This window comes from Mobula hypostoma, chromosome 3 (genome assembly GCF_963921235.1).
Source record: "Mobula hypostoma chromosome 3, sMobHyp1.1, whole genome shotgun sequence".
NCBI classification, from domain to species: Eukaryota; Metazoa; Chordata; class Chondrichthyes; order Myliobatiformes; family Myliobatidae; genus Mobula; species Mobula hypostoma.
Window position 1 is genome coordinate 129,672,227 of NC_086099.1, and position 144,179 is coordinate 129,816,405.

Consider the following 144,179-nt stretch of genomic DNA (forward strand, 5'->3'; position numbering starts at 1 on the left):
GTCGCAGAAGTCTCAAACCATTATCTAATAGCTGTTTATCAATTAAACTACTTGGTCTTATACATCTGATACTCAATGATCAGTGTTGAGCATTGAGCATCGAAAGGCCATGGAGGTGTTGGGCGAAATCTTATAAATTTGCTGCCTTTTAATTTGGAGGGATTGGGAAGGATCTAATGGAGGTTGATTGGCTGAGCCTGTGTGAAGGGGAAAAAATCAAATTTCAAGTGACAGGCTTTTAAGAGTGTGATAGCAAGTGCCCAAGAACATCACGGTTCCTGTTAGGGTGAGGTGTAAAATTGACAGACTTTCAGCAACTTGGCTAATATAGAGGCTCTGGACAAGGAAAAGAGGAATGCATGCATTGGGTTTTAGAGGTCAAAATCAAGCAAATCCCATGATGACTACGAGAAGGTTAAGAGTACATTTAAGGGAGAAATCAAGAGGGCAATGAGATGGATCTGGCAGTTAAAACCAAGGAAAATCACAGGAGATTCTATAGCTATATTAAGTGTAAAAGGTGCCCAGGGGAGAGTGTGCCCCCCCTAGAGATCAGCAGGGCTACCTATGTCTTGAGCCCAAGAGATGTGTAGGGTTTTTAACTAATATTTTTCTTCACTGTTTACTGAGGGGAAAATCATGTTTGGCCAAGAGATAAGGAGAGCAAGTACAAATATCCTGGAGGACATTTTTATTACCAGTGCATTAAAATGGATAAATCCCCACAGCCTGACAGAGCGTATCTATGGGCTTTTTGGGAGGTAAGAGTGGAAATCGCAAAATCCCTTGTGGGCTGGATGGCCTACTCCTGCTCCTATTTCTTATGTTCTTATGTTCATCGTTAGCCACTAGTGAAGTTCCTCAAGTCTGGAAAGCAGCTAACATTGTTACATTATTTAAGAAATTTAGCAAGGTCAAGCTATAGAACTATGGGCCAGTAAGCCTGACATCAGTAGTTGGGAAGTTATTGGAGAGAATTCTGAGGGAAGGATCTACCAGCATTGGGATAGACAGGCAAATTAGGAGTCGTCAGCCTGGTTTGGGGCATGTGAAATTGTGCTAAACAAACATTTTAGAGTTTTTAGAAGAAGTAACTAAAAAGGTAGAAGAGGGCAGGGCAGAGGATATTATTTGTTTGTACTCATGCAAAGTTGAGATAGGCAGTTAGGTGCCATGGAATTCTGAGAGAGCTAATTAGGTGGATTGCCTCAGAGGTAGGAAGCAGAGGGTGGTGGTTGAAGGTTGTTTATTGGAATGGTGGCTAGTGACTAGTGGTGTGCCACAACCGTCTCTGTTAAGGCCTTTGTTATTTATTATTCTTATCAATGATTTGGATGTTAATAGACATTTTCAACCTCTCACTGCTACGGCAGAAGTTCTCACTTGCTTCAAAAAGGCAACAATTATACCAGTGCCTAAGAACTACAGTGATGAAATGCTTTGAAAGGTTGGTCATGACTAGACTGAACTCCTGCCTCAGAAAAGACCTGGAAGAATTGCAATTTGCCTATTGCCACAATAGGTCAACAGATGATGCAATCTCAATGGCTCTTCACATGGCTTTAGACCACCTGAACAACACAAACACCTATGTCAGGATGCTGTTCATTGACTATAGCTCAGCATTTAATACTATCATTCCCACAATTCTGATTGAGAAGTTACAGAACCTGGACCTCTGTACCTCCCTCTGCAATTGGATGCTCGACTTCTTAGCCGGAAAACAACAGTCTGTGTGGATTGGTGATAACATCTCCTCCTCGCTGACGATCAACACTGGCGCACTTCAGGGGTGTGTGCTTAGCCCACTGCTCTACTCTCTATATACCCATGACTGTGTGGCTAGGCATAGCTCAAATACCATCTATAAATTTGCTGAAGATACAACCATTGTTGGTGGAATCTCAGATGAAGACAACAGGGCGTACAAGAGCGAGATATTCCAACTAGTGGAGTGGTGTCGCAACAACAACCTGGCACTCAACGTCAGTAAGACGAAAGAGATGATTGTGGACTTCAGGAAGGGTAAGGCGAAGGAACACATACTAATCCTTATAGAGGGATTAGAAGTGGAAAGGGTGAGCAGTTTCAAGTTCCTGGGTGTCAAGATCTCTGAGGACCTAACCTGGTCCCAACATATCGATGTAGTTATAAAGAAGACAAGACAGTGACCATGCTTCATTAGGAATTTGAAGAGATTTGGTATGTCAAAAATACACTCAAAAACTTCTATAGCTGTCCCGTGGAGAGCATTCTGACTGGTATGGGGGGTGGGGGGAGTAGGGGCTACTGCACAGGACCGAGAAAAGCTGCAGAGGGTTTTAAATTTGGTCGGGTCCATCTTGAGTACTAGCATACAGAGTACCCAGGACATCTTCAAGGAGCTGTGTCTCAGAAAGGCAGCGTCCATTATTAAGGACATCCAACACCCAGGACATGCCCTTTTCTCACTGTTACCATCAGGTAGGAGGTACAGAAGCCAGAAGGCACACAATGGACATTGAACCCTTGGACACTGCCTCACTGTTTAAATACATATTATTTTCATTTTTTGCATGATTTTTAATCTATTCAATATACGTATACTGTAATTGATTTACTTATTTATTTATTAAGCGCGCAAGAAGAATTAGGGAGATTATGAAAAGTCCTTCGCAGATAGGATTAAAGAGAATCGCAAGACTTTCTATACATACTGCACATCAAAAGAAAGAGAGTATCTAGGAAATGGGTAGAAAAAGCAAGGGTAAAGGAGGGAACTAAGGAATAGTAAGCATATGGATAGATGAGGCCTGATTAGGGTAGTCAACATGGTAGGTCATGTTAAACCAATCGCACAGATATTTTTGAGATGGTTACCAAGACTCTTGATGAAAGAAAGGCAGTAGATATTGTTTATATGGACTTTAACAAGGGCTTTCACAAAGTCCTACATGGGAAGCTAGTCAGAATTTGCTTGGCTTTCAGGATGAAGTGGTTACTTGGATCCCTTATTGGCTTAGCAGGAGAAGTCAGAGAGTGGAGGTAGACGACTGTCTCTCTGACTAGACGTCTGTAACAAGTGGGTCCAGTGCTGGGTCTGTGGTTGTTTATCACCTATGTTAACGATTTAGATGACAATGTGTTAAACCTGATCAGCGGATGACGCCAAGATTGAGGGTGTAGTGGAAGGCAATCAATGCTTGCAGTGTGAGATTGACCAGCTGGGAAGATGGGCTGAGAATTGGCAGATAGAACTTAATGCAGACAAGTGTGATGTATTGACAGTCCAGGGTAAGACTTACACCATGAATGCGAGGGCTCTGAGGTGTGTAATAGAACTGTAACCCTGTCACCGGGGCTCATAGACGAACTCGGCTCGTTAGCAAACTCTGCTAATAGCCACATGGCTCAGCGGGGAGAAGCCCACCTTTCATAAACAATATACGTCCAGAGTCAGTATGACTTAGGGTTCAAACAAACCGGAAAGTTGGGATGTTCCGATTAAAGGAACCTTGATCTGAGCAAATGCTGTGTAAATACTGCCCATGCACAATTATTGGTAGTCCAGAAATAACAGATCGTACACCAGCATAAAATTATAACGGAAGTATTTACCAATTTCAGCTTTATCAAACAGTTAATAGGAAAAAGAAAACAAAATAAAAGGGCCCATTACGGGTAAACCAGTCCAATGTGCACATAGCATTGGAGCTTATACAGGAGTTTGTGGGAGTCTATCTCTTACTCACACACTGGACCCACGGTCTGCGTGAAAGCACCCACCATATTCTGAACTCCCCTGGGTTCATCTTGAACAACCTAGCTCTCTCTCAGGAGTATTGGCCCTTCCTCCTTGGAGCCATTCATCTGCACAAAGCACCTCTTGCAGTGGGGACTTTCCTTCCAATGGCATTCTGTGGCACCTTCCCTTGTGTCCCGCTCTACAGCTCCCAGCAAAAGACCCCAAACCAGACTACCGTCCTTCAGAAAACTCTCCCCACAACTCTCTAGAATGTTCACTCACATCCTATAATGCTGATTTGCTGATTCACATTCCTATGTTGGAAAACATGGGTCCTTATCTTAGCCCAAGCCAAAACACACTTTCCAGCAAGGCACACTGTGGTGTTGGGAATAACTTTTAAGACCAAAGGATACAGGAGCAGAGTTTAGCTATTTGGCCCATTGAGTCTGATCTGCCATTTCTTCATGGATGATGCAATTTTTCTATCAGCCCCAGTCTCCTGCCTTTTCCCCACGTCCCTTCATGCCTTGTCCAAAAAACAACCTATCAACCTCTGCCTTAAACATACATAAAAACATCCACAGTTATTTGTGGCAAAGAATTCCACAGATTCACCACTCTCTAGCTAAAGAAATTCCTCATCTCCATTCTAAAAAGATGCCCCTCTATCCTAAGGCTGTGGGTCTTAGACTCTCCCACCATAGGAGACATTCTCTCCACATCCATTCTATCAAGGCCTTTCACCATTTGATAGGGTTTCAATGAAGTCCCCCTCATTCTTCTGAATTCGAGTGACTACAGGCCCAGAGCCTGTCAGTTCATTCAGATATGGCCCAAGTGCGGCCAGAGAGACAATAAAGCGGGTCAATAATTCAGAGAGTTTATAGGGAAAGGGAAACAATAAATGCCAGGCCAAAGAGAGTCGTTAATTAAAACTCTCTAATGGTAAACAATGTCAACACTACGGCTGAAAGGAATAACTAAATATAAAATGAATATTGCTAGTTTTCAGGGTCAGTTGATACGTCAGTCTAATTTCTCAGGCAAAGCCAAATGCAAGCAGGCAGTGTAATGCTTGCTCAAGTCTCGACAAGTGCTACAACTAAAATAATGAAGTTAAAAACCATCACAATGAAATAATAATTAGCTTACACATGCATATTCACAAACGCAGTTGCCAAATCTGCTGCGCTGCCGAATCCGTGGTTGTGACAGGGCAATCAAACGCTCTTCATATGACAAGCCATTCAATCCTAGAATCATTTTTGTGAAGCTTCTTTTGAACCTTCTCCAGTTTTAGCACATCCTTTCTAAGATAAAGAGCTCACAATACTCCAAGTGAGGCCTCACCAGTGCTTTATAAAGTCTCAACATTACATCCTTGCTTTTATATTCTAGTCTTGAAACAAATGCTAACATCGCATTTGCCTTCCTCACCACAGACTCAACCTGCAAATTAACCTTTGGGGAATCCTGCATGAGGACTCCCAAGTCCCTTTCATCAGCCAACCCTTTCATTTCTTCTACCAAAGTGCATGACCACACACATCCCGACACTCTATTCCATCTGTCATTTCTTTGCCCATTTTCCTAATCTGTCTAAGTCCTCTGTAGCCTCTCTACTTCCTCAAAACTACCTGCCCCTCCACCTATCTTCATGTCATCTGCAAATTTTGCAGCAAAGCCATCAGTTCCATCATCCAAGTCATTGACATATAATGTCGAAAGAATTGGTCCCAACACAGACCCCTGTAGAACAACACCAGTCACTGTCAGCCAACCATACTTTATTCCCAGTCTTTGCCTCCCTGCTGATCAGCCACTGCTTTATCCAAGTTAGAATCTTTCCTGTAATACCATGGGCTTGTATCTTATTACGCAGCCTCGTGTGTGGCACCTTGTCAAAGGCCATCAGAAAATCCAAGTACACAATATCAACTGATCTTCCTTTGTCTATTCTGCTTGTTACTTCTTCAAAGTATCCTGAAACCACATCCTTTACAATCAACTCCAACATCTTCCCAACCACTGAGCTTAGACCAACTGGCCTATAGTTTCCTTTCTTCTGCCTTTTATACCTTATACTTTGTTATCACCAAACGATTGATACTAGAGTGTACAATCATCACAGCGATATTTGATTCTGCGCTTCGCGCTCCCTTCTTGAAGAGTTGAGTCACATTTGTAATTTTCCAGTCTTCCAGAACCATTCCAGAATCTAGTGATTCTTGAAACATCATTACCAAATCCGCCACAATCTCTTCAGCCATCTCTTTCAGAACTCTGGGGTGTACATCCATCTGGTCCAGGTGACTTACGAGGGGTGATTGATAAGTTCATGGCCTAAGGTAGACGGAGTCAATTTTAGAAAACCTAGCACACTTATTTTTCAACATAGTCCCCTCCTACATGTACACACTTAGTCCAGCAGTCGTGAACTATACGGATCCCTTCTTTGTAGAAGTGGTCCACAGCAGGGGCGATTGATAAGTTCATGGCCTCAGGTAGAAGGAGATGAGTTATACCACTCTTGTTACATGCATGTGCAGTTCAACTCGAGTGAAAATGCAGAAAATTTGAAGTTAATAACTAGCTTTAATGATCCAATCTCATATATTTGTCCTACCATTCCAGAAATCATCAGGAGAGCCTTGGCAGCATTGCTTCCATATAAAGAACATGAATGTTGATTAGGTACCCTTTTCCAAGTGGTCCCATCAGCAGTAGTTAATGTAACCCAATATTTAAGAAAAAAATGGGGAATTATGGGCCAACTAGTTGACAAATGCTAGAATCCACGATAAACGATGTAATAGTAGAGCTCTTAGAGAAGAATGACAAATTGAATCCAGACTTGTGAGAGGAAAATCAAGCTTGATGTTTTTGAGGATGTATCTACAAAATTGATGAGAAAGAATTAGTGGATATAGTATATTTGCACTGTCAGAAAACTTTTGATTAGTTGCAACAGAAGAGATTAGCAATTAGTGCTATAGAAACATACAGTAAAGAAGCAGGCCATTTGGCCCACCAAATCCATGCTAGCCACTGAGTACATATCTGTATTATTCCTATCTTCCAGCACTTGGCCCATTTATGTCCATCATCTCATTAGACTTTGTGTTCCCTAAAATTACTGAAAAGTTACTGATACTCTCCAAAGTATAAATTATTTTCTTTGTTCCTCATCGGGAATATGTCCATTTATGACTGGAAAGGAGCTTTCGCACTTTTTCTCATTGTATATCTATCAAAGATCTCGCACTCAGTTTTGATTACCTCTACAAGCAAACTCTTAGATTCCATGTTCCTTTTTTGAAAGAATCCCTCTGTCCTCCTTTACTGAATTTTAAAATGCTAAACCTGTATTGACAGGAAATGCCAATTGTACAGAAATAATTCTTTATTCTGAATTTCTTGTATGTAAATGGCCAAAGGCAATACAGGGTCTTGCTTGGTAATTAAGTACCTTTATGTGAGAAATTATAAGCATAGTGTAACAGATAACATTATGATACACTTAAGACCATAAGACATAAGAACAGAATTAGGCCATTCGGCCCATTGAATCTGCTTTGCCATTCAATCACTGCTGATTTATTATCCCTGTCAACCCCACTCTTTTGCCTTCTCCCCACGATCTTTGACAGCATTACTAATTAGCCTATCAACCTCTGCTTTAAATATACTCAATAGCAATTTTCCCCCTCAGTACTCCAGCTCTTTGAGATCTAGCTCCATTAGCTTATTCAATTTGGTCTTGTGGCTGTATTTCGGCTTTTAACTGATTGGTGCCTAATCATGCAAGTAAACGCCTTTCCATCCTGCAACTCTGCCTCTCATATTAAGGCAAATTTTGCAAGGTGCATTATGTGGATCTAAAACAGACGATCATATATTTCCTGAATTTTCTTCTACCCCACCCCTTTTGAACAATTTGACTAAAGTTACCACAATTTTGCCCTTTTACTTAATCCAGGATGAGAAATAATTGCTGGAGTAAATTTTGAAGTGAACACTGGGAAGTAATGACTTATTCTTATGGTTGAAATGGATCTTCAGACTTATTCTACTATTTACTTATGACAATCTGTTTCCATTTCAATCAGTCAACTAATTATTTCTTCCGTGTAATTGATTTTATATTTATTTTCTTAAGTTTCTTATCTTTTTCTATAAATCCAGTGATTACTGATTTGCTCCTGCCAGGTTATTTAATGTTTTTTCAGATGCTTAATTATTTATTCAACCACTCACCTAATAAATTTTAATTTTTGCAGAACAGCTAGTTATTACTTCAATTCAACCAGGAACTTAATTATTTGTACATATATGCTATTACTTAAAGGCTTGTTAGTTAATGGTTTATGCCTTCATAGAGAAGTCAATATTTAGTTAATTTGTGTTTGTTTATTTATTGATCGATTGATTGGCGAGTCTTAAGTAAATCTGGCATATTATTGCCAATGAGAGATCAGATTTGGAATGCACAAAGGATTTGATAAGGAAGAATTTGTGTGGTAGAGGTGTACAGGAATAAGCCTCAGTTTGAAATTGGAACTAACGCATACTGATATGAGGAAACCTCCATCAGAATAAGGCAATATGAAGACTTCGTGACAAGTTTTTTTTAAAGAGTTGAAGCTCAAGGAATAGTGATAGTGAGTGATCAGTCATAATCTAATCAACAGAAGGGGGGGTCAAAGGTCTACAAATATAAGTGAACTCCACAAAAGCACAATAGTAAAAATAATTGCATTAGTGGTCTCCAACCTTATAAGCGTGCCACAAACAATGAACTTTCCCCACATCAATTTAAGCTATTATCTCCAAGAGTTTGTGAAAACCATAGAATAATGACTGTTATAGAAGACTGGGTGCCTGCTCCCTGTTTTATTCTCAAGATAGAGCATTCAATCCTTCACGCCATGAATTCTGTTCTGACCCACTTAATTAATCCCATTTTATTCTCACTTCGGTGCCATCCACTCTCCCCACACAGCTTACCACTCAGCTGCCCTCTGGGGCATTTTGACTTCCCCTCTTTAGAAAGCAGGTGAACACCAGAGCATTCGAAGCAAACCTACATGATCACAAGCAGAACATTCATCCTTCACACAGACAACAGAGATATTGCAAACAACAGGAATTCTGCAGATGCTGGAAATTCAAGCAACACACATAAAAGTTGCTGGTGAACGCAGCAGGCCAGGCAGCATCTATAGGAAGAGGTACAGTCGACGTTTCAGGCCGAGACCCTTCGTCAGGACTAACTGAAGGAAGAGTAAGTAAGGGATTTGAAAGTAGGAGGGGGAGGGATAGATCAAAAATGATAGGAGAAGACAGGAGGGGGAGGGATGGAGCCAAGAGCTGGACAGGTGATAGGCAAAAGGGATATGAGAGGATCATGGGACAGGAGGTCCGGGGAGAAAGACAAGGGGGGGGAGGGAACCAGAGGATGGGCAAGGGGTATAGTCAGAGGGACAGAGGGAGAAAAAGGAGAGTGAGAGAAAGAATGTGTGTATAAAAATAACTAACAGATGGAGTACGAGGGGGAGGTGGGGCATTAGCGGAAGTTAGAGAAGTCGATGTTCATGCCATCAGGTTGAAGGCTACCCAGACGGAATATAAGGTGTTGTTCCTCCAACCTGAGTGTGGTTTCATCTTTACAGTAGAGGAGGCCGTGGATAGACATGTCAGAATGGGAATGGGATGTGGAATTAAAATGTGTGGCCACTGGGAGATCCTGCTTTCTCTGGCGGACAGAGCGTAGGTGTTCAGCAAAGCGGTCTCCCAGTCTGCGTCGGGTCTCGCCAATATATAAAAGGCCACATCGGGAGCACCGGACGCAGTATATCACCCCAGCCGACTCACAGGTGAAGTGTTGCCTCACCTGGAAGGACTGTTTGGGGCCCTGAATGGTGGTAAGGGAGGAAGTGTAAGGGCATGTGTAGCACTTGTTCCGCTTACACGGATAAGTGCCAGGAGGGAGATCAGTGGAGAGGGATGGGGGGGGACGAATGGACAAGGGAGTTGTGTAGGGAGCGATCCCTGTGGAATGCAGAGAGATGGGGGGAGGGAAAGATGTGCTTAGTGGTGGGATCCTGTTGGAGGTGGCGGAAGTTACGGAGAATGATATGTTGGACCCGGAGGCTGGTGGGGTGGTAGGTGAGGACCAGGGGAACCCTATTCCTAGTGGGGTGGCGGGAGGATGGAGTGAGAGCAGATGTACGTGAAATGGGGGAGATGCGTTTAAGAGCAGAGTTGATAGTGGAGGAAGGGAAGCCCCTTTCTTTAAAAAAGGAAGACATCTCCCTCGTCCTAGAATGAAAAGCCTCATCCTGAGAGCAGATGCGGCGGAGACGGAGGAATCGCGAGAAGGGGATGGCATTTTTTCAAGAGACAAGGTGAGAAGAGGAATAGTCCAGATAGCTGTGAGAGTCAGTGGATAAGCTCTGGAGACAGCTTATCCACTGACTCTCACAGCTATCTGGACTATTCCTCTTCTCACCTTGTCTCTTGCAAAAACGCTATCCCCTTCTCGCGATTCCTCCGTCTCCGCCGCATCTGCTCTCAGGATGAGGCTTTTCATTCTAGGACGAGGGAGATGTCTTCCTTTTTTAAAGAAAGGGGCTTCCCTTCCTCCACTATCAACTCTGCTCTTAAACGCATCTCCCCCATTTCACGTACATCTGCTCTCACTCCATCCTCCCGCCACCCCACTAGGAATAGGGTTCCCCTGGTCCTCACCTACCATCCCACCAGCCTCTGGGTCCCACATATTATTCTCCGTAACTTCCGCCACCTCCAACGGGATCCCACCACTAAGCACATCTTTCCCTCCCCCCCATCTCTCTGCATTCCGCAGGGATCGCTCCCTACGCGACTCCCTTGTCCATTCATCGCCACCCCCCCATCCCTCTCCACTGATCTCCCTCCTGGCACTTATCCGTGTAAGTGGAACAAGTGCTACACATGCCCTTACACTTCCTCCCTTACCACCATTCAGGGCCCCAAACAGTCCTTCCAGGTGAGGCAACACTTCACCTGTGAGTCGGCTGGGGTGATATACTGAGTCCTGTGCTCCCGATGTGGCCTTTTATATATTGGCGAGACCCGACGCAGACTGCGAGACCGCTTTGCTGAACACCTACGCTCTGTCCGCCAGAGAAAGCAGGATCTCCCAGTGGCCACACATTTTAATTCCACATCCCATTCCCATTCTGACATGTCTATCCACGGCCTCCTGTACCGTAAAGATGAAACCACACTCAGGTTGGAGGAACAACAGCTTATATTCCGTCTGGGTAGCCTCCAACCTGATGGCATGAACATCGATTTCTCTAACTTCTGCTAATGCCCCAGCTCCCCCTCGTACCCCATCTGTTACTTATTTTTATGCACACACTCTCACTCTCCTTTTTCTCCCTCTGTCCCTCTGAATATACCCCGTGCCCATCCTCTGGGTCCCCCCCCCCGCCTTGTCTTTCTTCCCGGACCTCCTGTCCCATGATCCTCTTGTATCCCCTTTGCCAATCACCTGTCCAGCTCTTGGCTCCATCCCTCCCCCTCCTGTCTTCTCCTATCATTTTGCATCTCCCCCTCCCCCTCCTACTTTCAAATCCCTTACTCACTCTTCCTTCAGTTAGTCCTGACGAAGGGTCTCGGCTTGAAACGTCGACTGCACCTCTTCCTACAGATGCTGCCTGGCCTGCTGCGTTCACTAGAAATATTGCAAACCCATATTGCTGCTGCTGAGATACAGCAGCTAGTCTGCTGCCCTAATTCACAATGATCTTAAGAAGAAAATGAAAAGCTGCATTCCTGACAAATTGCAACTTCTTGGTAAAGGCACTAACACCATATGTGCATGTGTGTATATGTTTGTGTAAGTGTGTGCTGGGGTAAACCGTAACCCAGTCCTGTGAATGGCCAAGAGGCTTCAAATTCATTTTCCCCTGTAGGCTGTTACATTGCTTGTGCCAAAGTCAGTATTAGTGTTTCCTTCCCAAGTGACTTTGAGAAGGTAGTGATGAGCCAGACTTTAGAATTGCTGCTGTTTGTTTGGAACCCAGCAGAGTTCAGAAACTGGCACTCATAAGTCTAAAGGAGTACAGAAACTGGCATTCATGTACCCCTCTAAAGGAGTACAGAAACTGGCACTCATAAGTCTAAAGGAGTACAGAAACTGGCACTGAGGTACCTAAAAGTTGAAGTCTGTCCCGAGCCTTGAGGCCCATCAGGCCGTTGCTTATGACGATTTCTGTGGCATGAAGCGACTCAGAGTTCGAGACTTCCCCCACCCCCCCCCCCCAGATAGGATGCCAGTCTATCGCAAGGTTAACCCCCAGCATTTGCCGGTACCCATTTTCAGCTGGGTGGACTGGAGCAGTGTGTGGTTAAGTGCCTTGCTCAAAGACACAAGATGCTGCGTCAGCCGAGACTCAAATCCACGACCTTCAGATGGTGAGCCCAATGCCTTAACTACTTGGCCACGAGCCACATGATGTGCCTAACGGTGTACAGAAACTGGCACTCATGTACCCAAGGGAGTGCAGAAGCTGGCACTCATGTACAGAAGCGAGAACAGAAACTGCACTCATGTGCCTAAAGGAGTACAGAAACTGGCACTCATGTACTCAGGGGAGTAAAGAAACTGGCACTTATGTATGCAAAGGAGGCCAGAAGGTGGCACTCATGTACCTAAAGGTGTACAGAAACTGGCACTCATGTACTGAAAGGAATGCAGAAACTGGCACTAATGTACCCATGGGAGTACAGAAACTGGCATTCATGTACATAAGGGAGAATGGAAACTGACACTCATGTACCTAAACGAATACAGAAGCTGGCACTCATGTGCCCATGGGATTACAGAAACTGGCACTCATGTACCTAAAGGAGTACAGAAACTGGCACTCATGTGCCCATGGGATTACAGAAACTGGCACTCATGTGCCTAAAAGGATTACAGAAACTGGCACTCATATGTCTAAAAGGATTACAGAAACTGGCACGCATGTGCCTAAAAGGATTACAGAAACTGGCACTCATATGTCTAAAAGGATTACAGAAACTGGCACTCATATGTCTAAAAGGATTACAGAAACTGGCACTCATATGTCTAAAAGGATTACAGAAACTGGCACTCATGTGCCAAAAGGAGTGCAGAAAATGGCACTCATGTGTCTAAAAGGAGTACAGAAACTGGCACTCACCAAGGGGCAATTGCAGCTCCTGCTCCCTTTCATTGTTAGGTCTCCTAGGTCTGGGAACATAAGCAAGTAATTTAAAGTTGAGCTGCTCATGGTATTCCAAATCCCATTTGAAATGTTTTCTGCCTCCACAGTGGAATTCTGAAATGTTCCAAAATTCCAATATTCTTGGCTTGTGCATTTAATGGTTTCTTCCTCTCTTGATGTTTCTTCGCCCGAACTGTGAGGTATTAATGGCAATTACAGTGTTCCAATGTCCCTACATATTATAAATAAGTGTAAATATATTCATCTTTAAATGTAATATTACTTCTTTATTGCTGTGTTCTATTTTTATAGCAATATTTTTCAGCTCCCACATCAATGTTTTGTACCATTTAGACATAAATATTTCAAATTCACAGTGAAAAGAACTTTACCTAATCTCCATGTAATTTCAACACTATTCTACATGACAAATAAGAGGTTTATTTTTTGAGGAATTTAATTTTAAACTAGTTCATCTTGAATGTTTCTTTGAGGAAAACCATGTAATTTTGTAGTGAAATTCAGTGATCCTGCCTTCATTCCTGCATTGCTATTTTTACTTGACCAAGTAAAAGAAAATTACAGGAATTCCTTGATAAAATGTCAAGACCAACAAAGAGAAAATATTTCCCAATCATTTAATCATGCTATGAAGTTATTTAATAAGATTTATAACCAACTCAAAACAAGCTGAAAATTAAAACACAATGAGTTAAAAATTCTGCACAGTAGCACAATATTTTATGCCCTACAAAGAAGAGTTTATATAAAACCTGATCTAATTTAGGTATTAAACCTACTGATCATAATATAGATAACTACAGCTGTACAAGGTGTGCTTTCTGCAATTATTGAATTACACAATTAATATACCATATAAGGTGGCCATTAGACTCAATGAGTCTAGCATGCAAAATATTTGGATTATAGAACATAGAATATAGAAGAATACAGCACAGGAACAGGCCATTTGGCCTGCAATGTTGTGCTAAACCAGTTAAAAGCAAATTCAAAAGCACCCAAACACTAATCCGTCCTACCTACACCATGTCCCTATCCCTCCACCTTCCTTACATCCATGTGCCTACTCAAATGTCTCTTAAAAGCCTCTGATGTATTTACCACTACCACCATAGCAGGCAGCACATTCCAGACATCTACCACTCTCTGAGTAAAAATAACTTACCCCTCTCATCTGCCTTGAACCCACCCCTCTCACCTTCATTGCTTGCCCTCTGGTATGAGATATTTCAACCCTGGAAAACAGATATTCTCTGTCCACTCTATCTATGCCTCTCATAATCTCATAAACCTCTATCAGATCTCCCTTCAGCTTTTGGCACTCCAGTGAATACAACCCAGGTTTATCCAGCCTCTCACGATAGCACATGCCCTCTAAACCAAGCAGCATCCTTTTAAACCTCTTCTGCACCCTCGCCAAAGCCTCAACATCCTTCCGATAGTGGGGTAACCAGAACTGTACACAACACACCAGATTTGGCCAAACCAGAGTTTTATATAAACCATATGACCATATGAGATAGGAGCAGAATTAGGCCATTCAGCCCATCGAGTGTGCTCTACCATTCCACTATGGTTGATCCCGGATCCCACTCAACTCCATGCACCTTCCTTCTCGCCATATCCCTTGATGTCCTGAACGATCAGGAAACTATTAACTTTTGCCTTAAATATACCCACGGACTTGGCCTCCACCGCAGTCTGCAGCAGAGCATTCCACGGATTCACTACTCTCTGGCTAAAAAAAAAAATCCTCCTTACCTCTGTTCGAAAAGGTTGCCTCTCTATTCTGAGGCTGTGCCCTCTAGTTCTGGATACCCCCACCATAGGAAACATCCTCTCCACATCCATCCTATCAAGTCCTTTCAACATTCGGTAGGTTTCAATGAGATCCCCCACCCCACATTCTTCTAAATTCCAGTGAGTACAGGCCCCAAAACTGCCAAACACTCCTTATATGTTAACCCCTTCATTCCCAGAATCATCCTCATGAACCTCCTCTGGACTCTCTCCAATGACAACACATCCTTTCTGAGATATGGGGCCAAAAACTATTGACAATACTCCAAGTGCAGTCTTATAAAGCCTTAGAATTATCTCCTTGCTTTTATATTCTGTTCCCCTTGAAATAAATGTCAACATCGCATTTGCCTTCTTTACCACAGATTCAACCTGTAAATTAACTTTCTGGTAGTCTTGAATGAGGACTCCTAAGTCCCTCTGTTGTTTGAATCTTCTCTCCATTTACATAATAGACTGCACTATTGTTCCTTTTACCAAAATGCATTATCATACATTTCCCAACACTGTATCCCATCTGCCACTTTTTTGCCTATTATTCCAATTGGTCTATGTCCAGTTGCAATCGCATTGCTTCATCAGCACTACCTACCCTTCCATCTATCTTTGTATCATCCGCAAACTTTGTCACAAAGCCATCAACTCCACCATCTAAATCATTGACAAACAATGTGAAAAATAGCCGTCCGATTACTGACCCTGAGGAAAACCACTAGTCACTGGCAGCCAACCAGAAAAGGCACCCTTTATTCCTACTCACTGCATTCTGCCTGTCAGCCATTCTTCTATCCACGACAGTATCTTTCCCGTAACAGCATAAGGTTTTCTCTTGTTAAGCAGCCTCATGTGTGACATCTTATCAAATGCCTTCTGAAACCCCAAGTAAATGATATCCACTGCCTCTCCTTTGTCCACCCTGCTTATTACTTCCTCAAAGAACTCTAACAGATTTGTCAGACAAAATTTCTCCTTATAGAAACCATGCTGGCCTTGACTTATTTTATCACTTGTCTCCAAGTACCCTAAAACCTCATCCTTAATAATAGACTCCAACACTTTCTCAGCCACTGAGGTTAAGTTAACTGGTCTATAATTTCCTTTTTTTTGCCTTCTTCCCTTCTTAAAGAGTGGAGTAACATTTGCAATATTCCAGTCCTCCAGGACTACACCAGAACCAAGTGATTCTTGAAAGATCATGGCCAATCTCTTTAGCAACCTCTCTCAGGATTCTGGATATAGTCCATCTAGTCCAGGAGACTTATCCACCTCAAGACCTTTGAGTTTGCCTAGTACTTTTTCTTCTGTCATAGCAATGGCACTCACTCCTGCTCCCTGACACTCATGGACCTCTGGCTTGATGCTCGTGTCTTCCACAGCGAAGGCAGGTGCAGAGTATTCATTAAGTATTCATCAAGTTACAACATAACCTCCTAAGTTTTGAACTCAATGCCTTGACTATTAGAAGCAAGCATACCATAACCCTTCTTGCCCTTTACAGTGTACTGTCTCCTTGTATTTGCCCCTCTGAGGTGTAGCACCTCACATTTGTCTGGGTTAAACTCCATCTGCCGTTTCTTAGCCCATATCTGCAACTTGTCTATATCATGCTGTATTCTTTGCCAGTCTTCTACACCATCCATAATGCTACCAATCTTGGTATCATCCACAAATTTACTAAGCCACCCATCCACATTTTCATCCAGGTCATTTATGTATATCACAAATAGCAGCAGTCCCAGCACAGATCCCTGCAGAACTCCACTAATTATAGACCTCCAGTTCAAATAAGTCCCTTTGACCACTACCCTCTGTCTTGTACATGCGAGCCAGTTCTGAATACAAACAGCCAATTTGCCATGTACCGAATGCATCTTAATCTTCTGGATTAGCCTCCTGTGAGAGATTTTGTCAAATGCATTACTAAAATCCATGTAGACAATATCCACTGCCCTACCCTCATCAATCTCTCTTGTCACTTTGTTAAAAAACTCATTGAAGATGGTAAGGCACAATGTGTCATGCACAAAGTCATGCTTGCTCTCCCTAATTAGGCCATGGGTTTCCAAATGCTCATATATCCTATCAGAAAGAATTTTCCAGAGCAATTTCCTTACAAGTAACGTGAGACATCATCGGTCTATAATTCCCACATTTTCCCTTGACCTGTTCTTAAGTAGAGGTACAACATTAGCCACTCACCAGTCCTCCAGGACCTCGCTGGAGAGTACACAATTATACTAGTCAAGGGCCCAGCGATCTCGTCTCTTGCTTCCTTCATAATCTGTGGACTTATTCTCCTTAATACTCATTAGGAGGCCCAACACTTCCTCCCCCTTGACCTCTAAATGCCCTAACACATTAATACACTCAGCACTGATCTCCTAGTCCTCCATTTCCTTTTCCTTTGTAAATACCATAAGACCATATGACATAGGAGAAGAATTAGGCCATTCAGCCCATCGAGTCTGCTCTGCCGTTCAATCAAGGCTGATCCTTTACTTCTATCTCCTCCTCAACCCCAGTTCCCAGTCTTCTCCCTGTAACCTTTGATGCCATGTCCAATTAAGAACCTATCAATCTCTACCTTAAATACACCTAATGACCTGGCCTCCACAGCTGCCTGTGGCAACAAACTCCACAAATTCACCACCTGCTGGCTAAAGAAATTTCTCTGCATCCCTGTTTTTAAAGGGCACCCCTCTGTTCTGAGACCGTGTCCTCTTGTCCTAGGCTCTCCCATCCATGGGAAACAACCATTTCACATCTACTCTGTCTAGGCCTTTCAACATTCGAAAGGTTTCAATGAGATCCCCCCTCACCCTCCTGAATTTTTTTTTCTTCACTAAATTCATCACCTCTCCGGACATCTCTTACCTTTCCATCCCTGTCCTTTCTTCTAACAGGAACATACCTTTCCTGTATGCTGTGCAGTTGATCTTTAAACACCCTCCACATGTCTGATGTGGACTTGCCAGAGCAAAGGTGTTCCCAATTAATGCTTCTTAGTTCCTGCCTAACGCCCTTGTAATTTGCCCTACTCCAATTTTATACTCTCCCACAGGACCTTACCTATCCTTATCATTAGCTATCCTGGAAGTTAAGGGGTTGTGGTCACAGTTTGCTAACTGTTCACCCACTGAAAGGTCAGTCACCTGACCAGGCTCATTACCCAACACCAGGCCCAGTGCAGCTCTTCCTCTCAATGGACCATCCAAATGTTGATTTAAAAAACCTTTCTGGATACACTTAACAAATTAACATTAAGAAGGTCCCAGTTTCTTGTAGGAAAGTCGAAACCCCCGTGACAACAACCCTATAATTTTTACACATTTCCTTAATCTGAATACATATCTGTTCCTCACTGTCCCGGTGGCTATTAGGGGGTCTGTATTACCATCTCATCAGTGTGATTTCACCCTTTCTATTCCTGAGTTCCACCCAAATGGACTCAGCGTCTGACCCCTCCATTATGTCTCCCCTGAGTGCAGCTGTTTATTTAGATCAGTCGTGCAATGCCCCCCCCCCCCACTTACCTCCTTCTCTATCTTTTCTAAAACTTCAAAAACCTGGAATATTAATCATCTATTCCTGCCCCTCTCTCAACCAAGTTTTAGTAATGGCTACAACATCATAAATCCATGTACTGATATATGCTCTAAGTTCTTCACCCTTACGCGTAATACTCCAAGCATTAAAATGTGCACATTTCAAACTACCCAACCTATCATACCTGTTATTTCGATTTGCTTTTCAGTACTTTCCCTGACATCTACCTTCTGGTCTGATCCATCACTTATTGACCTGGGGCTCTTGGGGCTCCGGTAAACTCTCCCGAGAAGCACTAGCAAACCTCCCTGCCAGGAGATTGGATCCCCTCCAGTTCAGGTGCAACTCCTCCCTCTTGTACAGGTCACCCCTTCACTAGAAAAAGTTCCAATAATCCAAGAACTTTAAATCCTGACCCCAGCACCATCTCCGCAGCCATTCATTCATTTGTGTTGTCACCGCATTCCTATCTCCACTTACCTGTGGCACAGGGGATTAATCTGGAGATTAGAACCTCGGAGTCCTTCTCTTCAGCCTCTTTCCTAACTTGATATACTCACTGCATAGGACCTCTTCCCCTTTCCTGCCTGTGTCATTGGTGCCAATATGCACCACGATCTGTGGCTGTTCCCCCTTCCCCTTGAGAAGATCCTGCAGCCGTTCTGATACATCTGGACCCTAGCACCCGGGAGGCAACATACAATGCCAGTGTCTCTTTTGCGGCCACAGAATCTCCTTTCTGTCCCCCTAACTATTGAGTGCCCGCACTGCCTGACTTTACCCTTCCATGTTGAGCCTTAGAGCCGGCCACAGTACCACTAGCCTGGCTGCTGCTGCTGATATCTGATGGATCATTCCCCCGGCAGTATCCATACTTGTTGCTGAAGGGAATGGCCACAGGGAAACCCTGCACTGACTTCTTAGTCATCTTACCTCTCCTACCCATCTACTCTCCAAAGCCTGTACTCTGGGTGTAGCCACCTCTTCAAAAATCTCGTCTATAATGTCTTCAGCTTCCCGGATGTCAGTTCTATGCTGTCCTTTTTCTCTCTAACCCCACGATTTTTTTTTTAGGTACTTTGCATTTGAAGGCTTTGATTGTCTCCACTACCCTTACAGGAAAATCATTCCAGATCATAAGTGGCCTGTATTTTTAAAAAGCTTTTTCACATCTCCTACTGTAGCTTCTGCCCTTTGCTTCAAATCTTGAGAATGTTGCTAATGGAAACAACTTTTCTCTACTTCATCTAAATGTGTCGGGATCTTGAACATCTCTGTAAACTTCCTTTCCACCTTTCTTCTGCCTAGGACTAAAATCCTAGCATCACTCATATTTGAAATCCCACAATCTGGTCATCTTCTGGAAAATCTTCTCTATTATAGATCAGTTATTTTTTTCATCCAACCACAGCCATCAGTGACAATGGATTCCACAGATTCACCATCTTCTCACTAAAGAAACTCCTCCTCATCTCTGCTCGAAAGGGATGTCCTTGCATTCTGAGGCTGTGCCCTCTGGTCCTTCATGACCCCACTATAGGAAACACTCTCTCCATGCGCACTCTATCAACACCTTTCAATATTTCATCAGTTTTAATGAGATTCCTCCTTCATCCTGCTTCACTCCAATGATTACAGGCCCAAAGACATCAAACTCTCCTCATACATTAATCCTTTCACTCCCATGATCCTCTCCAATACCAGTACGTGTTTTCTCTGATAGCGGGCCCAAAATGTAAGGAAATGATGTTCTCTTTGGTCTATTTCATCATGTGTCTCTAAGTACCCCGAAACTTCATCCATAATAATGGACTCCAACATTTTACCAACCACTGACTCAGGCCACCTGGCCTATAACTTCCCGTCTTTTGCCTTCCTCCCTTCTTAAAGAATGAGGTGCCATTTGCAATTTAGTAGCCCTCTGGAAATATTCCAGAATCCAGTGAACCTTGAAACATCACTAGTAATGTCTCCACAATCTCTTCAGGTACCTTTTTCAGATCCCTGGTGTGTAGTCCATCTGGTCCAGTTGACTTTATTGACAGCTAGGATGGCCCTCTGTCCTCTCCTCCAGGCATTCCAGCAGCGGCAAGCCAGGGCCTTGTCAGATGGAATCTCTGCCATGGGCTCCTCCGCAGGGAGCAACGGGGGTTGGGAGCCATGAAGCACTTCAACAGGTGGCATACCCATGGCAGAGGGGGCGTGTAGATTGTGAAGCCCGGCCCAGAGCAAGTATGTCAAAACTTCACAGAAATTAATTGAAGTTTGGGGAGGGCAATGAAGTGGGCCACCTTGGAGAACTGGTCCGCCACTGTCATGATCACCATCGGCCCATTGGAAGGTGGCAAACCTGTAGTGAGATCCATGGTGATGTGGGACCATAGGCATCAAGGAACTGGTAGGGGCTGCAGGAGCCCAAAGGCCTGCTGTTTGGAAGAATTGGACCAGGCATGTTGAGGGCAGGCAGCTATGAACTGACATACAACCGCAATTACTTTGGGCCACCAGAAATGACGTTGCAGAAAATTCAGGAACCTGCAACTTAAAATGGCTCTGGGAACGGACTGGGGTCTGGCTGGTGATCTGGAGGGTTGTTCCAGGAGATGCTCATCGATACGGAGGGCCAGGGTGATGAGGCCTTCAGGGTCGGTGGGTATCTCCCAGGTAGACAGCTCATGGTTCAAACACTCTGAGAGGCTGTGATGATAATGGGCCCACAGCATTTCTGCATTCCTGCAGCACTCTGCCATGAGGATCCCGAATCCATGGTGCAATCCAGCACAGAGCATGAGTCTTCCTCCAGGTGAAGTATTAGATCCACTGCTTCTCTTCCACCTCCCAGCGGACGACTGAAAACCCGGCGCACCTCAGCAGTGAAATCCTCATATTTGTTGCAAATGGGTGGCTCCATTGTCCCTGTTAACAGTAGCCCAGATCAAAGCTCGCCCAGTCAAGAGAGAGCTAAGGAGGGCAATTTGGTGTATCTGTGTAATACAGAGATGGCTGGAGCTTGAAGAGTAAGACGCACAGGGACAGGAAGTTGTGACACCGAATGGGAGATCCATTGAAGGGCTCAGGCACGGGACTCCAGGGCTCAGAGGGAGGAGGTTGACTGGTGCGGAGTTACTGCACCGAGGCGGAGAGCTCGACGAGGGTGGGGACAGATTCCGTACTGCTTCCGTATCTTGTGCTTGTGTCAGTGGACGACTTTCTTTAGGCCTGCAAACTCTACTGGGTCAATTGATGAGTCACTCACCCTATCAGGAAATGTAGAGGTAGCTTGAACTAAAAGCAGAGCAGTGATGATAATTTAGTAGTGAATGAGAACTTTAATAATAGATGGCAAAGTAACAAGCCACATAGGGCCACAAAACAAGAGAGAATAGAAACTAAACACAACAGGCAACAGGGTAAATATTACAGAGGGAGAGTGAAAGCTAGGAACAACTGGATAAGGTGGCTGGCTCAATGAGTGAACAAGGACTGTGAATGAGAACTGGGGTTAAATAGGCTGCTGGAGATGAGTCTGGAAGGGGTGGAAGGTTAATCCTATTAGCCTGGTGGAGACTGGAAGGTGCCGGAATCTGCAGGCTGGGAGGAGTTAGTGGGAGCAGGTCTGACAAGCTCCTTCTCCTCAGTTACTTGGAGTACTGTCAGCAGGTTTGGGCCCTATTTCTCAGAAAGGATGTATTGTCATTGGAGAGAGTCCAGAGGAGGTTCACGAGGATGATTCCGGGAATGAAGAAGTTAAGATATAACGCAGTGTTTTGCAGCTTTGGGCCTGTACTCATTGGAATTTAGAAGAATGCATGGGGATCTCATTGAATCCTACCGAATATTGAAGGGACTAGATAGGGTGGATGTGGATGGGGATGTTTCCTATGGTAGGGGTATCCAGAACTAGAGGGTATGGCCTCACAATTGAGGGGCGACCTTTTAGAACGGAGGCAAAGAGGAATTTTTTTAGCAAGAGAGTAGTGAATCTGTGGAATGCTCTGCCACAGACTGCGGTGGAGGCCAGGTCCATGGGTATATTTAACGCACAAGTTAATTGTTTCCTGATCGGTCAGGGCATCAAAGGATATGGCAAGAAGGGAGGTGTATGGAGTTGAGTGGGATCTTGGATCAGCCATGATGCAATGGAGGAGCAGACTCGATGGGCTGAATGGCTTATTTCTGCTCCTTTGTCTTATGGTCCAATAGCGACTAAAACTCACTTCTGCCCTCTGATACTCATGAATTTCTGGTGTACTGCTAGTGTCTTCCACAGTGAAGACTGATGTAAAATACTTTTTGAGCCTGCCTGCCATTTCTTTGACCCCCACATTACTACACCTCCAGTGTCATTTTTCAGTAGTGCGATACCCATTCTCGGCTCTCCTTTGTCACCCTCTTTTATATAATCTGCGAGCTCACCTTCATGCTTCATCTTTTCTCTTCATATTGTTGTTTTTAGTTGCCTTCTGTTTGTTTTTAAAAGCTTCCCAATATCCTCCAGCTTCCCACTAATTTTTGTGATACTATATGCTCTCTTTTTCCTTTTACTCTCTCTTTGCCTTCTCTTATCAGCCTCGGTTGTCTCATCCTCCCTTTAGAATACTTCTTTTCTGGGATGAACCAATCCTGCACTTTCTGAATTGCTTCCAGATACTCCAATTGCTGTCTCCTGCCAAACAACTTTGGCCAGCTCCTCCCTCATGCCTCCGTAGTTACCTTTACTGTAATATGGATACATCAGACCTTATCTTCTCCCTCTCGAACTGAAGGGTGAATTCTATCACCTTATAATCACTATATAAGCTCCCGAATCAAACCTGGTTCATTACACAACACCCAACCTAGAATTGCATCTTTCCTGAGTAGGCTCAACAACTAAAAACAGCTCTAAAAAAACATTTTGCATTACTTCTCTTAAGATCCACTGCCAACCTGATTTTCCCAAGCTATCTGCATATTGAAATCTCCCAAGACTATCATAACATTGCCCTTTTGACATACATTTTCAATCTCCCATTGTAATTTGTTCCTCATATCCTGGCTACTGTTTGGAAGCCTGTATATAATTCCCATCTGGGTCTTCTCATCCTTGCAGTTTCTTAAATCTACCTACAAGGATTCTACCTCTTCTGATCTTATATCACTTCTTTCTAGGATATAATTTTATTGTTTACCAACAGAGCCTATGCTTTGATACAATGTGCATCCTTGGATGTTAAGCTCCCAACTAACATTTTCTTTCAACCACGACTCAATGATGCCCAAGATGTCATAACTTCCAATCTCTAACCGTGCTAACACTGTAAGATCATAAGACTATAAGATATAGGAGCAGAATTAGGCCATTTGGCCCATCAACTTTGCTCTGCCATTTCATCATGGCTGATCCATTTCCCTCTCAACCCCTCTCCTGCCTACTCCCCGTAACCTTCGCACACTAACTTATCAGGAATCTCTCAACCCCTGCCTTAAATACATCCAATAACCTCGCCTCCACAGCAGCCTGTAGCAATTAATTCAGCAGATTCACCACCCTCTGGCGAAAGAAGTTCCTCCTAATCTCTGTTCTAAATGGAAGGTAGTGCACCCGTGGCTGACAAGAGAAATTAGGGATAGTATCAATTCCAAAGAAGAAGCATACAAATTAACCAGAGAAAGTGGCTCACCTGAGGACTGGGAGAAATTCAGAGTTCAGCAGAGGAGGACAAAGGGCTTAATTAGGAAGGGGAAAAAAGATTATGAGAGAAAACTGGCAGGGAACATAAAAACGGACTGTAAAAGCTTTTATAGATATGTAAAAAGGAAAAGACTGGTAAAGACAAATGTAGGTCCCCTGCAGACAGAAACAGGTGAATTGATTATGGGGAGCAAGGACACGGCAGACCAATTGAATAATTACTTTGGTTCTGTCTTCACTAAGGAGGACATAAATAATCTTCCAGAAATAGTAGGGGACAGAGGGTCCAGTGAGATGGAGGAACTGAGTGAAATACATGTTAGTAGGGAAGTGGTGTTAGGTAAATTGAAGGGATTGAAGGCAGATAAATCCCCAGGGCCAGATGGTCTGCATCCTAGAGTGCTTAAGGAAGTAGCCCAAGAAATAGTGGATGCATTAGTGATAATTTTTCAAAACTCATTAGATTCTGGACTAGTTCCTGAGGATTGGAGGGTGGCTAATGTAACTCCACTTTTTAAAAAAGGAGGGAGAGAGAAACCGGGGAATTATAGACCGGTTAGCCTAACGTCGGTGGTGGGGAAACTGCTGGAGTCAGTTATCAAAGATGTGATAACAGCACATTTGGAAAGCGGTGAAATGATCGGACAAAGTCAGCAAAGGAAAATCATGTCTGACGAATCTCATAGAATTTTTTGAGGATGTAACTAGTAGAGTGGATAGGGGAGAACCAGTGGATGTGGTATATTTGGATTTTCAAAAGGCTTTTGACAAGGTCCCACACAGGAGATTAGTGTGCAAACTTAAAGCACACAGTATTGGGGGTAAGGTATTGGTGTGGGTGGAGAATTGGTTAGCAGACAGGAAGCAAAGAGTGGGAATAAACGGGACCTTTTCAGTATGGCAGGTGATGACTAGTGGGGTACCGCAAGGCTCAGTGCTGGGACCCCAGTTGTTTACAATATATATTAATGACTTGGATGAGTGAATTAAATGCAGCATCTCCAAGTTTGCGGATGACACGAAGTTAGGTGGCAGTGTTAGCAGTGAGGAGGATGCTAAGAGGATGCAGGGTGACTTGGATGGGTTGGGTGAGTGGGCAAATTCATGGCAGATGCAATTTAATGTGGATAAATGTGAAGTTATCCACTTTGGTGGCAAAAATAGGAAAACAGATTATTATCTGAATGGTGGCCGATTAGGAAAAGGGGAGGTGCAACGAGACCTGGTAGTCATTATACACCAGTCATTGAAAGTGGGCATGCAGGTACAGCAGGCGATGAAAAAGGCGAATGGTATGCTGGCATTTATAGCGAGAGGATTCGAGTACAGGAGCAGGGAGGTACTACTGCAGTTGTACAAGGCCTTGGTGAGACCACACCTGGAGTATTGTGTGCAGTTTTGGTTCCCTAATCTGAGGAAAGACATCCTTGCCTTAGAGGGAGTACAAAGAAGGTTCACCAGATTGATTCCTGGGATGGCAGGACTTTCATATGAAGAAAGACTGGATGAACTGGGCTTGTACTTGTTGGAATTTAGAAGATTGAGGGGGGATCTGATTGAAACGTATAAGATCCTAAAGGGATTGAACAGGCTAGATGCAGGAAGATTGTTCCCGATGTTGGGGAAGTCCAGAACGAGGGGCCACAGTTTGAGGATAGAGGGGAAGCCTTTTAGGACTGAGATTAGGAAAAACTTCTTCACACAGAGAGTGGTGAATCTGTGGAATTCTCTGCCACAGGAAACAGTTGAGGCCAGTTCATTGGCTATATTTAAGAGGGAGTTAGATATGGCCCTTGTGGCTACGGGGGTCAGTGGGTATGGAGGGAAGGCTGGGGCGGGGTTCTGAGTTGGATGATCAGCCATGATCATAATAAATGGTGGTGCAGGCTCGAAGGGCCGAATGGCCTACTCCTGCACCTATTTTCTATGTTTCTATGTTTCTATTCTGAGGGTGTGCCCTCTCGTCCTAGACTCGCCCACAATAGGAAACATGCTCTCCACATCCACTCTATCTAGGACTTTCAACATTTGATAGGTTTTAATGAGGACTCTCCTCATTCTTCTAAATTCCAGCACGTACGAACCCAGAGCCATAAATCACTGTTCATAAGATTAGCCTCTCTTTCCTGAAATAATTTTTGTGAACTTCTTTCAATCCTTCTCCAATGTCAGTATATCCTTTGTTAGATAAGGGGCACAAAACTGCTCACAATACTCCAAGTGAGGCCTCACCAGTGCTTTATAAAATCTTGTCATTACATCCTTGCTTTTATATTCTAGTCCTCTTGAAATGGATCATAACATTGCATTTGCCTTCCCCACCATAGACTCAACCTGCAAATTAACCTTTATAGAATCCTGCACAAGGACTCCCATGTCATTTTGCACCACACATTTTTGAATTTTCTCTCCTTTTAGAAAATAGTCTACCCCTTTATTTCTTCTACCAAAGTGCATGACCATACATTTCCCAACACTGTATTATATCTGGCACTTTGGCCATCCTCCTAATCTGTCAAAGTCCTTCTGTAGTCTCTCTAGGTCCTCTAAACTACCTGTCCCTCCACTTACCTCTGCAAATTTGGCCACAAAGCCATCAATTCCATCATCCAAATCATTGACGCATAACATAAAAATAAGCACCTATATAACACCACTAGTCACCGACAGCCAAACAGAGTAGGCAAGAATTTCCCTTGAGGAAACCACGCAACTGCCTCCAAGTACCCCAAAACCACCGCTTTAACAATTGACTCCAGCATCATCCCGACCGCTGGGGTCAGACTACCTGGCCTATAACTTCCTTTCTTCTGCCTCTCTTCCTTCTTGAAGAGTGGAGTGGCACTTGCAGTTTTTCATTCCTCTGGAACTGTGCCAGTATCAATGTATTCTTGAAAAATCATTACTAGTGTCTCCACAATCTGTTCAGCCACGTCTTTCAGAATCCTGGGGTGTACACCATCTGGTTCAGGTGATTTATCTACCTTCAGGCCTTTCAGTTTCCGAAGAACCTTCTCCCTAGTAATGACAATTTCACACGCTTCTGTCCTCTGACACTCTCGAACTTCCGGCTTACTGCTAGTGTTTTCCACAGTGAAAATTGATGCAAAATACTTATTCAGCTCATCCGCCATTTCCTTGTCCCCCATTACTACCTCTCCACCGTCATTTTCCAGTTGTCCGATAGCCACTCTCCCCTCTCTTTTACACTTTATGTATCTGAAGAAACTTTTGGTATTCTCTTTAATATTATTGGCTAGTTTAACTTCATACCTTATCTTTTTCTTCTTAATGACCTTTTTTATTTGTACTCCGATGGTTTTTAAAAGCTTCCCAGTTGCCTCACTTTCTTCTATTATATCCCCTCTCTTTGGCTTTTATGTTGACTTTGATTTCTCTTGTTAGCCACAATTATGTCATCTTGCCTTTAGAATACTTCTTCCTCTATAAATGTATATATCCTGTGCCTTCTGAATTGCTTCCAGAAATTCCAGCCATAGCTGCTCTGCTGTCGACCCTGCCAGTGTTCTTTTCCAATCAATTTTGGTCACCTCCTCTCTCATGTTTCTGTAATTACCTTTACTCCACTACAATACTGATACATCTGACTTTAGCTTCTCCTTCTCAAATTGAAGTGTGGATTATGATCACTTGTCCCTAAGGGTTCTTTTACCTTATGCTCTCAAATCAATGCTGGTTCATTGTGCAATATCCAATCCAAAATAACTAATCCCCCAGTGGGCTCAACCACGAACTGCTCTAAAAAAACATCTCGTAGACTTTCTAGAAATTTCCCCTCTTGGGATCCAACACTAATCTTTCCCAATCTACCTGCATATTGAAATCCCCCATGACTTTTGTAACATTCCTGTAATGGCATGCATTTTCTATCTCCAAGTGTAATCTGAAGACCACCTCCTTACTACTTACTAAGATCAGGATCTTTTTACCCTTGCAGTTCCTTAGCTCTACCCAAAACAATTCAACCCCTCTGTCATCTCGTTCTAATGGTTTCATTTCATTTTTTTAGCAACTGAGCTACATCACACTCACTACCTTCCTGCCTGTCCTTTCAATATAATGCGTATCCTTGGATGTTAGGCTCCCAGCTATAATCTTCTTTCAGCCATGACTCAGTGATGCCCACAATGTCATATATGCCAATCTGTTACTGTGCTACAAGTTCATCAACCCTATTCCTTGTACTGCACATACTCAAATATAACACTTTCAGTCCTGTATCCCCACCTTTTTGTTTTTGTCTGCCTTTTACATTGCATCTCATCCCATTGGTTGCAAGTTTCCCCTATACCAGCCTCTCCTTATACTTATTCAGTTCATCCGCCATTCCCTTGCCCCCATTACTACCTCTCCAGCATCATTGTCCAGTGATATGATATTCAGGCTTGCCTCCCTTTTACTCTTTATATATGTGAAAAAATTTTTGGTATCCTTTTTGATATCATTGGCTAGCTTACCTTTATATTTCACCTTTCCCTTCTTGGGACCTTTTTAGTTGCCTTCTGTTGGCTTATAAAAGCTTCCCATTCTCTAACTTCCCGTTAATTTTTGCTCTATTATATGCCCTCTCTTTTGCTTTTATGTTGGCCTTGACTCCCATTGTGAGCCACGGATGTGTCATCCTGCCTGTAGAATACTTCTTCTTCTTCAGGATGTATCTATCCTGCACCTTCTGAATCACTCCCAGAAACACCAGCCATTGCTGCTAGGCCATCATCCATGATAGAGTCCCCTTCCGATCACCTTTGGCCAGCTCCTCTCTCATGCCTCTTCAATACCCTTTACTCCGCTATAATACTGATACATCTGACTTTAACCTCCCCTTCTCAGTTGCATGGTGAGTCCTATCATGTGATCTTTTGTCCTCAAGTGTTCTTTTACCTTAGGCTCTCTAATCAATTTTGGTTCATTGCACAATACCCAATCTAGAATAATTAATCCCTTAGTGGGCTCAACTATGAGCTGCTCTAAAAAGCCATCTCATAGGCATTCTACAAATTCCCCTTCTTGGAATCCAGCACCATCCTGATTTTTCCAGTCAACCTGCATATGGAAATTCCTCAGACTATTGTAACTTCTCCCTTTTGACATGCATTTTCTATCTCCCATTGTAATTTGTACACATATCCTGGTTACTGTTTGCAGGCCTGTATATAACTCTTGTTAGGATCTTTTTACCACTCCAGTTCCTTAACTCTACCCACAAGGATTCTACATCTTTTGATCCTATGTCACTTTTTTCTAAGGATTTGATTAACCTTTTTACCAATAAAGCCACCCCACCCTCTGCGCCTACCTGCCTGCCCTTTTGATACAATGTGTATCCTTGGATGTTAAGCTCCCAGCTGTAATCTTCTTTCAGCTATGACTCAGTGATGCCCACAATGTCTTACATGCCAATCTGTAACAATGCTCCAAGTTCATCTGCCTTATTCCGTATACTGTGTGCATTCAAAAATAACACCTTTATTCCTGAATCCTTCACCTTTTTCAATTTTGTCCCCCTATTACACTGCAACTCACTGCAATGCCTGTTCTTCCTGACAATTACACTACACACTGCCTCCGCTTGTATATCAACTAAAGTAACAATTATTTTGTTTTTCTTTACACTTGTGTACTGGAAATTAGATTAAACAATCTTGAATCTTCAAATATAACGCCTTCAGTCCTGTATTCATCATCCGTTTCAATTTTGCCTGAATATTACCAGAAATTAATTTATATCCCTTTCTGAAGCTTTTGTCTTTTATTTATTCTGGAGTTTATCCTGCACTCTCCTTCTCCTTTACCTACTCCTCACTTTTCCAAGCTTTTGAACTGTTCCTATTCCCCTGCCAAATCAACTTAAACCCTCGCCAACTCCTCCAGCAAACCTGTCTGCAAGGATACTGGACCCACTCTGGTTCAGGTGAAGCCTGTATTTTGTACAGGCTATAGCTTCCCCAGAAGAGATCCCTTTGACCCAGAAACACTTGCACTACACCAATTCCTCAACCATGGATTTATCTGCCAAATCATCGTATTCATACCCTCAGTCACATGTGATACAGGCAATATTCCAGAGCTTGCTACATTTGAGGTCCTGCTTTTCAGCTCTCTACCCAGCCTCTATATTGTCTCTTCAGGACCTCATCCCTTTTCCTATCTATGTTGTAGGTACCACTATGTATCCTGACTCTGGCTGTTCATCCTCCCCCTTTAGGATGCTATGGACTTAATCTGAGACGTCCCTGACCCTAGCACCTGAGAGGCAACGTACCACCCGGGTGACTCTTTCACGCCCATAGGATCGCCTGACTGCTCCTCTATCTACATATATCACCAAAGACACTCGCAGATTTCTGCAGATACACGCAGAGAGCACGCTAACAGGTTGCATCATGTCTGCTATGAAGGGGCCACGGCACAGAATCAGAAAAAGCTGCAGAGAGTTGTAAACTCAGCCAGCTCCATAATGGGCACTAGCCTTCCCAGCATCGAGGACATCTTCAAAAGGCCATGTCTCAAAAAGGCGGCATCTATCATTAAGTACCCCATCACCCCAGGCATGCCCTGTTCTCATTGCTACCATCAAGGAGGAGGTACAGGAGCCTGAAAGCACACGCTTGAAGTTTCAGGAATAGTTTCTTCTCCTCCACCATTATATTTCTGAAAAGACAATGAACCCACGAACACAAACTCATTATTTCCTCTCTTTTTGCACCACTTATTTAATTTATTTTTATATATCATTTAATTTATTCATATATATATGTATATAATCTCATATTTTTTGATGTATATCTCTGTGACAAAGTTGGCGCTAGCGACCAACACGACCAAATGTGACATTAGAACCCCAGTACTCTCCTACTCCCCTTTCCACGCTCTAGCAACAGCAAAGCATCAACCCCCTAACTTACTTCAGCAAAAAAGCATCAGCACCCTCCACCCACAAAGCAAGTAATTGTCATATGGTGGTCGCTGGGAACAGACCCAAGTGCAAGACACAGACACTGAAGTACTAGGGACAGGACTAGGATACAGGGTGAGGGCTAGGACATGGACACGAAAACCGGGAACCCAGAACAGGACTGGACAAGGGAGCAAGGAGCCCGGGCTTGGACTCCGAGCCAGAGACTGGACAAGGACCCAGAACCTGGGTCTTGCCTCTGGCTTGCACCCCAGAACTAGGCAAGGACGTGACTTGGCTGGCAGGCAGGATGAGGCTGGAGACTTCAGATGTGAGGCGAGGCTGGAGACCAGAGACTTGAGGCTTGGGGTCTTTAAGCTTGGCTTGGGGTGAGGCTCGAGGCTTGGGGTCTTGAAGCTCCTCCTGGGCAGGGTGTGGTACTCCACCCGACGGAGGCAAGGGATAGGAAGGGACAGAACCAACCGTAGGTAACGGCAAGATGGCCTGGCTTACCCGGCGCAGGCAAGGGACAGGAAGGGAGCTGAGTACAGGGTGGGTCCAAGAAAAATCTACAGGCAAAGTGAGGCGAGAGTTACCGGCAAGACAAGGCAAGGCTTCAGGCGAGGAAACAGAAGGCAGGGGAAGGGATACAAGGAGTAAGGACAAGAACAATCCTGCAGCCACGCCCTGGTCTCTGGAGCTATTTATGCAGCCAGCCCCAACAGGAATCAGCTGCCTCAATTAGCTCAACAAGAACAGAAACAGGGTAGACAGGAGAACCTGGACCAGACCGTGAACCGGAATGCGGACTTCACGGACCGGACCATGACAGTAATAGCAAAAAGCCCCCATGAAAGACTATGATCTGCAGTACAACAAAAACTAATCATTCACCCGACAATTCAACATACTCTCTCTCCCTCCCTAATAAAGGGACATAGAGATGTTACCCTTTCACAGTGAGAGGGGAGACAGAACAAAAGAACTCACTGATTACAGTGTTTAAGTCTGCCGTGTCACTTTATTTTTCCTGAATTCTCCATCTCGAGAATTAGCAACAAATTTGACCGCAGCAACAAGAGAAAGAGAGGGAGAGAGTGATCCGAGTACAGAGCCCTCCGATAGCTGATCTGCTGTTCCTGACTCTTGAGCCAGCAGCATCAGCTTCGAATCGGGTTGTCCCCAGAACCGCAAAGCCTCAGACTCCCAAAGGTGTGCTTCTTTTTCTCGGTCATGTCCTTGGGATATTGAGAAAAGACCGTTCAGTGAGCTCCGAGAGAGGGAACCAATATCAAAGAGAACCAAAGTTTGAGTGTAGCTGTAAGTCAGGGTCTGTGACAGAACTCCATCCACCTTGAAAATGAAAAAGAGAGACATTAAAGTTAGAAATTAAGCTGTGAATATTGAAATATTGAATATATTTCTCCATTTACCTTTACCCCATTATACTGTAAGCAAACCTTACATACACACAAATTAATTCTGGCCATTATTCACTGAGGGATGACTTCAGTGGCTGACTATCTATGACTGCAGCCCACTTCAGTGCTCATTTCAGTGTCCATATCTGCAGTGACTGATCAGGTTTCCTCTCCTGGCTGCAGTACCCCGGTGGCTGAAAGTTCCTTTAGAATCTGAATTTACAGCTTCTCCTTGACGTAATACTAAGTTTTGCCTTGCAAACCCACGGCCTGAGTAAACAGGGCTTCAAAACAGTTCCCCTTCCCTGTGTGGTATCTGAGTCAGCTGTCTGATACTACTTCTAGTGTTAATGAGTCATAATTTCTGAACTACATTATGAGTAGTTTAATACAATTTCCTTGGTTTATACTTCATGTAAATTTCAAGTAGGAAGCAGTTTCGAAGGAATTACTCATTCACAAAGGTGTACATTTCATTTGGAATTATGAATCTCCCTGCAGCTGCTTTCTGTTAAAGAAATCTAAACAACATGACACAACATGACATACGTAAGTAAGTAAGTCACTTAGCCATCTCTCTCTTTTCCCTCTTTATCTCCCTTTCATCATTCTTGTAGCTTGTATATTTTACAGAGCCTGGGTTACCTCAGTAGATTCTGGGTTACTACATGCTTCTTCAGTGTCTGGGCTTGTACACCACAAACTCTTCCGTAAACCAATGTCCTGGCTACTGATGTCTTTCTTGGATCTCCTGAGCTTCCCTTGCCCCTCCCTCTCCCATAACTGGACTTGATAGAGACCCAGATCTTCTATTTAACCCCTGACCTATTCCAGAGCTTTTCCCTCAAACATCCCTTCAGACTCTCTTTGATCTCCTGTCCAACTAATCACCTCATCCCATCATCATTGTTGCTCCCACCCACGATTCCCTTCCTATTCTCTATGATCTTCTCTTCAAAACATAATTTTAAATGACATCTTGGTCTGATCATGGTGAAGTTTGGAGAAAATGTGTAGAAAACGATCAAGGGACATTCCTGGTGAGTTCTGGAAAACCTGGACAATGAATATGTGTATATTAGGATGCATTTCATTGACTATAGCTCAGCCTTCAACACTATCATCCCTCTCGAAGCTCCTGAATAAGCTTTAAGACCTAGACCTCGTTTTACCCCTGTAGAGCTGGATTCACAATTCCATCACTGGCAAACCCCAGTTAATACTGGTTAGCGACAGCATCTTCTCCACACTGGTGCACCACAGGCTGCATGCTTAACCCCTGCTCTACTCACTTAGTACTCATAACTGTGTGGCTAAGTACAGCCCTGATGCAATATATAAGTTTGCCAATAACACCACTATTGTTGGCTGAATCAAACATAGTAACAAATCGGTATATAGGAGGAAGATTTAAAATCTGATTGAGTGGTGCCACAGCCGCCTCTCAATCAGCAAAACCAAAAAGCTGATTATTGACTACAGGAGGATGAAGCCAGAGGTCCTCAGTAGGGGAATGGAGGCAGAGAGGACCAGTGCCTTTAAATTCCTTGGTGCAAACTTATCAGAGGATTTCCCGTGGGACCAGCACGTAAGTGTCACCACAAAGAAGGCACTACAGCACCTCCACTTTCCTAGAAGTTTGCATAGATTCAACATGTCACCAACGTCTTTGATAAACTTCTATAGATTCACAGTGAAGAGTATACGAACTGTTTGCATCATGGCCTGGTTTAGAAACACCATATCCCAGATACCGAAAAGACTATGGAAAGTGGTGGATACAGCTCAGATCATCACAGGCAAAGCTCTCCCCACCTTTGAGTACAATTACATGGAATGCTGCCACAAGAATGCAGCATCCATCATCAGAGAATCCCATAATCCAGGCTGTGCCCTTTTCTCCTTATTAACACCAGGCTGGAGGTACACAAGCCTTAGGTCCCACATCACCAGGTTCAGGAACTGTTATTACTCTATAACCAACAGACTTTTGGACCGAACTAAATAACTTCATTCACCACAACTCTGAGCTAGTTCTACGATCCACAGGCTCACTTTTCAAGGAACCTTTGCAACTCATATTCTCAGTATAATTTTTATTTGCATAGTTTGTCTTCTTTTGCACATTGGTTGTTTGTCAATCTTTGTTTAACTATATCTTTTCATGTCTTTGTATGTCTTTTTTTCCTGTAAATGCCACCAAGAAAATGAATCTCAAGGTATGGTAACATATATGTACTTTGATAATAAATTTTCTTGAAACTTCAAACTTTGAGCGATGAATGGGTTCCATTTTTACAGATGTTCATTCGTAGATTTTGCCAACAGTTGGAAATTATACAAACTCAGTTGATGTGGAAACCTTACCTCCACAGTATTGGAATGACTGGCATCAAAAGCACATAAGACTGCTGAGAGAGAACAATGACTAGAAGTGGAGGGAGGGAGGAAACTATGTTTCCTCTGTGTAAGAGCGAATGTACATCTGATTTTTGAATGTGAAAGTATTAAAGGAGCTCACTTATATGTGTGTGTGTTTGTAAGTTGAGTGTTTATAACTCAGGGGCAGCCTGCAGTGGGAAAGTTTGTGTATTTTCCTCACCTTCTGTCTGTCTGCAGATAATTGAGCCTTTTGGTTTGACTCTATCCTCCCCCTCCCCACTGTTAGAGATTAATCTGGAGTTAAGAAATTCTGTGAATATAGCAGGTTTTAATTCAAACAAGAAACATAATGTAAATTGCAAGTTTGAAGTTAAAATGACAGCTTTGCAAGCAAACAGCACCCTCTACAGAGCACAGGCTGCTGGCTCAGAGCAGGGGATTGGTTGCTCAAGAGATCTGGTTTGCAAAGTGAAGTGACCATGAGACATCGTATGCATCAGCCAGACAGAAGAGAAATCACCCCATCTTCTCGCTGCCTTAACAGTGATAGAGTTCCTCGTGCTTACCTACCACCCACATCCAGCACATCATTCCCTGCAACTTACACCATCTCCAAAGAGACCCCTACTACCAAACACGTCTTTACTTCTGGCCCCCTCCCCCCATTCCCTGCTTTCTGCACGGATCGCTCCCTCTGTGATTCCCTTCTCCATTTGTCCCTTCCCACTAATACCTCTCCTGCACTTATCCCTGCAAATGGCCAAAGTACTACACCTGTCCATTCACCTGCTCCCTCATGTCTATTCAGGGCCCCAAGCAGTCCTTCCAGGTGGGGCAACACTTCACCTGCGAATCTGCTGGGATCGTCTATTGAATCCAATGTTCCCAATGCAGCCTCTACTACACCGGTGAGACCCGTTGTCAATTGTGCTTCATCGAGCACCTCCACTCCATCTTCCAAAAATGGAACTCTCAGGTGTCTCAGCATTTTAATTCCAATTCCCATTCCATTCCGAGTGTCAGTCTAGGGCCTCCTCTTGTGCCACGATAAGGCCAGCTTCAGGATGGAGGAGCAACACCTCATATTCTGTCTGGGTAGCCTCCAAACTGACAGCATTAATATTGATTTCTCCGTCCAGTAAAAAAAAAATCCCTCCCCCTCCCTTTTTCTTTTTATTCCCCACTCTGGTCCCTTTCCTATTCTCCCCTGCCTATCACCCTCCTTGGTTCCCTTCTTCCCTTTCTCCTATGGTCCAGTCTTCTCTCCTATCAGATTCCTTCATCTCCAGCCCTTTACCTTTCCCACCCACCTAGCACCTTCTAGCTCTCCTTGTTCCCCTCCGCCCACCTGTTTATTCTGGTGTCTTCCCCCTTCCTTTCCAGTCCTGAAGAATGGTCCTGACCTGAAACGTCAACTGTTTGTTTACTTCCATAGATCCTACCTGACTTGTTGAGTTCTTCCAGCATTTTGTGTGTGTTGCATGAGACAATGGGTGGTGTTAGTTGGCTTGCATCAAACCAGCATCAGCTAAGTTACTTTGCACCATTGTGACTGAGTTCAAACTGGCAGACCAGACTGATGTGGTTATGTAGCATCTCAAACATGGTCACAGGTATAGTTGATCAATTAATAGTGGGGATGTTTGTGAACTTTGAGTCAGCCCTGACAACATTAATTTTGGGTGTCTGGATCTCTGTCCCCAGAAAATTTCAGACCATCTGCATGAATTACTTTGTCCCAGCAAGGATGTATGAACATTCAGGGGTGTTTCCCTCTGTAGATACATCATTCAAAGGAAGCATTGACACCCTAAAGTATTGGAAGCAAACAATTTCATTGCAACTATTGAAAGTGTATTGAATCACCTGCTGTAACGTTTGAACATAAGGGTATCAAAACATGATGTACTTTGAGTTTGGGAGACTCTACGGAGAGGGTCTCCAGGAAAAAGCCTGCTGGTCAGAATGAATGAAGATCTTTATATTACCGGCTTCAGTGACTTTGATCACAGTCACAACACCCAGTATCTTAACCACTGATTCAGTACTGACTCTCCCCATACGTGTATATACCTGACCCGTGTGATTCTGCTGAAGTTCTATTCATAAATTGACACAGAACTTTCTGCAGTAATGCTGCACCGAAAACAGAGAATCACTATTTTTCAGGTCTAGTTTATTTCAAACAATATGAAATCTTCCTCACTGATTAAGACATTATGAATCACTGGCCTAGTATGAGTTTGAAGCAGACGCTTCCTTATTATATCCCAGGTCCTCCCGTAGATATATTTACATATATTGTTTTAGTTGCTACACTAAGGCATGACATTAGATTGGTCTCATCAAACTTTAACGTCTCTGAATCAGATTGACTGACAGCCTTGACTCTGAACTAGCTCCATTGGCGCTGTGCCACAGGGTTGCCTGGGAAACTAAATCAGAGCGACAGGGGCTGAAAATATGCGGTTGTACTTCTTTTATCCAATCCACATGGAAAATGTTGCTCTGGCAGGGCAGACATGTTGCATCTGTTCAATTTTCATTTTTAAAAAAAGGTCAATAGTTTGTAATGTGTATATGTTATAATTTGTCGGAATGTAAACAGTAGGTTTGCAATATTAGTCCAGATGTCAGCTGTGTTATCTTAGGACCTGCTGAGTGGAGACTAAGGGTTCCTGACAGGGAAGGGGAGAAAATTATAGGGTGAGTCACTTCATGACAGTCTCACGTGCCTGCCAGTAATCGATTCAAGATCTGTAATATCAGAAGACTCAGAGAATGTTGTTTATTTGAAACAGAGACTCTAAAGAGAGAAAGAAATGAAATTATTATAAAGATAAGAAAAAAAGCTTTAAAACTGTTATATTTCTGTCTTGAATTTATTTTTGATTCTCATATTTTGGTCTGATGTCATTGGCAAGAAGGTGGGGTTAGTCTGATTGCTGAACTTTGCTTGGTGGGTAATGCGTCAGACCTAACGCGCTTCTGGGTCCCTGCCCACGTTGGGGTTGAAGGAAACTAGTGATCTACGCAAGCCATCACTTAAATTTAAGGATCTAAATGTAGTGGTGCCTTTCCGTAAATGGGAGGTGAAATCCATAATTAAAAAGTCTATTCAATCACTGCAGCAACAAAGCTGGGATAAGGAAAAGAAAGGACGGAATTTATATAAGATCCAGAGGATGGTGGGAATTCAAGTAGGAAAATGGGCATGAAAGGAGGGAAAAAGTATACTTACATGTTTACATATTGGACATGCTAAGAATAATTCCTTGTTCAGAATTAATATGCATGATACTCCCTGGTGCCGAGGTCCGAGACATCTCAGATCGGGTGCAGGTTATTCTCGAGAGGGAGGGCAAGAATCCAGATGTTGTGGTCCATGTAGGGACCAACGACGTGGGTAGGAAGAGTGAGGGGGTCCTGCGTAGTGAGTTCAGGGAGTTAGGTGCGAAGCTGAAGGGCAGGACCTCCAGAGTAACAATCTCAGGATTGCTACCTGTGCTACGTGCGAGTGAGGCGAGGAACAGAAGGATTATACAGATCAATACGTGGCTGAGAGGATGGTGCAGGAGGGAGGGCTTCAGGTTTTTAGATAATTAGGCTTTGTTCCAGGGAAGGTGGGATCTGTTCCGATGGGATGGTTTACACCTGAACTGGAGGGGTACTAACATTCTTGCAGGAAAGTTTGCTAGTGCTGCTTGGGGGGGTTTAAACTAAATTTGCAGGGGGCAGGGATCCAGAATGTGAGAGAGGATAGCGAGATGAAGAATAAAGGACAGGTGGGGACTACACGGTTCCAGAATATTAAGTGTGAAGTAGAGAAAGGTGAGGCGGAATGAGTGATAAGGAGGATACATGTGCTGAGGGATGGTCTGACGGAGCATGGAGTTAAATGTGCAGAAAGAGTAAGTAGATTTAAGAAGGACAACAAAATTCAAGGGGCGTATAGCCTGGTGAGAGTTCGGGGAGCTGGGTTATGCACAATAGGCAGCGATTTAAACAAAGAGAGGAGAAATGGGTTAAAAATTCTCTATCTGAATGCACGAAGTGTCAGAAATAAGGCAGATGAGCTTGAAGCTCAGGTGCGAATGGGTAACTATGATGTTGTTGGGATAATGGAGACATGGCTGCAGGGTGATCAGACCTGGGAATTGAATGTACAAGGGTATACATGCTATCGAAGGGACAGAAAGGTGGGCAGAGGGGGTGGGGTAGCCCTGTTGGTGAGGAATGAGATTCAGTCCCTTGCAAGGGGGGGACACAGAATCAGGAGAAGTGGAGTCAGTGTGGATAGAACTGAGGAACAGTAAGGGCAAAAAGACCCTAATAGGTGTTATCTGCAGGCCCCCAAACAGTAGTATGGATATTGGGTGCAAGTTGAATAGGGAGTTAACAATGGCATGTGGCAAAGGAAATGTCGCAGTAGTTATGGGGGATCTCAACATGCAGGTGAACTGGGAAAATCAGGTTGGTACTGGACCCCAGGATAGGGAGTATGTAGAGTGCCTACGGGATGCATTTTTGGAGCAGCTTGTATGAGAACCGACCAGGGAGAAGGCTATTCTGGATTTAGTGTTGTGCAATGTACAGGGTTTGATAAGTGATCTTGAAGTAAAGGAGCCATTAGGAGGTAGTGACCATAATATGATGTTTTTATCTGCAAGTTGAGAGGGATAAGGGCAGATCAGAAGTGTCAGTATTGCAGTTGAACAAAAGAGACTATGGAGCCATGAGGGAGGAGCTGGCGAAAGTTGACTGGTCGGATATCCTAGCAGAAAAGACAGTGGAACAGCAATGGCAGGTATTCTTGGGAATAATGCACAAGGTGCAAAATCAGTTCATCCCCTGGAGAAGGAAGGATTCAAGGGGGGGAAAGTGGCCACAGTGGTTGACAAAGGAAGTCAGAGATAGCATAGCATTAAAAAAGAAGTATAACAGAGCTAAGGTGAGTGGGAAGACAGATGATTGGGAAATTTTTAAGGAGCAACAGAACTTAACTAAAAAGGCTATACAGGGAGAAAAAATAAGGTATGAACGCAAGCTAGCTAGGAATATAAAGGAGGATAGCAAAAGTTTTTTAGGTATGTGAAGAGAAGGAAGATAGTTAAGAACAATGTTAGGCCCTTGAAGAATGAATTGGGAGAAATTGTTATGGGAAACAGAGAAATGGCAGATGAATTTAATAAGTACTTTGTATCTGTCTTCACTAGGGAAGACACAAGCAATCTCCCAGATGTATGGATGGGCCAAGGACATAGGGTAACAGAGGAGCTGAAACAGATTGACATTAGGAAGGAAACGGTGATGAGTAGACTGATGGGACTGAAGGCTAACAAATCCCCAGGTCCAGATGGTCTGCATCCTAGGGTACTAAAGGAGGTGGCTTTGGAAATTGCGGATGCATTGGTGATCATTTTCCAATGTTCCTTAGATTCAGGATCAGTTCCTGAGGATTGGCGAATGGCTAATGTTATCCCACTTTTTAAGAAAGGAGGGAGGGAGGGAGAAAACAGAACTATTGCCCTGTTAGCCTAACATCAGTAGTGGAGAAGATGCTAGAGTCCATTATTAAAGATGAAATAGCGGCATATCTTGATAGCAGTGATAAGATTGGGCCGAGCCAGCATGGATTTACCAAGGGCAAATCATGCTTGACTAATCTATTGGAGTTTTTTGAGGATGTAACCAGGAAGATAGATGCAGGAGATCCAGTGGATGTGGTGTACCTTGACTTTCAGACGGCATTTGATAAGGTACCACATAGGAGATTGGTGGGTAAAATTAGAGCTCATGGCATTGGGGGGAGGATATTGACATGGATAGAAAACTGGTTGTCAGATAGAAAGCAAAGGGTAGCAGTGAATGGGTGTTTCTCGGAATGGCAGGTGGTGACTAGTGGGGTACCACAGGGCTTGGTATTGGGACCACAGTTGTTTACGATTTACGTCAATGATTTAGAGGAAGGCATTGTGAATAACATCAGCAAGTTTGCTGATGATACTAAGCTGGGTGGCAGTGTGACATGTGATGAGGATGTTAGGAGAATTCAAGGTGACTTGGTTAGGCTGGGTGAGTGGGCAGAAACCTGGCAGATGGCGTTTAATGTGAATAAGTGTGAGGTTATTCACTTTGGGAGCAAGAACAGGAAGGCAGATTATTATCTGAACGGTGTGGAGTTAGGCAAGGGAGAAATACAAAGAGATCTAGGAGTACTTGTTCATCAGTCTCTGAAGGTGAATGAGCAAGTGCAGCAGGCAGTGAAGAAGGCTAACAGAATGTTGGCCTTTATTACAAAGGGAATGGAGTACAAGAGCAAGGAAATCCTTTTGCATTTGTACAGGGCCCTGGTGAGACCACACCTGGAGTATTGTGTGCAGCTTTGGTCTCCAGGGTTAAGGAAGGATATCCTGGCTGTGGAGGAGGTGCAGCGTAGGTTCACAAGGTTAATTCCTGGGATGTCCGGACTGTCTTACGCAGAGAGGTTAGAGAGAATAGGCTTGTACATGCTAGAATTAAGGAGATTGAGGGGGGATCTGATTGAGACATATAAGATTATTAAGGGATTGGACAAGATAGAGGCAGGAAATATGTTCCAGATGCTGGGAGAGTCCAGTACCAGAGGGCATGGTTTAAGAATAAGGGTAGGTCATTTAGGACAGAGTTGAGGAGGAACTTCTTTTCCAGTGAGTTGTGGAGGTGTGGAACGCGCTGCCTCAGAAGGCAGTGGAGGCCAATTCTCTGGATGCTTTCAAGAAGGAGCTAGATAGGTATCTTATGGATAGGGGAATCAAGGGTTATGGGGACAAGGCAGGAACTGGATGTTGATAGTAGATGATCAGCCATGATCTCAGAATAGCAGTGCAGGCTCAAAGGGCCGAATGGTCTACTTCTGCACCTATTGTTTATTGATACGAGCATTTGTGGTGGTGGGGGGGGGGAGCTTGTCAAGAAACAGTGCAGCACTCATTGTTTGAATTCAACTCCTATGAGGTGCAAAGGGAACATCTAATGGCCAACCTGAGCTCTTGAACGAACACAGTTTAATATGGAATGGTTATTCCGATATCACCGCCATCATAATGTATATGTGCGAATCTGACTTTCTGAAAAGCATTAGATGTTTTGAGTTTTTTTTCGGGGGGGTGGAATTTAGTGGGTATACTTCCTGTTTCTTTGTTCCCCACTCCACTCAGGCGGTGGCGGTAATGTACATTATGTTGGTCTGCACAACCACCATTAAACTTTACAAGAAGGGCTAATGCCCAGTTGAAGCTTTCCAGGCCATGGTAGCAGAGGAGTAAGTGTGTACCCAGTGCCAGTGAGATCTATTCTAAACAAAAGCTTTCTCTGTTGGTATCTGAACCGACCAAAAATGTGCTATGTTCATCATCCCAGTTTCTGAAATTAGGTAATCAGTAATCATGAACTTACAAAGCACAAGTGTGTCACAGTTTCTGAAGTCTGCACTGCCCCTACTCAGGATGAGTTGGTTCCTTAGTTTCCATGAAAACTGAAGACTAAATTAGCTTCACTGGTTGCCTCATGTGCGCAATGCAATCATGACAGAAAGTATTCTTTCATGATTTCTATGCATCTGCAACTGTAATTTGGCTGTCCTTTAATTTTATTTTCCCAGTGTAAGACATACCTGTGCTTTGAAATGTGCGTCATTTCATGATTAGTGACTACCTGACCATCACTAAAAATGTGTAACATTAATTCAGAGGTATCTAAGGCCTTAGGCCTGAAGTATTGCTGAAATTTGCAGCAGTGATCCTCAGCCAAACAAGTAAAGAGCTGGTACAAACTTAAGAATCAGGAATAGGAGAAGACCATATCTATTTCTTGAGCCTTCCTCACCCATCACTCAGATCATGCCTGATTTAAGCTTGGCTCAACAGTTGCCTAATCCCCATATACCTTGACTCCTCTGTGGGCCATGGATCTCAAGTTTGCACATAATCAGTGACTCAAAATCCATACCTCTCTATAGCAGAAGAGGTTGGAGCATTTACTGACATCTTTAATCTTTTACTTCAATAGTCTGAAGTACCGATCTGCTTCAATCATACCGGTGCCCAAGAAGGACGTGGGAATCTTACTCAATGACTATTGTACAGTAGAACTTACATCCAATATGTTAAATATTGGTCATGAAACGTGAGGAGCTCCAATTTTCCTACCATCACAACAACTCAACAGCAAATGCCATTTCATTAGCTATTCACTCACCCCTGGAACTTCTGAAAAGTGAAGATGAATACATCAGGATGTCATAAGGAGGTGGCTGGGAACGGACCCAAGTGCAAGACAGAGACACTGAAGTACTAGGGACAGGACTAGGATACAGGGTGAGGGCTAGGACATGGACACGAAAACTGGGAACACGGAACAGGACTGGACAAGAGAGCAAGGAGCCAGGGCTTGGACTCCAAGCCAGAGACTGGACAAGGACCCAGAACCTGGGTCTTTCCTCTGGCTTGGACCCCAGAACTAGGCAAGGACGTTACTTGGTTGGCAGGCAGGACGAGGCTTGAGACCAGAGACTTGAGGCGAGGCTGGAGACCAGAGACTTGAGGCTTGGGGTCTTGAAGCTCCTCCTGGGCAGGGCGTTGTACTCCTGGGCAGGGCGCGGTACTTCTGGGCAGGGCGTAGATCTCCACCCGATGGAGGCAAGGGACAGGAAGGGACAGAACCAACTATAGGGTAATGGCAAGACGGCCCAGCTTACCCAGCGGAGGCAAGGGACAAGAAGGGAGCTAGGTACAGGGTGGCTCCAAGACAAGACTTTAGGCGAGATGAGGAGAGCGTTACCGGCAAGACAAGGCAAGGCTTCAGGCAAGGAAACAGAAGGCAGGAAAAGGGATACAAGGAGTAAGGACAAGACAATCCAGCAGCCACGCCCTGGTCTCTGGAGATATTTATGCAGCCAGCCCCAATGAAAATCAGCTGCCTCAATTAGTGCTCAACAGGAACAGAAACAGGGTAGACAGGAAAACCTGGAGCAAGGGTCGACAGACCTGACCGTGAACCGGAATGCGGACTTCATGGACCCGACCATGACACAGGATGCTCTTCACTGACTACAGATCAGCATTCAACATTATCATCCCCTCAAACTAATCAATAAGGTCCAAGACCTAAGCCAAGATACCTGCCTGTGCAACTGGATCCTTGATTTCTTTACTTGCAGACACCAGTCAGTTTTGATTGGCAACAAATCTCTTTTACAATCACCATCAGTACAGATACACCACCGGGTGCAGGAACAATTATTAACCTTCGACCATCAGGCTCCTGAACCAGTGTGAATAACTTCATTCACAACAACACTGAACTGATTTCACAACCTCTGAAGCCACTTTCAAGGACTCAACAAGTCATGTTCTCAGTATTATTTATTTATTATTATTATTATTTGTTTTTTTGTTTTGCACAGTTTGTCTGCTTTTGCAATTTGGTTGTGTGTAGTTTTTCATTGATTCTATTGTATTTCTTTGTTTTACTGTGAATGCTTGCAAGAAATTGCATCTTATGTCAGAATATGGTGTCATATGTGTACTTTGATAATAAATTTACTTTGAATTTTGAACTTTACACTGTACTGCTACTAAAAAAAAGCAACGATTTTCACAATATACGTCGGTGATAATAAATGTGATTCTGACTCTGATACCGGACAGTGAAGAAAGTTGTCTCAGTTTACAACAGGATATTGATGAACCGGAAAAAAATGGGCTGTGGAATAAAGGATGTAATTTTACAGACAAGCGTGAAATGATGTATTTAACCTTGTAGGCTAGTTGGCCATTGTAAATTGTCCTGTGATTTGGCTCGGGTTAAATAGTTGGGTTGCTGGCTGGTGTGGCTCGATGGACTGGAAGGGCCTGTTCCTCACTGTATCTCTAAATAAGTAAATAGATGCAGGTTGGGAAGCTGAGACAGGCTAGGATATACGTATACAGTGAATGGGAGGGTCCTGTGGAATGCTGATGAAGCCATAGATCCTTGAAAGTGGCACCACACATAAGATGAGTTGGTGGTGAAGGCCGAGGCACTAAGTACAATTGTTGTCATGTTACAGTTGTACAAATCATTACATAGGATGCATTCTTGTGGGCATTTCTGTTTGCTGCACCGCAGGTGCAATGGGGTTACACTAGAGAAGTTGCAGTAACTATTTGCAAAAGCATTGTCGGGATCGGAGAGCTTGACTCATAAGGAGGGAATGAACAGGCCGATTTTTTTCCAGAGCAAAGGAGGCTGCAAGGAGACGTGATAGAAGTACATAAAGACAGAAGCTTTATTTGTCACAGGTGCATTGAAACATGCAGTGAAGTAAGTCATTTGTGTCAACGCCCACACAGTCCATAGATGCAATGGCTCAGTGGTGGGTTTCTGTTACATACAACTCTCTGATTTTGTCTCTGGAGAAGATCTTCATCTTTATCTCCATTCTAAATGGTAATTCTTTTTTTTAGAAAACTTACCCTCTTTGAGGGGAAACATCCTCTCAGCATCTATCCTACAAGTTAATTAACAACCTTATACAGTATGTTTCAGTAGGTCCATCTTCTCAACTGTTCTTTCACCCCTGGGATCAACTGAGTGTATTTGCTTCCATGGCCTACTGTATATCCTTTCCTGATGGAGGAGCTTAAAGCTGTTTGCAGTTCTCCATGAAGCATGTCATCCCTATTCCTGCACAGGCCCCCCCTTGTCATCCACACCCCACCCCCATTCTTCGGACCCAATTATTTGTTATATCTCCATGTCAACCTTTTGTCTTTTATGTTCAAGGACAATCAAATTTCTCTGTACATCAAATTTCCACTATGTCTATCTGGTTGATATTCTACTTTCTATTACTGCTGCACTCATTAAGGTGGACTGGGATTTCCAAACCTTGAAGTTGTTTTTTACAGCAAAATTACGGAAATGTGGCCTCTGGGATCTGAATGGACAGAGAAGAGCAGGATATTTCCATATTTTTTAACAAATTAGATTTAAAGACAGGGAAAGAAACACTGTAAGGAATGAAAGCTTAGTGTGAATTAATGCTAGTGTGCCCAGTGCCAGTTCAGGTACAGAAACAAAAGTGAGGGAAAGAAAGAAAAAATTCAGAGGGTGAGAAAGGAAAAGCAAAAGAAAACAGTTAATTTTTAAATTTACATTATTAAAATGTATCCAAAAATTAATTCCTGAATGAATTAAATGCCACAATTGTAATAATTAATTTTCTTTGGCAGAGTGGTTAACTGCCTATAATTAACACTTGTAATCAATGGTCCTAAATTATCTGTGGTGGGCTTTGATTATATATACAGCCCAAATGCAGTAACTTCATGCACTTCAATGGGCATACAGTCAGCAAGTTGACATTTTCTTGAAGCTATTGAAGGAACATTGCAACTCAAACAGCCAATTCACATTTTCACATTTAATCACGCATCTGCCTGAAGCTCCTGCAACATTTACACAATAATAATAGCAAGCGCCAGTTTTCACACTGTTATTTTGACAGAAAAGTCTGGCCCAATCTGTTCTATTTGATGTCTGAGAGTCAAAACTACTGTGACTCAATTGATTGAATTAAGTTTTGGTTAGGGAGGCATAAGAATCATCTTCAGATTGCACTGTTTTTGCACCCTGCAGGGCTAAAGTTTGCAGAGATGTTTTATGCATGACTGAAGAGTAGAATTAAAGCAGAATATCTACAAACTGCAGATAAAAATAGCACATCATTTTGCCACAGACCACTGGATATATTTTACACAAAAGTGATCGGAATTCTGCTGCTGTTTTAGAATTCTGCTCAGTAGCAAAATGACCATATTTGGTATATGAAACACTAAAGTAAGGACAAATTAAAAGATATTGGGCTAGGGATCATGCAACTGCACTTAAGTGTTATGCTGAGACTCTAAATTTTCTACAATAGAAATGATTTGGTACATTACAATTAGATTCATACAGACAAAATTACATTTGCATCAGATGTCTGTTTATCTGGAACCATCTATTGCAGAAGTTGATAGAGTAACCAGATTTCTTAAGGAAGTACATATAGCATCAGACAATTCAATGAAAGATAATTAACATTAACATAATGCATTTCAGAAAAAGCATTTCTAACTAAAGCAATTTATGAATTAAAGCACAAGAAATTGAGAACTGTTGGAAATTTGGACCTGTCCAAATTGAATCCAAGCTCCGTAAGTGCTGCTGTTGAAAGCAACGTGTGGTTGACTCAGTTTCTACTTATATTACAACTGAATTGTGTGAGGCATTTCTTTTCCTCTCCTAGGAGTTGATTGTGAAAGAATCCAATGTGGAAACAAAAAATATTCCCTTCTTTAAGTTACCTCATCTACTGCAGGATTTTAAAACTAGGTCTATTTCAGAAATCAAAATCAATAACTAATTAATTTACTTCTAGCACCTGAAATTGATTATTGATTAAGCCAAATTTAACATATAATTGCAAGACCAGTGCAGAAGACATTCTGGTGTTAATTTCCGATCATGGTAAATATATCACAAGTGGATACTTTTAACCTGAGCATTGGGGTTACAGCAGTATTTTCAAAACAGGCATCGTAATAAATTGTGTTATGCTTCAGAGATTGTAAAAAATGAGCACTGTTATATATGGCAACAGTTATATATCCTAGACAATATTCCTTTACATTGAACTAAATGAAACTGCATATCAGCTGGATACATAACATGCAGCCTATTAGTGCTCTCATTTTACTGCCCATCAAAGTTGAAAGTTACTCCAATTTATTACAGTAAATTGATACACTCAACTGAAACTGAAATTTGTTAATCATTCTCACTTAGCATCCCTGCTGTTTTAACAAACTTACAATCTAACTAAGTTGATTTGCTTTTCTCGGTCAAACTTTTCATTCTGTTATTGGCATTTGACTTACTCTGTACTGTTTAGGTCTCCGTGAAGATATCCCTTTGTCCTGGAAATTAAGACTTGGACTATCAGTATTACACACAAAATTGTTAAATAACTCTGCTAACCTTTAGATGGTAACTTGGAAAGCAAAGAGAAATATTTTTGGGAATGACTTTCAAACTGCTTCATCCTCATCACAGAACTGTAATGGTAAATATTCTGCCTGATCGACAAGCTTTATGGATTTTCGTTGTATTTTCTGGGTATCATAATTCCATAGAAAATAAAGTTGGCTTTCTTAAATCAAAATGTTGAGTACAGGATATGGGATGTTACTTGAAGTTGTATGAAGATATTGGTGAGGCCTCATTTGGTGAACAGTGTGCAGTTCTGGCCACCTACCTACAGGACAGATGTCAATAATATTGAAAGAGTGCAGAGAAATTTTACACGAATGTTGTCAGGACCCCAGGACCTGAGTTAGAGTTACAGAAAAGGCTGAACAGGTTGGGACTTTTTTTCCCAAGATGGCGGAGCACACAGTCGCAGTGGCCTCTCTGGCTCCAATCAAAAGTGAATTTTTTTTGTCCTGTCTGTCTTTCCTATGATCCAAAAACTCTGCTAGTCATAAAGGACACTAAAATCTGCAGGTCTGCCTCGACAGCGAACTGGATAATGAAGGGTGCTGTGCGGTTATGGTCTAGCACGTGGATTGGACCCCTCATACCATGCCACTGCCTACTACAGTTGCTCGGGGAAGCTGACATCAGAAGCGATGTGCAAGGATGCAGAAACACGGTAAATGCGCCGGTATTCGTGTGAGACTTAATGTGGATATCTGCAAGCCTATGCTCCCAATGGCTCATGTCCAATCGCTTGCAGATCAGGATACTGTGTTCAGATCGGTGGATAAGTTGACTCTAAGGTCAGCAAGAGCCATGCTATCCCATGCCATCAGGAAGGCAAGACATGTGTGCCCACAGAAAATTCATCGAGTTAAGTCCCCTCTCCCTCTGAGGAACATGCACCCTGTCTGGCCACAGCTGTATCTGGATCTTGGATTTCTTGATGGAAAGGCCCCAGTTAGTCCGAGTTGGCATCAATATCTGAAGCTCCGTAATGCTGAGCACTGGTGCCCCCAGGACTGTGTGCTCGGCCCCCCCTCCCCCCCCCAGTGTTCACGGTGCTGACTCATGCTGAGCACTGGTACCCCCAGGACTGTGTGCTCAGCCCACCGCTGTTCACGGTGCTGACTCATGACTGCCTTTACAGATCCAGCTGAAACCATATTATCTAGTTCACTGATGATACAACAGTGCTTGGCCTCATCGGCAACAATGATGAGTCAGCATACTGAGAGGAGAGGTAGAGGGGCTTGTCAAATAGTGTGAGAACAACAACCTGAGTCTCTACGTGGACAAAACTAAAAAAGATGTAGAAAGGTGCAGGCTGACCACTGTCTGTTGTACATCAATGGTTCTAACATGGAGAGAGTGAAGAGCACCAAGTTACTTTGTGTTCACATAACAGGCATAGACCCACAACACCTCCTCATTAGTCAAGAAGGCTAAGCAAAGTCTGAATTTTCTGAGGAGACACTTGCCAAGGTTTCCTGTCCTCACTCTAACAACTTTCTACAGGAGCTCAATTGAGAGTGTCCTATCTGGCTGCATTGTTGTATGGTACAGAAGCTGAAAGGTATCAGACTGCAATGTCTATCAAACGATACACACCGTATTGAAAGGACTGAAAGGTAGGCAAAGGGTGTGGGGTGGCTCTGTTGGTAAAAAATGAAATCAAATTCCTAGAAAGAGGTGATATAGGATCAGAAGATGTAACATACTTGTGGGTAGAGTAAAGGACAGCAGCTGTTTACTGTTTACAGTACTGTTTCTGTTAACCTGTGCTGTGCACTTGACATGAATTTTGAATTGTATTTTATTAACTTATTTGTGTGTGATGTATGTATGGAGGGTGCACGGTGCTGGGGGAACTCTGTTTGGTTTGGTTGTATATATGCAGCGTGAGATGGTACAGTCACCATGGTCCAGAAGAATGTTGTTTCATTTGGTTGTACATATGTACAGTCAGGTGGTACAGTCACCATGGTCCAGAGGAACGTTGTTTCATTTGGTTGTATATATGTACAGTCAGATGGTACAGTCACCATGGTCCAGAGGAATGTTACACACACAAAATGTTGGTGGAACGTAGCAGACCAAGCAGCACCTGTATGAAGAAGTACCGGAGGTGATTGGAGAGATTGAGGTGAAGGAACCCTTAGGAGACAGTGATCATAACATGATTGAGTTCACTGTGAAATTAGAAAAAGAGAAGCCGAAATCTGATGTGTCGGTGTTTCAGTGGAGTAAAGGAAATTACAGTGGCATGAGAGAGGAACTGGCCAAAGTTGACTGGAAAGAGACACTGGCGGGAAAGACGGCAGAGCAGCAGTGGCTGGAGTTTATGCGAGAAATGAGGAATGTGCAAGACAGGTATATTCCAAAAAAGAAGACATTTTCGAGTGGAAAAAGGATGCAACCGTGGTTGACGAGAGAAGTCAAAGCCAAAGTTAAAGCAAAGGAGAGGGCATACAAGGAAGCAAAAATTAGTGGGAAGACAGAGGATTGGGAAGTTTTTAAAACCTTACAAAAGGAAACCAAGAAGGTCATTAAGAGAGAAAAGATTAACTATGAAAGGAAACTAGCAAATAATATCAAAGAGGATACTAAAAGCTTTTTCAAGTATATAAAGAGTAAAAGACAGGTGAGAGTAGATATAGGACTGATAGAAAATGATACTGGAGAAATTGTAATGGGAGATGAGGAGATGGCAGAGGAACTGAACAAGTATTTTGCATCAGTCTTCACTGAGGAAGACAGCAGGATACCGGACACTCAAGGGTGGCAGGGAAGAGAAGTGTGTGCAGGTCACAATTACGACAGAGAAAGTACTCAGGAAGCTGGATAGGGTAAAGGTCGATAAATCTCCTGGACCAGATGGAATGCACCCTCGTGTTCTGAAGGAAGTAGCTGTGGAGATTGCGGAGGCATTAGCGATGATCTTTCAAAAGTCGATAGATTCTGGCATGGTTCCGGAAGACTGGAAGATTGCAAATGTCACTCCGCTATTTAAGAAGGGGGCAAGGAAGCAAAAAGGAAATTATAGACCTATTAGCTTGACGTCAGTGGTTGGGAGATACGAAGATAGGTGGAGGGGCCGGTAGTGCTGAGGAAACAGAGAGTCTGCAGAGAGACTTGGATAGATTGGAAGAATGGGCAGAGAAGTGGCAAATGAAGTACAATGTTGGAAAGTGTATCGTTATGCACTTTGGCAGAAAAAATAAACGGGCAGACTATTATTTAAATGGGGAAAGAATTCAAAGTTCTGAGATGCAACGGGACTTGGGAGTCCTCGTACAGGATTCCCTTAAAGTTAACCTCCAGGCTGAGTCAGTAGTGAAGAAGGCGAATGCAATGTTGGCATTCATTTCTAGAGGAATAGAGTATAGGAGCAGGGATGTGATGTTGAGGCTCTATAAGGCGCTGGTGAGACCTCACTTGGAGTACTGTGGGCAGTTTTGGTCTCCTTATTTAAGAAAGGTTGTGCTGACGTTGGAGGGGGTACAGAGAAGATTCACTAGAATGATTCCGGGAATGAAAGGGTTAACATATGAGGAACGTTTGTCTGCTCTTGGATTGTATTCCTTGGAGTTTAGAAGAATAAGGGGAGACCTCATAGAAACATTTCGAATGTTAAAAGGCATGGACAGAGTGGATGTGGCAAAGTTGTTTCCCATGATGGGGGAGTCTAGTACGAGAGGGCATGACTTCAGGATTGAAGGGCGCCCTTTCAGAACAGAAATGCGAAGAAATTTTTTTAGTCAGAGGGTGGTAAATCTATGGAATTTGTTGCCACGGGCAGCAGTGGAGGCCAAGTCATTGGGTGTATTTAAGGCAGAGATTGATAGGTATCTGAGTAGCCAGGGCATCAAAGGTTATGGTGAGAAGGCGGGGCAGTGGGACTAAATAGGATAAAATGGATCAGCTCATGATAAAATGGCGGAGCAGACTTGATGGGCCGAATGGCCTACTTCTGCTCCTTTGTCTTATTGTCTTATGGTCTTATGTTGTTTTGTTTGGTTCATGTACAGTCAAATGGTACAGTCACCATGGTCCAGAGGAACGTTGTTTCATTTGGTTGTATATATGTACAGTCACCATGGTCCAGAGGAATGCTGTTTCATTTGGTTACATATATGTACAGTCAGATGGTACAGTCACCATGGTCCAGAGGAACATTGTTTTGTTTGGTTGTTTATGTACAGTTAGATGACAACAAACTTGAAATTGAACTTGAGCATTTTTCCGTGGACCATACGAGAATGAGGGGAGATTTGATAGAAGTATACAAATTTGGAGGGGTATACTTAGGGTAAATCCAAACAACCTGTTTCCACTGAGGTTGTGCTAGGCTAGAACTAGACTTATAGGTTAAGGGTGAATGGTGAAAGGCAAAATTAGGGGGAACCTGTTCACTCAGAGGGTAGTGCAAATGTGGAACAAGTTGCCAGAGGAAGAGGTGGATGTGGGCTTGATCTCAACACTTAAGAGAAATTTGGATAGGTACATGTTTTGGAGAGGTATGGAGGCCTACAGTCTGGATGCAGGTCCATGGGACTATCAGAATAATAATTCAGCATGGACTAGATGGGCTGAATGGCCTGTTTCTGTAGTGTTCTGTGACTCTATGACTCTAATAGCAGTAGGAATAGGCTGCATCTCTCCCTTGCTATTTAATAAATTACATTTGATCTTGGGTACGCTTTCCAACTCTATCCCCATATCTTGTGACAAAATATACTCTTCTCAGTTCTGAACATCGTCAGTGAATCAGACTCTACTCTTCCACTGGGGCAGAAAATTTCAAAGATTCATGATCTTTTATCTCCATCATATAAGGTTGACCCTTTATCCTGAAGATACGTCCCCTAATTCCATGTTCCTATTGACATCAATGGATCTGGGGTTGAGAGGGTAAACAGCTTTAAGTTCCTCAGCATCCACATCACTGAGGACCTCAAATGGTCTGTACACACCAGCTATATCAGCGCCTCTCACCTCAGACGGTTGAGGAAGTTTGGTATGCCCCGCACCGCCCCCCCCCCCCGCAGATTCTAAGAACTTTCTACAGGGGCACAATTGAGAGCATCCTGACTGGTTGCATCACTGCCTGGTATGGGAACTGTACTTTCCTCATTCGCAGGACTCTGCAGAGAGTGGTGCCGACAGTCCAGCGCATCTGTAGCTATGAACTTCCCATGATTCAGGACAGTTATAAAGACAGGTGTCAAAAAAGGGCCTGAAGGATCCTTGGGGTCCTGAGTCACCCCAACCACAATCTATTCCAGCTGCTACCATCCAGGGTATGGTACCACAGCATAAAACCCAGAACCAACAGGCTCTGGGACAGCTTCTTCCACCAGGCCATCAGACTGATTAACTCACACTGATTTGAGTGTATTTCTATGTTGAGTTGACTGTTCTATATATTATAAATTATTATCAATTACTATGATTGCACATTGCACATTTAGACGGAGGCGTAACAAAGATTTTTATTCCTCATGTACGTGAAGATGTAAGAAATAAAGTCAATTCATGAAGAGGAATATTCTCTCAGCATTTACATTGACAAGCCTCTAGAATTGTATGCTCCACTAAGTCAATAAGTTCACCTCATATTTTTCTAATCTTCATTTGAGTATGTCCATCCTGCTCAGCTATCCATTCCAAGACAATTTATTCATCCTAATCAACTTTTCTAAAATGTGTCAAAAGTAACTAATTCATTTCACCAAAAGTACGAAGTACTCCAATGCCTTCTACAATATTTTAAGACGACTTTTACATTCCAATTCCCTTCTTTGCCTGCTGATTGCAACGAATGTCAATATTTCAGACTGCCTCCTCATTATTTGTTGTGCAAGCAATCCTTATTTAGTCCTAAAATAATATTATTAAATAGGAAACACAGTAAGTTCTAGACTATTTATTCCAAATCATTTTTAGACCTGTATGTGTGGTGTCACAGTGGTAGAAGCAATTAAACTACTGCCTTACAGTACCACAGACCTGGGATCAGTTGCAGTTTGGGTGGTGTCATTGGCAGCATGTTCTCCCTGTGGTTGCTTGAGCTTCAGTGGGCTGTGCTGGTTTCCTCCCACATCTCACAGACACTGTGGGTTGGCAGATTGAATCACCACAATAAGTTGTCCCTGGTGTAAAGGGGTGAAATGAAGTCAGTTGGAAATTGAAGACAATATGGCTTGAATAAAAAAAATGGGATTAATATTGAATTGGCATACGCTGGGTGGAATGAAGGGCTGCCTCCATAATGTATTTCTCCATGACTCTTTGACATGCAAAATATAGTATTAATGGTAAGAATCCTGGCAGTGTGGAGGATCAGAGGGATTTTGGGGTCTAAGTTCATAGGATCTCAAAGCTGCTGTGCAGATTAACTCTGTGGTTAAGAAGGCATATGGTGAATTGCCTTTCATCAACCGTGGGATTGAGTTTAAGAGCCAAGAAGTGCTGTTACAGCTATATAGGACCCTGATCAGACCCCACTTGGAGAACTGTGCTCTGTTCTGGTCACGTCACTACAGGAAGGATGTGGAAACTATAGAAAAGGTGCAGAGGAGATTTACAAGGATGTTGCCTGGATTGGACAGCATGCCTTATGAGAATAGGTTGAGTGAACTCAGACTCTTCTCCTTGGAGCGGTGGAGGATGAAGTGACCTGAGAGAGGTGTATAAGATGATGAGAGATATTGATCGTGTCGATAGTCAGAGGCTTCTTCCCAGGGCTGAAATGGCTAACACAAGAGGGCACAGTTTTAAGGTGCTTGGAAATAGGGCCAGAGGAGATGTCAGGGTAAGTTTTTTATGCAGTGAGTGGCGAGTACGTGGAATGGGCCACAAGTGATGGTGGTGGAGACGGATATGATAGGGTCTTTTAAAGAGACTCCTGGATAGGTACATGGAGCTTAGAAAAATAGAAGGCTTTGGTAACCCTAGGTAATTTCTAGAGTAAGCACCTGTTCGGCACAGCATTGTGGGCCGAAGGGCGTGTATTACGCTGCAGTTTTTCTATGTTTCTATGACATGCACCCAACAATACAATCATGAGGAAGATCATTATACATTGGACTTATTTACATAAGAAAATGTCGACTCTACTTTTTTCCACAGATGCTCCCTGGCCTGCTGAGTTCCTCCAGCACTTTGCGTGTGTTGCTCGGATTTCCAGCATCTGCAGATTTTCTCTTCTTTGTGATTTGATTACATATATGCCTTCTCCTTCAAAGGAAAAGGAACAAAAATACTTTATCAACACAGTGGTTTTCAGTTAATTGGGCCAACAGTTAATTGTGGCAGCCACTTATTTGGGACAATTCTTAAAGAATAAAAGCTAATGAACAAAACAGCCAGGATTCTCTTCAGTTGGGGCACTCTGCCGCCTAATTGGGACTGGAGACTGAGGCCAAACAGTTTCTAACTAGCGTCAGTTATGTGCACTTGTACGGCCGTTAAACAACACAGCATGCTTAGAGCAACCAGTTTTTTAATAGGTTCAGTTGTGTGTGTTTGTGTTAAAAAAGCAGTGAGTTGTGTCACTGATAGTTGGTGAGCATTCAGCAGTAAGGCAATTCAGAACTGCATTGCTCAAATGCAGCTTCAAACATTCAGGCTTGGAGATGCCAGAAATAGCCAGGAGTGAAAATGAAATGATTTCACCTGTTCAAGTTAGGAATTATGAAGGAGTTGAAGGCATAAACAATAATTTTGAATGTTAAAATGAAAATGAAGATTTGGAGGATGCAATTGTCAAAAGTTTTGTATGAAGGTAGTGCTTTATCTGCTCTCAGTATCTGCACTGATTTTGTTCATTTACAGTCAATCAAAAGAACAAGGCAGCATGCATTAGATGAGTTCTTCCATTAGTAACTATTTGGAACTAATACACAGTTTTATAGTACTGTAGTAGTATTGGTTGTCGTGTTTTGTAACTCCAAAACATTAAACTAATTTGTAGGAGAACAAGAGAGCAAAATGATGCAAATCTTAATTCATGTTTACTTCAAGCAGGGCACACACATACCATGTGGTAGTGCCAGGATGTATGCAATTCACTTATTTCTATCTATAACCCATAATTAATTAAATTAAGAAGAATGCTTAATCCAACAACATATTTAAAATATTACTGCAATATTAAATACACAACACTCCTCGCTGCTTAGCTATAAAATCCAACTCAATATGGAATACATCTCAACATATAATATAATACAACTTCTATACAGACATGCACAGCATTCATGTCTAAACGTTTAATCACTGCGGAGGATTTCTTACTCTTTCCTGACCAGAGAGGTCACTCTCCTTGGCAGGAGAGACTTGTGGCTGTGAAACAATCTCAGGTTCTGGGGCCTCCTCTGTGGTGGTGTAGGAGTTGACTCTGGGACTGCAGGAAGAGGTTCTGACAGGTCTGAGCGACTTTCTTCTCCTTTTCTCAGCTCCTTTCTCTGGATTTTCTTCGATCCTTGCTTCCCTCATCTTCAACTTCTTGTCTTTCTTTTTCTCACCTTCCTTTTTCTTTTTCTGAGTCCTTGTGAGTATCTCTGAGTTTGCAAGTTTTTGTATCTCCTTCGACTGCTTTCTTTTTGGCTTCCATTCATCTAGCAGGGCTTTGGTCTTTGCATATACCTTAACTATCAGCTTTTTATCTCCCACTTGAAGTTCATGCAATAACCTTAAAGCACGCAGAATAGATTCTGGTTTATTATACTCACATAAGCTGAATGCTTACAACTTCCCTGAAGCTCCTTGAACTCCTTTCCAGCTTAAAACCAAGCCAGATTTTTTCTCCAGTATAAGCTGTTCATTGGATATCTGTAGGCTTTCAGCTTAGTATATTTGAAATGCTGTTCAAAGTTGTCTGGAACAGCTGAGCCGGTGTCTAATTCCATTTTAGTCACTTCTTGCATAAGCCAAATTGCTTGTCTATAGCAAACACACAAGATATTGGAGGAACTCAGCAGGCCAGGCAGCAACTATGGAAAAGAGTAAAGAGCCAATATTTTGGGCTGAGATCCTTCATCAGGACGGGAAGAAAGAGAAGAAGTCAGAATAAGAAGATGGGGGGTGTGGAAGAAGAACAAGGTGGTAGGTGATAGGTGAAACCAGGAAAGGAGGAGGGGCTGAAGTAAAAAGCTGGGAAGTTGATTGGTGAAAGAGATAAAAGGCCGGAGAAGGGGGAATTTGATAGGAGCGGACAGTGACCATGGAAGAAAGGGAAGGGTAGGAGCACCAGAGGAGGGTAATGGACAGTTAAGGAGATACGGTGAGAGAGGGAAACAAGAATGGGGAATGGAATTTTGAACTATGCACTGTACAGCTGCCACAAAGCAACACATTTTTTGACATATGTCGGCACTTGTCTATAGTTAGCTTTCACATTGTAAATCTCAACACTATGTAGTCCTGTGTCCCTCTGATTATTATCAGAGTTTTCATCTACAGCATGCAGATTAGTGCTCTGGTTGAAGCTGCAACTTAACTTTTTACCTTTTTCTCTTCTCGGTGAAGTCCATTTATTTTTGTCTGTCTGACATGCTCTTTGCATGTGACCTACTTTGTTGCGTTTTCTGCAAATTTCACTTTTTTAGTCTGGTGTATGTGAGACCCTGCCAGAATGGCAAAACAATTTGTTGGGCCAGGTCAGCTTTTGTTTAGATGTTGCAATTTAGTTCATGCTCACTTTCATTCCTGACTGCAACACCATTGTGTCCCTATTTGCTGTTTCCATTGATACAGCAATTTCAACTGCACTTTTAAATGTGAGTTGTGTTTCAGTTATGAGCTGTTTTTTAATGTTTTCTTGTAAGATTCTACAAACAACAGGATCTCTCAGTGCATCTTTAAGCCCATTACAGAACTGATAGTGTTCAGACAATCTCTTCAATTCAGCCACTATGCTGAAATCGACCCCCCTTCCTTTTGATTCCACTTATGAAATCTAAAGCAGTCAAATTTTGAAAAAAAAACTGTCTGCCTTTAGATCCAATGCACTCAACAAAATTGGCATTTGGTTCTCAATAGCGCTTCCATTTACTTTAAAATACTACTCAGTCTGTTCAGTATACAAAATCCAGTTATCTGTTGTGTAATCAAATCTGTCGATTCCGACATAGCCAGCCATTTCTGCTCTTTTTTATATATGATTATTATCATCCAGTACTCACTGTTTATGAACTCCTGAATTCTTCTGTTTTCTGGCTTTTTTTAACTCAACAGTCTCTGCACATGCTGTGCTGGTTTTTTTTACTTGACTATGCCTTGCTGCGCTTTTAAAAAAAAATGACCACTTCTCGCTGTGCTTCAACAGGTTGGTAGTTATATTGAGTACTCTAAACATACCTTGTTACGTTTTGTAATTCTAAAATATTAAATAATTTATGAGGAAACCAAGAGATGTGACTGGGGTCAACCTATTCAATCTTTCCTTTAACTCAGGTCCTCCAATCTTGGAAATATCTTGTGAATTTTCTCTGTACTCATTCAATCTTATCTACATCTTTCTTGTAGACAGGTGACTAAAGCTGCACACAATAATCCAAACTAGGCCTCATCAATGTCTTTAACATAACATCCCATCTCCTGTACTTAATACATTGATTTATGAAGGTCAATGTACCAAAAGCTTTCTTAATGACCCTGTTAACTTGTGATGCCACTGCTGATGAATCATGGACCTGTATTCCCAAATCCCTTTGTTCTAACTCAGTCCTCAGTGCCCTACCATTCACTGTGTGTGACTTATGCTGGTTGGTCCTCCCAAAGTGGAGCACCTCACACTAGTCTACATTAAATTCTGTCTGCTATTTTTCCAGCTGGATAGTCTTCCTTACTGTCCACTACATCCCTAATCTTGGTATCATCTGCAAATTTACTGATCCAGTTCACCACTTTATCATTCAGATCATTGATATGGATCACCAACAACAATGGACCCAGAACTGCTCCCTGTGGTACTCCACTAGTCACATTCTACCATCACTCTCTGGCCTCTCCCGTAAAGCCAATGTCCAATCCAATTTACTACCTCATCTTGAGTGTCAAGTGCCTGAACTTTCTTGACCAACTTCCTATGCGAGACCTTGTCAACTACGTGCCTTGCTGACAACATCCACTGCCTTGCCTCCATCTTCGTTCCTGGTAAAATCCTCAAAACATTAAGATTGGTTGGACATGACCTACTACATTCAAAGCCAGGCTGGCTTCCTAATTAATCACGTCTATCTAAATACTCATATTAGATCTTTTAAATAACCTTCAAATAACTTTCCCACTACTGATGTCAGACACACCGGCCGATAATTTCCTGGTTTATTCTTAGAGCCTTTCTTAAACAGCAGAATAACATTAGCTATCCACCAATCCTCCTGTACCTTATCTGTCACTGAGGGTGATTTAAATATGCCTGCTACGGCCCCTGCAATTTCTGCAATTGCCTCCCACAGGGAAGACCTTGTCAGGTGTCATACCTTTCTTATTCCTCGGATCCAACCATCACTGGACACAGAGGCTATATACAAGAAGGGCCAAAGTTGCCTCTACTTCCTGAGGAGACTGAGGCCCTTTGGAGTATGTAGGCCTCTCCTTTGTTGCCAGTACAATCTTCTATGTGGTGGCGTGCTGGGGTAATGGCATCAACATGGGTGATGCCAACAGGCTCAATAAACTGATTAGAAAGGCTAGTTCTGTTATTGAAGTCAAACTGGACACACTAGAGCCTGTGGTAGAACAAAGGACCCTACAGAAAATCCTGGCAATTCTGGACAATGTTTCTCACCCCCTGCATGCCACCTTGGCTAAACAGAGGAGCACATCTAGTAACAGGCTAAGACAACTGATCCAAAGAGCACTTTATGAGGTCATCCTTACCCTCAGCCATTAGGCTCTATAATGAGTCAACCCATAGCCAGGGAAGTACAAGGTGGTAGGTGATAGGTGAAACTAGGAGAGGAGGGGAACGTGAATTGAAATATATGCAACTCAGAACATTTCTCCCACCATGCTTGACCTTTTGATTCCTGACTTTGTCTTTCTCTCTTGATTCAAGATTCAAGATTTAAGATTATTTGTCATGTGTACATCAAACATACAGTGAAATATATTGTTTGTGTTAACAACCAACGCACCTGGCGCTGTGTTGGTGGAAGCCTGTAGGTGTTGTTACACATGCTGGTAGAAATATAGTGTAAGGTAATGTAATTGGGAGAAATGTTCATAATTCACAACCACCAGCATTCAGTTGAGGTTGTTACATAAGGATTTTTAGTGCACTTTTGTGCTTAGACTTTGGAGTTCAATAAAATGTGTTACAGGTTTCATTAAACATAAAACGTCTCACTTCATTTTATTTGCGAAAACCTACATTGGTGACTCCGATGCTCTAGGATGATTCCAGAGTTATTGAACATGTTGGCCAAAGCAGTTGCTTTGAAACTGCCGGATTTGCTCTGCGAGAAATCTCCACGGGCGACACCAGATTTTACTATGTAGTAGCATTGCTCAGCGATTCCGCAGAAGCGAGGGAGGAGAGTCTGCTCAAACACCCACCTGAATGGGATAAATACTGATCTCTGAAAACTCACCTTTTACAGACTTTGGTCTAACTGAGTCTGAGCGTGCCAAACAGTAGCTCTCCTTACCCTTAGCCATCACTGCTGATGCTTCAGACTATGCTGTGGGTGCTGTGCGTGGACAGCTGGTCAGAGGCCTGTGGCAGTCATCACCCTCTTCAGCTGGCAGGTCTGTTCCCTGAAAGGACATACAGCAATCTGAGCATCAGCTTCTCGGTCTCTATCTGGCTGTCCACCATTTTCATTCTCTTCTAGAGGGTCACCATTTTACAGTGTACATTCACCACAGACCCCTTGTGCATGTGATGGCCAAAATATCAGACCCTTGGTCTGCTCGGCAGCAATGCCAACTGGCCTACATACCCGAGTTCACAGCTGATATACAACACAGAAAATAGAAACATAGAAAACCTACAGCACAATACAGGCCCATTGGCCCACAAAGTTGTGCCAAACATGTCCTTACCTTAGAAATTACCTAGGGTTACCCATAGCCCTCTATTTTTCTAAGCTCCATGTACCTATCCTGGAGTCTCTTAAAAGACCCTGTCCTATCCGCCTCCATCACTGTCGCCAGCAGCCCATTCCATGCACTCACCACTCTCTGCCTAAAAAACTTACACCTGACATCTCCTCTGTACCTACATCCAAGCACCTTAAAACTGTGTCCTCTCATGCTAGCCATCTCAGCCCTGGGGAAAAAGCCTCTGACTATCCATACAATCAATTCCTTTCATCATCTTGTACACCTCTATCAGGTCACCTCTCATCCTCCGTCGCTCCCAGGAGAAAAGGCCGAGTTCACTCAACCTATTCTCATAAGGCATGCTCCCGAATCCAGGCAACACCCTTGTAAATCTCCTCTGCACCTTTTCTATGGTTTCCACATCCTTCCTGTAGTGAGGTGACCAGAACTGAGCACAGTACTCCAAGTGGGGTCTGACTAGGGTCCTATATAGCTGCAACATTACCTCTCAGCTCTTAAACACAATCCCACGATTGATAAAGGCCAATGCACCGTATGCCTTCTTAACCACACAGTCAACCTGCGCAGCAGCTTTGAGTGTCCTATGGACTCGGACCCCAAGATCCCCCTGATCCTTCACATTGCCAACAGTCTTACTATATTCTGTCATCATATTTGACCTACCAAAATGAATCATCTCACACTTATCTGGGTTGAACTCCATCTGCCACTTCTCAGCCCAGTTTTGCATCCTATCAATGTCCCGCTGTAACCTCTGACAGCCCTCCACACTATCCACAACACCCCCAACCGTTGTGTCATCAGCAAATTTACTAACCCATCCCTCCACTTCCTCATCCAGGTCACTTATAAAAATCACGAAGAGTAGGGGTCCTAGAACAGATCGCTGAGGTACAACACTGGTCACCAACCTCTATGCAGAATATGGCCCGTCTACAACCACTCTTCGCCTTCTGTGGGCAAGCCCATTCTGGATCCACGAGCAATGTGCCCTTGGATCCCATGCCTCCTTACTTTCTCAGTAAGCCTTGCATGGGATACCTTGTCAAATGCCTTGCTAAAATCCATATACACTACATATACGGCTCTATCTTCATCAATGTGTTTAGTCACATCCTCAAAAAATTCAATCAGGCTCATAAGGCATGACCTGCCCTTGACAAAGCCATGCTGACTCTTCCTGATCATATTATGCCTCGCCAAATGTTCATCAATCCTGCCTTTCAGGATCTTCTCCATCAACTTACCAACCACTGAAGTAAGAATCACTGGTTTATAATTTCCTGGGCTATTTCTAATCCCTTTCTTGAATAAGGGAACAACATCCGCAACCCTCCAATTCTCCGGAACTTCTCCTGTCCCCATTGATGATGAAAAGATAATCGCCAGAGGCTCAGCAACCTCCTCCCTCGCCTTTCACAGTAGCCTGGGGTACATCTCGTCTGGTCTTGGTGACTTAACCAACTACATATCAAGGGGAAGAAGTAACGCCGTGGCTGATTGCCTCTCACAGCCAGCCAATGAGGCCATACACATAGGGGTTGACAATGCCGGCACGGCAGTTGACCAAGCTACTGACCTGGAGGTCCAGGCTTACCAAACAACAGTGACAGGCCTGTGATTGTCTGGCTTTAGATTTAGGGAAGCTAGGGTTTCGTTTTGTGCGAAGTCTCAACCAGTTGTGCTTGCTCCATTGTGCCCGCAAACTGGAGACAGATGGTTTTTGACTTTATACATGGCCTCTTGCAATGGGGCTGCAAGGCCTCACAGAAACTGGTTGCACTAAAATATGTCTGGCACAGGCTCAGAAAGGACGTGAATAATTAGACTGCAGCCCGTGTGGAGTGCCAGTTGGCAAAAATTAACCGTCATGTTCAGCTGCCATTGACACCTTCTGAGCTCCCTGAGCGATGCTTTGACCATGTCAATATGGACTTTGTTGGTCCTCCTCCCCCCACCCCCACCCCTGCGGTGTCACGCTCCTCCTTATCATGGTGGACCGTATCACCAAGTGGCCAGAGATCATCCCTCTAGCATCAATGACAGCCACAGACATGGCTTGGGTGTTCGTCAGCACCTGGGTTGCCTGGTATGGCACCACATCTAGTACTTCCTCTGACAGCAGTCCCCAATTCATTTCACTCCCAATGGTCCAGAATCTCAGTGTTAGGCTACATCACACCACGGCGTATCACCAGCAGTCCAATAGCCTGTGCAAGCTGTTTCACCACTCCTTAAAGGCTGCTCTGAGGGCCGATGAGTGTTGGTATGATCATCTCCCATGAGTCCTGCTGGGGCTCAAAACAGCTCCAAAAGAGGACCTACAGTCATCTGCGGCTGAGTTGGTGTACAGGCAGCCATTACGAGTGCCAAGTGATTTCATTCCTGACCCCGCGACTGCCTGATCGGCCTCTCAGCTGCATTCCACCCTCCTCAGTAAATTCAATTCCTTTGCACCTCTTCCTACCTCCCGTTATGGCCCGCAGCACTCTTGGGTTCCTGTCGAGCTACAATCCACTTCATTTCTTTTCGTCCGCCATGATGCACACCAACATCCCCCTTAGACCCCTTACGATGGCCCGTTCTGCATTTTAGAATGGTGAGAAAAGAATTTTATCATAAATAAGAGGAGTGAGCCTGGACGTATTTTGGTAGATCGCCTTAAACCATTCCACCAGGATTTGGAAGGTTCCACTATCCTGCCCTTGCTGTCACGACATGACCGTGAGCACGTTAATGCATCTCTTGCTGAGCCAGAGGCATCTGCTGTTCCTTCGCCCATAGAACACGAGCTGGCCAGCTCATCCGAGCTCCAAATGGGCTCACAATGCTGGTTTTAGTGAATGTTGGGGTGGGCCTGTGTAAGGTAATGTAATTGGGAGAAATGAACATAATTCACAACCACCGACATCGAGTCGGGGTTGCACTTTAAGAGGCTGATCTGACATGACGACGTTATTAGGGCACTTTGGTTGTGTAGGTTTTGGAGTTCAATAAAATGTGTTATGAGTTTCGTTAAACATAAAATACCTCATTTCGTTTTATTTGCATTCTCACAGTGCTCAGCAGAGACAAGACACAACAAGCAGAAAACTAAAATCAGCAAAATAACGTCCCACTCCTTCCTCCCACCAATGCATATTTTACCTTTAACCCCCGGTCAGGCCTCCAGCCTTCAGCAAACATGGACTCGGGCCTGCACAACCGTGCTGCAACCTCTCCAGTGGACAAGCAGAGATTCACATAATTATCCCCAGTTAATGGGCCTTAACTTCTGGACTTCTGATTCAACCCTCATATCTCAATCCTTGACGTTGATCCTAGGACATGCCCATCACTGAAAAACAAAAATTAAACTATTAAAAAACATCTAAAACTGAGGTGTGACAGAATGGAGGTCACAGCTTGGTGCCATTTTGAATTTTACATTCTGGTTTTCTCTCACGCTTTCTCTTCTCTTCAACTGCCCATCACTTCCCTCTGGTTCCCCCACCCACCCCCTCCCAGTCCTCTCTCATCAGATTCCTTCTTCTTCAGCCCTTTACCTCTTCAACGTCACCTCTCAGCTTCATACTTCATCCCCCTCCCCCACCCATGAATCTTTCCCCTCACTTGTCTCACCTATCACCCGCCAGCTCGTACTACTTTCCCTCCTCCCACCTTCTTATTCTGGCCTCTGCCCCTTTCCTTTTCAATGCTGATGAAGGGTCTGGGTCCGAAGTGTCATATGTTTATTCCTCTCCATCAATGCTGCCTATCCTGCTGAGTTCCTCCAGCCCTTCTTGTGTGTTGCCTTATGTCCATAGATATTCTTTCCCAGCATTGTACAAAGGAACACGAGTGCAGTCTAACCCATCAGCTGTCACTTATATTACAAAGTCCAATGTTAACCTCTGTGTGGCTGCAACCACCCATGAACTCAGCGCATCAATCTCTAATGGTTCAAAGAAATCTAACTTCATACAGAACCTCTCTCCCTCTACTCTATTCCATCGGATGTATTTTCTTCTCTGGGACAGATTAAGGAAATTAAAAGAGGTGATCCAGAGAAGCCTCATTTAAACCCACTGGACCACTTTTAGGATCCAGTGGGACTCCTCAGGTGTGATCACAGTCTGAAACATTTGGCTACCACATGGAGATTGTGAATAAAATTCGCGATGCTTGTTTGCTGCAATATTTTGTGATTAACGTATTTGAAAAGCCTGCACATGTTTATTGCAATTAATTAGTGGCCTACCTTGTGCATCTCTTGAATAAAATCAGAAGTGCTGGAAACCCACTGGTAGTGCCGATGGAGAGAGGAAAACAGAGATAACCTTTCAGCATCTGCACGTGTTTCAGTTGATATCCACATTAACTGTTTCTTTTCCCCACAGATACTGACTGAGATGCGGAGTGTTTCCAGCATTTTCTGTATTGATTTCAGACTGCAATGGTTTTTGATATTCATGGTGCATTCCTCCAATGCCTTCCTGCCTTCCCTCTCACCTTGTGTGGGGGTGCATGGGGTTGCGGAATCCGTCGCCTACCGCACAGCTCGTGGGAGACCCAGGGAACAGCACAACTCTGTGATGAAAATGATTAGACGCTTCCCTGAAGTGAGTAAGAGATCAGAGTCAAATTCGGCGTTGGGCTTCATTGAACTTCATCAGTGGTTGCTGGCATCTGCCCGAAATGGCCTGCTTACTGGATCAAGACTGCAATAGAGAGGGGTGTGAGGCTTTCAAACAAAGTACATGCAGTTAATTCAAGTGCACTTAATGGAGTACCTCTGCAAGCTTCCACAAAACGCTGGTACAAGCTAGTTAGTTACAAGACACAGTCTTTAAAGGCATGGACAGCCTTAACGTCGTAAATATTGTTCACAGGAGAGTGTGCAGAGAAGGTTTGCTTGCAATGATATGTTTCAGTTTTATTGGTATCAATATTGGTTTATTATTGTCACAGGTACTGTGAAGCAGCGAAAAGCTTGTCACGCAGATCATATCATCACAGTGTATTGCGGTAGAACAAGTTAAGACAATAACAATGCAAAATAAAGTGGAACAGCAACAAAGATGGTGCAATACAGGTTAAAAAAAAATAAGGTGCAAGATCATAACGAGGTAGATTGTGGGGTAAAGAGGCCATTTTGTCATTCTATGGAAACATTTAATAGTTTTAAGAAGCAACACAGATGTGCGTGGCCCATTATGTAAGTTATACTAATAAGCAGGATATTGAAAAAAATCTAACAAAGAGCTTGCAAAAATAAGATGGTCTACATGTCCTTTGCCCACAATGGAAACCTTAATATTTCTCTATTGTCATAATGCCTTTATTTTTAATAGTCAACATACCTTAACGTTTTACTCCCTTTTGAGACACCCAAATACTATGCATCATGGTGCAGTCAAGAGATTCGATTGGCAGACCACATTCAGATTTTAGTAGTACATCAGACAAGGGGTTGTAGCGATTTTCTTCCTGAATGTTCCTTTTCAAAACAGTAAGCAGACAATGATATTGCATGTCAGAACTGTTTTTCCATTTTGGCATTTCTTTGATAACTGCCTAATATCTCCTAAATTGATTGGTTGAATGTGCATTAAAGTTTCCTTTTGTAGAAATATTGGCTAACGCTCAGCACAAACATCATTGTTGTTAAATACTGGCCTCCCTATTAAGCACTGAAACATAAAACTGCCTCCTGCAAGCTTGGATAAATACCAAATACAATGGTAAGTTACCGGGAAATGTGGGTTTGGGTCACGAATATTCAGGTATTTCTATATAGCAGGATTACGCCGAAATTCTACCCATGCATCAGATATGTGTTTACCCATATTCCAGTTACAAAGTTTTTGAGGTTTGTGAGAGCCAATTCAAAGCTATTCATAGAAAGATCTTGTCAAATAATCATGTTTCTTAGATTCAGATTAATTTTACAGAATGTACAGTAGATACCATTCTCTATAGCAGAAGTACTATTCTCCCTTTACACAAAGGGTTACTGCTTTTGGATGCTTACCAAAGCCTCTGAAACACCTGGCAACAAAACAGTTTAAAAATCTGTTCATGTATAGAGCACCATGACTCAGTGTGCCCATTTCAAATGGATAAATGATCATTATCCTGCCAGCATCTATTATCAGATTAAATACATGCCACTAGGTGTCTGCCTGCAAGTCATCAAATTTAAATCTGTTTGCAAAGTGCATGTATTGTGAAACAGGGTTTTGCTAATAAAATTTACATCAAGTGCATTATTTAAGGGTTACCGTGTTAACTACATGAAAAATATCACGTAGAATCTAGGTCTTATTGCAGCAATGACTCCTTGGTTAATGTGCTTTCAATTCTCATTCTTCAAGGGTGTTGTAAATAAATTGCTCCACAGAATAGTGCTACACTGAGGCTTATTGTTTTTACATGTAAATTCCAACAAAGAATCGTACTTGAACTCTAAATTCACATTTGTTGCGGATTTGCGGATCAATAAATAACCCCTCTTGAATCTAATCAGTGCAACTATTAATGGAATCAGAATTAGAATCAGGCTTATCATTACTGATATATGTTGTGAAATTTGTTGTTTTGTGGCAGCTGTACAGAGTAAGATTTAAAAATTACTATAAGTTACAAGAATAGTCCAAAAGATGAACAAGATTCAGAAATCTGATGGAAGAGGAGACGAAGCTGTTATTAAAATGTTGAGTGTGACGCTTCAGGCTCCTGTCCACCCTCTCCAATGGTAGTAATGCAAAGAAAGGCAAAGTTAGAGACACAAGATTTGATAGAGGTATACAAAATTATGAGGGATATCAATAGGGTAAGTGCAAGCAGGCTTTTTCCACTGAAGTTGAGTGGGACTACAACCAGAGGTCATGGGTTAAGGGTGAAAGGGGAAAAATTTAAGGGGAACAAGGGGAAGCTTCTTCACTCACAGGGTTGTGAAAGTGTGGAATGAGCTGCCAAAACAAGTGGTCCATGAGAGCTCGATTTCAACGTTTAAGAGAAGTTTGGATAGGTACATGGATAGTAGGGATATGGAGGACTATGGTTCAGGTGCCGGTCAGTGGGAGTAGGTAGTTTAAGTGGTTTTGGCATGGTCTAGATGAGACAAAGGGCCCGGCTCTATGCTGTTCTTCTCTATGACTCTATAACTTCTTCCATCATCTAGTCTTGAAGTAGGTTCAATTGCAAAGTAATTTTAAGTTGTAATTTTTAAATAGAGGAAGGATTTCAATAAAGCAAAATAAATGGCCAGTCTTATTTGGGTTTGACCAGTATACTCCGATTGGAATTTCTGTCATGCAGTTGTTGAATGATGAGAAATTTGCATTCCCATGTGTGAATTTTTCAAGACTGGAAATCTGGGGCTTATTAAGTGTACTGGACTCTAACGACCAGACTTTTTCATTCTGGGATTCTCTATAAAATTCTGTTGAGTCACATCTTGAATCTGGAGGCTATCATTCCTAGCATAGAATCCGAGACCCTGTTGATTTCAGTGAGGATTTGAACATGCAGTAGAACATCGAACATAGAACAGCACAGGAACAAGCCTTTGGTCTTCAATGTTGTACCAAATTAATTAAACTTGTAATTAAGTATCTAACTAAACTAATCCCTTCTGCCTACACAATGTCCATATCTTTCCAATCCCTGCACATCTATGTGCCGAACTGAGATATCACATTTGCCTCCATTGGTAGCATATTCCAGGCAACCACAACCTACTGTGTAAAAAAATCTTGCCTTCACATCACCTTTGTACTCTAACTGAAATGCATATCCTCTGGTTTTAGACACTCCAACACTGGGAGAAAGATACAAGTTGTCTACTCTATCTGGTATCTCTGATAATCTTCTATACTTATAACAGATTTTTCCGCAGTCTTCACCACTCCAAACAACCCAGGCAGCATCCTGGTAAAACTTTTCTGCATTCTTTCCAGCGTCTTGACATCCTTCCTCGAACGGGGTGCCCAGAAATGAATGCAATACTCCCAATGTGGCTGAACTAGAGTTTTATAAACCAGCATCATAACTTCCTGGCTGTTGAACTCAGTGCCTTGACTAATAAATGAAAGCATACTGTGTGCCATCTTTACCATCCCCATCCCATGAACTTGTGCAGCCATTCTCAGGGTGCCATGAATTTAGACCCCAAGATCCCTCTGCATATCAACACTATTAAGAGTCTGCAGTGTAAGTTCAAAGTTCAAAGAAAATTTGTTATCAAAATACGTACTTCTCACCATATACTACACTGAGTTTCATTTTCATGCAGGAGTTCACAGCATATAAAGAAACACAATAGAATCAATGAAAAACTACACACAAAAAAACATATAAACAACTTGTGCAAAAGACAAAAAAATTGTGCAAATACAAAGAGTGAAACAAAATCCTGGAAAGTGAGTCCACAGACTGTAGAATCAGTTTAGTGTTGGGGTAGATAGAGTTTTTTTTTAAACCTACAGCACAATACAAGCCCTTCAGCCCACAGTGCTGTGCCGAACATGTACTTACTTTAGAAATTACCTAAGGTTACCCATAGCCCTCTATTTTTCTGAGCTCCATGTACCTATCCAGGAGTCTCTTAAAAGATTGCATTGTATCCACCTTTACCACCTTTACCGGCGGCCCATTCCATGCACTCACTACTCTCGGCATAAAAAACTTATGACTGACATCTCCTCTGTACCTACTTCCAAACACCTTAAAACTGTGCCCTCTTGTGTTAGTCATTTCAGTCCTGGGAAGAAGCCTCTATCCACACGATCAATGCCTCTCATCATCTTATACACTTCTATCAGGTCACCTCTCATCCTCCGTTGCTCCAAGGAGTTGCCCACTCTAGTTCAGGAACCTAATGGCTGAGGGGTAGTAACTGTTCCTGAACCTGCTAATGTGGGACCTAAGGTTCCTGTGTCTCCTTCTTGAATGCAACAATGAGAAGAGAGTATAACCTGGATGTTGGGGGCTCTTAATGATGTATGCTGCTTTCCTGCAACAGTGCCTCTTGTAGATGTGCCCAATGGCAAGAAGGGCTTCACCTGTGCTGGAGTGGGCTGTATCCACTACCATTTGTAGGATTTTCCATTCAAGAGCACTGGTGTGGCCAAGATGCAACCAGTCGGTATACTCACCAGCATCCATCTATAGAAGTTTTGGTTTTGGTTCCAAATGGCCAAGAGACTGTTGATCCCATGTATCTTCAAGTTCTAGATGAACCTCTTATGTAGGCAAATGTCAAATGGATTACTAATATCCATGCAGACAACATCCATAGCTCAACTTTCGCCCTGCTCGAAGCCGTGGGAGTATCCTTAATTAGGTCATGGTCTTCCAAATGCTCATACACCTTATCTCTAAGAATCCTCTCCCATAGCTTCCTTAACACTGATGTGAGACAAAACAGTCTATAGTTTCTAGTATTATCCTCATTTCCTTTCTTGAATAAGGAAACCACATTAGCTGCTTGCCGGTCCTCCTGGACCTTGGCTGTGGCTAGAGAGGACATGAAAATATTGATCAATGCCCCTACAGTCTCATCTCCTGCCTCTCTCCATAACATGAGGTATATCCCATCAGGCCCTGGAGATTTATCCACCTTAATGTTTTTTAAGAGATCCAATACTATCTTTTTCTTTAACTCAAAGTGTCCTGGCATGTTAGCACGCTCCACACTGATCTCCCTATCCTCCACATCCACCTCCTTGGTAAGTACCAACATAAAGTATTCATTTAGGACCTCGCCCACTTCCTCTGCCTCCAAGCACCTTCCCTCCTTTATACTTAAGTAGTACCATCCTGACTCAGAAACAAAACTTCAAGAACTACTCACTGTAGTGGCAGCAGAAAGTAATCGTAGAGGCCTCTCAATCAACACCAAGAAGACAGAAAGCATGGTCACCTCCAGAAATACAAACATCCCACAATGTGTGATCAAGATCGGAAATACAAACATCAAACAAGTCAACAAATTCAGATATCTTGGCAGCCTAATAACAAGCGATAGCAGGTGTGACAGCGATATCAAATACAGAATAGCAATGGCGAAAGAAGCTTTCCAGAAAATGAAGACCATATTAACAGACAGAAAGATGAGCACGTACACTAAAAACAGAATACTGCAGTGCTACATTTATTCTATCCTGATGTATGGAAGTGAATGCTGGACCATTTCTCCAGCAATGGAAAAGAGCCTAGAAGCAGTTGAATTATGGTTCTACAGGAGAATGTTAAAAATATGATGGACCACACACACATCAAATGAAGAAGTTCTCAGAAGAGCCCAAGCAGTTCGATCACTCATACCAACAATAAGAGCAAGACAATTCAGATTCCTAGGACACGTCATGCAGAAAGGTGAACTAGAAAAACTCATACTCTCTGGAAAGATTGAGGGGAGCAAACCTAGAGGAAGACCTCGGCTTATATACATCAAAACCTAGCTAGGTGGCTACACATTGAGGAAATGGAAGTCATCCAAAGAACGAGGAATAGATCTATATGGAAAACCATGGTCACCAACGTCCACATCAGACATGGTACCTAAACAGACAGAATACTATCCTCCCCCTGGTTATCCTCTTGCTTTTAATGTACTGTATATATAGAATGCTTAGGGATTCTCGTCTACCAATTATATATCCAGATTAGCTGGCAAAGAAAGCAATATTTTACTTCAGTTTACATTTAAAATTACTTAAATTTTAATGTTTTTAATAACATTCACATTTTAAAGAAATGTTTAATTATTTTTACTTATGTTTAATTTCTTAGATGCCTCTAAATGTAAGTCATGAGGGCATAGGTAAATTGGTTTACTTTTGTCATATTCCAATGCACAGCCATAAACTTGCTGGGCATATGGTCCATATAGATCATCCCATTAAAACAGTACACATTGAGATAGCGTAAGGTAATGAAATAACAGAATGCAGAATTAGATGATACAGAAAACAGGGAAAATGCAGTGCAGGTAGAGAGTAAAAAGCCAGACCATATCGAGATAGATAATGAGGTGAGGTCGAGAGTTCATTACGAACTCTCGAGCACTGTTAAATTGTCTTATAACAGTGGGATCGAAGCTGTCCTTGAGCCTGGTGGTACGGGCTTTCAGGCTTTTGTGTCTTCTGCCTGATGGGATGGGAACAGAGAGAATGTCTGGGATAATGGGATCTTTGAATATGTGGGCAGCTTCACTGAGGCAGTGAAAAATGTAGACAGCGCCCATGAAGGGCAGGCTAGTTTTCATCACATGATGAGCTGTGTCCACAACTCTTCGCAGTTTCTTGCTGTTAGGGCAGTTGAAAAACCAAGCTATAATGCACCCAGTGATGCATTCTGTCTATGGTGCATCAACTAAAAATTGGTGAAGGTCAAAGGGTATATGGCAAATTTCCTTAAGGTTTAAAGGGAGGTGGGGAAAGATTTAAAAGTGACTTGAGGAGCAAATTCTCCCCATGGAGGGTGATGCATATATGGACGAACTTTAGTGAAGTGATTAAATAGGGTACAGAAACAACATTTAAAAGGAATTTGGACAAGCACGACAATAGGAAAGGTTTAGAGGGACATGGCTAAAACGTGGGAAAATGAGACTAGCTTAGATGGGCATCTTCGTCGACATGAACGAAAGCTTCTTTGCTGTAGTTCTGTATTGAAATCATTTCACGGCTGGCAAAGCTCCACCCCCAGCTTTTTTGATAGTGAAAGCCTGTCAATGGTGGAGCTTCTGTATTGTATCGCCTACAGTTCAGATATCACATAGACCTCATTGCTGCATGTAACCGGGTGACCGTCGGATCTTATTCAGTATTGTTAAAAGTGTACTTAGGCATCCATCCGGGTAATGCTAGAATAGTTGTCTGTGCCTTGAAGGGAGACGGTGATGTCATTACGCACGCGCGGAATAGTAGGGAGGCCATTTTGTTTCTGCTGAAGACACTGGTAGGGTGTTGGAATTGAGTTCCTCCCAGACACTGGGCATGGTGAGGAAAAGTGAGCATTAATTGACAATATCCATGTGAATTCGTTTATGCTTGTTGGCGGATCGAGAATATCGGTAATTTGACATGTTTTACATGGGGATGCTTTAGATTTCCACGAGTGAAGAAATCATCGCTGGGTAGCATGGTTTATACAAAGTCCCTCACCATCCAAGTAAGTCAGACTTCCTGTAATTTAACTACCAAGCAATACCTTGTGAAAATTGTGCCGAAGTGTACATTTTGTCCAGCTTTATTGTATCAGGACTGATTGTGCATGTAACCACGTAACATGAATGTTTAGTCTCTGTTCGGAAGTTCAGCACGTGTGTACATTTTAGATGAGATGTATTCGCTTATATTTTTCGCTGTTACGTATAAGATGCAGGGTGGGTGGGATTCTAATGTTGTTTGTATTGTGATCCTTCAGAATTGCCACTACAGTATTAGTTCTGGTATTTTTTATACTGCATACGCAATTCTGTCCATACACAAGGGTGTGGATCGAAAGTTAAACTGAGATTGTAACGGCAAGAGCTGGTTGTAAATTCGTTCGTTTTGTTTCGCGACCCTCTTCTGACACTTAAACATCTAAAACAGATAAAGGAATTTAAAACCCGAAAAAGTATTTGTTGTCCTGAGCGCGTACTTTTCCCCAGGCTACAAAATGGACATGAAATGTAGCAGAGTAGGAGTCACCTGTTCCTTCACCTCCATCCAGGGCCACCAACAGTCCTTCCAGGAGAGGCAACACTTCACCAGTGCATCCGCTGGGGTTGTTTTTGTGTCTGATGTTCCCGACGCAGTCTCCTTTACGTTGGTGAGAAACTTTGCAAATTGTTGAGACTGCTTCGTCAAGCACCTCTGCTCCATTCACAATAAGAAGAACTCCTGGTGGCCAGACATGTTTGTGTTTAAAGCCTCCTCTTGTGCCAAGATGAGTCCACCTTCAGGGAGGAGGAGCAACAGCTTAAATTTCAACTAGGTAGCCTACAACCTGAATGCATGAATATCGATTTCTCCATCTGGTTAAATAATTTTCCTTCTTTCTCCCCTCTTCTACTATTCCCCACTCTTGCCTCATACCTCTTCTGACTTGCCTATCACCAACCCTTGGGTCCCCTCCTCCTTTTCTTCCTCCTATGGTCCATGCTTCTGTCCTATTAGATTCCTTTCTCTCCAGCCCTTTAACTTTCCTACCCACTAGGCTTCACCTATCACCTTCCAGCTAGCCCCCTTTCCCTCCACCCACCTTTTTATTCTGGCATCTTCTCCCTTCCTTTTCAGTCCTGAAGAGGTCTCGGCCCAAAAGGCTGTCTGTTTGTTCATTTCCGTGGATACTGCCTGACCTGCTGAGTTCCTCCAGCATTCTATATGTCTTTGGATTTCCAGCATCTGCAGATTTTCTCATCTTTATCCTTTTGTAATCACCTAGACTGGTTTGGTAGGGTACCATTCTCACACCAATCTCAATGTGGAGCTCAGGTCTCTAGCCTATTGGAGTCATGGTTTTAGACCAGAAGACGATAAGGCATAGGACAGATCTCACTCAACCCCATACACTTGACTTCTCGCCATATATACCCACAGACTCAACCTCCACTGCAGTCTGTGGCAGAGCGTTCGACTCTCTTGCTAAAAAAATTCCTCCTTACCTCTGTTCTAAAAGGTCACCCCTCAGTTTTGAGGCTGTGCCCTCTAGTTCTGGGTACCCCCACCATAGGAAACATTGTCTCCATGTCCACCCTATCTAGTCCTTTCAACATTTGGTAGGTTTCAATAAGATTACCTCGCATTCTTCTAAATTCAACCCGGTTCGGCTCTCCCGATCTCTGCAGTAGCTACTGGCAGGTCAAGCTGGCCCTGGAGGCCCAGCCCAAGACTGCCTTCACCATTGGTCAAGGCTGTGGCACATCCGGGTAATGGTGTTAGGCCTGCTTAACGCCCTGACCACATTCAAGAGACTGATGGAGAGGGTGCTGGCTCACATGCCACAGAGCAGCTGCATCATCTATTTGGACTGGTGCGCGCCACCATTTTTGATGATGCCCTGAGGAACCTGGAAGAGGTCTTCGCCGCCAGGCAACTCTGCACTTTAGTCCTGCAAAATCTTGGCTATTGTGCCGACAAGCGAAGTTCCTGAGGCACGTGTTGGTGAGCAGAGGGAGGGGCAACGGACCCAGAGAAGGTAGCGACGGTCAGGGAATGACCCACTGCCCCTGCGATGACCCCGAGCCGCAGCTCCCTGGGGCTGGCATCGTACTACTGCCGGTTTATAAAGACCAAGAGACCATAAGACATAGGAGCAGAATTAGGCCATTCAGCCCATCGAGTCTGCTCTGCCATTCCATCATGGCTGATTCTAGATCCCACTTAACCCCATACACCTGCCTTCTTGCCATATCCTTTGATGCCCTGAGCAATCAGGAAACTATCAACATCCGCCTTAAATATACCCATGGACTTGGCCTCCACCACAGTCTATGGCAGAGGATTCCACAGATTTACTACTCTCTGGCTAAAAGAATTCCTCCTTACCTCTATTCTAAAGGGTCGCTCATCAATTTTGAGGCTGTGGCCTCGAATTCTAGATACCCTCCACCACAGAAAACATCCACCCTGTCTAGTCCTTTCAACATTTGGTAGGTTTACATGAGATCCCCATGCATTCTTCTAAATTCCAGTGAGTACAGGCCCAAGGCTGCCAAATGCTCCTCATATGCTAACACCTTCATTCCCAGTTTCATCCTTGTGAACCTCCTCCGGACTCTCTCCAATGACAACACATCCTTTCTGAGATATGGGGCCCAAAATTGTTGACAATACTCTGTGCGGGTGGACTAGTGTCTTATAACAGGGGTTCCCAATCTTTTTTGCACCGCAAACCAGTTTAATATTGACAATATTCTTGCGGATCGGCGACCGGGGGGCGGGGGGGGGGATGGGTTGTTCAAGTAGGGTTAAACTCACCTCAACATGTCTTTTCAGTTAGGGTTGCCAACTTTCTCACTCCCAAATAAGGGACAAAAGTAGCAGTCAAATCCTGGGACACTTTACCCCAGGAAAGACTTCATGACCATGAAGCCTTGCGCGGGCACCTGTGTCCTTATGGTCTTGTGGTCTAAAACCATGACTCCAATCGGTTTTGCCTTCATCTTCCCGACTATACTGTACATACATTATTTCTACTTTATATAGGCTGTGTATTTATCAAATCATTCCTGCTTTTACTATATGTTAGTGTTATTTTCGGTTTTATGTGTTATTTGGTATGATTTTTTAGGTTATTTTTTGGGTCTGGGAACGCTGAAAAATTTTCCCATATAAACTAATGGTAATTGCTTCTTCGTTTTACGCCATTTTGGCATGAAAGGTTTCATAGGAACACCCTACATTAGCAGGGGAAATACGGGATAAGGGCGGTCCCCTATGGGATACACCAATTTAGCCCAATATGTGGGATGTCCCAGCAAATACGGGACAGTTGGCAACCCTATGTTCAAGTTCAACAGTGCGTGACAGGGAATGAGGAAAGGTGCTCATATCGTTTCCTCACGGCCCGGTAGCACATGCTTTGCGGTCCGGTACCAGTCCGTGACCCAGTGGTTGGGGACCACTGTCTTATAAAACCTCAACATTGTCTCCTTGCTTTTATATTTTATTTCCCTTGAAATAACTGCCAACATTGCATTTACCTTCTTTACCACAGACTCAACCTGTAAACTAATCTTCTGGGAGCCTTGCACGAGGACTTCTAAGTCCCTCTGCACCTCTGATGTTTGAACCTTCTCCCCGTTCAGATAATAGTCCGCACTATTGTTCCTTTTACCAGAATCCCTTATCATATATTTCCCAACACTGTATTCCATCTGTCACTTTTTTGCCCATACTTCTAATCTGTCTAAGCCCTACTGCAATCGCATTGCTTCCTCAGCAGTACCTACCCCTCCACCTATCTTCATATAATTCGCAAACTTTGCCACAGAGCTATTAATTCCATTATCCAAATCACTGACAAACAATGTGAAAAGTAGTAGTCCCAATACTGACCCCTGAGGAACACCACTAGTCACTGGCAGCCAATCAGAAAAGGCCCCTTTTATTCCCATTTGCTGCCTCTTGTCAGTTAGCTGTTCTTCTGTCCATGCCTGTATCTTTTCTGTAACACCATAGGATTTTATCTTGTTAAGCAGCCTCATGTGTGGCACATTATCAAATGCTTTCTGAAAATCCAAGTACATGACATCCACTACTTCTCCTTTATCCACCCTGCTTGTTACTTCCTTGAAGAACTCTAATAGATTTGTCAGGCAAGAGTTCCCTTTACAGAAACCATGCTGACTTTGACTTACTTTATCATTAGTCACCAAGTACCCCAAAACCTCATCCTTAAATAATTGACTCCAACACTTTCCCAGCCACTGAGGCAGGCTAACTGGCCTATAATTTCCTTTCTTTTGCTTTCTTCCCTTTTTAAAGAGTGGAGTGACATTTGTAATTTTCCAATCCTCTGGGACCATGTCAGGATCAAATGATTCTTGAAAGACCATGACCAATATATCTGTTATCTCTTCAGCAACCTCCCTCAGGACTCTGGGATGTAGTCCATCTGGCCCAGGGACTTATCCACCTTAAGACCTTTGAGTTTGCCTAGCACTTTTTCCTTTGTAATAGCAATGGCACTCACTCCTGCTCCCTGACATTCACAGACTTCTGGCACACTACTAGTGTCTTCCACAGTGAAGTACACATTAAGTTCATCTGCCATTTCTTTGTCCCCCATTACTATCTCCTCTCCAGTATCATTTTCCAGTGGTCCAATATCAAATGTCACCTCCTTTTTACTCTTTATATAACTGAAAAAACTTTTGGTATTCTGCTCTATATTATTGACTAATTTGCCCTTATATTTTATCTTTTCCCTTCTTATAGCTGTTTTACTTGCCTTTTGTTGGATTTAAAAGCTTCCCACTCACCTTTGCTACCTTATATGCCCTTCCTTGGCTTTTATGCAGTCCTTAACTTACTTTATCAGCCACAGTTGCCTACCCCTGCCATTTGAGAACAACTTCTTCTGTGGGACCCATCTATTCTGCACCGTGAACTATTTCCAGAAACTTCAGCCATCTCTGCTCTGCCATCATCCCTGCCAGTATCCTCCACCAACCCACCTGGGCAAACTCCTCTCTCACGCCTCTGTATTTCCCTTTATTCCATTGTGACACTGATACACGTGAGCCATGCTGCTCCCTCTCAAATTGCAGTATGAATTCAGTCATATCATTATCACTTCCTCCTTAGGGCTCCTTTACATTAAGCTCCCTGATAAAATCTGGGTTATTACATGACACCCAATCTAAGATAGCCTTACCCCAAGTAGGCTCAAGCAAAATCTGCTCTAAAAAGCTATCTCACAGGCATTCAAAAATTCCCTCTCTTGCAATCTGACACCAACCTGAATTTCCCATTCCCCTTGCATACTGAAGTCCCCCATTACAATTGTGTCATTGCCCTTATTACATGGCTTTTCCAGCTCCTTTTGCAATCTCAACCCCACATCATGGCTACTATTTGGAGGCCTATATATGATTTCCATAATGTTTTTTTCACCCTTGCAGTTTCTTAATTTCACCCACAAAGAGTCAACATTTTCTGGCCCTATGTCACCTCTTTCTGCTACTAGAGATGACCTAACTTTCTACATTGGTTCCTAATGTGTTGTCAGTGTTTTGTAAAAAAAATTATCAGTGTCGCGCAGGCATTTTATAGAAAACTTAGTCATTGCTGGGTGCAAAGAATTTTGATGTAATGGACTTACTTGTAAGTCCAAAAAGATTAAAGATTTAACAATTAGCTTTATTTGTCACAGGTACATCGAAGCATTGAAACATGCAGTGTTGTTTGCAGCAATGCCCAACAGAGTCAGAGATGTGCTGGGGGCAGCCTGGAAGTATCACCATGTATCAGGCACCAAAATACCATGCCCACCACTTACTAGCCTTAAACCATATGCCTCTGGAATGTGGGAGGAAACCAGAGCACTTGGAGGAAATCCACGCGTTCACGGGGAGAACATACAAACTTCTGACGGGCAGTGGCGGGATTTGAACCCCAAACTTAAAGGTGCACTGTAAAGTATTACGCTAACTGCTACGCAATCCACTTCCACTCTCTTTAGCAGAAATGAGCCAGTTTGCTAGCTAAATCTTGCTCATGGTGCTAACATGATAGCTGGAGAGGAAAAATCTGTTAAAAACTGTCTATTCAGCAGAGATTAGGATTTCCTTGTGTTCATCAGTTCTCATTGCCTGGTCAGCAAAAGCATGCCTTATTGATCTGCACACCATGACTTCTGTAAAAGATGGCAATTAAAAATGAACATTTACACATCCAGAAATCTGTGGCTAAAAGTGCAAGGTCCCATTGCCTGGCTTTATCTATTCTGCAATTAGATTTAATCTTCCAGGCCTCATCACTAGAAAATGAAGGCTACTTGGTGGTTATGATTCATTAAGGCCTTTGAGCAGTTTGTAGCAACTTGGTCTTGACCATCTGTTTATTGATGCTAGAACATAAATTATTTGTGGATCAGGTATGGTGAGGGAGAGTTTCAAGTATCTCTCTCATGGGGTCACACCACAGCAGCTGCTCTAACATAACCTGCAAGAGATTTTGAAACCTACTCATACTTTCATATAAATGTGAAATGTGTACGTAAGTTGTGGACATGGACTTCATAAAATCAGTCATAAACGAGTGCATCCCCACAAAATTATTTGGAGTCTTCCTCAATCAGAAGCCCTGGATGAGCCAAGAGATCCACAATCTGCTGAGGGCCAGATCAATGCCATTCAGGTCTGACAAACAAGTAAACAAAAGAGGTCCAGGTACAACCTCCAAAAAGCCATCTCACGAGTGAAGTGGCGATTGTGCACCAAATTTGAATTATTAAAGGATGCTTGACTGCTGTGGAAGGGCATGAATGCCGTCCCCTCTTACAAAATAAAACCAAGCCACATAGGTGACAACAAGGTTTCACTCCCAAATGAGCTCAATGCCTTCAATGCTTGGTTTGACCATCAAAGCATGCAGGCACCTTCACAAACTCCCGAGATCCAATGACCCTGTGGCTTCCGTCTCTGAGGCTGATGGAAAGCTTCTGGTCCAGGCAGGGTATCTGACCAAGTACCAAAGACCTATGATAATCAACTGGCTGGAGTGTTCACTGAGATCTTTAACCTCTCACTTCGGCATTTGGAAGTATCTACCTGCTTCTAGCAAGCTTCAATTATACCAGAACCTAAGAAGAATGTGATAACCTGCCTGAATGATTATCATCCAGCAGCACTTACACCCATTGTGATGGTGCTTCTTTGAAAGGTTGATATCAATTCCTGCCCAAGGAGTGACTTGGATCTGCTCCATTTTGCCAACCGTCACAACAGCTCAACAGCAGATGCCATCTTATTGGCTCTTCATTCAACCCTGGCTGGAGAGTGAATATGTACACATCAGGATTCTCTTCATTGATTACGACTTGGCATTCAATACTATCATCCCCTCAAAACTAATCAATAAACTCCAAGACTTCCATGTTCAACTGGATCCTTGATTTCCTCATTTGCAGATCCTAGTCTGTTCAGATCAGAAACAACAGCTCCACATTCTCCATCAGCGCAGGTGCACAACAAGGCTGTGTGCTTAGACCCTGCTCTAATCAAATTATACTTATGATTGTGAGGCTAAGCACAGCTCCAACACTATATTTAAGTTTTGCTGATGATGCCACTGTTGTTGGCCAAGTCAAAGGTGGTGACGAATCTGCATATAGGAGGGAGATTGAAAATCTGGCTGTGTGGTGCTACAACAACAACTTTTCACTTGATGTCATCAAGACCAAGGAGCTGATTATTGACTTCAGGAGGAGAAAACCCAAAGTCCTCATCGAGAGATCAGAGGTGGAAAGGGTCATCAGTTGAAAATTCTTTGGTGTTATCATTTCAGAGGATCTGTTCGGGGTCCAACACGTTAGTGCCATTACAAAGAAAGCACAGCAGTGCTTCTTTATTCGTAGTAATTTTTTGAAGTTTCGGCATGTCATATACAACTTTGACAAACTTCTATAGATGTGTGGTGGAGAGTATATTGACTGGTTACATCATGGCCTGGTATGGAAAGACCAATGCTTTTGAATGGAAAAGTCTATGAAGAGTAATGGACATGGTCCAGTCCATCATGAGTAAAGCTCGCCCCACCATTGAGCACATCTACATGCAGTGCTGTTGCAGGAAAGCAGCATCCAGTATCAAGGAGCCCCGCCATCTAGGCCATGGTCTTCCTGCTACTGCCGTAAGGAAGGTGGTTCAGAGCCTCAGGACCCACTCCACCAGGTTCAGGAACAGTTAATATCCCTCAAGCATCAAGCTCTTGAACCAGAGGGGATAACTTCACTCAACTTCACTCACTCCAACACTGAACTCTTCCCACAACCTATGGACTCACATCCATACTCCACATCTCATGTTCTCAATTTTTCATTAATTATTTATTTATTATTACTATTTTCTTTTATTTTTGTATTTAAACATTTTGTTGTCTTTTGCACTTTGGTTGTCCATCTTGGCTGCGGCCTTTCATTGACTCTATTGTGTTTCTTGAACTTACTGTGAATGCCCGCAAGAAAATGAACCTCAGAGTTGTAGCTGGTGGCATGTACATTGATAACAAATGTACTTTGAACTTTGAAGTTGAGCCAGAGGATAGCAACTGTTTTGAGCTTTGCCCCTAGTTGTTATGCCTTTGTTAAGATAATTTGCTCGCAATGCCAGACAATACATATAGTAGAAACTGCTCAAGGTAGGGAAATGTGACTAATAACATTCATACAGGAAGATCCCACAAATAACAATAAAATAATGACCAGTTAAGTTGTTTTAGGGCACTGGTCAAGAGGGAGGTATCTTATCTCTTTTAAGTAATGCAGTGAAACACTTCAGCTACCTGTCTTTTTTTTGAACATGTGTAAGGTTTCACTCGAAGGACCACATCTTTGGTCTACAATTACTTTTTTTTTGGTGTACAATTACTTGATTTCACATTTGTCTTGGATAAAGTCGAGAGAACATCCGGTGAGACAAAGATAGCTCTTTGAGTGATTTCCCAAGGATAAGAAATATCTTCATCCAAAATTGCCAGAACAATTTTATTTTAAATTTAATAATTTTGATATTTTCTAACTTGTACTTGCATTCTCCCCCATTGGAAATAATTAAAAGATGCATTGTTTAAAATTAAAGAGGTAGAGATACAATTGAATTATTTTCCATTTTCCTCAGTCCTCAGCTTACTATTTAAAAGAAAAAAAATAACCCTAAACCTACAAATCAAACTTAACATGCTTAAGCAGCTGCAAGAGATTTGTTTTACAAGGCTGGCTCTAACAAACTACCTGCTGTGCACCAGTGTCGATGTTTGTAAAATGAATGATGAGAGTGAAAGTCTGTGATTTCATTTATTCAGACCGATTAGTCATGCATGCAAATGGTATCATTTGCCTGTCACTTAATGACTGACCATTCTGTCTGAGTCATTAGCTCCACAGTGTAATGAAAGGAAGAGATAAGCATAATAAAGAGATGACGGAAGTGCAGTGCTGTTTTACCTAAAAGGAACAGAACACAGAAATTCAACGCAGCTGCAGGTGTTCGGAAAACAATGTGGGAAGCAGTTAGCTTCCAATTTAGCAGAAAATTAAGTGCAAAAAACTGTTATTTGTGCAAGAAGATACTCATCGTGAGCCATCATCTATACAGTGGATTCACAGGATAAGTATTCAGCTGTCTTTACCCTGTCTTAGAACAATTGGCACCTTGGTTTACATTGGATATCAGATTGATGCGTGTGATTTGTTGTTTATTCCTAAATAGAATTCTTTTAATCTGGTTTTAAAAATGGCCAGATTATCTATTACATAAATACATTTGATCTGAACAAAACTGTAATAGTTCTACCCTGAACCATAGGACAACAGTTGATAATGTAAAACTTCTTTGACTCACATATTAAGCTATTTGCATACTAAATATTTTTGTACATAAATCCCCGGATCTAGGTATATTAAATCACCTTGCATTCACGGTGCATTTTCATATTAAACTATTTATATACTAAATATTTCTTCCATATAATCCCAGGAATTAGGCATAGTAAACCTTCTTGCATTCAAAGTGCATTTCCGTGACTAGAGTCAATAATTGACGTGTTAAACTTGCATATCATTCAGAATCAGAATCAGATTTATTATCACTGAGAGAGGTCTGAAATGTGTTGTTTTGCGGTGTCAGTGCAGTGCAAAACAAAAATTACTGTAATCTACAAAAACAAAAAAAAGTGGAAAAGTTGAATACTGAGGTGGTATTCATGGGTTCATGGATCTTTCAGTTAGATACAATGTATGTTTGCATTTTGTAGGGACAGCATTACTAGTGGGACGTACAGCAATCACCTTTAAGATTTTGTTATTAATGTTGATGATATGGTAACAGCACAATAACAATTTCATTTATTTTAAATGGAACCAGATTGGAAAGGTAATGAGCACATGGAAATACAGGCATGAAATTGATAGTTTGGATGGATTCCAGTTCTCAGTTGTTAAAATTGGAGATAATTTGCCTAGAACTCCATTCCATGTTGGGAACACTGAATATGCTATATGGTTCCAGTTGAGTATTCTGCTCCATTTTAGAAACGAAATTCCAGAAGTGGAGTAAAATGCTGTAGCTGTCTCTAATTAATTCAGAAGAAAGGATGCTGCAAGAGACTGGATCCTATGACATAATTTTTTTTTAAAAAGCAGCAGATGAAGCTTAGCATTCATGTAAGTAAAGTGATAAATTTTTATCGATAAACAAAATGAATATGCTTTAAATCAGTACAGGTGAGCTGGAAAGAGCTGACAGAGGAAACTGTAGAGGTGGGTTCAATGATAATGTACAAAAGACTTTTGAACAAGTATGAGGATTAGAGGGATATGGCCAAATGCAGGCAAATGGGACTAACTCAGATAGACAACTCGATCGATGTGGATGAGTTGAACTGAAGGGCCTGTATCTTTGATGTATGGCTATCACTTGGCTGAACAGAAGAATCGGTGGCTTCAGGTGAACTAGCCATCAAAATCAGGAACATTGCTGGAAAATGCCATGAAAATGCTAACATTACTGAAGCCAAAATATGCAGTACATTAAAATCAATATGTAATTATATGCTCTAAAGGTCCAGAATACAACAGCAGGGGTGTGATGCTGAGGCTTTATAAGGCAGTGGTGAGGCCTCACCTTGAGCAGTATGAAAAATTTTGGGCTCCTCATCTAAGAAAAGATGTGCTGGCTTTGGAGAGGGTTCAGAGGAGGTTCAGAAAGATGATTCTAGGAATGAAAGAGTTATCATATGAGGAATGTTTGATAGCTTTGTATCTGAACTCGCTGGAACATAGAAGGATGAGGGGGGATCTTATTGAAACTTTTCGAATGTTGGAAGTCCTAGACAGAGTAGATGTAGAAAGAATGTTTCTCATGGTAGGGGAGTCTAGGACAAGAGAGCACAGCTTCAGGATAGAGGGGCATCCATTTAAAACAGAGATGCAGAGAAATTTCTTTAGCCAGCAGGTGGTGAATTTGTGGAATTTGTTACCACAGGCAGCTGTGGAGGCCAGGTCATTGGGTGTATTTAAGGCAGAGCTTGATAGGTTCTTGATTGGACAGGACATCAAAGGTTACGGGGAGAAGGCCGGGGAATGGGGCTGAGGAGGGGTAAAAAGGATCAGCCCTGATCAGCCATGACTCGATGGGCCAAATGGCCTAATTCTGCTCCTATGTGTTATGGTCTTATGGTATTTATGAATGTAAGAAGTTAAAGCAAGAGTATGCATATACCCTGTGAGAACAGCATTGTTGATCCTGTGCACAAGGTTGATTCACCAAAAATCTATTGATTTTGGGCTTGAATTTTCACAGCAGCTGAAATCCGATAATCATCTGAAGTAATGAATTAAAATTTATGAATTATCTGCATGCAGAAATTTTCAAACATAAAGATCACAGTGTGGACTTCAGGAGAGGGAAGTTGGAAGAGCACACACTAGTCCTTGTTGAGCAGTCAGCAGTAGAAAGGGTGAACAGCTTCAAGTGCCCGGACATCAACATCTCAGACCATTTGTCCTGGGCCCAATACATTGATGCAATCATGAAAAAGGCACACCAGTGGTTCTACTCCTTGAGGAGTTTGAAGAGATTTGGTATATCACCGAAGACTCTTATAAATTTCTATAGATATACAGTGGAAATTATTCTGACTGGTTGCATCACAGCCTCATAAGGAGACTCTAACATGCAAGATCGCAAGAGCCTGCAGAGGATTATAGACTCAGGCAGATTCATCATGTGCATGACTTTCCAACCATTGAAGAGTGATGGTGCTTTAAGAAGGTATAACACTCACCACCTAGGACATGTCTTCTACTCATTACCACTATCAGAGAGGTGGCACAGGAGCCTGATGATCCACAGTCAATGACTCAGGAACAGCTTCTTCCCTTCTGCCATCAGATTTCTGAAAGGTCCATGAATCCATGAACACAACCTCATTATTTGTTTTTTACACTCTTTACAGATTTTTGTAACTTGGGGTAATTTTCATGTCTTGTAATTTACTACTGATGACTAATGACAAACTTCACATCATACCAGTCAGTCACTAATAATAAATCTGATTCTGATTCTGGCGCACTGTAGACTTGATCTCCATTATAAGAAGATTCATTTTGAGTGGTGGTAAAGGACAGGTATAACATGTGTTCTGCTTGTAGAGGCAGCTGCCAAGAGGGAGATCATTGGGGAAGAACAAATGGGCAAGGGAATCATGGAGAGATTGACCCCAGCAGAAAGCAGAGGATGGGAGGTAGGCAAGAACGAGAGGAACTCTGCCTTTTTAAAGGCCGTGAGAATTTGGGGTGAGGGCAGACTTCTGGTAAATGGAGGAGATGCAAGCATGAGAGACTGAGAGCATGAGAAGCGACACTGATGTGGGTGGGAACCAGCGGGGATAAAACAGAGTCGAGGTGGATAGACATGAGTTCAGTGGGGCAGGAGCTGGCGAAAACAATGGGCCTTGCAGATCTTGGGTAGGAGGTAGAAATAAACAGAGCAGGGTATGGGAACTAGAAACATAGAAACATAGAAAACCCACAGCACAATACAGGCCCTTCGGCCCACAATGCTGTGCCAAAGATGTACTTGCTTTAGAAATTACCCAGGGTTACCCATAGCCCTCTATTTTTCTAAGCTCCATATACCTATCCAAGCGTCTCTTAAAAGACCTTATTGTATATGCCTCCAACACCATCACCGGTAGCCCATTCCACACACTCACCATTCTCTGCGTTAAAAAAAACTTACCCTTGCCATCTCCTCTGTGCCTACTTCCAAGCACATTAAAACTGTGCCCTTTCGTGTCAGCCATTTCAGCCCTGGGAAAAAGCCTCCGACTATCCACACGATCAATGCCTCTCATCATCTTATACACCTCGATGAGGTCACCTCTCATCATCCGTCGCTCCAAGGAGAAAAGGCCAAGTTCACTCAACCTATTCTCAAAGGCATGCTCCCCAATCCAGGCAACATCCTTGTAAGTCTCCTCTGCACCCTTTCTATGGTTTCCACATCCTTCCTGTAGTGAGGCGACCAGAAATGAGCACAGTACTCCAAGTGGGGTCTGACCAGGGTCCTATATAGCTGCAACATTACCTCTTGGTTCTTAAACTCAGTCCCAGGACTGATGAAGGCCAATATACTGTATGCCTTCTTAACCACAGAGTCAACCTGCGCAGCTGCTTTGGGTGTCCTGTGGACTTGGACCCCAAGATCTCTCTGATCCTCCACACTGCCAAGAGTCTTAACATTAATGCTATATTCTGCCATCATATTTGACCTATCAAAATGAACCACCTCACACTTACCTGGATTGAACTCCATCTGCCACTTCTCAGCCCAGTTTTGCATCCTATCAATGTCCCACTGTAATCTCTGACAGCCCTCCACACTATCTACAAAACCACCAACCTTTGTATCATCATCAGATATACTAACCCATCCCTCCACTTCCTCATCCAGGTCATTTATAAAAATCACAAAGAGTAGGGGTCCCAGAACAGATCCCTGAGGCGCAACTCTGGTCACCAACCTCCATGCAGAATATGACCTGTCTCCAACCGCTCTTTGCCTTCCGTGGGCAAGCCCGTTCTGGATCCACAAAGCAATGTCCCCTTGGATCCTTACTTTCTCAATAAGCCTTGCATGGGGTACATTATCAAATGCCTTGCTGAAATCCATATACACTACATCTACTGCTCTACCTTCATCAATATGTTTAGTCACATCCTCAAAAAATTCAGTCAGGCTCATAAGGCATGTCCTTCCTTTGACAAAGCCATGCTGACTATTCCTAATCATATTATGCCTCTCCAAATGTTCATAAATCCTGCCTCTCAGGATCTTCTCCATTAGCTTACCAACCACTGAAGTAAGACTCACAGGTCTATAATTTCCTAGGATTTCTCTACTCCCTTTCTCAAATAAGTGAACAACATTCACAACCCTCCAATCCTCTGGAACCTCTCCCATCCCCACTGATGATGCAAAGATCATCACCAGGGGCTCAGCAATCTCCTATGAAGTTGGTGGTAATCTCCTATGAAGTTGGAACTATGAAGGTGTTGGCAGTAGATGGGGCACTTCCAGAGTTGTTGAGGTTGGTGATGGTGCAGGAGACAGTGGCCTAGTGATTTTGTTCAAGGGGTAAGTAAGAAGAGGTGTCTAGAATTGCCACCTGGCCTCAGCAAGAAGATGTCAGTCTGCCAGACTACAACAGTGCCACTCCCCCTTCTTTGTGAGTTTATGGTGATCCGGGGAATAGTTCAGGGAGTGGAGGTTGTGTGTTCAGAGAGGTAAATTTTGAACAGGAGAGAGGAGTGCTTAAATTGCGATAGTTGCGGTTTCAGAGATAAAAAGATCCAGAACAAGCAGATAACGAGAGTGGGATGTCCAAGAAGAGGAAAGAGTTGAAGGTGGAAGAAGGGGTCATTGGTGCAGGGTGCAGAATTTTTGCCAAAGAAGTGGGTTCAGAGCTGGAGGTGACAGAAGAAGAGCTCAGTGTCTTTGTGAAGCTCGCTGAGGTGGGGGTGCAGGGGGAGAAATGTCTTGTCCCTTGTAGAGGCCAGAATGTTCCACTTCAGAGACAGGGAGGTCAGAAAGGAGATGGCAAAGACATGGCACGGATTAGCTAGCGTCGGGGGGGGGGCGCAGAGAGTTGGAAGAGTCAGAGGAGAGGAAATAGTTGAGATGTACAGGGAAAGTAGGGTAGGAGAAAAATGGGGGTTCAGCGTAATGAAGGGCTGAGAAGGGTAGCGTGGATCCTGAGGAATGAGGTTGGCGGGGAACAGTATTTGGAGTAGGAGAACCGTGGGGCCCAGCATCAGTGAGCAAAGCCTTGGCCTGGAGTTGCTGATGGTGGATCTGTGGTCTGGAGGCATCCGGGCCCATAGCAACCAAATTACAATTAGTATTAGAATTTGAATCAGGTTAATATCGCTGGCATATCTTGTGAAATTTGTTGTTTTGTGACAGTAGTACATTGCAATACATAATAAAAACCATAAATTACAATAAGAAGTATATATAAAAATAAATTAAATAGATTGTACAAAAAGAGAGGGAAGATACTGAGGAAGTGTTCATGGATTCATTGTCCATTCAGAAATCTGATGGTGGACTGGAAGAAGCTTCTCCTGAAATCTGAGTGTGTGTCTTCAGTCTCCATGACGGTAGCAATGAGAAGTGGGCATGTCCTAGATGATGCCACCTTCCTGAGGCATCGTCTTTTGAAGGTGGCCCAGATGCTGGGCGGACTAGTGCCCAAGATGGAGCTGGCTGAGTTTACAACTTTCTGTAGCTTTTTCCAGATCAGTGGCTCCTCTATGCCAGACGATAATGCAATCTGTTAGAATGCTCTCCATGTCACATCTGTAGAGGTTAGAGAGTATCTTTGGTGACATACTCAAACTCCTGATGAAGTATAGCCATTGTTGTGCCTTTTTCGTAATTGCATCAATATGTTGGGCCCAGAACAGGTCCTCAGAGATAGTGACACCCAGGAACTTGAAACTGTTCACTATTTCCACTTCTGAACCCACGATGAGGATTGATATGTGTTCCATCGACTTCCCCTTTCTAAAAGTCCATAATCAATTCAGGTCCATAATCAGTGTAAGGTTGTTGTTGTGGCACCACTCAACCAGCTGATCTAGCTCGCTTCTGTACACCTCCTCATCACCATCTGAAATTCTGCCAACAACAGTTGGCAGACAAGTGCAAGGTGTTGCACTTCAGTAGGACCTACAGTAAGGCAGATCTTACACAGTAAATGTTAGGACACTGGGGAGTTTCGGTTATGGTTACGGGACAGGTTGTTAGGGATATAAAGAAAGCTTTTGACACATTGGCCTTCATAAATCAAAGTACTGAGGACAGGAGATATGATGTTATGTATGAGATATTGGTGAGGCCTAATATAGAGTATTGTGTGAAGTTTTGGTCATCTACTATAGGAAAGATGTAAAGAAGGTTGTTAGAGTACAGAGAAAATGTACAAGGATGTTGCTGGTTCTGGAGTAGATTAGTTATACAGAAAGATTGGATGGGTTCGAAATTTATTCCCTGGAATGTAGAAAATTGGGAGGAAATTTGACAGAGGAATATAATGTTATGAGAGGTATAGATAGGGTAAATGCAAGCAAGCTTTTTCCACTGAGGTTGGGTGGGAGTACAGTGAGAAGTCATTGGTTAAGGGTGAAAGGTGAAAAGTTTAGCAGAACATGAGGAGAAACCTCTTCACTCAGAGGGTCATGAGAGTGTGGAACGAGCTTCCAGTGCAAATGATGCATGCGAGCTTGATTTCAACATCCAAACTATCCAACAGAGAAGTTTGGATAGGTACATGGATGATAGGGGTATGGAGGGCTATGGTCCCAGTGCAGGTTGATGGGAGTAGGGAGTTTGGCATGGACTAGATGGGCTGAATGGCCTGGTTTTGTGCTGTTATTTTCTATGAGTCTATGACTTTATGACTCTAATAGTTGTGTCATTAGCAAATTTATAGATGGCATTTGGGCTACGCCGAGTTTCACAGTCGTGGGCGTAGAGAGCCTACAGCTCTGGATTAAGCATGCGTCTGTGTTGCCAGTGCTGTGTTGTCAGTACAAAGGAGATGTTATTTCCGATCTGCACAGACTGTGCTCTCCAGTGAGGAAGGCAAGGATCCTGTTGGTGAGGGAGGTACAGAAGCCCAGGCTAAATGTTACTATTGTCCACGTGATCCAAAGTCATTTGGAGAGCCAGTGAGATTGCATCTGCTGTAGACCTGTTGTGTTGATAGGGAAATTGCAGAAGGTCCAGGTTCTTGCTTAGGCAGGAGTTGATTCTGGCCACGACCATCCTCTCAAAGCACCTCATCACCATAGATGTGAGTGCCATTGGGCAATAGTAATGGAGGCAGCTCACCCTTCTCTTCTTGGGCACTGATATGATTGTCACCCTTTTGAAGTGGGTGTATGAAACAGTGAGAGATTGAAGATGGATTGCGTGATTGGAGACTGCAGGATTCATGGCTGAAGGCAACCAGGGCTGTTGGAATCAGAGTTGCATGGGTTTAGACATGGTGGTCAAGTCTAAGTTGCATATGAGGGAATGGGTATTCCAGTAAACAGGCTCAAAATTACAGATCTCTACTAAACTGCCCAGTTCACACTACATGGCACCCAATCAAGCACCAAGAGCAACACTCTGTTAACATTGATTACATATCTTGACAGCTGCCTATCAGTAAAGATCAGCTTTGATGATGAAATTCACCACTAGCTGGCCTGGTGTTGGGACTGTTATGTTTTGTTCTTCATAAAGACAAACCTGGTATGGGTTAATGCTAAAACATTTTATTTACAGAACGCTGTTCAACACAGAGTGTGTGCGGCCAGCTCACCAACATTCTCTGGTTCTGGGTGAATGACCCGCATTACCCACTGGGATCTAAAGTTCTGTATTATGTACACACATAATAACATATCTTCCCCCTTTAAAGAAAAACAAACACATACTATGTCCTATGGCAAGCTTTGTTGGGCTTAATGGCCTGTTCTTGTCAAAAATTTCTAATGTTCTAATGTCCTCATATACCTGCAAAGAACAATACTCCATAATAACAAAGGTATCTACATTAAATTCAATTGTATTGATCAGTCTGTGAGGTGGGTTGATGATGCTTTTTGGTCTGCTGTTAGTTTCCACAGATGTATTGCTTTATTTTACTGCATTAATATTAGTGTCTTTCTGAGAACTCTGATCAACATGTTCATTTTCCACATCTGCTGCCAAGATCCTAGCTGTTCGTCTCTGTTCTTACTCTTGCTGTGTGACCATAATTTGCTCCATGTGCTCCACAATGGAGCCTTGGACTACATCCATGTGATCAGTGATTCTTTGCACAAGTTCCAACTAATTCTGTCTCAATTCATAGAGCTCCCTCTATTGACTGTGTATCACAGAGAGCAGCTCCTTCTGTTGGTTTGTGTAGAACTGTTGCTTTTGACCTTGGAGACTGTGTGATCTCCCCATGTTCCTTTTTATTTTTCCCCTTCAACTTTTGAGAGGACCATGGAGGTATTTTTAATTTCCAGTCTTTAACTGGAAGTTGATGAGATACAGATTTTGAGCCACAGCTGCATGAAGTGGAAGCAAGAATGGCAACTTCTTCATCATTGCTCATTCTGTTCAACGTTGGCATCCTGACTGTCATGCGGGCGTCGCTGGTACAGATGTCTATGGAAGGTACAGTCCTTGTGCTTCTCCTGTGTAACCTCTCTGGAACACTCATGGATGCTGTTATGAGGTTCTCGAGATATATTAGGTAAGCATCCAAGCCCCTCAAAGACATCAGTGTGCTCTTCCTTGCGTGTACAGTGGTCATCTTTGAAGCCGCTATGAAAACTTTTTCCACCAGGTTGACCTTTTCACGTACACTCAGACCTAATATTGGCTGTACACTCTTTTCAGTTATCAGTGCCTTTAGGTTCTGCCTCTTGTGCTTGAAGGTCACTTTACAACCCATTTTACTGGAAAGTTCTCTCCATGATATCCTGTTACTTTTAATTTCACTGAGTACATCTTGCTCTTTACTTTGAGAGTCTTGTAATCATCCATGGATAACAGATTCACCTGGGCTCCAGCGTCAAGCTTGAATGGAATTACTGTCTCATTCACAGTCACTGAACAATCCGTTCTGTCTTTGCAGCACCAGCAGTCTGTAGAGAGTACACAGAAACTTCCTCCACTTCCTCAGCAGCAGGGTGCACCTTTCTCTTGGTAGCCCTAGCTTTGTAGCACTTTGCAGAATGATTCTTCTTCCCACAATTATTGCAGGAATTTCCGTAAGTAGGACCCATCTTTGGGATGTGCCTAGCTCCACATTTGCTGTTTGAGCTTTCCTTTTTGCTTTGCTGTTGCTTTGGGAAATGCCTTGTGCACTGCTGCTCAGTTTCATAGCCTGCACTGTGGTGTCTGCTTTGTGCTTGTGTGGTTTCTGCCGCCCTGCACAGCCTTTTCCAGACTCAGATCTTTTTCATGGAGCAATCTTCCTCTGAGTCCATTACCTGGGATTCCACGAACTATTTTGTCTTTAACAAGCGAGTTTCTCAAATCTCCAAACTCACAGGACTTACTCAGTGTGTGAAGCTCAGCTAAGGATTGATCAAAGTCAACACCTTGTTTCTGGCCACAAGAAAATAACTTATGTCTCTCAAATATGATATTTTTACTTTGTACAAAATACTTTCTCAAATTTTGTCATCTGAGTATCCAATGTAAAGAATGTCACGTCAATTTGAAAGCTGTTATAGATGCCCAAAGCATTTTTGCTAATTACATGTAGAAAAATAGATGCTTCTAATTTTTCTTCAGCTCCTGCATGGGTGCAGCAGGACTTAGGTTATCGATGATGGGAACTCTTAGCCTCTCACCTGAATTTCTTGGTGAGTTTCAAGACACAACATGCTCTCTTGCCTCGCTGGTCGACCTCACTTACTGCTGGCACCTTTCGTGCTCACACAGTCTTTTTCTCAGTGGCACATGGTATTCATGTACTCTTCGCAATTAGACCTCACACTGATTTCTGACACTATGTTTTGTTTGCTCTTAATGAAGACAAACCTGGCATGGGTTTAAAGCTAAAACATTTAATTTACACAGCACTGTTCAGCACATACGACCAGTTCACCAACGTCACTTCCGGTTCCGGGGTGAATTACCCACACTGCACACTGGGAACTGAAGTTCTTTTTTATGTAGACACATAATAACACAGGGACCTCTTATTTTCACTCTATATTGGATGTCAGAATTGTGGTCAAGTTTATGGATGATAGTGGAGGGGCATGTAGTGCTGAGGAATTAAGGAGTCTGCAGAAGGATTTAGATAAATGAGGAGAATAGGCACAGAAGTGTCAGGTGGAATACAATGTAGGGAAGTGTACAGCCATGCACTTTGGTAGAAGGAATAATGGCATAAACTGTTTTCTAAAGGGGGAGGAAACTCAGAACCCAGAGGAGCAAAGGGACTTGGGAGTCCTTATGCAGGATTCCCTAAGGGTTACCTGGCAGTCGGTGGTAAGGAAGGCAAACTCAATTTAGTTTTCATTTTCAGAGGACTAGAACATAAAAACAAGGATGTAGTGCTAAGCCTTTATAAAGCATTGGCCAGACTGCACTTGGACTATTGTGAGCAGTTTTGAGCCCTTTATCTAAGAAAGGATATGTTGGTATTGAAGAGAGTTCAGAAGAGGTTAACGAGAATGATCCCGAGAATTAAAGGGTTAACGTATGAGAAGCATTTCATGACTTGGGGCCTGTATTTGCTGGAGTTTAGATGAATGAGGGGGGAATCTCATTGAAACCCATTGAATATTGGTAGGCCGAGATAGAGTGGATGTGGAGAGGATATTTTCTATAGGGAGGGAGTCTAGGGCCAGATGGCACAGCCTCAGAATAAAAGGACATCCCTTTAGAATAGAGTTGAGGAGGAATTTCTTTAGCCAGAGGTTGGTGAATCTGTGGAAAACATTGCCACAGATGGTGGAGGAGGCCAAGGTATTGGGTATATTTGAAGAGGAAGTTGATAGGTTCTTGATAGTCAGGATATCAAAGGTTACAAAGGTACATTTAATGTCAGAGAAATGTATACGATATACATCCTGAAATTACGGGAGAAGGCAGGAGAACAGGGTTGAGAAGGATGATAAATTAGTCATGGTGAATGGCAGAGCAGACTCAGTGGGCCAAATGGCCTAATTCTGCTCCAATTTCTTAAGTTCTTATATGCTAGTGCAGCCTTTGACCTTCTGAGGAAAATCTGATTAAAGGTCAAAACCTCAAATGCAACACACTTCTTGTATGCTTTGAAGACATCACCAATCTGCACTCAGCACAGCCTGGAGAGGTAACACCAGAAAGATTCCAAATACTTTGGCAAGATAAATGTCAACATCCCTTTCAAGCCAAAATCTCCAGCATTGAGAGTTACTTAGCTCCAAGTTATGTCTCAACAAGAGATCATTGGCAGAGCAGAGGAAACACATTAAGAATGTTCTGAATTTTTCCTGAGAAAAAACATGTATCATCTCCGTGACACGAGGAAATCTGCAGATGCTGGAAATTCAAGCAACACACACGAAAAATGCTGGCGAACACAACAGGCCAGACAGCATCTATAGGAAGAGGTACAGTCGACGTTTTGCGCCAGGACCCTTCATCGGGACTATCATCTCTTTGATGTCTGACTGTTCAAACTGGAGATGCGTCAGTGGCATTATCAAAAACTTAGTATCTCTCTGTGACCTCATAAGCCTGCATCACTGTATCCCCTTGAGCAGAGTAACTATCTGAAAAGAGTAAGCATATTTTTAAGTATCCCTATTGTATCAACCTCTACCACTACCACAGGCAGTGCATTCTAGACATCTATCATGCTCCGTGTAAAATACCTACCATTGACATTTTCCCTAAATTTACTACCTCTCACCTTAAATTGATGTTCTCTGATATTGGCCTTTGCTGCCCTGGGGAAAGGCATTAACTCTTCACTCTATCTATGCCTGTCACAATCTTACACAACTCTATTAATTCATTCTTCATTCTGCTTTGCTCCAAAGAGAAAAGCCTGAGCTCATTCAACCTTGTACAGTTGTTGACATAGAGACAACATATACGCTTTGGTTCAGTGCCAGTGCCATAGATTTTGCTCTCCAAAATGGCATTCTTCACTCATAAACTTAGATTATGAAGACACGTAGTCCCCTCTTATTGTCATTTAGTAATGCATGCATTAAGAAATGATACATTATTTCCTCCGGTGTAATATCACAAAAACACAGGACAAACCAAGACTGAAGAAACTGACAAAACCACATAATTATACATATAGTTACAACAGTGCACAATACCATAACTTGATGAAGAAAGTCCGTGAGCACAGTAAAATTCAAAGTCTCTCAAATGTCCCACATCTCACGTAGACGGGAGAGGGAAGAAAGACTCTCCCTGCCATGCCGACCACAATCCGACTCTGAGTCATCCGAAAACCGAGCTCTGATCAGCTCTCCGACACCGAGTACTGAGCGCCATCTCTGTCCGAGCGATTCGACCTCGGGGAATTTTGAGGCCTACCCTCCGAAAGATTCCCGACCACACAGTAACAACAGCAGCGGACGAGCATTTCAGAAATTTCTCCAGATGTTCCTCTGTGCTTTCACGTCTATCTCCATCAAATCAGAAATTGTCCACGGCCTCTATTTAACAGATACGACATCATTTTTCACCGGAGAGCTGTGCACGCGCAGTGCGCTGCCATCTTCTCCTCCTGCCTTTCTCCTCCCCCCTCTCCTCCTAACTTAGCAGGTACATTACCATTCACTTTACTTAATTTAAAAAGAAACATCCAAAATTCAAGATTGTTTATTGTCATTCTTCAGTACACGAGTGTAAGAGAGAGCAAAATGTTTGTTACTCTGGATCCGATGCAGCATAAAAAACACACAATAAGCATAAAAACACAACTTAAAAAAACAAAACATGATAAATGTAAATATAAAAGCAATCCTATAAAACACAATGTACAGGTAAGTGTTCTATACAGAGACTAATTGTATGTACATCAGGCACTACTAGGTGATGTGCATGTAATGGTGCTGGGGTAGGTTAACGTGTGATTTGTTGATGACTTGGGGGAAGTAACCGTTTTTAAGACCAGCGGTCTTGGCACAGATGCTGCGTAGCCTCTTCCGTGACGGGACTGGAATGAAGAGTCCATAAGCGTAATGGGTGTGATCCTTCACGATGTTGCTAGCCTTTCTCTGGCACCTTTCTGTTCGTGTATATACGTCCTTGATGGTGGGTAGGCTGGCGTCAGTGATGTGTTGAGCAGATTTAACTACCTGTTTTGAACCTGCCTGTTGGCTGCAGTGCAGCGTCGGTACCAGCAGTGATGCAGCAGGTCAGGAAGCTCTCAAGTGTGCATCTATAGAGGGTCATGAGTATTGGTGTACAGAGACCAGATCTCTTCAGCCTCCTCAGAAAGTAGACATGCTGGTGAGTTTTCTTGACTGTCGGGGGGATGTGCTCTGGGACCATGAAAGCTTCTGTGAGGTCTGCATTCGCAGGAGTTGGAAACTCCTCACAGTTTCCACTGCTGTGCTGCTGATGTGAAGAGAGGTATGAACGGTGTGGGTTTTCCTGAAGTCAATGACGTCTCCATTGTCTTGCTGACATTGAGGAAGATGTTATTTGCCTGGTACCAGGTATTGTGTGTGAGCAGAGTACACAGCAGTGGTCTCAACACACAGTCCTGGGGGACACCTTTGTTCAGAACAATGAGAGGGAGGAGCAGTTGTGCGTCCTGACCGTCTGAGGTCTGTTGCTTAGGAAGTCCAACAATCAGTGGAACTGTGGTGTATCGAGACTGAGAAGTAGGCAACTTTTCACCAAGGTCTGTGGGTATGCTTACCTGAAATTGAGAAACAGCATTCTGAAATAAGTGTCCTTGCTTTCTAAGTGTGTCAGGGTCAGAGCATGACTGATGCTATGGCATCTGTTGTATAGCGTGACTGGGTCGGTAAGCATGTTGGTGAGTATCCAGTGTGACAGGAATAGAGTTTCTGATGGGTGCCATTACCAGTCATTCAAAGCACTTCGGTATGACTGGCATCAGTACCACTGGGCAGTAGTTGTTCAGCTCTGAAATTGTAGAGCTCTTTGGTACAGGGATAATGGTGGCTGATTAGAAGCAAGTGGATACAGCAGCCTGGATTAGTGAAGTGCTGAAGATATCTGTGAAAATATCAGTGAGCTGGTGTGCACACTTCCTGAGCACTCAGCCTAGGATGTTGTCTGGGCCAGCAGCCTTACAGGTGTTGACTCTCTGGAGAGTTATTCTCACATCTATAGTAAATTGATGTCAAATTGACATAATATGCATGTATTTTCCTTTACAAACGTTCCATCGGTGATAATTTTGAGGCAGCTCACCCTGCTCTTCTTGGGCACTGATTGTGGCCCTTCTGAAGCAGGTGGGATCCTCTGACTGCAGCAGTGAGAGATTGAAGATGCCCTTGAATACTCTCACCAGTTGATTGGCACAGGTTTTCAATGCCCTACTAGGTTCACGATTAGGCCTGATGTCAGCCTCTGAGACCGAGATCACGGGGTCACCAGGTACTGCAGGGATTCGCAGAGTTGTCGTTCTATTCTTCCTGTCAAAGTATACATAAAAGGTGTTGAGATCCTCTGGGAGTGAAGCATCACAGCCGTACACAATGTTGGGTTTTGCCTTGTAGGATGTAATAGTCTGCAAACCCTGCCAGAGTTGACGTGCACCCAATTCTGTCTCTAACTTGAATCAGAATTATTTTTATACTCTTAAAATAGCCTTTCATAGGTTGTACCTGGACTTTTTTGTATAGTTCTAGATCAGCAGTCTTGAATGCCACAGATCTAGCCCTCAGTATGCTATGACTCTCCTAGTTCATCCAAGGCATTTGGTTTGGGTATGTCCAGTATGCTCTTGAAGGCACACACTCGTCCACACATGAAGTCGGTGACAACTGTCGCATATTCATTCAGACTCAAAGATGCATCCCTGAATATTGTTCAGTCCACCAACTCAAAGCAGTCCTGTAATCACCCCTCCATCTCCATTGACCCTACCTTCTTGGTCCTCACCACTTGTGCTGTCGACTTTAATCTCTGCCTTTAAAGTCTGGTGATCAGACATTCCAAAGTATGGACATGGAATGACACGATAAGCATTCTTGATGGAGGTATAGCATCGCTCAAGTGTGCTGGCTCCTCTGGTGTTATGTTAGTGGTAACTGTTCAGACACTTCTTCAAGCTGGCCAGAATGATAGAGAAGGCATTATGCTATGCTGTTTTGTGACTGCTGATTATGGTACTCACCTCCTCCAGTGCCTGCCTGACTTTGGCCAGAGGTGGAATGCACACCGCTACCAGGATGATGACGGAAAACTCCCTAGACTGTTAAAATGGATGACACTTGACTGCTAGGTGTTCCAGGTTAGATGAGCAGGACTGAGACAGAACATCCACATCTGTGTACCGCAATGAGTTAATCGTAAAGCATACTCCATCTCCTCTACCTTTAAAAGACTCAGACATTTTGTATTTGTAGTGAATGATGAAACCCTCAGGCTGCAGGTCTGCATCCAAAATTGCCATAGTGAGCCACATTTCCATGAAACAAAGTACACATCAGCCCCTTATGTCCCTCTGGTAATACAATCTTGTTCTGAGGTCTTCAGTTTTATTTTCCAGAGACTACATTCACCAGCTGTCAGGAGTGGTGGTTTCAGGCCTCTGCATTTCAATTATACCCATAGCTCAGCTTGACTTCCATGCTTCAGCTTTCTTAAAGGGAAACTGCATTTGCGACCTGAGTCTGCCTATTTTGAGGATTGAGAGATTATTTAAACGTCTTAAAACGAGGTTGCTTACTGCAATACCCATGTAGATTTCAGCTGAAGTAGTCCTAAATAGGAATATTTAATGATTCTCACCAGAGTTGCACAATAAAGGCTGATTTATACTTGTGCGTTGGTGTGCCTGCGTCACTCTGCAATTCACAACCACAGTAGTTGGCGGTGGGGTTTCTATGCCACCGTGTTGAGTTTCTTCGTGTTGAAACTCAACACGAAGAAACTCGAACTTCAAACAATGATGACTGAAACTGAAGGAGGGTGAATTTTCTGTGCTTGTCCGGCCACTGAGAGACATGGACAAGGAAATGCATTTCAAATATTTTCGGATGTCGGCAGGTATATTTGATGACTTGGTTCATCGTCTCCAACCATTTATTTTGCATCAGTGTACACACAGTATACTCAGAGACTTGCAATCACCATTCGGGTTTTAGCTTCAGGTGGAAGTCAATAGGCTGTAGCAGCTAGCTACAAACTGGCATCAAGCACAGGGTCCTCCATAATTTTGGAGGTCTGTAAAGCTTTATGGAAAGCATTGCAGCCAGAGTTCCTTCCCTACCCTTCAGTCACCCAATGGGAAGCTACTGCAGCGTAGGAGGAAATACGATCCTACCAAGCGGACCAATCACAGATGTTGGGTCTGCGTCGCCGTAATGCGTAGTTACATTTTGGGAGGGGTACACGTTAGGCTACGGCGTACATTTGACGCACAAGTATAAATCAGCCTTAAGAGTCACCACTTGTTGACATAAATGTATGAAACTAAATACGTATGTATATACCCACTCGGTTTTCCTGACTCTCCTTGAATGGTCAAATAAGAGAAAAGGTAATACCCGGAAAAAGGAGTCGACACTGGCCAGGCATTCTTCATGTTCCTAATGTAATCTGTGTTTCTGATGGGCTCTCCAGAGTTGTCGCTGCCTGTACTCCCAAAATCCTCCATTTTCCTTTTCCTTATCAGGTCAAGAATGAATTTGAGTCAATTTCATTGTATGAGTTTATCAATGAATCTGGCCCAAGGCTACGAGCAGCAGTGTTTTATTTCTCTCTTCGCCAGAGCTGTAACAAAGGTAATTTCTTTTGATCCCCAGAGGGTCCCCAGAGCCTGGCTAGGCTTCCCCTTAGACCTTGTGGGAATCTAGAGCAGAAACAGCAGAGGCCTTGATAGAGGTATTTAAAATGTTCTCAGCCACCGGTCAGGTGCTGGGGGACTGTTATTCAGTCTGATGTTGGTCAAGAAAGGCTCTAAAAATAAGATGGGGAATTATAAGCTGGTGAGCCTGATGTTAGTATTGGGGATAGTGTATTATTGGAAGATATTCTAACAGGACAGGGTATATAAGTATTTAGATAGTCAGGGCATAATTAGGGATAGTCAACATGGCTTTGTACAAGGTAGGTCACGTCTACCAAATTCTCAGAGTTTTTTAAGGAAGTTATTAAGGAAAGAGAGTAGACATTGCCTACATGGATTTCAGCAAGACATTTGGCAATGTCTTGCATGGGAGGTTGGTCAAGAAGGTCAGTCACTTGGCATTCAGGATGAGGTAGTAAATTAGATTAGACATTGACTTCTCAGGGGTAGCCAGAGAGTAGTAGTAGATGGTTGCCTCTCTGACTGGACGCCTATGACTAATGGTGCACTGCAGGGATTGTTGCTGGTTCCATTGTTATTTGTCAATGGATGGTCATGTTATAAGCTGGATCAGCAAATTTGTGGATGACACCAGGATTGGGGATGTACTGATGAAAAGTAAGACTATAAAAGCTTGCAGCAGGATCTGGACCAGCTGGAAAAATAGACTGAGAAATGAATTTAATGCAGGCAAGTGTGAGATGCTGCATTTTGGGAGGACAAACCATCAAACCATAGTGGGACATATAGAGTAGGTCACTGCAGAGTGCCGTAGAACAAAGTGATCTGGGAATACGGATCCATAATTCCTTGCAAGTGACACCACAGACATATAGGGTTGTAAAGAGAGCTTTTGGCACATTGGCTTCATAAATTAGAGTACAGATTATAGGAGGTGGCATGTTATATTGAAGTTGTATAAGACATTGGTACGGCCAAATTTGCGGTATTGTGTGCATCTCTGGTCACCTACCTGCAGGAAAGATATCAATTAGGTTAAGAGGGCACAGAGAAAATTTACAAGTATGTTGCTAGGAGTTGAGAAAGGATGAATAGGAAAGGAGAATGAGGGGAGATTTGTAGTGGTTCACCAAATTATAAGGGATGTAGACAGGTAATTGGGATTCATTGGTTAAAGGACAGACAGAAGGTTCTGTGTATTAAAATAAGATTCCCAGATGGTATGTTACCTTCCAGTGACAGGATTAGGGATATCTCAGATTGAGTGCGCTCATTATAAAGGGAGATATTGAGCAGCCAGAGGTTATGGTCCACTTCAGTATCAATGACGTAGTCAGGAAGGGTGACAAAGGCCTCCAAAGTTAGTTCAGGCTCTTAAATGCCAACTTAAAGGACAGGACTTCCACAGTGGTGAACTCAGGATGCTAATGAAGTTAGAAATAGGAAGAGAATACAGATTAACATCTGACTAAGGAAATGGTACTGGAGGGAGGGTTTCAGATTTTTGGATCATTGAGCTCTCTTCCAGGGAAATTTGAAGAGTACAAAAGAGATGGTTTTCCCCTGAGCTGGAGGGGTCCATCATTCTTGAGGGAAAGTTTGTCAGTGCTGCTCCAGGGAGGGGATGGGGAGGTGGAGGGAATTAAACTGGAGTGTCGGGGAACAGAACCAGAATGCCAGGGCACTTAGTGGAGTGGATGTGGGGAAAGTAGATGTTAAGCCTACGTACAAAGTCAGGAACTGAAAGGTTGAGCAAGGTGAGTTGCGTCTTTTTCAATGCAAGGAGTATTATAGGTAAGGCAGGTGAACTTCGAGCATGAGTCTGCATGTGGAATTATGATACTTCAGCCATTAGTAAGACTTGATTGTAGAAAGGGCAAGACTGGCATCACAATGTTATGCGGTTCTGTTGCTTTAGGAATGATAGAGAGAAAGGTATTTACTCATCAGGAAAAAGATCACAGTAGTGGCCAGACAGAGCAGACTCAAGGGCTAGAGGGCTTGCATAATGAGTCTATTCACGCTGTGGTCACTTTATTAGGTACCTAGTAAAATGGCTACTGAGTGTATGTGATCCATTCACTTTAAGGTTTATCATGTTGTGCATTCAGGCAGAAACCTCAAGACCATAAACTAAAGGAGCAGAATTAGGCCATTTGGCCCATCGAGTCTGCTCCTCCATTTCATCATAGCTGATCCATTTCCCTCAGCCCCAGTCTCCTGCCTTCTCTCTGTGTCCGTTCATGCCCTGACGAGTCAGGAATCTATCAAGCTCTGCCTTATATATACCCTATGACTTGGCCTCCACAGCCACCTGTGGCAATGAATTCCACAGATTCACCACTTTCTGGCTGAAGAGATTCTTCCTCTTCTCCGTTCTAAAAGGACACCCATCTATTCCGAGGTTGTGTCCTCTGGTCTTAGACTCTCTCACCATAGGAAACATCCCCTCCACATCCACTCTATTGAGACCTTTTAACATTTGATAGGTTTCAATGAAGATACCCCTCCTTCTTCTGAATTCCTGTAAGTACAGGTCTAGAGCTTTCAAACCCTCCTCATGTGATAAGCTTTTCAATCCTGGAATCACTTTTGTGAACCTCCTTTGAACCCTCTCTAATGTCAGCACATGTTCTCTAAGATAAGGGGCCCAAAACTGCTCACAAAGTATTGTGAGGGAGGTCTCAACAATGCTCTATAAACCCTTAACATTACATCCTTGCTTTTAAATTCTAGTCTCCTTCAAATGAATGCTAAAATCCCATTTGCCTTCCTCACCACAGATTCAACCTGGAAATTAACCTTTAGGGAATCCTGTACAAGGGCTCCCAAGTCCCTTTGCTCCTCAATTTTTGTATTTTCTCTCCATTTAGAAAATAGTCAAACCTTTCATTTCTTCTACCAAAGTGAATGACCATACACTTCCCAACACTGTATTCCATCTGCCACTTCATTGTCCATTCTCCTAACCCTTCTGTAGGCTCGCTACTTCTTCAAAACTACCTGCTCCTCTCCCTATCTTCATATCATCTGCAAACTTTGCCACAAAGCCATCAATCCTGTCATCCAAGTCATTGAAATACAACGTAAAAAGAATCAGTCCCATGTGGGCTGGAGATTTTCTTCCCTAGACTTACGCAGCCGAGGAAACCAAAGTGTTTCACATACAAAATGATGAAAGGGATAGATAAGATAGAGGCAGGAAAGTTGTTTCCACTGGTAGGTGAGACTAGAACTAGGGAACATAACCTCAAGATCTGGGGGAGTAAATTTAGGATGGAGATGAGGAGGAACTAGAGTGGTGAATTTGTGGAATTATCTGCCCAATGAAGCAGTGGAGGCTGCCTCAGTAAATATATTTAATTCAAAGTTGGATGGATTTTTGCATAGTAGGGGAATTAAGGGTTATGGAGAAAAGGCAGGTAGGTGGAGATGAGTCCATGGCCAGATCAGCCATGATCTTATTGAATGGTGGAGCAGGCTCCACAGGCCAGATGGCCTACTCCTGTTCCTATTCCTTATGTTCTTATGTTCTAAAAATAAGGTTGTGATAGAAGATAATTTTTGACTGGGATCCCTTCACTGCAAAAGGACTGGATGACATAGAGTTTCCTTAATCAATATACAGTGTATTGGCCCTAATAAATCAGAGAAAAGCCAATTTGAGGACATCTGATAGGATTTGGCAGGTGTAGATTTAGTAGATTGATTTCTGGCAAAGAGGATGCTTGATAAAGGGAAGGCCTTAACTATGGTGAGTACAGAGTCTGTATGCTCCTATTGGAATAATAGGTAAGTCTAAAAGATTTAGGGAACATTGGTTGTTGAGGAATGTTGAGGAACTGGTTTGGAAGAAGAAGGAGGTGCATGGCAGGCAATGAACAAATGAGGAAAGGGCAACAAAGACGCATTTGCTCTGGCAGATGATGTGAAGGAGAATCCCAGGGCTTATGCAGATATACTAAAAACAAAAGAATAGCAAGAGATAAATTTGGTCCTCTTAAACCAGAATGCCAGGGTAGCTAGTGGAGTGGTTGTGGGGAAAGTAGATGGTGGTCATTTATGCATGGAGCCAGATGGGGGTGAAATTAAATGAATATTTTTACACATGTATTTACTCAGGAAATGGATGCAGATCCTCTAGAACTGAGGCAAAACACTACTGAGGCAATAGACTATATCTGGATTACAGAGGAAGTGATGCTGCTTTCTTGAGGCAAACCTGGATAAGTGCCCAGGTCCTGACAAGGTGTCCCTTGGACTTTATGGAAGGGTAGTGCAGAAATTGTAAAGACTTTGACAGGGGTACTTAAAATGTCCATGGCCATGGCTAAGGTGCTGGATGACTGGAAAATAGCTAATCTTGTTCAGTTGTTCAAGAAAGGCTCCAAGAATTAGCTGGAAAATTATAGACTGGTAAACCTGATGTCAGTAATGGGTAAATTATTATAATGTATTCTAAGGGACAGATGATATAAATATTTCGATAGTCAGGGACTGAATAGGGATAGTCAATATGACATGGTGCGTGGTTGTTTGTGTCTAGCTAACCTTACAGAATCTTTTGAGGACATTATCAGGAAAGTTTAAGAAGGAAAGGCAATGGGTGTTGACTGTATAGATATTAGCAAGGCCTTTGACAAAGTTATGCATGGGAGTCTGTTGCAAAAGATTCAGTTGCTTGGCGTTCAAGATGAAGTATTAAATTCAAATCAACATTGGTTTAGTGGGAGAACCCACAGGGTGCCTATCTGACTGGAGACCTGTGACTAGTGTTGTACTACATGGTATGTAAGGTCCTTTGTTGTTAGTCATCTATATTAACGATTTGGATGATAATGTGATAGATTGGATCAGCACATTTGCAGATGACACCGAGATTGAGAGCATAACAGACAGTGAAGAAGGCCATGAATGCCTACAGCTGGAAACATTCACTGAAAAATGGCAGATAAAACTTAATGCAGACTAGTGTGAGGTGTTGCACTTTGGGAGGGAAAAACAAGGTAGGACTTAGTGAATGGCAGAGTGCTAGGGAGTGCAGTAGAACAGGGGGATCTGGGAATACAGGTCCATAATTCGTTGAAGGTGGCATCACAGTTAGGATCATAAAGAGAGTTTTTGGCATATTGACTTTCACAAATCAGTGCATTGTGTACAGGAGTTGGGATATTATGCTGATGTTATATAAGACGCTATTGAGGCCAAAGTTAGGGTACTGTGTGCACCTCTGGTCACCTAACTACAGGAACTATATCAGTAAGATTAAAACAGTACATAAAAAATTTACAAGGATTTTGCCAGGACTTGAGAACCCGAGTTATAGGGAAAGGGTGAATAGGTTAGGACTTTATTTCCCAGAGCACAGGAGAATGAGGTGAGATTTGTTGGAGATGTGCAAAAATATGAGGCCCATAGACAGGGTAAATCAAGCAGGCTTTTTTCCATTGAGGTTGGGTGAGACTGGAATGAAAGGTCATAGTTTAAGGGAGAAAGGTGAAATACTTCAGCGGAACTCTGAGGGGAATGTCTTCACTTAGAGGATGGCATGAGTTTGGAACAAGCGGTCAGCGGAAATGGTGGATACTGCTTCAATTGTAACATTTGAGAGAAGCTTGCAGAAGTATACGGATGGGAGGGATATGGAGGGCAAAGGTCAAGGTGCAGGTTGTTGGGACCAGGCAGAATAAAAGTTTAGATGAGCCTAAGGGCTTGTTCCTGGAAGAGGTCTTCACCGTCAGGCAAATCTGCACCTCAATCCTGCAAAATCTTGGCTATTGTGCCGACAAGCGAAGTTCCTGAGGCACGTGTTGGTGAGCAGAGGGAGGGGCAACAGACCTGGAGAAGGTAGCGACGGTCAGGGAATGACCCACTGCCCCTGCGATGACTCCGAGCCGCAGCTCCCTGGGGCTGGCATCGTACTACTGCCGGTTTATAAAGACCAAGAGACCATAAGACATAGGAGCAGAATTAGGCCATTCAGCCCATCGAGTCTGCTGTGCCATTCCACCATGGCTGATTCTAGATTCCACTTAACCCCATACACCTGCCTTTTTGCCATATCCTTCGATGCCCTGAGCAATCAGGAAACTATCAACATCTATAATTCCCTTCATTCCATTGAGACTGATACATGTGAGTTATGCTTCTCCATCTCAAGTTGCAGTATGAATTCAATCATATTATGATCACTGCCTCCCAATGGTTCCTTTACATTAAGGACTTCGCCTCCATTGCAAGTTCCCTGCACTGTTGCCTGGACTGACACCTGCACTGTCGCTTACAACCAGCCCGGAGCTGCGCTTATCCACACCCCAGTGCAGGTGTACCCCGATCCAGTACACCCCTTCATTGTTGACAGAGACGCCAGCAATGGGGAGCTCAGTGCCGTTCTGTCACAGGAGGGGGACCAAGGGGAACGCGCCGTGGCGTACTTCAGCCGTACCCTGAGCTGCCCTGAACGGAACTATTGTGTCAGCTGCTTGGAGCTCTCGGCCATGGTACAGACCCTCCGTCACTTCCACCTCACCTTCTTCGGCTGACAGTTCCTGCTTTGCGCGGACCATGCATCGCTGGGCTGGCCGTTCAGTTGCCACGGTCCCGAGGGGCAGCTGGAGGCTCTCCAGGACCACGATTTCAAGATATAGCACCATGCCGGAAGGCACCATGGCAATGCTGATGTCCTCTCCCACCGTCCCTATGAGGCCACCGAGTGTCGCTATTGTTGCTGCCTTGAGGAGTGGAGTCAGGGGCAAGCGGTAGTGGCGGCGCTTCAGGTGAGGTAACCTCCCCACCATCGACCACCAAAAACTACGCAGCGAGCAGCAGAATGATCCCATGCTGGCCCGGGCCCGGGTGAGGGATGGCGGCCGGAGTGGGCAGAGGTTTCCATCCTGGATCCAGAGACCAAACCCCTATACTCTCAGTGGGGAACGCTGGAGGTGCGCGATGGGTTGCTGTTCAAACGATGACAGACATTTCCTGCAGCTGGTAGCTCCCTGTGGGTCGGTACACGGGCTAGTGGGGCCAGTCAGTTTGGAGTTGCAAAGTCGTTGGACAAGCTGTGTGAACGCTTCTATTGGCCTGAGTGTGGAGCTGTTTGTGCACTGCCGCGACGCTTTCACGTCCCAAAAGGGGCCAAGCCACCAGCCTAGGACGTCAATGCAGGAGTACCTGGCGGGGGCCCCAGTGGAGCGAGTAGTGGAGGACATTCTGAGCCCTTTCTTCCACACCGATACCAGGAAACACTACGTTCTCATAGTCATGAATTATTTTACAAAGTGGCCAGAGGTGACTGCATTCCCAGACCAGAGCACCACCAGCGTGTTGAAAGACTCATGAAGGAGCTCTTCTGCCATTTTGGTGCCCCAAAGAAGCTCTACAGCAACCAGGGGTGCAATTTGGAGAGGCCTACAGGTGGGTGGAAAGCACCAAAAGAGTTTCACCCCGCACCACCACCCCCTCGCTTTGCCAACAAAGCGATGGGCCAGTGGAGCTTTTTAACCACACAATTTGGAGAGGCCTACAGGTGGGTGGAAAGCACCAAAAGAGTTTCACCTCACACCACCCCCCCCACCCCCCACTGCTTTGCCAACAAAGCGATGGGCCAGTGGAGCTTTTTAACCGCACAATTTGGCTACGCAGCTTGCCATCCTCGTCAGCCGGCACCAGCACCACCTACCCCTAGTATTGTGGGCAAACCAGACAGCAGTTCAGGAGAGCACCAGGTGTACACCAGCTCTGCTCTTGTTCGGAAGGGAGCTGGGCACGCTGGTGGATCTAGTGTTTGCCCTCCACTTCCCAAGCCAAAGATTCCTGGGGAACCCGGATTGGAGTACCAGCAGCACCTCAGGGGGCGCATGAGGGCTGTTCACAATGAGGGTTGGTATGACCAAAGTGCAGCCAGCAGCCACCGGAAAAGGGCTTATGGCGCCCGCAGCCGAGGCCTGAGTCGTGGAAGGCAGCCTTGCTGCACTGGGACCAGCTGGCACTGTATCGGCCCTTGGCCGCCACCAACCCAATGAGGCTGAGGGAAGAAGGTGAGACTCCGGTTGCCCTGCCTCTTGCATCACCAAACAGTGCCTCCCCTGGGGGAGCTACAGACACCCCCCAACATCCCGGGCAGTGGCAGCAACCACCACCGTGACTTTTAGAACTTGTTGTAGACTCCGGAGGTGCCAGGGACGACTGACCCCTCCGGTGGGGGCAGTGTGGTGTTCCGGGGTGCGTGATCGACAACTCACCCTAGCATTCCTAGCAGTTAGTGTTACTTATTGTTCTTGTTTTTAAAATCTGCTTTAGAGAAGATTTGTTGTTCAATTTCTGAACCTAGACAATATTTTTTAACATTGTGGGGACCTTTTTTGAATTATTTTCATAAATTTTGATTTGCTATTAAGCACAGATGTTGGCTAACAATATGTTTTACTATATGATAAGGAACTTTTCCATTTTTTTAACCAAACAGCTGTTCTTTTTTCTGGTAGTGGGTCTAGATTTTTTTTGTATAATAAAAGTATATCTTTTCAGTATTATGTTTAAGTCTAATGTATATGGATATGGGGTAATGAAACTATATTTGTGATTCCAATATATTGTAATCAATATATGTTATATATCTTACTGTACTCTGTATTCTTTTATGTAAGAAATCAATAAAAATATTGAAAGGAAAATGTGCTAGTGGTGTGCGTGTTCAGCAGAATTATGGTGAGATGTTTGAGTTCATTTATTGTTACATTTTAGCTCAGGTTATACAATTGTTCACTTGAGTGTTTGTATGCTATCCTGACTATAACTGAAGTGTATAATAATGCCTCCCCCCCCCGCCCCCATATGTGACTGAGTTAGTTCTCACCAGCTATTGCTCTCTGTCTATGATTGTGCTTGTCACAATTAAAACGACAGTGGAGATAAATGAGCTTTTCTTGTCTGTCATCGTGGACCGAATGCTGGCCACGGTATCAGACTGTATACACCTTCGAGATTTGTCTTCTTGCGGGCAGCCACAAAACAAAGAAACGGCCATACAACTCACACAACAAAGACTAACAAACACGCAGTGTGCAAAAAAAGGAACAGATCGTGCAAACAATAAAATAGTAAACAAATAAAACACGGAACATGAATGGCAGAGTCCCCAAAAGTGAAAGGGAGCACAGTCGTAGAGCCAGTTCAGCGTTGAGTGAACACCGGTTCAAATCACGCAAAACTTAAACAAGAACACGTGGAACGTGAACTGCCGCGTCCCTGAGAGTGAACCCACAGCTGCAGAACTCGATCAATGCTGAGGCGAGTGAAGCCCATCCAGGAGTCCGATGGCTGCAGGGCAGCAACTGCTCGCAAACCCGGCGGTGTGGGACTCACGAATCCTACACCGCTCCCCCCCCAACAATAGTAATGAGAAGAGAGGGAGACTGGTCAAACAGAGGCAGACAGCACTGAGCACCCGTTTGTTTTCCGCTCTTGTCCTCGGTGCTTTTAATCTTGCTTCGACATTTTGATCGGCGCAGAGTAATGGAGCCAACCACAACCTCATCTTCTGCCATCAGGCCTCGATGCAGCTTCCACCCCTCCCCCCTCCCCCAGTGATGGCCAACCCAGCTGTATCTGCACTCTCGAGAATCTAGAGCCGAATCCCCCAGGAGATCGCAAAAGCACCAGATCATTTAGTTAGTTCAAAAGTACGTCCTTAAATGGGATGTTACAGACTGCACAAATCCAGTTCTGTAAACTAAGAAAAAAAATGCCTTCTGCCAATAAGCTTTGATGGCCTAACTAACCAAGAACCTATCAATCTCTGCTTTAAATATACTCGGTGACTTGGCTGCCACAGCTGACAATGAACTCCACAGGTTCACCACCCTCTCGCTGAAGGCATTCCTTCTCATCTTTGTTGTACTAATGGTCAGCCTTCTATTCTGAGGCTGTGCCCTCTAGTCCTAGACTCATTCCCAAAAGGAAACTTCCTCTCCACATCCAGTATGTCTAGGCCTTTCAAGATTTAATAGGTTATTGCTAGCCACTGCAGCTTTTACCTGGTAGGTTGTTCCCTCCCAAACTGTATCCAAAGTGGGAGGAGGAGAAGATGGCAGCATGACGCAGTTCGCAGTGGCCACTCTGGTGGTGATGTCTGTTATTTGTCAAGTAGGGTGCTGTGCATAATCCTGATTTGATGGAGATGGACGTGACAGCACAGAGGAACATCTGGTGAAACTTCTGAAATGCCTGCTTCGCTGCTGCTGCTGCTACTGTGTGGTCCAGAATCTCTGGAGGAGAAGGCCCCGAGTCCTCGGCTTTGCTTGTTGCTCAGCGGCCGGGGTGGGGTCAAAGCACTTGGTGGAGGATGGTGCTCAGTGCTCAGTATCGAAGGACTGGTAGGAAGTTCGAAGTTTTCGGACGGACTCAGAGTCCGCTGCGGTCGAGTGCTTCTAATGGTGCTGCATCAGCAAGTTTGCAGCACTTGGAGTTTCATGGCAGGGAGAGTTTCTCCCCTCTACCGTCTGTGTGAGATGATGAGGCTATCGGGGCTTTAAGACTTTTTTTTACAGTGCCCATGGTCTGCTCTTTATCAAATTACTGTATTGTTTTGCACTGTTGTAACTATATGTTATAATTATGTGGTTTTGTCAGATTTAGTCTTGGTTTGTCCTCTGTTTCTTGTGATGTCATTCTGGAGGAACATTGTATCATTTTTTAAACGACAATAAACAAGGACTGAGTGTCCTCATAATCTAATCTATTACTGAGGGGAACAGCCACAAGGGTACTCTGTATTGCCTGCATGTTCCATTTCTCTGTCCTGACAGTCACCCAACTACTTACTGCCTGCAATTTAAGGGTGACTACCTCCCTGTAGCCCTTATCTATCACCTCCTCGTTCTCCTAAATAAACAGTAGGTTATCCAGCTGCTGCTCCAGTTCCCTAACCACTGAACCTGGATCCACTCTCACTTTTCTAATTCGGCACTAACAGAAAGAAAGAAATTTACCAGAAACTTATCTTAGCCTCCAACATTTCTTACCAAAGACTCTTGAGTCAAAGCCTCAAGCTCTCCACTCTAACACTGGCCCAGTCACAAAATGACCCATCCCAATATGTCTGCTCCACTTAATCTCTTGCTTCCTCTTATAGGCCTTTGCCAGGTGCCTAATAACTCACAATATCTCAAGCCTACTGAAAAGTACAACTGGCCCTGACTGTATCTTAAAGTTGAGACTCGCAATACTGTATATCAAGCCCACCGAAGCAAAGTGGGAGAACTGACAAGAAATCAGAGCTGTTTGACCGCACGAAGAAATTATTTAAAATAAACTCCTGTATACTTTTTTAATTCACTTTCTGAGATATTTTTTGAAGAAGTTTTACTTTTTTTCTGTTTTTCCCAACAGCATTTGCAGTCATTTGCATTACCTGAGCACTGCAGTTCCAAAAGTGTGATTTAGAAATGGCACAAGAATTTTCATTTAAAGAATTTCTGCTTTATTTTATGTTAAAAATCCTTTGAAATTTATGCTCAATATTCTCCTGAATGTGAGGAAAAGCAGCTTATCAGATGTGAAAAGGAAGTCAAAATTACCTCAGACAAGAGTGGCATGCCTAAAGATCTGAGGAAACAAATACCCCATCAGTAGCAAGCCCGTGTCAGGAGTTCTGTGATGGTCCAACGTGCAGAGGGAAAGACAGAGACATTGAATACAGATATTTCACTGGGTTTTAATGAGAACTGTGCAGAACAACATTCTGGACCAACAGGGCACTAACTAAAACACTCAAAAAACACTAAATAAAAAATTGACACCATCACTGTGACTGGAAAGCAGTAACCTAGAACTAAATTAATATCGCTTGTTTAACAGCGTCAATCTAAATCACTAATCTTTCCAGAAACATGGACTAAGGTAAGCAGGGAACATAATTGTCACTGTGTTTCAATGAAGACTTGACAAGACTGAAACGAAAGGAGAAGAGTTAAGTCGTTACACCCCATCGCAACTGCAACAGTGTAGAACTTTACTGCATAGTCTCTTACTGACCTTCTGCCTTGGCACAGGTCCATGAGTTGACGGGTAGCCTCCTAACCTCATACTGGAAGATCAAATACTCTCTTGAACTTGACAACAAATTGTTGAAAAGACTGGGGTGCAGGGCATTGAATAGGCTGAGTGGGAGTCCATCTAAGAGATTCACCGTGTAGCCAATTTACGCGTTTCATCACCGAGTCAGTCTGGCTGGACCTGGAAAGTCAGCTCACACTGTAAAATTTCTGCAGCTGTCCAACTTTCTGCCTAGCAGAGGAATGCTCGGTTCAGGTCCGAAGAAGAGAAGGGAGTTGGGGTATCTGTGGCCGAGACTGAGACAGAGGAGGAGGGGGGTCGGGGGGAACGGGGCTGGGGGTTGCTGGTGGAGGTGTCTTGGCAGAGTGGCAGTGAGAGCATTAAAGGCTGCCATCCGATTCTGGCTGTCTGCTGTGAGTTGTCGAACCGCCGTCGCGAATGCTTTAACTTCTCTCACTCGACCATCAAAATTCAGGGGCCAGTTTCAGCTGTTCTCTCACTGCAGGGTCCATTCTGATGGTCGTCTGGCCCAAATGCAGAGGGTGAGACACTGACACGGAATGAACACTTCACCGGGCTTTAATAAGAACTGTACTGAACTAAGGAAAATAATGAACACCAGGCCAACAGGGCTGCAAGCTAAGAACTATCAAGCTAACTAAAGCTATCACTGCATCTCAAAAGCAGTAACCTAGAACTAAATTAATACCACTCCCTTAACAGCATCCATCCACTGCAAATCTCTCATCTTCTTTCCCAGAATGTGGACTAAGGTAAGCAGGGAGCATGCTTCAATCAAGACTTGACATGACTGAAAGAGAAGGAAGAGAGTTAAATACAATTACAGTACATGGAAATCCAAATTGGCTGGAATGTGTCCGTTCTCACATGCGTGACTACCATCTTCTTTCAGCAGTCCACGTGTGAGAGCACCCAGGTTCCACAGCAGTATCTGTAGTTGTGACAGGTTGCTTTTGGTTTCAGACTTGCAAGCACATGCATGCAATTGAAGCTGTGAGAAGCCAGCATCCCAAGGCATCTTCAGTGTATTTTCTCAGGGTTACCTGTCTCTCAGCTGGAATTGTGTTGTATGCTGTGGAAATCGTGTGGGCAGAAATGGAGAGTACTCAGCAAATATATTCACAGCCAAAAGCCCCCATGACACAATTTTCTGTCCCAGTAGTAACTATCACCATTTATTTCTGTTTATACATTGCTTAAATATTCAATCTGTAATGCTGTGGTGTCAGGATCCTGATCAAAATTTCGAAGGGAGGGAATGCAGGACACTAGTCTTGAGCCTAGAGACAATTTCCAACTCTCCTCAAGCTCTTGTAAGGTACTCCTCTTTGGATCTGCTTCTACGCCAACATCAGGAAGTATAATTCATATCCCTCTCCACCCTCACAGACCTCACTGACTGCCGATTTCCTGTTCTTGGCAGGAGGTGTTGACAACTCTTTTAAGCTTACAATTGCAGCCATCCCATAATCACGCACAATCCTTGTACTTGTATTCATGTCTGATAGAGATTCTATTAAATGATTGTTCAAGCAATTTTTTGACTGTATGAGAAGTTCTGAAATTGTTAATCAGATTTTTTTTTCCATTGTAATGTGTTTCATATGAGGCAAATCTTTATTTAAACAGAGCAGGAGAGTTGTTGAGAAACATAATTACAAATAAAAGCTAATTGAAAAGATTTCTGCAGGTCCCTTTTCACACACTCAGAACAATGATGACTATTCTTGATCAGGCCTTGACTCTCCAATTGATGGTACATCTTGTCCCTCAGAATTGCCTCAAGTAAATTCCCTCCACCTGCAATTAGTTTCATCATCCTATGGATCCTGACCCTGTCTTTGAACAATTAAACAACATTATCCACCCTTCAATCTTTTGGAACTTCACCAGTGGTGAGGCAAATATCTCTAAAATGGCTGCCGCAGTCTCTTCCTTGAACCAGGGGTGCACTGGGTCAGCCCTTGAGGATTTGCCCATCGCAAACACTCCTTCCTCATAATATGCAAATGATGCAAGACCCCACTACTTATTACCCTCATTTATTTGGCACCCAAAATATTCTCCTTAGAAAACACTAAGGAGAATTAAAAATTCAAAATTTCAGCCATTCCTGCAGCTTCACACCTAGGTGGCCCTCAGGTCTTTAAGAGGACCAATTCCTTCCTTAGTCACCTGCTGTTAATATAACTGAAGAACCTCCTGGGATTATGTTTAACCCTGCCTGCCAAATTCATCTTATACCCTCTTTATGCCCTCCTCATTTCCCTCTTTAGTTCTCCCAATGGATCATTTGCACACAGCTGCCTAAACATGAAATACACATCCTCCTGCATCTTTACCAGAGCCTCAATATCTCTCATCAGCCAGGATTCCTTGAGCTTGGTATTTTTTGCCTCAATGCTAACAGGAGAATGCTGGCACGGGACACTTGATATAATGCTGTTAAAAGCCTTCTTCTTGCCAACAGTTTCTGTGCCATTAAATCGAGTAACCGAATCAATCCTGGCCAGATCCTGCCGAACACCAACAAAGTTGGCCCCGTTCCACTTCAGGCGTTTAACCTGTGTACCTGCTCTATTTTTTCCATAGCTATTTTAAACTAATAGAACTGTAGTCACTGAATCCAAAGTGAACCCAACCACCATTTCAGTAGAGCCTTGGAAAGAATCTGGTCAGTCCCAGAAGACAGCGATCACAGGAGAACCAAGAAAGACGACTCCAAACCTTGAATTTCTCACTCTTTTGAGCCTACTGGAATCAAATACAGTGCTTACTCTAGTTCTCATATCCAGGTTCACATTTTGGAGTATCTGTTGGGTGTTTAGAAGTTGGGTATGGATATCCATGTCTCAATCAAGAGGGAATTATAAAAGGAGTCCCCAAGTTGAGAGTGAAATTGGTGGGTAGATAGGTGACTCAGAGTTGATCAGTGTTTTGTCCAGGCCAAAGCACCTCCTTCTGGAGCCCACCCCCAACAAATATTTTTCCTTTTAGTTCCATTCACATTGGGTAGAGTGGCTCTGCCTAAATACAAGTAGGTTTGATTTGACCTTAGTGGATGCCACCAGTAGATCCTCCTCTCCCCCAAAAACCTTCCAAATGACTCTTCTTCTATGTGTCAGTCATGGTTATAAGCAGCACTGGGGCCCCACAGGGGACTGTACTAGCTCCCTTCCTGTTTATCCTGTATACCTGAGACTTTAGATGCAACACTCAGTCATGTCATCTGCAGAAATGCTCTGAGAACTTAGCAATAGTTGGGTGTATAAAGGGAGGACGGGGGGATGAATACAGGACCCTGGTGGGGGACTTTGTCAAATGGCGCAAACTGAATCATCTGCAGCTCAACATCAGTAAGACAAAGGAGATGGTGATGGACTTTAGGAAGACTAAGCCTGCACTGCTCCCTGTTACTACTGATGGTGAGGACATGGATGTTCTGAGGATCTACAAGTACCTGAGGGGTGCACTTGGAAGACAGACTTGAGTGGAGCACCAACACAGAAGCTGTGTACAAGAAGGGCCAGAATCGCCTTTACTTCCCAAGGAGACTGAGGTCCTTTAGTGTATGCAGGCCTCTTCTTCACAAGTAGTCTGTGGTCGCCAGTACAATCTTCTATGTGGTGGTGTGCTAGGCAATGAGATCAATGTGAGTGATGCCAACAGGCTCGATAAACTGATTAGAAAGGCTGACTCTGTTATAGGAGTCAAACTGGAAATACTGGAGCCTGTGGTAGAACAAAGGACCCTCCAGAAAATCCTGGCAATTCTGGACAATGTTTCTCACCCTCTGCTTGCCACATTGGCTGAACAGAGGAGCACTTTTAGTAATAGACTAAGACAGCTACACTGCTCCAAACAGCGCTATATGAGGTCATTCTTACCATCGGTCATTATCCTCTATAACGAGTCAACCTATAGCTGTGGAAGTGATGACCTTCCTCCTGTTAGACTGGTTGTGGTAACTTATTTTTATTTATTCTTCTTACTTCTCTCCTAATATTTGTATATCTGCAAACTTGCAATGCTACTGTGATACTGTAATTTCCTTTGGGATCAATAAATTATCCATCTATCTATCTACCTTCCCTTCATTTCAGCTTGAATCACTGGCGTTGCATTTGGTTCTGCCACATTTGCAGCTTCAGTGGGGATCCACAAGAATCTTGTGGTTTTAAAATATATTAATTGGGAAAGGAATACAGATATTATAATGACATGCTTGCATCCATTTTATTTTCATAACACATTCCCACATCTTTCCAGTTTTTCACTTTCCTGTGGTGAAATGCTCATTTCTCATTTATCATTTTTTTAGCTTATACCAGTCGTACCTACCATTGCCAAATTCCCACCTCCCCAAAAAAAACATTACTGCTAAAGCAAATGTGTCTTATGGATTTCCCTGGAATGCTTAACAATGAGTAATCCTTTCAAAGAAATTGTTGATAGCATTTTGATCTATTGGCACACTAATATGCCCCAATTACTCACGAGACAATACTGCACAAAATTTGCTGGTAGTTGTCATAATTCTAACAATAATTTTTTTCTGCCTCCACAAATGCTTTCTAACCTGCTGAATGTTTCAGCATCTTCTGTGAGATAAAGATACATAAACTAAAAGTAAAGACTTCAGGCCACAATTATGTTCATCCTGAAGAAGTAATACATGTTTCAGAAGCTGCAGCGTATTAATTTGTTGAAATTTTAAGATGTAAACTGATTTGCTTGCTATTCTGCACCTTGAGATTGGCCTTGTAATTAAATATAAATTGTAGAGAGAGAATGGCTGAACGGTCACTATCATATATTCTGATTCTGATTCTGACAATTTAGAGCACAAACGTGTCCAGGAAGGGTCAAGCTGGCCAAGGCTCGGCAGCACAATCCAGAATTCTTTGAGAAGTTTATTAAGTCTGATTATTTTACATAAAATAATATAAATACAAAATCTAAAACTAATCTTGCAGAATATACAATAATATTAAATTATATAAAGTACTACAAAAGGCTGTGCACTAAACTGATGTATGTAATCTAATTGCTTTATACAAACTCCGAGACTTAATTGTAATTTCAACTCCCATGTATTTCTCACTAACATGTCTGAATGAAACTGGAGATCACCTTCAGCAGCTTGTTCATATCTGTGGAAGTTCTCAGCCAGCTTTCAGTTTCCTCAGTGATTTGCATAATCACACTTTCATTAATTCCCAACGATTTTCAACACAATTTTGCCCAGCGATCAATCCAAGCTGTCTGCTCCCATGTGCATAGTTCTGTAGCCTTGTCGAAATTTTCTGAAATTTGCCCTGAACCCTCTCTACTTTATAAAACAAGAATCTCATCTATGATAATTGGATTGACATCATCCATCACTCCTGTCTTTGACTGTATCAATTTATCTTAACCTTGCTTGTTTGAGGTATGGCTCCTTCTCACTCCAGTGTCAGTGAGCTTGTTCATTGTCATCGCAAGGGAAGAAAATTATGTTTGAAGGAAATCAAAACAAAACTGCTGATTCTTGAAATCTGATATTAAAACAGAAAATCAAGTCAGACAGCAGCTGTTCAAAGAAAATCAGAGCTAATATTTCAGGTTGAAAACAATGATGAAGGGTCTCATGCTTTGATCATTATTTTTTAACTGCAAAACGTAGAACTAAATGATAGAAAAATACGGGGGAGACAGGGAGAATGTATAGGCTCTGTTTTTACTCTGTTGAGGCGCACCAATATGACATGGTAACATAATGTTTTATGTCTTTCACGTATTTCTTACATATAACCAGTAACAAATTAAATAAGCAAGCAAAGAATGCTAAATCAAACAACATATTTACAATATGACTCAAATATTACTGAAATATTGAATACACAACACTCCTCTCTTCTTAGCTATAAAGTCTAATTCAATATAGAATGCATCTCAACTCAAATATGTAACGAGTTCCTCTCTAGTCATATATATGTATAGAATATATAACATAATAAAACTACTATATAGATATCCACAGCATATGGAACTTTAAATTGTTCCACTCAAGCCTGAAGACTTAATCACTCTGGAGGATATCTTACTCTTGCGGGATAACGTCTTTTCCAATGGGGTGGGGTCATTCTGTTTGGCAGGAGAGACTTGTAGCTGTGAATAAATATCAGTTTTGGGACGCACTCTATGGTGGTTGTAGGAGTTGACTCTGAAACTGCAGGAAGTGGTTCTGACAGCTCTGGACACCTTTCTTCTCCAACAGCTGGGGCTGCTCACTGATTAAATATTCTGAAACACCAGAGGCTTCTCAACACATCAAAAGTGTGCAAGGCTGTAGTGGAGGCCACTGGAAACACTCCCCCTAGGCCAAAGGAAGAGGCATCTGCTGAGACCTTGGTTGCTTTGTTCAAATCAATAAACGCTAAAGATGTTGGAGAGGTAAGCTCTGCTTTAAGTGATGAGAATGATTTCTTCTGTGGTGCGTCCCAGGTACAAACATTTCGCTGAGAGAGGGCGTCATGTAGTGGCTTTGTTTTCTATGCCAAATTTCCCAGCTTGTTTTCCGTGCCAAGGAAACTGCAGATCTCTGATACATTCGTGGATTGTTCCCTGTTCCAAACTCCTGCCTACTTATCTGAACCTGGTGCACTCCCTCTGAGGACAGTTGGTGGCCTTAGAAATTCACCTTCAAATTTGCAGATTCACATTTCTTGTTGTTCAGGGTGATTCCAGTCTTTTTCAGTTTCTCCAAGGCAGCTTCCGCTCTTTTGTCATGTTCCTCATTAGAGCCTTCAAAGATGAGTACAAAGTACATGTGGCAGACTACTCCTTCCAGTCCCTCAAAAATTTGGTTCATCCTCATCTGAAAGAGTTCATTGGCTGATGAGATGCTAAAAGGGAGACTATTGAAGGCATAGCATCCATATGGTTGATAAAGGTTGCGAGTTTCTGTGACTCAGGAGCTAAAAGGAGCTGCCAGAACCCTGAGTTTGCATCTCCCCTGCTCCAACCAGCATACACAATGTGTGCACAACAGAGGGCAGAATAAACTTGTCCCCTCTCACTGCATTATTCAATCCTGTGATCAACACAGATCTTCACTGTGTCATCAGGCTTGGGAACAGGGACAATGCCCACACACCAGTCAGTAGATCCATTCACTTTAGTTATGGTGTCCAACGCCTCCATTCTCTCAAGTTCAGCTTTGATTTTGTTTATCGAAGGGACTGATGTATGCCCTGCTGTGGTCAGAGAGTAGGGCATCACTCCTGGCTTTAGTCAGATGAGGTATTCTTCATTCAGTACACTCAGGCCTGTGAACAACTCTGGGTACTTCTCCTGCCACTGAACATTATTTAGCTCATCCAATCTTGCAATGAGGTTCAGCTTCTCGATGGCATGTCATCCCAGTGGTGGTGAGAAGAGATTCTGAACGACATAGACATCCTTTTTAACTGTCTCTCATTTTTACGGATGAAAATAGTAAACACGCCTTTCACACTGAACTTATGGCTCCCTGGCACATCAGCACTTCCTTTGTTGGGTTTAGCATAATGCCTGTTGTCTTCACCAGTTCTGTGAACGGACATTCGGGGATGCCGGTGACATCTGCCTCTGTGTCCATTTTGAACAGCATGGCCTCATTTTGCAACTGGCCTTGTCTACGTGAATCTAGAGCCCCTAGGAAAGCTCTCTCTTCAGCTGAATCATGGTCTTCTTTGACCTCCTGCAGAACTGTTTTGAGTGACACTGGCTTTTATGATGGCCAACTCAACTGCATTGGTGGCCTGGACAGAGCTCTTTGACATGAAATGGAGACTTGCTGCATCTCCTGGAGTTGGACATTTTACCTGCTCTGTGTTTCTCTTGTCTGTTTTGTTTGAGCTGAGCTCCACTGTCAGCTCTTTCTGTAGTCTTCATGTCTGTACCTTGTTTGCACCCTTCTTTTTGTTCAGCTTCTTGCATTACCGCCGCATTATTTTCATGCCTGAGTTTTGCTAGTTGTTGACACATATTCTCACTCTGCCTGACCATAGTAATAGCTTTCTCATGTGTGTGAAGTGTATCTGTCCAAAATGTCAACTGTTTATTCATTTCTATAGACACTGCCTGACCTACTGAGTTCCTCCAGAGTTTTGTCTGTGGTGCTCTAGATTTTCAGCATTTGCAGAATCTCTTGTGCTTTTGTCTGTTTATGTTTTTTTTTGTAAATTCAATTATGTTAATTTTTTTCTTGTAAATCCCTGAAGAAAATGAATCTCAAGTTAATATATTGTATTTTGATATTTTCCCTTTTCCCTTATGCACTGTCCCATTTCCTTAGGAAGATAAGTTGTCACGTGTGTCTCGAGTTGCTCTAACGTAGTTAACAACTGAGGCAGATTGCCTAAAAGGACATTCTTGCAGGTATGAGATTTGTGAAACTAGTCCCAAAGAAAATGAACAGGCTAAGAATGCCACGGCTAATGCGTCAAGTATCATTGATGATGCTAATGCCTGGCACAGTATTCGATTTTGCTGCAAATGGTAAACACGGGAGGATCAGTGATAATTTTATACTGAGACTAATAGATCTTTTTTAACCAGGTTAGGAAAAAAAAAATCAGCAAGAATGCATTTAAATAAAACAATCCAGCATTTAAAGGGTCTGACATTTGTATTCTAAAGGCAGTTTATATTCTTCACACCAAAAAAAAAAGAAATCTCGCTCCATGCCCCTATGTTCCATGACAAATCAAGGGGTATTTTAATCAACTCTGTCAATGTTAGAGCTGACACGTCCGGGATAAACTGCTTCCTTCTTGTAACCCTTGTGACCTGACTCATGAAAATTTACAAATCCACATTTCCACAGCAATTTTTATTGCAAATCCACAGCAGCAACTATGGCTCCATCAAACCTGCATTCATCTGCAAAGCTTTTGGGACTGTTAATGTTCAAACTGTTGACCGATTGAAACCCAATCTGGTTTACAAACTGCTGATTAAGCTGACAACTTTTTCCATCAAATCATCCTTTCTGTTGTGTATTTAATATTTCAGTAATTGAGTAATTTTGTAAATACCTAGTTTGACTGAGCATTCTTTGTTTGTTTACATAATTCATTATGGGTTATATGTAAGAAGTATGTTAATGGTATATGTAAGTCATTACACCACCATGTCATATTGGCACACCTCACTGAAGTACAAATGAAGTGTATACTTTCTCCTAGTCCCCCTGTGTTTTTCTTTCAATTAGTTTTATATTTTTTGAGTTACAAACGTAACAGTGGGGACAAGGAAGTTTAAATGAGCCTGAGATGACTATACCTATTGAAGTGCAGCAAGACATCTGAGTTTAAAAAAGTGCAGTGAGACAGTGGAGTTAATGAAAATGCAACGTGTTTGTTTCCTCGCCAGGGAAGAGAAAAACAGTGAATTTTTTTAAAATGCTGAACTACAATTAAATTCATGGTTTTGTAAACAGTTAGTACTTTGTGTTAATAGACATGAATTTAAAAAAAGAGCAGGAATGGCTGGTGACATCAGAAGGATAGACACATTTGATTGCACACGAAATAACTATTTGATGTATGTTGATCAATTCACCACATGCACTGAAATACTAGGGACACTTGTGTTAGACAATGGTCCACAATTCAGCTTCTCAGAACTCAAAGCCTTTGCTAGGTTCTATGAGTTCAAACACCAGACAAGCATTCCACAGTACCCACAGGCAAATGGAGGAGTGGAAAAAGCAGGGAAAACTGTTCAGAGTCTCCTACTGAAGGCTAAAGACCCCTACAAGGCACTGCTAGCTTATCATTCCACACCTCTTGCGAATGGCTACAGTACAGCAGAGCTGTCAATGGGTTGGAGTCTGAGAACAAGCCTGCCTGTTCTTCCTTCTCTTCTCCAACCTCACTGACTGGACTTAGACAAAGTGAGAAATTTTGAGACAACACGGCGTGAGAAAACAAAAAGCGTGCATGATCTCAGACATGGAGCAAAGTCTTTGTCACCGCTCAGGAGTGGTGAAGCTGTTTGGGTTTCAGACCAATTCACCAAAAGAACGATAGCCCAACAGCATGCTCCACGATCATCAGTGATCAGAACAGCACAAGGTGAAATCAGGCAGAACAGGCATGCGTGTGTGCACCTTCAAAGTCCACGAAAGGTAGAGAAAGAAATAGACTGGCCTGATCATCTTGACAAGGACCACTTACCCGAGGTGGACACATCTGTTCAAGAATCTCCATCCGCTCCAACATTTCCAGGAACCTATACCAGATCGGTTATAATGTTGGCAGTTCTTTTAATGTTTCTGTAAGGAGCATAAATTGTGTGCTATGAGTAAAGTGAACTCAATTTAAATGACTATAATTTCAAGACAGTTCTAGAGACAAGAAGTGCATACCTAGTTTTTCATTTTTTTTCAATAAGGGGAGATGTAGAGGTAATTAATAGAGTTATTCCTATGTCACCCAGTTAGCCAGTCCAACATGGGAGGAGTTCACATACTGTACAACCAGGGTTGTTAATAAAGTTCTGCACACAGTAATTGGTGAATTGAGAAGCCCTCAGGTTTAATAGCACAATTGTAGTTATATTCCAACGTCTCTCCATTCTACAACACATGCTAGGGTCTTGTTGTTCACTGTGAAGGTCCTTCCTGGATTTGACTTTACAAATGCATCACCTGACACTTTCCTGAATTAAGCACTCTTTGCCATTCTTCAGCTCCCTTGCTCAGCTAATCAGGAGGATCCTACTGATAACTTTCATTGTCCTCAATACCATCTATTTTGTATTTCATCTGCATATTAAGGTTTGTTATCTGTCAATTTACTAAACATGCTTTGTATATTCTTATCCCAATCAATGATATAGATGACAAACAATAATGGGATCATCACCAACTCCTGAGACACACTACCAGTCATGGGCCTCCAATCTAAGAAACACCTTTCACCATCTGCTTTCTACCACCAAGCAACCCGTATCCAGTTAGCTAGCTCTTCCTGGATTACATGTCATCAACCATTCCAGAGCACCCTACCTTGTTGAACCTTAACACCAAGCCTACCAAGGTGCAATGCTGTTAAACTCCATCTGCTATTTCTTAGCTCATATCTGCAACAGATCTATATTGTGCTGTATTATATGCCAGTCTTCTGCACTATCCACGACTCCACCAATCTTGGTATCACCCACAAACTTACTAACCCACCCCTCTACACTTTCATCCAGGTCACTTATATACATCACAAACAGCAGAGGTCCTAGCACATATCCCTGTGGAACACCATTAACTACAGACCTGCAGCTCGAATAAGTCCCTTCAACCACTGTCCTCTATCTTCTATGCGCAGGCCAGTTCTGAATCCAATCAGCCAATTCCCTATGGACCCCGATGCATCTCAACCTTCTGGATTATCCTCCCAAGAGGGACTTCTCTGGCTCTCCCTAATTAGGCCATGGGTTTCCAAATGTTCATATATCCTATCCCAAAGAATTCTCCAGCAATTTCCCTCCAACATATGCGAGACTCACCGGTCTAGAGTTCCCCGGATTTCCTCCACCTTGACCTCTAAATGATGTAACGTATTTATACACAGCCCTGATCTCCTGGTCTCCATGCCACAGGAGGGAGAGATGGATTGTTTGGCCATCATACCTTAATAGTCAGGAAATTGTTAAGGTCTCACCATATCATCTTCACTTGGCACTTAACTGAACTCAATCCATTGTACTTCAAGATGTTGGGCTATAAATTTCAACTGATATTTGATATTTAAATGATGCCCAGTACTAGTTTTGCTATCAAGGAATTGTAAGCAATCTGTTTTATTAAAAACTAACCATCACAAAGGTTTAATTTTGAGAAGAGCCACACGATTCACAGGAAGCAATTGCTTCAGTAAATGCCAAATCATAAGGCAGAACAACTAATATAGCTTAATGGCTTTTCTCACATTTTTCACATTAATCAAACTGAATATCCAGATTTGTAAGAGTGCTTTGCAAATTGATTCTCTTTACAAATGCCCTTCTAAAATTGGTGTCACTGTAGAGTTTGATTTAGAATGAATAATGGGCTAATAGGAGAAGGAAAACTCTGATCTCAAACCTCTGCTGTCTTGCACACAAAGCAAAGGCTTTGGGCATAAACCTCGACGAAAAATCTGGAGCCGGTGTCCCTAAGGCAGTCCTAAGTTGAGTCCAACACTGACTGGTAACTCCTGTGCTGCCGCTGGTGCCAAGCTGAATCGGTCTCTGTCATTCCTTTGGATGCATCAATTGCATAGAGAGGGGGAGCCTATTACACGAGCACAGCTTGCTCGCTATATTGTACTGCCCTGGCTTGCGTACGTAGACAGCAAGGTGGCAACATCCATGTTTGACCCCAACAAACAGAAAGGCTCTCTAATGGGCTAATGCAAGGGAGGAAGATTAACAATGTTCTTCAAGCCTCAGCTACTACCTATGTGCCTGCCAGAAAAGGTGACTATATAGCCCTTTCCTTTTAAGAGAATAACCAACTCTCAGGATTGAGAATTACTTGCCTCCACACAAGTTTTATAGGTTATGAAGCCAAGTGGGACCGCTGTGTACATAAATCTATTGATGCCTCTGGACACACCTTCAGTGGTGTTCCTGGAATCATTGGGTGTTTCGGGTCTTTCAACATCATACACCCTCCTCCAAGTGACCCAGCCGGGGCTGATCAGACCCCAGCTTGTGTCCAGATGGCTAGCTACTTATGACTCCGACTCCATGCAGACTGGGAGACCGTTTTGCTGAACACCTACGCTCTGTCCGCCAGAGAAAGCAGGATCTCCCAGTGGCCACACATTTTAATTCCACATCCCATTCCCATTCTGATATGTCTATCCACGGCCTCCTCTACTGTAAAGTTCAAGCCACACTCAGGTTGGAGGAACAACAACTTATATTCCGTCTGGGTAGCCTCCAACCTGATGGCATGAACATTGACTTCCACTAATGCCCCACCTCCCCCTTGTACCCCATCCGTTATCTATTTATATACACACATTCTTTCTCTCTCTCTCCTTTTTCTCCCTCTATCCCTCTCATTATACTTCTTGCCCATCCTCTGGGTTTTCCCCCCTCCCCCCTTTTCCTTCTCCCTGGGCCTCCTGTCCGATGATCCTTTCATATTCCTTTTGCCAATCAACTGTCAGGCTCTTGGCTCCATCCCTCCCCCTCCTGTCTTCTCCTATAATTTTGGATCTCCCCTTCCCCCTCTCACTTTCAAATCTCTTACTAACTCTTCCTTCAGTCAGTCCTGACGAAGGGTCTCGGCCCGAAACGTCGACTGTACCTCTTCCTAGAGATGCTGCCTGGCCTGTTACATTCACCAGAAACTTTGATGTGTGTTGTTTGACTTTCTGAGATGCTGCATCGAGGGTCTGCAGATGCCCAAGTGAATGTCCGTGGCGGGATGTTGTCCTTGGTGGCCAGCTTTAGACTCGTGCATGTCCGTACGTAATACTGCGTTCAGGGAGAGCTGGCTGCGAAGCAAAAGCCAGCATATTATTGATCAGTCGCTGGAGGGGAAATACTGCCTTCCTGAGGGGCCAGCAATATCAGAATTCAGCTGCCAATAGGCCTCTGTGCGACTGGGTTGCCTACGATGTTTGACCTGCTCTCAACCCTTCATCATTGCTGCAAATTAGCAGCTCATGGACTTTGGGGCAACTTTCCCAGTGAGGTTATTTGTGCTGGCAGAAATACCTTTGAAACTGGGCTCCATTGTCCATACATCTACTCAGCAGGAGATGTGGAGCCTTTTCCTCCTTAAAATGTAAGTTTCTTCATTTAAATATCAAGAGGCATTGAAAGCCGACAAAGTCCAGTCCACGATGCCTCTGTGGGGCTTGTTCTGGCCCCACCTACGTGACTAGGTTACATTAATTGAAGGGCGCTGCTGTCCACAGCCCTCCTACTTATCTCCAGGTCACAGGCTAGCATGATTGCTCCTCCGGCTCCAGAAAGTCTAGGGCTGGGGAAATGGGGAATGTGAAGAGAGTGCGGGCATTACTTTGAAAAATATTATGCTGAGGAACAGAAATGTCAACAAGGATATAAAAAGCTTCGGAAAATGTTCTGAGTGGTCATCGACCTTGTATTCTCCAAACCATTCATTTTCTGGTAAATAATTAATGTGCAGTGAGCTATCCACACTAATGGATGAAAATTGTTTTTTTTTAAATTTTGGAAGGGACCCTTATCTCATTCATTATCAGTAAATAAAATAAGAGGGGTATCCATTTTTATTAATTCTAAAATCCCTTTTGTACATTTCAACATGGTTACTGATTTAATTGGAAAATATTTAATTGTTACTGGTCTGTTATGTGGACAAAAGGTGGCTTTGGTGTGTGTTTATGCACCTAGTATAGATAGCCCTGAATTTTTTTAAGAAGCTATTTTCTGTGTTGCTGAATTTAAATGAATATAAGTTGATTATGGGCGGTGACTTTAACTGTTGTCTCAATCCTCCGATTGACAGATCGTCCACCAATCCATCACTTTCTAATAAAGCTGCGACTTGTATTAATTCTTTTTTATTAGAATACGGTCTGGTGGAATTAGGAGATTTATGTACCCTAAAGATAAGGATTTTTCTTTTTTTTCACATGTATACTATAAATACTCAAGACCCAATTATTTTTGTTGGATACGCGATTAGTGCCCTCTGTTGCTGATTATGCATATGATGTCATTGCGTTGTCAGATCATGCACCTATGAAATTAACTTTGAAGTTCTCTAATAATATACTGAAGATACCTCAGTGGAGATTTAATGCTACATTGCTACAAGATTCAACCTTTGTAAGTTTTATGAAACAGCATATTTCTCTATTTTTTGGATTAAATACAACTGAGGGAATGTCAAATTTAGTTATTTGGGACACGATGAAATCTTTTCTTAGGGGACAGATAATTTCACACTCAGTAAGTTTAAGAAGGAAAAACAAGGTGGAACTTCTAGTGATTACTAATAGGATTAAAGAAATAGACAAAGTTTATTCAGTCTTTATCCGACTTTATCCGCTCAGGGGATCTCCCATCCACTGCTACCAACCTTATAGTTCCCACACCTCGCACTTCCAGTTTCTACCTCCTACACCCCAAGATCCACAAACCTGCCTGTCCTGGCAGACCTATTGCCTCAGCTTGCTTCTGCCCCACAGAACTCATTTCTGCATACCTCGACACGGTTTTATCCCCCCTTATTCAATCCCTTCCGACCTATGTTCGTGACACTTCTCACACTCTTAAACTTTTCAATGATTTTAAGTTCCCTGGCCCCCACCGCTTTATTTTCACCATGGATGTCCAGTCCCTATATACTTCCATCCCCCATCAGGAAGGTCTCAAAGCTCTACGCTTCTTTTTGGATTCCAGACCTAATCAGTTCCCCTCTACCACCACTCTGCTCTGTCTAGCGGAATTAGTCTTTACTCTTAATAATTTCTCCTTTGGCTCCTCCCACTTCCTCCAAACTAAAGGTGTAGCTATCGGCACCCATATGGGTCCTAGCTATGCCTGCCTTTTTGTTGGCTTTGTGGAACAATCTATGTTCCGTGCCTATTCTGGTATCTGTCCCCCACTTTTCCTTTGCTACATCAACGACTGCATTGGCGCTGCTTCCTGCACGCATGCAGAGCTCGTTGACTTTATTAACTTTGCCTCCAACTTTCACCCTGCCCTCAAGTTTACCTGGTCCATTTCCGACACCTCCCTCCCCTTTCTAGATCTTTCTGTCTCTGCCTCTGGAGACAGCTTATCCACTGATGTCTACTATAAGCCTACTGACTCTCACAGCTATCTGGACTATTCCTCTTCTCACCCTGTCTCTTGCAAAAACGCCATCCCCTTCTCGCAATTCCTCCGTCTCCGCTGCATCAGCTCTCAGGATGAGGCTTTTCATTCTAGGACGAGGGAGATGTCTTCCTTTTTTAAAGAAAGGGGCTTCCCTTCCTCCACTATCAACTCTGCTCTTAAACACATCTCCCCCATTTCACGTACATCTGCTCTCACTCCATCCTCCCGCCACCCCACTAGGAATAGGGTTCCCCTGGTCCTCACCTACCACCCCACCAGCCTCCGGGTCCAACATATTATTCTCCATAACTTCCGCCACCTCCAACGGGATCCCACCACTAAGCACATCTTTCCCTCCCCCTCTCTTTGCATTCCGCAGGGATCGCTCCCTACGCAACTCCCTTGTCCATTCGTCCCCCCAATCCCTCCCCACTGATCTCCCTCCTGGCATTTATCCGTGTATGCGGAACAAGTGCTACACATGCCCTTACACTTCCTCCCTTACCACCATTCAGGGCCCCAAACAGTCCTTCCAGGTGAGGCAACACTTCACCTGTGAGTCGGCTGGGGTGATATACTGCGTCCGGTGCTCTCGATGTGGCCTTTTATATATTGGCGAGACCCGACACAGACTGGGAGACCGCTTTGCTGAACATCTACGCTCTGTCCGCCAGAGAAAGCAGGATCTCCCAGTGGCCACACATTTTAATTCCACATCCCATTCCCATTCTGACATGTCTATCCACGGCCTCCTCTACTGTAAAGATGAAGCCACACTCAGGTTGGAGGAACAACACCTTATATTCCGTCTGGGTAGCCTCCAACCTGATGGCATGAACATCGACTTCTCTAACTTCCGCTAATGCCCCACCTCCACCTCGTACCCCATCTGTTACTTATTTTTATACACACATTCTTTCTCTTACTCTCCTTTTTCTCCCTCTGTCCCTCTGAATATACCTCTTGCCCATCCTCTGGGTCCCCCCCCCCCGCCTTGTCTTTCTTCCCGGACCTCCTGTCCCATGATCCTCTCGTATCCCTTTTGCCTATCACCTGTCCAGCTCTTGGCTCCATCCCTCCCCCTCCTGTCTTCTCCTATCATTTCGGATCTCCCCCTCCCCCTCCAACTTTCAAATCCCTTACTCACTCTTCCTTCAGTTAGTCCTGACGAAGGGTCTCGGCCTGAAACGTCGACTGCACCTCTTCCTAGAGATGCTGCCTGGCCTGCTGCGTTCACCAGCAACTTTTATGTGTGTTGCTTGAGTTTCCTGCATCTGCAGAATTCCTGTTGTTAAAGCTTATTCAGTAATGCCTAGTGAAAATCTCTATAAGGAAAGGGTGGAACTCCAAACACAGCATGATTTGCTTTTGACTTTTCCCAGCGAGCAGTAACTTCTTAAATCTAAAAGCCAATTTTATATACATGGGGACAGGTCAGGCAAATTATTGGCTGGTCAATTAAAAGCAACTATGGCTAGAAGACAGATCCTGAAAATTCAAAGACCTGATAGAACCGAAACGGTAGATCCTTCTGAAATTAATAAGGTACAAACATTTGTATTTATGGATTTCTACTCCAACCTTTATAAATCTGAATTTTCAGGCAATATTATTTCTATGAATAGATTTTTGTAAAAATTGAATATACCTAAAATTTCTATCCAAGATATGAACACATTAGGTGCACCTATTAAACAAGAGGAAATAGCAAGGGCTATATCCCCTTCCCAACCATGCAAGGCTCCGGGACCGGATGGATATACAGTGGAATTTTATAAGACTTTCACTGGAATACTTACACCTTATTTATGTCAAATTTTCACTGATTCTATATCCTCTGGGAATCTCCCGAAAACCTTTTATGAAGCAGCAATTTCACTAATTCCTAAAATAGAAAAGGATTTATCTGAATGTGCTTCCTATAGATCAATCTCTTTACTGAATGTGGATTTTAAAATTCTTTCGAAGATTTTGTCTAAATAGACTTGAGAGTATCTGTCCTGGTGTTATTTCCAATGATAAAACTGGAATTATTAAAAATAGGTATTCACATTTTAATATTCCAAGATTACTTTACTTTACTTTATTATCGCCAAACAATTGATACTGGAGCATACAATCATCACAGCGATATTTGATTCTGCGCTTCGCGCTCCCTGGAGTATAAATCGATAGTAAATAGCAAAAATTTAAATTATAAATCATAAATAGAAAATAGAAAAGGGAAAGGTAGTGCAAAAAACCGAGAGGCAGGTCTGGATATTTGGAGGGTACGGCCCAGATCCGGGTCAGGATCCGTTCAGCGGTCTTATCACAGTTGGAAAGAAGCTGTTCCCAAATCTGGCCGAACGAGTCTCCTTCTCCCAGAGGGAAGAGCGACAAAAAGTGTGTTGGCTGGATGGGTCATGTCCTTGATTATCCTGGCAGCACTGCTCCGACAGTGTGCGGTGTAAAGTGAGTCCAAGGACGGAAGATTGGTTTGGGTGATGTGCTGGGCTGTGTTCACGATCTTCTGCAGCTTCTTCCGGTCTTGGACAGGACAACTTCCATACCAGGTTGTGATACACCTAGAAGAATGCTTTCTACGGTGCATCTATAAAAAGTAGTGAGGGTTTTAGGGGACAGGCCAAATCTTTTTAAGCTTTCTCAGGAAGTAAAGGCACTGGTGGGCCTTCTTGGCAGTGGACTCTGCTTGGTTGGACCAAGTCAGGTCATTTGTGATATTGACCCCGAGGAACTTGAAGCTTTTGACCTGTTCCACTTGCGCACCACTGATGTAAATTGGGTCATGCGGTCCACTACTTGTTCTGAAGTCAACAACCAATTCCTTCATCTTGCTGACGTTGAGGGATAGGTTATTGTCTTCGCACCATGCCACCAGGTTCTTAATTTCCTCTCTGTACTCAAACTCATCATTACCCAAGATACAGCCTACAATTCTGGTGTCATCAGCAAACTTATATATTGAGTTTGATGGAAACTTGGCTACACAATCATGGGTGTACAGTGATTACAGCGGGGGGCTGAGTACACAGCCTTGTGGGGCACCGGTGCTCAGAGTGATTGTAGAGGAGAGCCTGTCCCCTATTTTTACAGCCTGGGTCCTGACTGTGAGGAAGTTGAAGAACCAGCTGCAGATCTGAGTGCTAAGCCCCAGGTTCTGGTGCTTAGGAATCAGTTTATTTGGAATGATGGTATTAAAGGCAGAACTGTAGTGAATGAAAAGGAGCCATATTATTAAACATTATTCACTCCTCTCCATCTAAAGAATCTGAATGTGTTGTTTCTCTTGATGCCATGAAAGCTTTTGATAGGATGGAGTGGTTTTACTTATTTGAGGTTTTGGAAAGATTTAATTTTGGTCCGGGTTTCATTTCCTGGATCAAATTGAGCTATCAAACCCCCTATGGCTGCGGTTATAACTAACAATCAAAAATCTCCTTACTTTAGATTATATAGAGGTACTTGGCAGGGGTGTCCTCTTAGCCCTTTATTATTTAATTTGGCTTTAGAACCCTTTGCTATTGCTCTAAGAGATTCCTATACTGTTCAAGGTATTAAGAGAGGGAACAAAGTACACAAGGAACACACATCAAAGTTGCTGGTGAACGCAGCAGGCCAAGCAGCATCTATAGGAAGAGGCGCAGTCGACGTTTCAGGCCGAGACCCTTCGTCAGGACTGACGAAGGGTCTCGGCCTGAAACGTCAACTGCGCCTCTTCCTATAGATGCTGCTTGGCCTGCTGCGTTCACCAGCAACTTTGATGTGTGTTGCTTGAATTTCCAGCATCTGCAGAATTCCTGTTGTTTGCGTTTAAAAGTACACAAGGTATCGTTGTATGCAGATGACCTGTTAGTTTATATTTCAGATCCTAGGAAATCTATTCCTTCTATGCTATCTATATTTTCTGAATTCAATAGTTTCTCTGGATATAGATTAAATTTATATAAAAGTTAGTTATTTCCCATTAATAATTACTCAGGTCAATATCATCAAGTATCTTTTAGTATTGCTAAAAATTATTTTACTTATATTGGTATTAAAATTACTAAAAATTTTAAAGACCTATATAAATATAATTTTCTCCCATTAATTGATTACACCCAACAAATGCTTTCTAAATGGTCACCTACGACGTTATCATTAATAGGTCAAATTAATGCTATTAAAATGATAGTTCCACCGAAATTCTTACATATATTTCCGCCAGTTCCTACCTCTGTTCCAAAAACGTTTTTTGATAGAATAGATTCTATAATCTTATCTTATATTTGGAATAATAAAAATCCTAGATTGAGTAAACCTATATTACAGAAATTTAAAAAGGATGGTGGTATGGCTTTGTCAAATTTTAGAATGTATTATTAGGGAATTAATATTTGATATATTACTTTTTGGATTCATTACTCAGACATACATGAATGTCCTTCATGGTTGGATTTGGAGGAAAATTCGGTGAAGGGGTTCTCTTTGCACTCTTTACTGGGAGCTCCTCTTCCCTTTTTGTTTTCTAAGATTAATAGACAAGACTTTAATCCTATTACTAAACATACTTTAAGAATTTGGTTTCAGTTTTGTAGATTTTTTGAGTTAAATAATTTTGTTCTTTCTTGTAATACCCATTTTAATTATTTTTTAAACCATCAATTTTGGATAAGACCTTTTTAATTTGGAAAACCAAGGGAATAACAACTTTTTCAGATTTGTTTTTATGGGACAGTTTAATGTCTTTTTCTCAGTTAGTGGATAAATATGGTTTACCTAATGTACATTTCTTTAGATATTTACAAATCAGGTATTTTTTTCATGGTTTGCTGCCAAATTACCTTTCTGCTTATCCACCTAATATGACAGATGCTCTCTTTCAGCTTAAACCACTTCAAAAAGGGTTGACAGCTATAATTTATAAACAGATATTGAATTTACAAATGATATCTAACAATAAAATTAAATGTGCTTGGGAATTGGAAGTTCAAGAGTCATTTTCAGATAATCAGTGGAGTAAAATTCTTCATTTGGTTTTTTAACTCATCTATTTGTGCCAGTCATTCCTTGATACAGTTCAAGGTAGTGCATTGGGCCCATACGTCAAAGGATAAACTAGCACGTATTTTTTCCAGTATCAATCCTAATTGTGACAGATGTTGGCCACTTTAACTCATATGTTTTGTTCTTGTATAAAGCTAGATAATTTTTGAGAGATGTTTTTCAAAACTTTATCAAAAGTTCTGGATCTGGATCTACAACCTAATTTACTTACGGCAATATTTGGGATTACCCCATCAAAACCAGGAAATATTCCTATTTCTGCTCAACGTATGATAGCCTTTTCAACTTTATTGGCTAGGAGAGCCATTTTACTGAAGTGGAAGGATTCTAATCCACCTACTGTCTTTTATTGGCTTTCCTCCATTACATCCTGTTTAAGTTTAGAGAAAATAAGAAGTCGGACATTTGATACATCCTTTAAATTTGAGCAAATCTAGTGACCTTTTATTCAATATTTTCATTTAATTTGATTTATTACTCTTCCAATTTTTTTTCAAAGTTTTAGATTTGATCAGAAAGTCTTCCTTTTTTTTTGGTTGCATCCTCAGAATGGACTGCCCAGATCCTTTTTTTTCATATAGTGTAGTGGGTTTTTTTCTTCATTTAAAATTCAAAGTTCTTTCTTTTCTCTTCATGAACCGATAAGAGGAGATTTGGTCTTTTCTTTTTTATTATATATTCTATAACAGCTTAACACTGTGTATGATTTTGATAATGTTTCTTTCAATCTCTTTGTATTGTTATTGATATATATATATTGAGATAATTCTCCTCTTGTTTGTATTTATGTTCCTTTTAAATCAATAAAAAGGTTAATAAAGAAAGAAAGACTTCTCCAATCTCAATCTCCATTGGGCTGAATACATGTAGGATTTGCTACATTATTGTGCACTTTTAATATCTAACCTGGACTTTGAGAACTGCAGTGCTGTTTGTAAAAACTGCAATCTTACTCCTGGGACCTCTCACAAACTTCTGTTTCTGGTCCTTTTCCAAATATTGTCACTTGGCAAAAGTTCCAGCAACATTCCAACATCAGTCAGGCTCAGAATAATCAAATAATTACAATAATTGCAGCCTACTTCCATAGTTTAAGAGACCAAACTCCACCCCTCCCTTACTTAACTCAAAATAGCAAGGTAAGGTTGAAGGCCGCATGATCCAGTTGACAAATTAGCACTAAATTTTCATTCTGATTGTTTTGTCATTAAATTTGTGCCAGGCTATCAGGATACTGAAGAGAAAGATTGTGACATGGTGAGGCTACAGACAACAAAAAGAAGCAATTTTGGGGGTAAAGCTTTTGATTCCACAAATTTATGGATCCACATCTCTGGATGTGAACTTCCCTCCATTGTGGACCTTTACAGCAGCAGGTGCATAAAGAAGGCCTGCAAGATCATCGGGGACTCCAGTCACCCCAACCATAAACTGCTTCAGCTGCTCCTGTCTGGCAAACGGTACCACAGCATTAAAGCCAGGACCAACAGGCTACGGGACAGCTTCTTTCTACAAGCCATTAGACGTATAAATTCACATGTCTGTACATTGCGATGGAGTCATAATGCAAAGATTTTTACTCCCTCACGTTGTGGGATGGATGTAAGATTCAAATAAGTTCAATTCTTGTTCAATTTAATTCATTTTGTGACTGGTTGTAATACTTATTTTTATCACTAGATGCCACTAAAACCTCATCTGCTGGAGATTCAATCATGAAATACTCCCTTCTTCAAAGACAAAGTCTTCAACATTCTTGAAAAATCATTTAAACATTCTTCTGAGGTTTTGCAAACTGCAATACAATTTCAAATAACTTTAAGCCTAGAAAATGTTTGAGTAAGCCACCTGCTCTGATACTGCAAAAATATTTGCTTCAATACTTCCAAGTCCTTTCAAATATGAAACTAATATAATTATTGAAACATTACTCTAAGCGTGTGCTGTTCTCTCTTTTGAGACTGCTGTGAACCTATATTCAAATATGTGTTAGTTTAAATGAACCAATTGATTAGTAAACTGCTTTGTGATTCCCTAAGGTTGAAAATAGCACTCTTTAAATTTAAATTATTTCTTTCTCTTTTCTCCACCATTGAAAGCAACTAACTCACTTTAGATCAAAACTTTGTTAGAACTTCCTGATTTGCATAGCTCAGCTGACAACCAAATAAATGCATTTAGCAATCTGGGGAACTCCACAGATGCACTTCCTTTCAGGAATTGCATTAAAGCTGTGACACAAGAAGTTGTTTCCCATTTTTTAGATCTATGAGGATACTCATTTGGGATCCCCACCCAGTCATGATTTCGTTAGACTTCACATAAGTTTTGTATGAAGCATCAACAAACTATGTGATTTGTTTAAACTTGCATTACTTTCCTAACTCCTCATTTGGAAAAACCTCATATTTGTTTCAAGTGCTAACCTGGCTCAGTTCATGATTCATTTCTAATTCAAAAGCTCAAGGATTGAAACTTGGCTGTTATTTGGCTTTAAGGTTTCAGGCACAAAATATTAAATGATAGCATAGTGCAGTATTTATTTATTCACTCAGGGTTACAACACTCCGGACTGCACTGCCCAGCAACACTTGAAAACCCTGATTTAACCCTAACCTAATCACGGAACAATTTACAATGGCCAATTAACCTACCCGCTATGTCTTTGGACTGTGAGAGGAAACAGGAAGACCTGGGGAAATCCCAGGCATTCCACAGGAAGGACATAGAGATTCCATACAGATGACACCGGAATTGAATTCCAAACTCCGAATCCCCAAGCCATAATACTGTCACGCAAACTTCTCGCTACCATGACACATTCTCATGGATTCTCCCCAAACTGAAGACATGGTAAATTGTTGTGTATGAGTAGATTGATTTGATATTCCATTGACCACCCTGAACAAGTTCCTTAACCAATCACACATCATGGCTACAGTGTCTCCTTCAACAATACTCCTCCAACCCACAATGTCAACCACCAAAGAAGGCATCAGGGGCATTGGAACACTATTACCTTCAGTTTTGCCACAAAGTTGCACATCATCTTGACTTGGAAATGTGTCACCACTCCTTCAGCATGATCACTGGATCTAGATCCTAGAACATTCAGCTCAGCAATTCTGTGAGAATATCTTCACTAGGAATGCAAGATTTTGTGGCAATGGTGCTCCACCACACTCTCAAGGGAATTTGGGGTTGGGCAATAATGCCCACTAACCAAAAGGATCAAGGATTAACTTTATTTGTCATATACTTTTACAATGAATTGACAATATGTATTAGAGTGTGATAAACTTTATGCAAATTATACGGAATAATTTCAGAGAAGGGAATTTCCGTTTGTCTCTTCTCCAACACTAAAAAAAAGATTAACTTGTTTTTTGAAATTTTGCAATGCATACAATAAGCAAAGAATGGGAAATAGCCTGGTGAGAAAAGATAGTTTTCACTGAGTGTTTCAGCATTTGTCTATCTAGAAATTCCTGAAATTACAGTGCATTCCCTAACTAGTTTGTACAGATTTAAGTTAAAATCAAAATAAGTTGCTTTTAACTATAAAATATGTTGGTCAAAAATATTCTTCATTAATATTTTTGTTAATAATTTATGTGTAGTCTGCTTACAGTGTGCCAAACTAATCCCATTTCACCTTGAAGTAGCAATGTCCTTTTCAAGAGGAGCAGATTGGGAGGCAGATTTTGGAAAGGTGCAAAAATAACAGGGTTGTTATCATGGGTGACTTTAACTTCCCTAATATTGATTGGCACCTGATTAGTTCCAAGGGTTTAGATGGGGCAGAGTTTGTTAAGTGTGTCCAGGATGGATTCCTGTCACAGTATGTAGACAGGCCGACTAGGGGGAATGCCATACTAGATCTAGTACTAGGTAATGAACCGGGTCAGGTCACAGTGGGTGAGCATCTGGGGGACAATGACCACCGCTCCCTGGCCTTTAGCATTATCATGGAAAAGGATAGAATCAGAGAGGACAGGAAAATTTTTAATTGGGGAAGGGCAAATTATGAGGCTATAAGGCTAGAACTTGCGGGTGTGAATTGGTATGATGTTTTTGCAGGGAAATGTACTCTGGACATGTGGTCGATGTTTAAGGATCTCTTGCAGGATGTTAGGGATAAATTTGTCCTGGTGAGGAAAATAAAGAATGGTAGAGTGAAGGAACCATGGGTGACAAGTGAGGTGGAAAATCTAGTCAGGTGGAAGAAGGCAGCATACATGAGGTTTAGGAAGCAAGGATCAGATGGGTCTATTGAGGAATATAGGGAAGCAAGAAAGGAGCTTAAGAAGGGGCTGAGAAGAGCAAGAAGGAGGTATAAGAAGGCCTTGGCAAGTAGGGTAAAGGAAAACCCCATGCATTCTTCAATTACGTGAAGAACAAAAGGATGACAGGAGTGAAGGTAGGACCGATTAGAGATAAAGGTGGGAAGATGTGCCTGGAGGCTGTGGAAGTGAGCGAGGCCCTCACTGAATACTTCTCTTTGGTATTCACCAATGAGAGGGAACTTGATGATGGTGAGGACAATATGAGTGAGGGTGATGTTCTGGACCATGTTGATATTAAGGGAGAGGAGGTGTTGGAATTGTTAAAACACATAAGGACAGATAAGTCCCCGGGGCCTGACGGAATATTCCCCAGGCTGCTCCACGAGGCAAGGGGAGAGATTGCTGAGCCTCTGGCTAGGATCTTTATGTCCTCGTTGTCAATGGGAATGGTACCGGAGGATTGGAGGGAGGCGAGTGTTGTCCCCTTGTTCAAAAAAGGTAGTAGGGATAGTCCGGGTAATTATAGACCACTGAGCCTTACGTCTGTGGTGGGAAAGCTGTTGGAAAAGATTCTTAGAGATAGGATCTATGGGCATTTAGAGAATCATGGTCTGATACAGGGACAGTCATTATGGCTTTGTGAAGGGCAGATCGTGTCTAACAAGCCTGATAGGGTTCTTTGAAGAAGTGACCAGGCATATAGATGAGGGTAGTGCAGTGGATGTGATCTGTATGGATTTTAGTAAGGCATTTGACAAGGTTCAACATGGTAGGTTTATTCAGAAAGTCAGAAGGCATGGGATCCAGGGAAGTTTGGCCAGGTGGAGTCAGAATTGGCTTGCCTGCAGAAGGCAGAGGGTGTTGGTGGAGGGAGCACATTCAGATTGGAGGATTGTGACTAGTGGTATCCCACAAGGATCTGTTCTGGGACCTCTACTTTTCATGATTTTTATTAACGACCTGGATGTGGGGGTAGAAGGGTGGGTTGGCAAGTTTGCAGACGACACAAAGGTTGCTGGCGTTGTAGATATTGTAGAGGATTGTCAAAGATTGCAGACAGACATTGATAGGATGCAGAAGTGGGCTGAGAAGTGGCAGATGGAGTTCAACCCGGAGAAGTGTGAGGTGGTACACTTTGGAAGGACAAACTCCAAGGCAGAGTAAAAATGGCAGGATACTTGGTAGTGTGGAGGAGCAGAGGGATCTGGGGGTACATGTCCACAGATCCCTGAAAGTTGCCTCACAGGTGGATAGGGTAGTTAAGAAAGCTTTTGGGGTGTTAGCTTTCATAAGTCGAGGGATAGAGTTTAACAGTCGTGATGTAATGATGCAGCTCTATAAAACTCTGGTTAGGCCACACTTGGAGTACTGTGTCCAGTTCTGGTCGCCTCACTATAGGAAGGAAGTGGAAGCATTGGAAAGGGTACAGAGGAGATTTACCAGGATGCTGCCTGGTTTAGAGAGTATGCATTATGATCAGAGATTAAGGGAGCTAGGTCTTTCCTCTTTGGAGAGAAGGAGGATGAGAGGAGACATGATAGAAGTGTACAAGATAATAAGAGGAATAGATAGAGTGGATAGCCAGCGCCTCTTCCCCAGGGCACCACTGCTCAATACAAGAGGACATGGCTTTAAGGCAAGGGGTGGGAAGTTCAAGAGGGATATTAGAGGAATGTTTTTTACTCAGAGAGTGGTTGGTGCGTGGAATACACTGCCTGAGTCGGTGGTGGAGGCAGATACACCACTGAAATTTAAGAGACTACTAGACAGGTGTATGGAGGAATTTAAGGTGGGGGGGTTATGGCAGGTAGGGTTTGAGGCTCGGCACAACATTGTGGGCCGAAGGGCCTGTACTCTGCTGTACTATTCTATGTTCTATGTTCTATGTTCTCAGTCACTGTAACCAGCAGGAATACAGTTTCCAGCAAGGCACTCAATGACCACTTCACAGCCAGGTAAGTAAATGGAATGACAGCTGCTCCATAAACATGCAGATAGGAGCACCTACATCCAGTTGGTACAACCTTGATAGCTGAACTGAAAGAAGCATGAACAAGGGAATTATGTGCTGAATAGGCTCTTAACTTCTAAATAAATTGTAGAGTTACATAGCACGGGAAAAAGTACTTCAGCACTTATGTGGTCAAGTCAACAAAGATATAGCTTCAAACTAATTTCCCAGCACTTGTCCTATATTCCTCTAAACCAGTGGTTCCCAGACTTTTTGGAATACCGCTCCTTGGCTCCCAGATCACACCCCTAGTGCTCCCTTTCCCGACATTACATAAAAGCTATAAAGAATTTTGATGTACGATGCAAGAAAATACTTGTCAAGAAAACAGGAACTGCAAATTCAAAACAGTGATAAATAATTCCAAAAATTGTTCAGAATTATTTAAAAGCTACAAACAAAATTATTTCTTTACTTCACTACAGTAAAAACTTCCATTAAGAATTTTAGAGCGTACATTTGTAGTCCAACTAATCACCACTTCATTGCTTTTTCACCTTTCAATGAGACGGATGGGCTTGGTGTAGTGATACCAGCTTCCCAACATCAGGGGGAATGTCACTCAGAAGGAGTCTCAGATGCCCACATGCAGTCAGTTTTGGTGCTTTGAAAGAAGTTGGGGGACAGCACTGAAACTGTGCTACACTAATGAGTGACTGATATGGGGGCATCTTTGCAAGAATTGATATGATATGATGTATTTTTTTAAATACTTGAAGGCACATAAACTTGATAAGTTCTAGACTACCTTCTGGTGATGTGGCTTTCCTGCTCTGGATTACCAGTGTGCAATAACTACCAGCTAGTGCTGATAAATCAGAAGAAATTCCTGTGCTATCCATTGGAATTCCAACATCCAAATGTTTTTTTAATGTTATAGTTGTAGAATTATATAACACAGAAACAGGTCTGTTTGCCGACTAAGTCATTCCTTCAAGCCTCCATCTCACTATTCTGTGCAGGACCCATTGATATTCTCACCACATTGTTATCACCTCACCCACTAATTAACCTACCAACCAACATGACTATGGAATGTGGGGAGAAACCAGAGCACCGGGATTAAACCCAACAGGCGGTGCTGCAGGCCAGATTCGAACCTACTGAATCAAACAGGGAAGACTGGAAAACTCATGGGTGTGGCAATATCTGTGGAAAGTGAAACAGTTAAAGTTTCACACCTGCGACCCTTCTTCAGAACTAGGAAAGAAATCCTCTCCTTCCACAGATGTTGCCTGACTTGCAAAATTTTTCCAGAATCTTCTGTTCTTATCTCAGATTTTCAGCATCTGTAGTTTCTTTGATGTCATTTAAAAGTATATCTGGATGTTGTCATAACACTGGACAGCTATTTGTTTCTAAAGTGTTGCTTCCTCAGAAATTTTCTTTGTTTATGATAGACCGCATAAAGCTGAACACAAATATTATTTCAGACTACTTGTATCACATAGGAATTTGGAGAAACAAGTAATGAACTTTTATTCAATATAATGTATTTAATTGCATAATGGTGCTGATGATTTGTAATCATTCAACAAAGTTAAAAATGTTTTGTTGATGATTTTTGCTTCTGCTCAGTGTCTGAGGCTTTCATAATTAGCCAGCATTGATGGATTCCAGTTGCCCTGAGACTGTTTCTTCATGACTGCAATGTCCTGGTGAAACCTTTCACCATGCTCGTCACTAACGGCGCCAAGATTTGCAAGAAGTCTAAATGGGAATGCAGAAAATTAATCTTCAGTGACATGTTGTACGCTTGAAGCATGTTGTCAACCAGGTGCACACAGTTTGGTGCTCTGTAGTTGCCAGTAAAATTCTCAACAACATCCTGAATGCCTTTCATGTGATTTTCTCTGGTTTTCTAGAAGTTTTTCGAATTGCCTGTCACTGATAACCTGTTTGATTTGTGGACCAACAAAAATACCTTCCTTAATCTTGACATCACTTATTCTGGAAAGCACCCGTCTCAAATATCGAAATCCATAGAAACCATAGAAACTACAGCACAGAAACAGGCCTTTTGGCCCTTCTTGGCTGTGCCGAACCATTTTCTGCCTAGTCCCACTGACCTGCACACAGACCATATCCCTCCATACACCTCCCATCCATGTATCTGTCCAATTTATGCTTAAATGTTACAAAAGAACCCGCATTTACCACCTCGTCTGGCAGCTCATTCCATACTCCCACCACTCTCTGTGTGAAGAAGCACCCACTAATGTTCCCTTTAAACTTTTCCCTCCTCACCCTTAACCCATGTCCTCTGGTTTTTTTCTCCCCTTGCCTCAGCGAAAAAAGCCTGCTTGCATTCACTCTATCTATACCCATCATAATTTTATATACCTCTATCAAATCTCCCCTCATTCTTCAACATTCCAGGGAATAAAGTCCTAACCTATTCAAACTTTCTCTGTAACTGAGTTTCTCAAGTCCCGGCAACATCCTTGTAAACCTTCTCTGTACTCTTTCAACCTTATTTATATCCTTCCTGTAATTTGGTGACCAAAACTGAACTCAATACTCCAGATTCGGCCTCACCAATGCCTTATACAACCTCATCATAACATTCCAGCTCTTATACTCAATACTTCGATTAATAAAGGCCAATGTACCAAAAGCTCTCTTTACGACTCTATCTACCTGTGACGACACTTTTAGGGAATTTTGTATCTGTATTCCCAGATCCCTCTGTTCCACTGCACTCCTCAGTGCCTTACCATTAACGCTGTATGTTCTACGTTGGTTTGTCCTTCCAACGTGCAATACCTCACACTTGTCAGTATTAAACTCCATCTGCCATTTCTCAGCCCATTTTTCCAACTGGTCCAAGTCCCTCTGCAGGCTCTGAAAACCTTCCTCACTGTCTATTACACCTCCAATCTTTGTATCATCAGCAAACTTGCTGATCCAATTTACCACATTATCATCCAGATCATTGATATAGATGACAAATAACAATGGACCCAGCACTGATCCCTGTGGCACACCACTAGTCACAGGCCTCCACTCAGAGAAGCAATTCTCTACCACCACTCTCTGGCTTCTTCCATCGAGCCAATGTCTAATCCAATTTACCACCTCTCCATGTATACCTAGCGACTGAATTTTCCTAACTAACCTCCCATGTGGGACCTTGTCAAAGGCCTTACTGAAGTCCATGTAGACAATATCCACTGCCTTCCCTTCATCCACTTTCCTGGTAACCTCCTCGAAAAACTCCAACAGATTGGTCAAACATGACCTACCACGCACAAAGCCATGTTGACTCTCCCTAATAAGCCCCTGTCTATCCAAATGCTTGTAGATTCTGTCTCTTAGTACTCCCTCCAATAATTTACCTACAACTGACGTTAAACTCACCGGCCTATAATTTCCCGGATTACTTTTCGATCCTTTTTTAAACAACGGAACAACATGAGCCACTCTCCAATCCTCCGGCACCTCACCCGTATTTAAACCTATTTAAGATCTCCATTTCCTTTGGTTCCGCACAAAGCCGACCACTCTGATCTTCAAGAGGACCAATTTTATCCCTTACAATCCTTCTGCTCTTAATGTACTTGTAAAAGCTCTTTGGATTATCCTTCACTTTGACTGCCAAGGCAACCTCATGTCTTCCTTTAGCCCTCCTGATTTCTTTCTTAAGTATTTTCTTGCACTTCTTATACTCCTCAAGCACCTGATTTACCCCCTGTTTCCTATACATTTCATACAACTCCCTCTTCTTCTTTATCAGAGTTGCAATATCCCTTGAGAACCAAGGTTCCTTATTCCTATTCAATTTGCCTTTAATCCTGACAGGAACATACGAACTCTGCACTCTCAAAATTTCCCCTTTGAAGGCTTCCCACCTACCAATCACATCTTTGCCAGAGAACAAACTGTCCCAATCCACGCTTTTTAGATCCTTTCTCATTTCTTCAAATTTGGCCTTCTTCCAGTTCAGAACCTCAACCCTAGGACCAGATCTATCCTTGTCCATGATCAAGTTGAAACTAATGGTGTTATGATCACTGGAACCAAAGTGCTCCCCTACACAGACTTCCGTCACTTGCCCTAATTCGTTACCTAACAGGAGATCCAATATTGCATCCCCTCTAGTTGGTCCCTCTATATATTGATTTAGAAAACTTTCCTGAACACATTTTACAAACTCTAAACCATCTCGACCCTAACAGTATGGGAGTCCCAATCAATGTATGGAAAATTAAAATCCCCTACCACCACAACTTTATGTTTCCTGCAGTTGCCTGCTATCTCTCTGCAGATTTGCTCTTCCAAGTCTCGTTGACTATTGGGTGGTCTGTAATACAATCCCACTAATGTGGCCATACCTTTCCTGTTTCTCAGCTCCACCCATAAGGTCTCAAAAGACAAGCCCTCTAATCTGTCCTGCCTGAGCACTGCTGTAATATTTTCCCTAACAAGCAATGCTACTCCCCCACCTTTCATTCCTCTGCCTCGATTACATCTGAAACATCGGAACCCTGGAATATTAAGCTGCCAGTCCTGCCCCTCCTGTAGCCAAGTTTCACTAATTGCTACAACATCATAATTCCACGTGTCAATCCATGCCCTCAACTCATCCGCCTTCCCCGCAATACTCCTAGCATTGAAATATATACACCTCAGAAGATTTTTACCACCACTCACAACCTTTCTATCAGCGGATTTGCTTAAACCTTCAACATCATTTATTTTCACCCCAGCCACACTGTCAGCTCTGGCACTCTGGTTCCCATCCCCCTGCAAATCTAGTTTAAAGCCTCCCCAATAGCACTAACAAACCTCCCTGAAAGGATATTGGTCCCCCTGTGGTTCAAGTGTAACCCGTC